Consider the following 144,179-nt stretch of genomic DNA (forward strand, 5'->3'; position numbering starts at 1 on the left):
CATACATGGATATGTTTTAATGCCACAGTCACACACTCTTGACTATTGTTCCTCCCCATTGCCTTGTGACAGCACTGCAAAAGAATTACACATTTACGTTGTCGGGACAAAGTGCTAACCGTTTCCGTTTTATGGCGGTGTCTTAAAATCGGCTATTATCTGCAAATGATCGTCGTAATCAGCCACGCAGCTTAACATGAAAGTTCAAAGTCTTAAACTGGGGTTTACAAGCGCGCGAAATGCACATTAATTATCTAACTGTTGAATATACAGTAAAATGAAACGGTTGACATACCATGCGAATGTCCTATCAAGTAAAGGTGACGATTAACCAAAATTTAGTGCAATATAACCTAATATCAATGGGTTTTATACGGTGCGAGTGTTCACAAAACACCGGTTGACCTTGAAAATGACATGGGACGATGATGGTTAAAAAATTCAATCTCGTCGAATAACGTTCTGTATTATCAACAAGTTTAAGCTGTTGACACTGCATTGTATGGGAAGAAAAGGTGATATGAGGTATGTTGTTAATTCATGTTGTCGTTTTATTACCAAATGTATGGATGTAATCGCTAAATTATCTCAATTTCTTAACCCGTAAATGGACAGTTCCGATTTATTTACATCGCTTGGGCAGCTTTTTACAAGCTATTTTTTAAATACTGAAGATAAGTCCTTCCTTGCAGATAGCCATTTCTCACAATGAATGAGCTGTTTCAAACGTACGTGATAATTAAATAACTTGATCCGCCGCCATCTTGATAGAAATGCGCGAGGAGCAAAAAAGTATCACATGACGAAACGTCGGGCGTTGATTGGTTAAATAATTAATGTGCATCTCCGGTTTAAGAGACAACCAATCAGCGGAGCTTAGACCACAATTTGAAGGTAAATTTCATTGGTGCTCTATTAACTATAGGGTTATAAGTCTTTTAACTGCGGTTCAAAGTGTTAAACTGCGGTTAAGACGCGCGGAATGCACATTTATTATTTAACAGTTAACTATAGGGTTAAGAGACTTTGAACCCGAGTTCAAAGTGCCGTTTGCACATTTATTCCTTATACCGCGGTTCAAAGTGTGTCTAAAAATAGATACAAATCTCTTATCTACATAATTCAGGGACAACCAATCAGCAGAGCTTAAACCTATGTTGTACCCTTTGGGTCAAAAGTACATATACGCACAATAACCACAATTAGAAGGCAAATGTCACGATGTCATTGGTCGTTTCTTAACTATAGTTTTAAGAGACCTTGAACCGCGGTTCAAAGTCTTTAACCCGGGTTTAAGGAATTGATGCGCAAACGGATCTTTGAACCCGTGTTCAAAGTCTCTTAACTATGTAGTTAACTGTTAAACCGTGGTTTAAGACAATAATGTGCACTTCGCTTGCCAAAAGATACTGTCCGCGGATACAATATTAAAGTCGGACTGGAACTGATTTGATTGATATGGCCTACGTTGGAGCTAACATTTATTTATTTTGAATTTATTATTACATTTATCCACACCAAGGCTCAATGAGCAGATGCGCACATACGAATCATAGTTTAAGATTGAATATAAATGCATAACAATTGCAACGATATTTCAATTTTCGACATACTAAACTAGTTGTATTGTTGAGAAATACTGCTAATTCTATAAATCATTGGAGGAAATTACCCTTATTTCAATACTATTGTTGGTGGCATTTATGGGAACGAAATCAGTGTCATTACGATTAAGTTTGTTTTGTGCTCGATGTGACAATTAATGGTAATTATATTGCGACGTTTTTAATTTTATCGCTATTTAAAGTGAATGGCGATGTTATAACGTTGATTTTTAATTTAATCTTAATTGGTTTATGTATGATTGATTTTGGGCTTGTCGTCAGGTTTAGAGCACCTTAACACTGGTTTACCGGCACACATCTTTGCACTGACCGTTCGAAGGCAGCGACCCCGGTTTTGTCACCCGATACGACTCGAGTTAGTCTGTTCAACAGGCCTTAGGTTAACGGAGTTAGCCTGTACGGACAGGCAATGGTATTACCATCATACCATTTGGTATGGGGTTAGCCTGTAGATAACCTGGATAAAAGATCTATAAATAAATAGTTTATTTATAGATTACGAAGGAGAAGGTATTAGGTCACGGTATCTCGATCTCTCGATTATTTATTGAAAATAATGAAGAAAAGCGCCTTTTTAGGTCTTAAAACAATAAAGAATGGAAATATTGGTTATAAATTTATATTTTAATAAATGAATTTAGAACAATTTAAGATTAAATATATTGCACACTGACAGTGAATAGATTAATAATTTTGAAAACACTAGGGATTTGTTTATAGTTTAATTGTATTTAAGTATGAAATACCAAAAATAATAATCAAATTATTGTAAGCAGAACAGGGTTTCATTCAATCATTTATTTATGTATTAATGTATTTATTTATGTATTAATGTATTTTTTTATGTATTTATTTATTTATTCATTCACGCGTTCATTCATGCGTTTATTCATGCGTTTATGTATTTCTTTCTTACTTTCTTTATTCATTCATCTATTTATTTATTTATCTATCTATTTATCTATTTATTCCGTTTGTGCGTACGTGGGCTTGTTCATTGGTTTATTGGTTCGTTCGTTCGTTCGTAATTTCTTTCAGTCAGTCAGTCAGTCAGTCAGTCAGTCAGTCAGTCAGTCAGTCAGTCAGTCAGTCAGTCAGTCAGTCAGTCAGTCAGTCAGTCAGTCAGTCAGTCAGTCAGTCAATCAGTCTTTTAGTCAGTCAGTCAGTCAGTCAGTCAGTCACTCAGTCACTCAGTCACTCAGTCAGTCAGCGAGCGAGCGAGCGAGCAGGCCGGCCTGTCGGTCGGTCGTTCGTGCGCTCGTTTGTTATTTTGTTCGTTCGTTCATGCGTCCGTCAAATTGTTTGTTCGTTCGTTCGTTTGTGCGTTCGAGCTTTTCTGCGTTCGTAATTATCATCATCATCATCATCATCATCATCATCATCATCATCAACAACAACAACATCATCATCATTATCATCGTCATCATTATCATCATTTTAATTTTTTTATATTTTTTATTTCATTTCTTTATAGGAGGTTTTTGTGTGACGTCACAAGAGGGGTTTTCCGTTACTAAAAATAGATTGGCCGTCAACTTCTTGATCGTGGCCAATTACATTGTATCAGAGTAAAGGTCGTCGGAAGACTTAATACTTACAATTTCACAAAACAAAACTATAAATACCCGTATACTTTTTTTAAAATAAGAATTTAATAAATGATATTTCAAAATAATTAAACATAAAATAATGAATACTATTTTAAGTGGTGTGGATGCGATAGTGTTATTTTTCATCCGCGATTGAAATTAAGTGTAAGCGGTGCATTGAATCAGATATAAAACAAAGCCCTAAAATAGCTCAATACATTTCAATCTTAAAATGTATTTTTAATTTTCTTTTACATTGAATGAATTTTCGTTTCGTTAATATTGAATGAAAATATTAATAAATTTAAGCATTCACATTGAAAAAAACACCTGCATATTTTGCAAATTGAACTGTCTTTGCATGTACACGTATATTGAAAACTCGTCTGTAGTGATAATGAGCGATACAAATCTAGCATTTTATGGTACCATTAATCTACACATTTAATTTATTTAACGCAAGTATTTTATATCCCTATAATGACCAAACGCGATTGCCTGATTTCATGATGATGTTTCGAACACTGCAGTAACGCACGATCTTTACACATTATAGCATAGTTTACATGTGCAGGTACCCGTTAAATACGTTAATTGTGTAGCAGTAAATGTGTACAATATTTTAAATGTATAGTTATTAAACACTTTATTATTATGTTTAAACTGGCTAATTTATAAACTTAATAGTTCCTAGCTGTTAATCCATTTCGGACAAATGTCTATTTTTAAATATGTTCAAATATTTTATTAAAGCAACTGTTTAGTTTTTTATTAATATGTCGAGAGATGACATGGAGGTATCATAAATTGTGTTTAATGACCAGACACGTGTGGTTTATGCAGAGACCCCATACAGAGTCTTACAAGTATATGTCCCTGGGCTTATGACACACTGTTTTCTTAGTTATTGTCTGGACAGTATCCGATCATATCGAGATAATTGGTTTGTGATAAAGAAAGGGGCAATTAACACTGGGTTAAAATGCTGAAACAAAGAGTGTCAAAAAAGGGTGTGAACAATTAAATAAAAAACATTAACATTTATCAAGAGGATTTAGTTAATCTGTAACAAGGTAAGTTTTTACAGACAAATAGGTTCAAATCAGTTTCTATTTGTTGCTTACATAAAATCAATCAATTTGTTGTTTGTTTTCGTCCTTATATGTGTTCGTTCACTGGATTCAATTTAATCTGAAAGAATTTCAATTTCTGGGTATTTTTTGTTCTTCAAAAGGGTCGCGAATATGTTTGTAACCTTATCACGATGCGCTTCATCAATGCAAACAATAGCAGAATGGCCGCAGTTTTGATGGCCAAAATTTGAGCATGCGCAAACGTGACGTCATTATCGGAATCCCCAAAACCTCCTATTATATTTTTTATTATTTGTATTGTATTATATTAAATGCATATTATGTTAATGCTGCCACGTTAAAACAAAATGCATGTTGAATAAAGTTACAAAAATCGATTGGTGATATCGTCACATAGCAGGAGAAAGGGTGCCTTGGGTACCTTATGACATATCATGCCGACAGGTGATTGATGTCGGTGTGTCATGCAACATTGTCCTGTTTATTGGACCCTTAATGCGATAAAGCCACTTTTAATAATGGTGATAACTGTTATTTCTATTGCTTAACAATACGAGACTGCGAAAATAAATGCCACAGGTTATTTATTTGACTCTTTGTTTCAATTTATATTAAAAGTATATTGATTATCTGAAGTGTGACTGTCTTTAGTTTGAAGATTTAATACGAAATTACATAAAAACTATAGTTGTTAATTTACTAAAGCAATTGACTCTTTAATATGTGTTTTTTATATGAAACTACGATAATGGTAGCAAGAAGTATCCTTTTTTAACGATGCTCGGTACATATCCCGATCGTGAAAATTAAGGTTGAAATAAAACGTTATATTTAAATTACCGATTTTTTAAGTTTTAAGTCGCATATCAAACACATCAAATGTTTTATGTAGTGTATTGTATATTTACGTATGACAGTTTGAAGTCCTGCTGATATAATTTATAAATCATTAAAAAGGGAATATAATATTTCCCGTGCACTTTTATACACTTAATTATAGTATTTGCCGGAAAAGAAAACCAAAGTGGAAGTATCAAGTAAATGAATGCAAAAGTGTAATCAAACTAAACACTTGTGTGCGTACATATAACTTGAACTACATTAAGCACTGTTATATGCATCCTAATATCAGTCATGTGGCATATTATGTATGAAGGATACGTCTGTTCTCAAAAATTGAACTATATGGTATTTAAGTATTTCATTTAGACGCAGTTGTCTTTCCACACATTCTAATCACCCATGTTTGACTACTCGCGTTTCTTAATTGGACAATCTAACCTGTACTTTACGACAGAAAATTTAAGTCAGACTACTATATAACGGAGCCGGTCGATGTCTGATCTATATGAATAAACTTGAATAAATTTAGGGATCACAACCAATTTAAGTCAGACTAATAGCCGGCCGATGTCTGATCTATATCAGATAACTTTACGCTCAAATAGATAAGAAAGGGGTGACCACAGCAGGTTGCTAATACACAGTGTAGACTTCCGCTGTTTTATTGTTGAAACACGTTTGTTTGGAAAGCATGGCCAAAATAATATGGAATCCAATTTTGAAATAAAAAATCGTCTGAAAGTAGCGCCGTTGACTCGTTAATTGAAGAGTATATATGACATCAAAGAAGTGATTTTCTAGAAACCTGGAGACAACTGAGGACGACACATACAATTAAGTAAATAATAAAACAACTAAAAAGCATCCTATGGAGGCAGATGATATCTTACTTAAAAGTCAACAGATAAGTTGAGGCTAAAAATCGTATTTTATAAAGGAATATAATTGCATCTCTGTCCAATTAGATGTCTTGCAAGCGATTGATTATTTCAAATGTAGTATGTGCTGTGATAGAAACCAACTTTGCGCATAAATTATAATAACGTGCCTTGATCGTTTTCTCGTCTATGAGAGTTTAAACTTGTAATATACTGTGAAAAGCACCCATGGTACTTAACCGAAGTTATTTCTATTTAATGTTAGTAATTTACACTATTTCAATTAAGAACGTTTTTTTTTATAATTTTATTTTATTTTGCATGTTTGTTACAACAATATATTTTAAAAGAAAATAAATACATTTAATCAACTAAAAAAGCTAAAAGGTTGAACACAAAATAAGTAAATAAATTATTAAATACATCAAAAAATGAATGAATGAATAAATGGCTGGCATGGCTGGCTGGCTGGCTGGCTGGTTGGCTGGCTGGCTGGGAGGGAGGAAGGGAGGGAGGGAGGGATGGAGGAAGGGAGGGAGGAAGGAAGTAAGGAATGGAGGGAGGGAGGGTGTGAGTGGGAGGGAGGGACGGAGGGAGGGACGGAGGGAGGAACGGAGGGAGGAACGGAGGGAGGAACGGAGGGTGGAACGGAGGAGGAACGGAGGGAGGAACGGAGGGAGGAACGGAGGGAGGAACGGAGGGAGGAACGGAGGGAGGAACGGAGGGAGGAACGGAGGGAGGAACGGAGGGAGGAACGGAGGGAGGAACGGAGGCAGGGACGGAGGGAGGGACGGAGAGAGGGACGGAGGGAGGGAGGGACGGAGGGAGGGAAGGAGGGAGGGACTGAGGGAGGGACGGAGGGAGGGAGAGAGGGAGGGAGGGAGGAACGGAGGGAGGGAACGGAGGCAGGGCCGGAGGGAGGGACGGAGAGAGGGACGGATGGAGGGACGGAGGGAGAGACGGAGGGAGGGACGGATGGAGGGGAGGGAGGGAGGGAGGGATGGAAGGAGGAAGGAAGGAAGGAAGGAAGGAAGGAAGGAAGGAAGGAAGGAAGGGAAGGAAGGAAGGAAGGAAGGGAGGCGAGGAGGGAAGGCGGGGAGGGAGAGAGGGAGAACGAAACGGAGGCAGGGACGGAGGAGGGACTGGAGGAGGGACGGAGGTGAAGGGACTGGAAGAGAGAGGGACGGAGTGGAGGGACCGGAGGGAGGGGAACGGAGGGAGGAGAGGAGGGGGACGGACGGGAAGGGGACGGCAGGGAGGGACGGAGGGAGGGACGGAGGGAGTGACGGCGGATGGGACTGAAGGGAGGGACGGATGGGGGAAAGAGGGAGGAGGGAGGGAGGAGGGAGGGACGGGAGGGAGGAGGACGAAGGAAGGAAGGAAGGAAGGAAGGAAGGAAGGAAGGAAGGAAGGAAGGTAGGGTGGGAGGGTGGGAGGGAGGGAGGGAGGGAGGGAGGGAGGGAAGGAAGGAAGGATGGAAGGAAGGAAGGAAGGAAGGAAGGAAGGAAGGAAGGAAGGAAGGAAGGAAGGAAGGAAGGATGGGAGGAAGGAAGGAAGGAAGGTTGGATCGATCGATGGATGGATGGATGGATGGATTGATGGATGGATGGATAGATGGATGGAAGAACAAACGAACGAACTCATTAACAAACGAACGAACCAATGAACAAACGCACGAACGCACAAAGTAACGGAAAAAAACGGACGGACGAAGGGATTGAAAGATTAATGAATGAATGAACGCATAAATAATTAAATAAAAACAAAAAACAAAACAAAAATGTTTAAAACATAAATACATATATGAATGAATAAATGCATGAACGAACGAACGAATGAATGATCGGACGAACGAACGAACGAACAAACGAAAAAAAGAATTAAACAAAGACCAAAATCAAAAAAGAACGAAATAACAAAAGAACAAACAAACGAACAAACAAACGAACAATCCAAGGAACGAACCAAAGAACGAACGAACCAACCAACCAACAAACAATAAACAAACGCACGAACGCACAAACGAACAAACAAACGGATGGACGAACTGACGGACGGATGGAAGGATAAATGAATGAATTAATTAATAATTAGATAAATAGATGGGTAATTTATTTAAAAAAAATAATTAAATAAAATTACGTTCATACTTTTTGTTTGTTATTATTTTTTCTATTGTATACTTAAATATAATTTAACTACATGTATCAACAAATGCATTGTGTTTTTCAATATATTGAATCTTTTGTACATTTCACAGGTATTACAAATAAACCACGAGGTAACAAGATAGATTCACTTAAGCATTTATTATATTCAATCTTAAAATGTTCTAAATTCCTTGAATAAAATAAATATTTGCATTCCATATTTAAATTTTTTTTAAAGTTCAAGACCTAAAAGGGCGTTTTTCTTCATTATTTTCAATAAATAATCGAGAGATCGAGATACCGTGACCTAATCCCTTCTCCTTTGTTATCTATAAATAAACTATTTATTTATAGATCTTTGATCCAGGTTATCTACAGGCTAACCCCATACCAAATGGTATGATGGTAATACCATTGCCTGTCCGTACAGGCTAACTCCGTTAACCTAAGGCCTGTTGAACAGACTAACTCGAGTCGTATCGGGTGGTTTTGTTCGCTCTTGAGTGTTTGTTGTGTACGCGTGTGTGCTTTCTTCTACACGTGCTTAATGCCTCGTTGTATGGCAATGGTTCCTTGTCATGTATAAGGGACCACATTGTACAATATGGTTTATCGCCTACTGGTAAATCTTAAGGTTCACTTTGTGAATATGTGTTAGCGGAAAAAGCCATCACTGTACATAATGAAACATGCCATATGTATGATGGTGTCATTTTTCATATTGGACCGTGCTCTGTGAAAAGGGGTTTAATGCATGTGCGTAAGGTGTCGTCCCGGATTAGCATTTGCAGTCCGCACAGGCTAATCAGGGACGACATTTTACGCCTTATTTGGATTTTTGCTAATAAGAGACTTTCTGCAAACGAAAAATACCATCAAAGCGGAAAGTGTCGTCGCTGATTAGCGTGTGCGGACTGCACAAGCTAATCTGGGACGACACTTTACGTACCTGCATTAAACCCCCTGTTCACAGAGCACGCCCCATATTACGTTCGTATGTATAAGCGCAGCTGTCGTAAAACAGGCAATACCCTTCTGCTATCTGCATAGATTAACTGCAGGACATAAGGCTTGTTTCCCATTGATGACAGATTTTTCATATACAATGTACTACAAAACTTAAAACCAAGAAATGCGAAGAAAATTTTACAGTCCCCAGGGAATACATTTTGCTCGGAAATGACCAGTAGACCTTTCTAAGGTTGAAGACGGTTACGCATTCCGTGTTTCGTACCGGATTGTATTTGAAAAAAGTGCAATTAAAGACTTGTGCAATACTAATGGCACTGCAGTCTTGTATGGATTTGAAAATAATGTATGTTTCTCCTGAATAATTAACGATTGCTTACACGGTTTAAGGCCTATCTTTAATTTGGGTAACAGAACAAATCCAGTACGTTCTAATTGGGTAGTTGATTTTCAGGATAACAGCCTATGTCTCTCCCGGAAAAAAGATTCGTACATAAAAGGTTCAAAGTCGTTTCCGTCAGGGGTGATAAAACGTTCAGCTGCGCTGGTCAATAGACTATTGGTAAATGTAGTATGCAGCTACTTTGAAAACTCGACTGATTTTAGTCGTGGTCGGTTGTACTTGAAATATTTCTAACGGCGCTGTTATGTTTTCATCAGTTACCGGGTTAAATTGTTCCTTTCCATGCCATCATTAAGCGTCGAATTAATCCGGCATTCTTAAGGAAGCGGGTGGGATGTTTTGGTCTTCGTCGCCATCTTGGTTCCAGTATTGCAATACATCGAATTTATCTGTATAGGTTAAATCATGTACTGATTTCCACAAATGTCCCATACAGACCACCAGTCCCTTGGCGCACCCTTTGGGACCACCAGATAGAACCTCTCTATTAAACTTCAAACTTGTATCGGGATGATTTTTCTGGCGATAGTGGACAGTGTAACATAAGGAGCCTTGTCCATACGAGTGCCAGATTTGTGAAAATAAAACGAAATTTTGTTCTTTCAAATTATTGTTTTTCGCGATTATAACCATCTGCCCTAGCCACATGTTAATTTTTGGGCCTAGAAACCGGCCTTTGGCAAGGGAAAATATCCGTCTTTTTTTCGTATCCGTCTGCTGTTTTAACTCTGTCAGCGGACCTAGGGTGGCCGTTGTGGTGTTGACGACGTCATATCTGTAGATATTGCATTTTCAGCTAACACAAATAAGAGGATATAAACTAGAATGTTGTTTACTAATTTTCTTTACTTAATATCTTCCGGACATGTTTCACGCTTGGCTTGAAATGGCGTATCAAAGACAAACTTAAAAATAATGGTCACAAGTAAGTAGCTGGATTCATGCATTTCGTAATCGCGAAATCGGTCAAACAGTGGACTGCACATAGATTCGTTACAGTAATACATCGCCGAGCATAGCGGAAACAAAAACAACAAGTATCAGCAAATGCACAAAATAGATCATAATCATTTTAAGGGGAAAAACCCGATTGCGTATTAATATTGTTATGTTATTTTAATGGGGTTTTCTATGCATTTGTTTAAACGTCATAAGATAAAATTTGCATTCAATTTAACATAATCATCACAAGAATACAAATTTGTGATGTAACAATAAGCCAGTTTGTACAAGGATAAAACGAATAGAACAAAACATGAAGAAATAACAATTTTGTATTCATTTTATTCACTGTATGCGACAATATTCAAACATTTCAGTAACGCATTTACTTCTTATATGGGTATCGGTGGGGTTTGTTCGCCTATGCTAAAATACTACACGTGGAACTAAATAACTTCATTTACAAACAATTTGTATATATGGTTGTATTTATATTTATTACTTATGTTCTTTAATTCTATATTAATTGCATTATATACAGACGTCCACTACGCTATACAAATGTCAGAACTTAGATTTAAGTCATGTCTTAATTGCTCTAAGCTTTTTAATATGTTTTTATCAAAACAAAATTGAAAATGTTATAATATATAAATATATATTTATGTCGATACAGACCCGTTTATCCTTCAAAAACGCTTATTTATTCAGTTTTAGTTTGGAATACAGTTTTAAATTTTTGCATACAAAAATTTAACAAATCATACTTCAGTTTATCTTTTCAGTAACGAAGTGTGTGGCTATTCATACTTAATACAATAAAGCATATCATTCTTATCAAAACGACGCGGCAGCTGTAAGTGATAAAGGCTGTTGTTCTTCATCATCTTATCTATGTAAATACATCGTCAATTTAACACTCATTAAAAAAAGTAACATAAATCAAACACATTTATTGAATCGACAGAAACTGGTTTTTGTATACTTATGTTCGCAAACAACATAATTTCAACAACTTACAATTATTATAAATGCACAAATAACAACATATATTATAAATAATTGAACAAAAACGTATTCAAAATAAAAAAATATTAATATCGTGTTTCTACTCTCATTGTTAAAACTGGAATTTTGTCAGTAAAATGCTGGAAAACACACTGAAGAAACTGTTTTGAAACTGTTTAAAAATTGAACTCCCATGTATTATTTTGAAAGCCATATACAAAATATTACGCCGTTGCTTTCATGAACATTTACCGCTGTATAATGATATGCCTCAAATTATTACGAAATCAGTAGAATTGACTACCATGATAACTATTGCGACAATGTGAACGGTTTATAGATCAAAATATCGATAATAGATAGATAAAAAATTAAAATATCCGACATAAATATGAACACGGATTAACATACTATATATTTACTGGATAAACGTATATTTACAACACAAACAAGATCTAAATCAAATCTTAATAAATGTGCAATTACACATAGGAAATGGTGTTAATCCAAACTAATTACTAGTTGGTTAACCTCCGTTTCTACGCGAGCAACCACAGTTTTTGTTGTTTAAATAATTGACAGCAGACGTCAAAGTTAAATACCATCCGATCGACCAACGAGCGAAATTATAAAAGAAATGTTTGGTACAAGCTTTACAAGATCCAATTACCTCGCACGCGCCAACGGTTACACTAAACGATCACATCGGCTACTCTCTACGATTCTCTGATCGTTTTTTTATAATACAGAGATTATCTTCCACACCTTCTATGTAGCTCTCACTACTCCTTCTTTAAAAACCAAACACACGCGAATATTGCAATTCACATATTTTCCACGACAAAAACACAAAACAGATCAAGACATTGTACATAACGTTCATATAACAAACTGCAGTGTTACGCCCCATAGAAAAATCCGCCGTTGACATTTCTCCGCGGAGTCTTCGGGTCATTCTTTTTCCGTTTTTTTAACCTATTTTTTTCGCGCCGCTCGGGCTCTGGTTGCGAAATACTGGAAATGTCACGCTTGGGAGGTGCGCGCACGGGCTCTTTGGTAACGATATCTTGTTCACACATAAGTCTAGCCTTTCTGCTCGCGCAAGGCTTATTGCGCATACGTCGCTTTTTGTCGACGATGACGCAGTTTTTGCGACTAAGCGTTCGCTTCACGCGCGGCTCCTCCCCTTTCCAACGTGTGTAGCTAACCGCCTCGCCGTTTGTGTAGCGCCAAGAGCCCGTCTGGTTCTCGGCGTTAAGACCTGTTAACGGGTATATAAACAATAATGATGTTTTATGAATACAAATGTTGTTTTTATCCTACAGTTTACTGATTTTAAAGATGGAAATTCTGGATGTCGAATAAATGTGTGCTTGTCAGACATTCTAGCATTTTACCTGCTCCTGCATGCACACAGCGGATACCTTGTATAAGCCATTCATTGGCATTTAAAGGTCAAGTGTAACTAAGGTTTTACTACAATTTAACTCGTTAAATAATCGAATATATTTAAATTGCGAAAGTACGAAGGATACATACACTGTTCCGAATTAGGTTCGGAGGCACTGCAATGTGTTATTTTCATGACGGTTAATCAGGACAGTTACATAACACTACACAACATACCACGAGTTCGCATAAACGAGTAATATCTAACGGACCTCTGCCCACAGTGACACTCACCGATCCAGAACGCTTTCCTCCCCCCTATTTCCGACATCCAACGTAAGTGCTCTTCCGACACAACACTGGCGAGGTGCGCGCCGTACGACATCTGACACAGCATCTCGGACACCTCCCACGTGAGCCGCTCGTTGATAAATCGGAAGCAGCGCGAGCCGTACTTCGACCAACCTGGATCGAAACACAGTCACGTGGAAATACAAAAGATTATACATGAATACGAAAGCGTGAACACAATCGTATCAACTAGTTTTTTGTGTGTAATATAAACGTCAACACATAAAAGGAGAAATAAAGCACTTACAAATAACGAAGCGGAACTCGTTGTTACATAAATGTTTCAGAATAGAGTATGTGCATGTTAGGTTTACTTCCTTGCGATGTAGAGTCTTTAACATGTATATTGCTAAGCTGTACAAATCGAACAAATAGTAGATTTTTTAATTGTATTTCCATTACCTTAAATGTCAATCACATTTAATCGAATAGTATTTTATAGCATTATGCGGACATTTTAAACATATTTATGTCAATCTAAGCTTAAACTATTAAAGTACTAGTCGTAAATTCGCACATATAACTAGTAGAAGCAATTGACTCCCCCTTGCACGGTTACCTTGCTGACACTCTTTAGCCTCTACTTGTTGATCCTTGGACTCAGGTCGCCACAGAAACCAGGCGACCCCGTTGCACTTGTACATCTGCTTGGTGATGGGGTCAAAGTACAAAAGGCCCCCGGTGGTCTGGGTACAGTTTTGGGGCGCCTGAGGCGGAACAATGTCATAGCAAGCTTTAGATTTCATTTCAATTCATTGCCGTTGACAATAGCGCAACTAATTGAGCACAATGTACTTGTTGAAAATGTGTAAGTCACTCATTTTCATATTGAAACTGATATTTGTTTAACTAAACATTGGTTAACGTTCGGATGCGCTAGTATTTTAACAGTATTTATAGCCGATGATGGCAGATAGTAGGTGTATTTAGCAAAGACAACCTTTAAAAATATCGTTCAGAAGGGAAGCGTAAACAATAACATAATAATCACGTCGTGTTAACTCACTTTAATATCGACCTTAACTGACGTCGTCACTTCCGGACGGGGTTGTGGTCACTTGTACGGGTGCCGGTGCTTTATTGTTCTTTAGTCCGCCGCCCTTCCTCCTATTCCTCCGCTTCCGGTTGCTGTTGTTTCTGTTCTGTTCCGCCAGCTTCCTCTGGCGTTCCTCAAGGCGCTTCTGTGTTCGCTCCTCTGGCGACAGCGCGGCATTCGTGTTTCCGGCTACAACAGACGTTCCCGTGATGACTAATCATTTATACATGTATCCTTTGAAGCCCTAGAATCTGGGATCAAGAATGTTCTCCATTTTATCGACGGTTGAAGTTGAAACATAAGTTTCTAACCAACATACATATTCTGTAACACATACAATTTTCTAACACGCAGCCCTAATAGTTTCCTAGAATATGGAAGGTAATCGTTTCGAGGAGCTTTATTGAAAGCATTTGAAATAAATCATGTAAAACAGCTACATTAAAATTAGCCAGATTCCATAAATTCAGTAAAAATTCTGCAAACATTGCCTCCCAGTTACCTGACTCAGGGAACTGGTCCACCATACCGTTTCCCGCGGGATCCATAAGGGCGTTCTCATGTTGGGGCCGTTGTCGATTGTTGCGATTCAGATTTGAAGCCTGATAATAAACACAAATCAATTTAAAAGTTATTATACAGATCAGATAGCTGAACGTAATCCTTGTACAAGGCTAATAGCAAAATTTATCATTTCAAAATGAAGGAAGTGTGTCTTTTTATGACCTAATATCTAATCTTTAACTACCAACCCCTTTCTTTATATTAAACTTTAAAATGAAGGAATCATCAACCAACGAAGGAAATAATAAGACATGAACACGAATAACTTAGAAACACATGCAGTTTTTTGTTGTTACACAAACGTTTTGTTTACCAAAAATAAAGCCAACATCCGTATATTCTATGAAATCGTCATCAAACTGTAAAGCATCAAACCTTACCGATAGAATGGTCTCCTTTTCCGGTACGATGACGTCATCATCGGTAACCGGGTCGTTGTCCGGTAGAAAGACGGTGTCAGGGATGGAGGTCTGGTGCTTGCTAACCATACCAAGGTACTGAGGACACTCGCCTGTGAACGATAGAGGTCAACTATGTGAAACAATTGAGAGATGTGTGAGATGCGAGATTTTTTTCCAGACATGTTTTACTTGTCGTTCAAAGACTGTGAACTTGTAACACTTGAGTAAATTAGAAGCAATCTATCACACATGTACTTTATACAGTTCTTTATCAGAGTACTATTCTTTTGAACACATCGCTTGTAATACACTGCAAATTATCACACACTAACAACGATAGTTCGTCATGCATGGAGCACTAAGACTTTTAAAAGAATTATTGCCATATATCGCTCATTTTTTTAAGTCAAATCAATAGCAATTACAAATTTATATGCTGATATCATAAAATAGTAATCAATCAAATAGCAACTTTTACACAGGTAGTTTGTTGTTTTTCTTAGAATGCGGATGATGATGATGATGATGATGATGATGATGATGATGATGATGATGATGATGATGAAGATGATGATGATGATGATGATGATGATGATGATGATGAAGATGAAGATGAAGAAGAAGACGAAGAAGAAGATGATGATGATGATGATGATGATGATGATGATGATGATGATGATGATGATGATGATGATGACGATGACGACGACGATGATGATGATGATGATGATGATGATGATGATGATGATGATGATGATGATGATGATGATGATGATGATGATGAAAATGGTGATGATTAGGATGAAGAGGAGGAAGAAGAGGAGGACGACGACGACGATGATTACTATAGTGATTACTATTAGAACTCCGATTCCGTAGCCTACCGTTCTCAGCGTTGATGAGGCGGACACGGAGCTTGCGTCTCTTGCCGAGAATTGCGTGGACAGGCTCCTTGATGATGACCATGAAGTTTTCCGAGCTCTCGAGGGGACCCTCGTCCAGGATCTGGATGTTCCACGTGGCCGTCGCCTTGCCTACACAGGCGTTAAAAATGGACATAACAAGGCATATTACACACAGTTGAATTTTTGCTTGGATGTAATACATTACACATAAAGGAACGTCGTCTTTTTAAATAGTTTGCTCAAAGCACAAACAGCCCACCCCATTTTAGTCGTAATTTAAATGAAGTGACTGATGAGATTTTTTTTCGATCTTTTTGTTTTTTCCGTATAATATTATTACACGGCACTCACTGGTCTAATTCCTTCTACAAAGACAGCTTATCTCGATGTATTGCTATGAATTATTACACGCATTGTAAAAAGAAGTCATATTTCCAAACAAAAAACGATTTATGATTGATTACAGGTGCGAAGGAAATTATTCTGTCAAACTCCAAAGTTTAACTATTAGTCGATTTACATACAAAACCATTTCAATCAATCTCCGGTATTTTCACACAAATTAAACCGTTTTTACAAATTAAACTGCCATAAATAGACTTGCCTGTGAATTATTTACAACATATATAAGATTTATAATGATAAAGCGTCATACCTGGTTCAAACTGGACCTGAGGGTCGGAGCTCGTCCTATAATCCTCGTTAAGGCGCGTGTTCCGGTCCTGTACCTCGATGCCGACGAACGCGTGCGTGCTCAGGTCTCCCGTTCGGACGAGAGTCACCGGAAGTGTGCCTATATTCTCGCATACAACCATGCTACTGCGCTCGAGGTCAACGAAAGACCAGTGGAATTCCATCCTGCAATTCAAGTCAGCGTGACATAAGTTGTCAATAATTTGAATATAAATAGCGCTTATAATAAAGGGGCATTGTGAGAAATAATTATAACATTACATAAACAGCATTAAAAAACACAGAATTAACAATATTTGTTTTACGAATAGGAAAATTGTTTTCGCTTATGTTACAGGTCGTTTTTATTACGATTCTAAACGAATATAAATATATGTTTGTTAACGGTAATGATGTTATAGTACTTGTATTATGCTTCGTCGTATTAATTGTATTTTTGTATTGTTTGAAATTCTCACCGTCGCATCACGAAATACTACTGTATTATTGTTGTATTTTTGTTAATGTTAAAATACAATTAATTGAGATCGCTCGATACATTCCTTTCAAAGATATAACATCTTGGTCTATTTATAATAATTAATGTTATAAATAAATTTCTAACAGCTGTAACATCAGTTTATTAATACATGTACCACGATAGAACAAACGTAATACAAACATTCGGCAACATAATGGTCATGGTAAACAAGTTTGCTTCTAATTTATTAAGATTGTATTTTCAATGCGACTGGTTTTAAAAAACAGAAAAAGAGAGATGATATCTTTATTTTTTTTACATGATTTGATTGAGAGTAGCTTCCCCTGAACAATAACATTATTTTTAACATATAAAGGCTTTTATATCTCGATTTGCTATGAAAAATACAAAACTGTACCTTTGATCCTCCAGCACGTTTCCGCGCACGTCCTGTATCCGGAACGTGAAGCTGTCATTGGTCTCGCGATCGCTCGTGTCTATAATATACTGGAGTGTATCCTCGTCCAAGTCGCGCTGCGTGAATCGCTCGCGCACGTAGCGCTTCGCCTCGCTGTTCTCAAGATGACCGAACTTCGGTCGCTGTTCGATGATGAAGACCAAATTTTTGTTCATCGTATCGGAGTCTACCGCCTTAAGGACGTTGCTGTTCAACCTAAAGCCGTACCTGTCTTCTTCGAACATTTGAATATTAGTCGGGTGCTCTAGGGTTATTAGCTTTGGGATGTCATTGACAAGAGGTTGGATGTAAATGTTGCAACTAACGGGTATGTTACTCCGATTCCCTTTAAAAAGGAATCCGTCGTTTTTATTGTCACTAAGCGTGAATAAAAAGTTATCGAGTCCGGCGTGCGAACCGTCGCTTTCGTACGTAATCATCCCACGATCGATGGCGTTTTGGGTAAATAAGTTGGTGATGTAAACACCGCGGTTGTATAAGCGTCCGTAAGTCGGTTGTTTGGCGATCATGAATGTGACGTTACTGCTGTCGGTGTCCGGGTCATCGGCCCTCAGATTGTTGACGGTGATGGCTATCTCTGCTCCCTGCAGGACCTGAACCAGTTCGTTGACCGCCAGAGAAGGCGGGAACCTGTCCGAGGGTGTCACACTGAACATGAACTCTGTGTCCTTATTGTCCCCGTGGCCATTGGCGACTGTGAACGTAAACGAATCGTTTTTTATGTCCACCTTTGTCAGATGATTATAAACGACCCGACCAGCCACTAGGTCGCTTTGAGTGAAACTTGTTATTGGAATCAAAGGCGTTTCGATGTATTCGATTTGACCCAAATGTGGCGGCCTAATAATAGCAAAGACTATTTCCTCGGGTCGCGAACTCCCGTCGTCTGCGCTGAGATATCTTGTCGTTAACGAAAGACGGTCTCCCTCGTTCAATGCCAACATTTCGTTCGTCAACGTAATTTTTGCCCGCTTGTTATTGACTACCCTTATATGAAACGTCTCAACCTGGCGCTTATTTTTGCCGTCGGACAGCGCGAACATGAAACTGTCGGACTCGGAGTTTCCCATGCTTGCGGTATGGACATACCGAACCAGTGCTTCATTAATAGACGCCTGTGTAAAGTTTTGTCCCACCCACATGTCCCGGCATTTTTGGGAGAACATCGGCTCGTTCGGAAGCGTACACATCTGTAGGGCACCCTTCTTTGGAACTGTCAGAACAATGTAGATCACCTGGTTGTCCGCATTGTCACGGTCCAGCGCAAATAACAATTGATTTGTTATCACGGCCCTTTCGCCGAAGCCCATCTGCAAGCCAGTATTCCTGACAATCTCTGGTCTTTCGTCGTTTATCGGTATGACGGTGATGTTGCACACCTTCTTCACCTCGTGTTTCCCGTCCGAGGCTGTGACCGCGAATTTATCGGCGAAGTTCTCAGTGTCATCGTGAATGTATTTCAGTTGCATGCCCCGTTCAAGTTCCGTCGACGAGAACGCATTAACGGTCGCTTCGACGGCCCCGTTCGGCGTGTGTCGGACGACAACGATATCCCCGTGCTCAGGCGCCTGGGAGATAAATAGGCGGATATCGTCTCTGGGCATGTCAAGGTCATTGGCGTCTATCATCACCTTGTCGATGATTTTACTTCCGCCTTCAACTACGGTGAAGTCGGTAAGCATGAGGTTTGGCTCTTCATCGTTGATCGGAGTGATTCGTATGGTCGCAGTATGGGTTAGCGACTTCGACTTTCCGTCCGAGGCGTAAAAATCGAACGAATCGGACGTGGGTTCGATACCCTTGTGCGTGGACTGAACATACGCGATTATGTTATCAATTATATCTTGAAGTTTAAAGGACGTCACTGGAAGAACAGTTTTCTCGGCACTGCGCTTACTTCGCGAGTTGTCCAAGTAGCCCCACTGTGGATGTTTCGTTATGACGAATTGGATGGAATTCGGCTCCGTGTCAGCGTCCTTGACTGTCAAATAGTCCGGCGAGAAATAGAACGTCTTCCCCTCCTCGATGTTAATGGGAAGACCCGAGATAATAATCGGGGACTGGTTATCGACCGGCGTTATGGTGATATTGAGAACGTATGTCGGCGGGGAACCGCCGGTTTTATAATGCTGGTCGGAGACAATAAATGTCACAGTGTCCTTAATGGGTTCCGGTCCGATCTCGCCGCTGGTGTGAATGTAGTGTACCAGGCTGGTCTTGACATCTTGCTGCGAGAACTTCGTCGCCGGTTCGCCCCTCAGCTGCAGCATTCCGTACCTGGGGGTGGATACGCGGGTGAATTACCCAAGATTTATGCAGATTTTATCGAAATATGATATGGTAACAAATGACTGGATGCAGTCTTTATTCATGAAGCGCTGTATTTGTCGCGGTGATAAATTGTTTAGCTGTTACATTGTAGGTCTACAATCAACTACATAGTAAGTTATTTCGTATCATCATGATGAAACAATAACGATTTAATAACGGTATAGCTTACTTGTTTGACAAATATGTTTGCACTTAGGTTTTTAATTTGAACTTCCCTATTTAGCTCAGAAGATTGTATCACGTAGCAAATCATTTAAATTAGAATGTATAAATCATGCATTGTCCGCCTTTGAGTTCGATCGTTTATTGTAGAAAAAAACGAAATATCGTTCTTAAAAAAAACTTGTTTTACCAGAGCAATGGACTCTCGATAGGCTTGAGGCGTTCCAAGCAATTTATTTAAACCAAAGTACGTTCTCCGAAAAAGGGTAACCCGTTTGCTAAAAGGAATTTCTGTAAGAAATATTCTAAATATAGAAATAAATATACTAGACATCCCTAATTTTGGAAATAAATTGATCCAATTCAGAGGGATTGGAGAGTCCACTAGGCATAAATGGGTTAAGATACTGATATTCAATCAATAAGGGTTATTTCTTTTCCCGCATACTCGTTCGTACATAGCTGTGGAGACCTAGAGCTGAAAAAACTTCACAAGCAAGCGTCTTCACATCCACTACGTACTTGGGTTGCTTAACAATCAGGAACATGAGTCCGAGGTCATCCGTTTTGTCATCGGTTGCCGCCAACACGTTGGATGTGATGACGGTTTGGCTGCCCTCTGACACTATCAGGTGGGTTCGCAGATCGTCCTTGACCCTCGGCGCCACATCGTCGACGGGTACCACCTCTATATCGCACACCTTGGAGACGCGATTGTCTCCGTCAGACACGGAAAGTGTGAAGAAGTCACTCGTGACCTCGGAACCGTCGTGTATGTACCTTAAATGACATGTGGTATTGTGTTCGCTGTTAGTAAATATGAATTATTATAGAATATCAGATTTCATGCCAATGTCTATGTGATTAGTATGTGAGCAGTAACATAATTGAAAACTTATAAAAACTGCTGAACGTAAAGAATGTATTTCCTTATATAAAATAGTTTTCGGATGCAAATATAAAACATGCACAGTGAAAATGTGTTCTTTCCAAATACACAATAAACCAGTAATGTATTTGCTGTGTTGCCTATAAAGTGAACACCACCATTTGATAATGTAATGCTAACTCAGCTGTTGGTGTTTTTGCGCCGATACTGTATGAGAGAGTTCCTTACCGCAAGTCTTTACGTCTCAGATCAAGCATTTTAAACGTGTCGGTTGCGGCAAGATTCACGCCACCTTTCTGTAGTTGGCCATGGTGGGGCGGTTGGTCGATGATGAACACCAAGTCATTCTCGTACGTATCCACATCCACGGCGGACACGTGGTTGGTGGAGATCCCCAGGATTCCTCCCTCTTCAACCAGCAAGTGTGACGTTACAAACGTCGGCGGACGGTCATTGACCGGTTGCACGTCGATGTCGAATTGCTGACCGAGCACCTTGTTTCCGCTCGAGTCCTGCACGGTGTACACAAAGCGAACGAGTCGCGGCTCAGGGCCAATATCGGCCATAGGAGGCATATAGCCTATCTTTAGATTATTAATGTCGCGCTGGTTAAAGGTCTCGACGGCCGGTATGCCGTCTTGTTTATGCAAGGTGCGATTGTGCAACGCAATTATGCGCCCGGCGTCGTTAACCGACATTGCCCTGTTTCTGTAGACAAAATAGGGCTGCGCGGTTATGACGTACGTCAATTCCTCTGAACTTGTTTCCGTACCTATATATTCCAGTTCGGTTTTTGTTATTAATGCAATGTCAGACTCCGACACTCGCATTAATCTTGTGGCGTCCGGAGAGAGCTGAGGTGGGTTCTCATTTACTGGATTTATCGCAATATAGAACGTCTCCACCGCTGATTCGTTAGGGGGTACTTGCTGGTCTTGTAAAGTAAATAGGAATTCATCATGAAAGTTCTCGCGCCCGAAATGTCGGTAATATATTTGCCCCCTTCTAAGCTCTCGTTGGGAGAATCTGTTCACTCGAGTTCCGCTGTCGGTTGGACGGGTTTTGCGAATTATTTCACCCGCGTCCGTCGGTTGCGTAACGACGTAAACGATACTGGAGTCGACGCTATCGATGTCATGTGCTAGAAGCATTGAAGTATCCAAACGCTGCGTTTGACCTTCATTAAGTTCCATGCCAAGATTCCACAAAATGGACGGCGCACTATCGTCTTTGGTTATCACGTTTATAGGAAACGTTGACGTTATGTCGTGTTTTCCGTCGCTGATCTTAAAAAGTACGTAATCTCGTACCGATTCGCTGTCGTCGTGTATGTAGTTCAACGCCCCGTTTTCCAAGTCTGCGATTGTGAATGAAACCGTTAGGCGACCGTCCCTCAACAACTGTCCGTGCTCTAGCCCACCCATGACGTATACACGTACATCGCCGGGATTATTGGCGGCTATCATAAACTCTTCCGATGAGATGTCCCTTGACTGACCCTCTAATATTACCAAGCCGGTGTTCACTGTTATCCGCGGAATATCCTGTGATGATGGTCTCACTGCAATATGCAACACAATTGGCATGCTTTCGTAGAAATGACTGTCGTAAACTTTAAATTCAACTTCGTAAATGGGCCTTTCAGTTAAACTTATATTTGGGGCTCGATACGCAATTTTTTGGTTTTCCAGATCGCGTTGCAGGAACGAGGTGATCGGGGTAGCTTGGTCATCTAGGTGGACGAAATGTCCTTGGTCCGGTCTTGGTGGTTTCGTGATATTGTATACAAGGAGAGAGTCCGGGGTCTCATAATCTTCCGCGGAAATGATGCCCTTAATTAGCGGAGTGAGCACGAATTGGTCCACCTCCATTGTGTACATGCTTTTGGACGATGATCTGGGTTGCGAGTTTAGTAACGCGTTCTTTATGTATATCGGTAGAAAGAAGCGCTCCGCTATTGTTACGTCGCTTACTTTCGGGTCAGTTAGTTCGATACTGAGTACCAGATAGTCGACATCCGGTGTCGGTTTTTGTAAATGTTCATACTGCAGTTCCATGTACAGGAACTCCTGACACGTGGTCCTTACGTCACGCACGGGCACGCGCTGCCCACCGGCGATCATGTGACCCACGAGAGGCCAATTAGATTCGCTCTGGTTGAAGCTGACGATGCACGAGGCGTTTGAAGATCGACTATTGTTGAAAAGCATCACAGAAGTATCTATGGTGTTTGAAATGCCGTTGAACTCTGGGACGATCACGTGACGCAGCCCACGTGTCACTACGATGTCTGCAGTGGCGTTAATGATGCGGACATTGAGATGAAATGTTTCCGAAATGGTTCTTCGGCTGGTGAAGCGATGGACGCGTAGTTTGACTCTATCCTCCGTGAGGAACGGAGAACCCGAATGGATGAACTGCACAATGTTGGCTTGGTACTGGCAGTCGAATATCTGCAATACAAAACGCAGGCATTTACACACGGCACATGCATGGTACAATCAAACTTCTCGCAACTCAATATCCAGCTTTAATATAGCTCATTGGGTCACTGTCGACCTGAAATGGCTTGAAGTCACCCGGAGGTGACTAGAAGCCGATTCTTGTCACCCTAGGGTGACTTCAAGCCGATTCATGTCACCCTGGGGTGACTTCAAGCCATTTCAGGTCGACAATGACCCAGTGAGCTATAATATAACATAAATACAAATATTATAGTGACTCTCTCACTTCAAGTCTTAAAGCAACGATGACACCTTTAAACCAATTAAAGAATTGCTTTACCTTACTTAATCTGAATGTGGATCGTGATATAATATACAATATTTATATCTACGAATACCGCATTATAACCTTGATTGGCAATTCCAAAATAGCCTTTTATCGTAACACTTATTTATGCATAAAGAATATGATACTACACAACTTTTTGAAGTTCCAAGTTTGCATAAAGAGTGAATATGTGTATTTCAGACTGTTCTGAAGTATTATGATAAGAACGTAATAATTGTGAAGAAGGCAATTGTACACATACGTATTTATGCTACACTTGCAAAAATAGCGCCGTCATAGGGTCGGTATAGCGGTCGGTATAGCGGTACAGCAAAATATTTCTTGCAATTTACACATGAATATGATCAATTATAAACAGCCTTCCAGTCGATGTTTACGCATTCTGGCGATCATGTCGGCATTTTGTGTTATAGCTATTACATACCAAGAATTAAATAACCATCATATTCTGGCAAAGTGCTCGAGTAATTTCCACTGTGATAATGTGATATAACAATGCTAATTGTGTTTATGGGAAAGTGTGGGAACAGCCAAACGAAACGCCGACTCATAATAAACTGTGCTATATCTTGCTTAAGACTTGCGCGATCGGCTTTTCATGCCAATTAGAAATCGCAATCATGATAAAAACAGTTTGGTGCAAACGGTTCTGTTAATTGTTGCTTAAAGGATATAATAATGTGGCTGAAAAATCACCGCTGTTTGGTCATTATTTAGCGATTTTGTGTTGATTTCGGTAAAGTAACGATTTTATTTTGCGCGTGATAAGAAAAAATAATATGGCCACAAGTCGCTCAGTTGGGAGTAAAACTATATTAAATTCTATAATCTCACTTGGATATATAGACGTCGATAATTACCAAACCATTTTTTTTCAAATTTTCCGCCGATTGCTTATATTTTAAAAGGTCTATCATGGAAAAAAATATGCCCGGAAATCATATGCGTTTTCGTGTAACGGTGTAATCATATGCGTTATTGTGTGACGAACACCGTTATTATCGCTCGTGATTGGCTGCTTAAGTTGGGGAACTACATTCTAGCCCATTACAATAAACACACGCAAACTTATCCGTCAATCAAATGCATTAATCTAGTTCTGCACAGCGTACTTCAAGAAACCAAGCTTCTGCATTACCAGCCTATCGACATTGTCAAAGATTTTTTATGCGCTCACTTTGAGGCAAGTGAATATCTGATGGAAAACATGCATCGCGCTAATCTTGCATGCGTTGAACAATCAGGAAAGCACACCTAAACTTGCTTCCGAAAGTATACCTTCCGAAAAACCATGTGCGAGTCAGACGCGATACGAAATACATTATCGTTGTTTCGTAACATGTTTACTATTAGCTAAACCATTCTTACGTAACGCTCTGAGGAATCCTGTATTTTTATCATACATGAATGAAAATCACAAAACAAAAACGTCGATGAAGTAAAACAATGATTTAATTACTGAAATACATTAAAATTGCGCGATTTGTTTTACTATATATAATAGCGCTGCAGACAGTATATAGATGTTCACTATGTGTAATAGATGGACGAAATACAATTTAGCACTTATACCATGGAGTTAAACTATATCGCAATATGAAGTTGTTGCTGTTGTTGTTTTAAGTGCGTAACCACCGCTTTAAAATAAGGAAAATACATCGTCAAATACTACTACCGAATTATGTAAAAGTTTGCCGAAATCGGACGGATGCATCAACTTTAAATGGTACTTGGAAAATGAATAAGAAACTATTCGTATCAATAAATCAACATAAAAAAGTTCTAGAAAAATAGATTACATATGTTTCTGGTCAGAAAAATAGAAAGCCAATAGATTGCCACCGTAGATATGTTATTTTATTTCACAATCACATGTTTTCATTTTGACGTGAGGACTAAATGAATCTTAATTAGACAAGTTTCATATGCTTTAAATTTCAATCATCCATTCAATCCTTGAAGTCGATTCATTCAATGGCCACTTTCATGGACATAAAGCATCACACAATGGTATGAGAAATTTGGAAAATTATTCACTTTACTTACAACCCAACCTTTTAAAATGAACACACCTATAAATGCCATCAGTGCGATTTATTTATTACATAAATTATAACCGTTCTCATGTCGCAAGTTTATAGCAATCAACAACAATGGCTAAATGAAATCGGAATTTCAATCAAACTCCAAGCATCAGCGATTTACGATCGCACATAATGGAGCGTTTCACGATATTTATGGCCGGAGTAAATTTAGTTTAACCGCCACAGGTGTTCAAACAAGGAAATTTTATCTCCTTAAAATGGTAATCGATAGTTTAAATACGGATTCGAAAATTGCTAAAACAGCCTGTTTTCGTCAAAGAAGGGTCATATAAAAGGTAAACAATGTAAAGCAAACTCGGCGCAAAATTGCGACACTCAAGATATCGTGTGTCACATTCATACGGTAAAATTTAAAGAATTTTATTTTTTGTTTACAAATGACATCGGGTCACTCACTTTCTGGTTTAAAAAGATTAGTTTGTAAAACATGAATGATAAATATTCTTGTGTTTCAGCAAAGTTTGCTATTTGGGATTATCCTATAGGAACAAATGTCAAGTAGTTGTTCTACATCAAAGCAGATTATCCAAAGAAGCATACCAGCTGACAAAAGATCTGTTTTTAACCTTGTGAGCTATTCAGACAAATCGACTTTCTTAAGAATGGGGTACAAAAGCGAAATCTATGGACGGGGCGGTACCCGCTTCCTGATGCAATACTTTATTCAATGAATGTGATTAATAAAATGAAATTAAAAAACTAGCATGTATCTTAAAAAACATCCATTTAGCCTTGTTTTTATAATGAGTCGCGTTCTGAGAAAACTAGGCATAATGCATGTGCGTAAAGTGTCGTCCCAGATTAGCCTGTGCAGTCCGCACATGCTAATCAGGGACGACACTTTCCGCTTTGATGACATCTTTCGCTTAAATGAAGTCTCTTCTTAGCAAAAATCCAATTTGGTGCGGAAAGTGTCGTCCCTGATTAGCCTATGCGGACTGCACAGGCTAATCTGGGACGACACTTTACGCACATGCATTATGCCCAGTTTTCTCAGAACGCGACTCAAATGCATGAAATGATTACAATTGTCATAACCCCCACAATGAACGCTTTTACTACCACAATAACCGACTCCAAAAATATTATCATAATCAACACAAATCTCGCAATCCAGCTGAATTGACACCATCATGACGGCAAGCATTGTTGTATCATCATCTTCAGCAGCAGCAGCAGTAGTAGCAGCAGCAGAAACAACAGATGGGGCGGAAGCAGCAGCAAATTAATCACTATCAACATTATTATCGGTATTGCGCTATGTTAATAAAACTTCATAATGCAATCACCAACACCAAAAACATCACGACTATAAGCATCAGTTCCAGTTTCGCCTCGTTCTACACCATTGTTTTACAGACTTTCGATCAGGGGACCGTTTCAATAACATATCGTATCGTAAATATTACATAATCGTAACTCGGGTAGTTGCGATTGGATTTACGATTATCGTAAGTTACGGAAGTTTATTGAAACGCAAACTGGTAAGTTGCGATAATCGCAACTGGTTTACGAGTCGTAGCATACTTACGAGAGCTTATTGAAACGGTCCCCAGTATTATTACCAAAAAGAAACCCAAGGTCCCCTAAAAATAATACAACATTGGAATTGCATTCTTATAAGTTGTCATCAAAATGTTTATTCTCATCAAAATATAGTATATTAAATAGAATGTGCCGTATCGGAACTTATAGGTATTTTATGTTTCAGGGACCTAAATTGTATCGTTTGCTCGTTAGCTGCATTTTGAAATCTCGTTTGAACGCTTGAAATAAAATTGCTAAACTAGTCAGGCAAAGGGATATCTGCCGCGTGAAATTTACTTCCTAAACTCCACTGATACCCACCCTCTGTTTGCGCGATAGAGACAAATAGTAATTGATTTTGTAATTAGAAGCGCGTTCATGGTACACATTATCATTTTAAATCGAAATGCTCCATCAAAGCCATGACGTCGGTGAAGGGGAAAATGAAACGATAACTGACTTTATAGACATGCCAATGTCCAATAATCGCTATTTGATAGCAGTTGATGGTATTTCTAGTCTTGCTTTGGAATAAACCTGTCAATCACTTTGTTAGTGGGTTATGTTTTGTATTAAAGATCTTGGGAATAGCGATACATTTCCATGTTTACGTATATTCCCAATATGAAGAGCTATGAAATGAGAAAATGTATTGTTTTGATCATTACTTGTATATTCTTACATGTATTTGCAAGCTTATATTTTCAAGCGAATTTTGGTACCATGTATTATACTTCCTTTTGTTGTCGCATTCTATTTCCTTGTTTGTATTTTATTATTTCTACTTGTGTATGCTGATTTGTTCTATTGTGTTTTTTTTTCGGTCATTGTAATTTGATTATTGTATTTCCTCCCTTTTCTTAAAGGGAAAGTTTCGCAGATTTTTGCTAATGGAATGTATTACGCCTCCCCAGTAAATTCTAAAACTTACTATGTTTTCCCATTAGCATTCTTTGGGTAATAATTAAATGGTACGAAAGCTAATTGCTACTAGTGCAAGTAAAGCATTGACAAACTAACAGAATAACTGCGTTTTTTTTAAGATTTTAAAATGCTATCATTTTTTGCATTTTTTATTAATTAAACATTTTGATTTGGTCCTCGTTTGCTATAGATATATACATTATTATGAGTGGCTGTTACACATGTTGCATATTTCAGGAAAAAAAAGTGCATATACTTTGTATGACACACACACACACCCAACATGTACGACTTGATGTATGTATTTTTATTTACTTTATGATTACATGTTGAATACCAAATGCGCTCTTTTTGTCGTATAATGTGAAAAGAAATTAACCATGTCGGGAAGGTGTTCAAACCATAAATGTTTGAGGTTTCACGCACAAAAAAATGTGAACATAATAAATCTTGTATTCAGCGTTGGACACTTTCCTGCAAGGAAAGTAGCGGTAGGTTTTGCATTTAGCTTTTATTTTCGGTGTCAAGTGTCTTGTCGGTAATTTATTATCGTTAGGTTGATTTATGAAGCCTGTTGCTTCTGTTTTCCCTTTTTTTAAATAGCACGATCACTATGTTCTGTATTTAAAAAATATTTAGTGTTTCAACTTTTCTGTTATGTATCTTCACTGCTTGTCAATGCATTTGCCCAATCTTTTGTTAACTTCTGTAATCGTTGATATACACGCAGTTGATATGGTGGTATTGTTTTTATTCTGATTTTGCTCCATAAAATAAATGTCCACTGATGATAATACCTCTCAAAATAACGGAGCCTTTAATATACACCTACAGTCGCTGTAATCTTATATTCATTTTTCTAACATGTTTGCTTTTGCATTTTACATTTCGTTTTGACATCTTCTGTCATGTTTCATCAACGGAGCTTGATAATTAAAGTAAGAATTTACTATAACGTCTCGGTGAACATGTAATTTTGACCTAATTTTCAAGTGCTTGCAATTTTTACGGAATCAAATTATTCTACAATTAATAAATAAATCTAGTTGGTCCGCGGATCGGAGTGATATTCTACATTATCATAAATTGTTGAGTAGAAAACTAAATTACACCATTAACAGGGTGCAGAATCAACGGGGTTTTCAGGGGTTTACACATGGGCTGGACGGAATGTAAGCACACCGAAAGAACTTTATTTTTTAATATCTCAAGTTACTGAAATTCATTTGAAAAAAAATCTTGAGTTCATAAAAGACTTGTAGTTTGTGCCGATATCTTAAGGTATAATAATAAATCACTCAATACGTCGGAAACGGTAACAAAATTTCACGTTGCGTGAAGTATTACCGTATAAAAAATGCAGTACACACATCATTTTTCAACCAGAACTCATTCTTATTAAATTAAATAATTCTAAAATGGATTTCACACTGCCATAAGCTTCATAAAAAACTGTCTTTAAGGCACTAGTTGAAATTGTTTAGAAAAATTGTTTTAAAAAGTTGTTCGAAACAAAGCACCACTTACCGGTCTCCACAAAGTCACCTGATCATGCCCCGATTAAGTGTTAGAAAATACAAGCAATAAGACAATACGATTTCTACATTACAAGAAAATAAATGTGTTAATTAAGGCAGGTAAGAAAATTCACATAGGAAAATGCGATTTAAACTTGGAGCTAGAAAATGTGAGTCACTCTATCCGAGCAATAACATAACACACGAACATGAAAAAAGCGTTGGAAAATAAAAGTTAGAAAATAATTGTAAGCAAGAATGTATAAGCTAAGCAATACAATGAAATGTACTGGCATTTTTCTGAATTTCAAAACAACCTAATTTACGATGCAAAAACAGACAACATATTTCACCACACGCTTGTAAATCTGAAAACTAACGCGATACAAGCGTTTGATAATTTCGAACATAATACACTCCTTATCATGTTAATATCTTTTGAGAGATAAATCATGAAAACAGATCCACATAACTATTGTATTGTGATATCCAGTGTTCATCGGATATCGAAATATCGATTATTTATTACCACAACATTGTGATTGACCGCTTTATTACTGGTTATTCACTTATTATTAATTTATTTATATCCGCTTGAAGGTCCTCTCATGACAGAATTCTATCTTTTTCCATTCAACGATCCATATCAATTTGCAAAAAATGACGAAGCGGAAAATAGAACTAAATGGAAATTTCAGTCGAAGCGTATAATTTGAATTAATTACGCTACCTGATTTTTATCACGCAAATGATCGGAGCTTTTTGCTCCGCCATCATGCAATTTATTTATAATTTGGGACTGATATTTTGAAAAAATAAAACACCGGTTATCAGCTTGTTTTTAATTTACCACGGCCATTCTCGTGCGGAGAGATTTTAATTAAAGTAGTAGAGATGGGCAATTGATATATCATTAGAATAACCACATAAAATTGGTTCGATTGTTAGAACTTGTTGCCTGTAGATAAGTATAAGTTATATAAAGAATAACAGCGTGAGGAAAGCAGATTTTTGTTTTGCGTTTCTACGATTTTACATTGACCACATATAAAACTACTCTAAAAAAATATCAATGTTAGAATTCGATTCTGGTTCAATAAGTGAAGCTTAACGCTGTTATTACGATAATGGACGAACGAATTATGAATATTCTTAGGATTCAGTCGGAATCACACGAATATTGTCAAAAAATCACTACGATGTACAATAAGCAAATACGAATGTTAAACGAACGTTTGAAATCGGTCACGAATCAGTTAAGAATACGCAGAAGGCATATACGAATCAGGTGCGGATATACAGTATTTCATTAATCCTATTAAACATTCGTTTGATTTTCTCTCAGTATGGGTATAAAGAGGTCCTTAACCCAAATTGGACATCATTTCTATCATGGGTGGTAATGCAACTTTCGTATTTGCGCTGTGCTGCGAGTATCAGAACCTGCCGCGGATAGCTTCGAACAAGAAGAGCCTCCAGAGTTATCCCTCTGCTGACACCACTCTGCTGACACCAGGTTTAATGTTTAAGAACGGCCACTACAACATATTTTTGCAGGAGCTGGTGCTATTTGAAAATTACTTTTCCGATTATGTAAGAATGCTTAATGAAGTACTAAGCATTAACGATTAAATTACCCTCATGAAGCCTTAAGGTAGCAAGGGAATTGACATGCCAGCGGCAAGCTACAGGTTCAATGCGGGCAAGTATATGCTATGGGAACTTGTTGCGTAATACTGGCAAACAGATGGCGATGCTTCCTGTGCACCATAAGAGCACTATGAATATGTTGAGAAGAAACTACGATGTTTTTATAAGGGTGTTCGTTGGCAAAATTTGAATAGCTCAAAACTTTTGCCACGAATTTCCGCTTAACCATAAATTGATAAAGACTAGTAACAAATCAGTTAAGATGTGCAGGTACTCATTACGATTCCAGTACGAAACAGTAAGAGTCCTCAAATAAATAATTTCCTGGAAATAGGCGCTTTTTGTTCGTATGTGGGAAAAAAGAGGCACAATTAATATGCATTTTCTGTATATTTACTTTATTTTTGTTATAATAAGCAACACAAAGACAACATTCACCCTTATTAAAATATCACATAAATTAATTATGTTATGTAACATGTCAAAACTAGAAAGTGAAAAGTTAAATAAATAAATATGAGATTAAGTATCTGTTCGGCTATTCAATTTAAATACAATCCACTTCTCATTGCTTTAAATGTTAAATAACGAATACGCTTTAATGACAAAACTTAAAGTAACTGGCGACACATATATACCAGACCTTATTTATAATCATATGAGGCGAAATTTAACTTTCAAAATGTACATTATGTTTTCGCATGAATATCTTAATGTACACAACCATCTTAAATATGTATATATGAGCATTATACGTTAAAATTCAGCTCAAGTTTAAAATATTACGTCATGCACTGTTACAAAAATCGTTTAGGACTGGAGAGCATGTCTTAATTAATTAACCAAGCGCAGGTAAATCATAGGAAAGTTCATAAAATTGACAAGCCGCGAAATTACTTTCGACAGTTTCGGTGACGATTGCGAGTACACCAGGAGTAAAAGAATAATGATGGTTTATTTCAACTATTATTTTTTAACTGGGTAAAAAATGTTCTTATATTTATAAGTTTGTCACACAATATGGTGTTTGTTTCAATCTTATCTTCTTTGAAGAACCCAGTTCCCGCTTAATGTGGAAGTAACACGATAAACAAAACACAAAAAAACAGCAAATGTTATGAGAAAAATGAGTTATGTTCAAGTTAGAATACATTTACGAAAATGCTATGTTTTGGTTGAACGGTGCACATTTTTGTTCGATTATTATATTACGTAAGCCCCATAGTTGTAAACTCCGAATAAATAAACAAACCCGAGTTGTAGGTTCGTATACGAGGAGTTTGTATTCAAATACTGTATTTAAATATTAATTGAACATAATTTTGACATAATACGCGGAATCGATGCTTTAAAGGGATCTTTTCACGCTTTGGTAAATTGACAAAATTGAAAAAAGTTGTTTCAGATTCGTAAGTTTTCGTTTTAGTTATGATATTTGTGAGGAAACAGTAATACTGAACATTAACCATGCTCTAATATAGCCATTATATGCATCTTTTGACGATTTTAAAACCTAAAAATTATAAAGCGTTGCAACGCGAAACGATTGAATAATTTGGAGAGTTCTGTTTTTGTCGTTAAATTTTGTGAAACTGCGAAGATTGCTTATATAAGGTATAAAATACGTCAAGTATGTGTACTCGGCGGAATAGCTCAGTAGGCTAAAGCGTTTTTACTTCAGGACTCTGGCAGGACTCCAGGGGTCACTGGTTCGGAACCTGCTCCGGGCAATGTTCTTTTCCTTTTTTTAATTTTTTTCTTGATTTTTTACTGGAGCTTTTATGATCCAATGTTTACATTTATCAAAATAAAACATTTAATGAATAAGTTAAAAAAAATGCCAAAATCTGTGAAAAGGCCCCTTTAAGTTGGTTTATCATTACAGTTTACAATAACCACGTGTAATTCGTTTATACACACAAAACGTCGCCTTCTAAAATCATCAGTGGATATGTAGTCCTCCATATAAAGTAAAGAAGGCAAACAAATAAGACCAAAAGTTATTCGTTGTAATAGAAACTAAATATCACGTTGTCCATTCTAAATCATACGATGAATAAAACTGCACACATACAAAACATTCCAACTACAATATTTATTAAGATTTATTATTTACATCTGTCTGAATTGCGAACCATGAAATGTTTGCTGACAACTGTTTGCCAAATGAAAGCTGAACTGTTGACATTAATGACCTTTAAAAAGTGACTACAAAATTCTTCATTCAGTATAATTCTCCACTTTAATAATTAAATAGTAGCACAATATTAGAGTGAACGAAGAAAAGGTACATTGTGTACGCTTTAATAAAATAAAAACTGCTTCAGGTTGTCAAGATAAGCAAGAACTAATGTAAATGCTAAATAAAAGGTGCTATTCTGATATACAGTACATCGATTTCCGATCACCACTAAAACATCAAATGACGTCATAAAATGAACACCATGACGTCCTAATTTTATATGGCGTGTTGGCTCTATTCAACAATGTTGAATATGGTCTACAAAGTATGATCAGTTTGGGTGTTGTTTCAATAATGCGTACATGATGATGGGAAAAAAACCCATTTTACTTGAACTTATAATTGGGCCGAGCTCTGTGAAAAGGGGGTTTTATGCATGTGCATAAATTATCGTCCTAGATTAGCCTGTGCAGTCCGCACAGGCTAATCAGAATCAGAGCTTTCCGCCTATTCCGGATTTTTTTCTCAGAAGAGACTTTCTGTTAAACGAAAAAATACCTTTGGCCTATTAGTAAATTAAACATTGTGCAAAATTATACAATTTTCTCTTCAAGTGCGACTTATGAAAAAAGTAATGACCTTACACATTTTCTACAATCCTTACATTTTCTGATCGGAAAGAACTGTGCACGTAACGATTAAACAAATTAATCGTAAATCGTTTTTCATAAAAAAAATGTGTTAAGGTATTCTAAAGGTCAGTCTATTCTGCTGAGGAACAAATAAATGATGCCGGATTGTAAAGGTTTTTTATTTTTTTATTAAAATATGGGAAATTGATGACGATGAATTGTTAAGTACATTCTAAAAAAATATGGAACACTTTTCAACTACTGAACCTTACGGTAATAGTTGGGTACATTCATTTGGTGTATTTGGCAATTGATGTTTGATAAATCAGTAAGCATTCAAATTATATTGTCGTGGAAAAGATAACACCTGTTTTACTCAAGTTCAACCGAAATATTTACATTACGTATCAATTCTGTGTATGGGGCAGTTTGATTGTTAATATGTATGCATTATAATTATTTGATAAATGTCTTTTTAAAGAACGAGAAATAAAGTTTGTCTGCCCAAAATAACAAGGTTCCTTTCACATGAATTGACAAAAGTGCATTCACAACATAAGAATTGCCTTTAGTTCAATGTTTCCGAAACAAATATACTGACATTTATCAGAAAATCGGAAAAATGGGTCTAAGTAAACATAAGATCAAAAGTTGATTTTGATCACGTCTGTTAAAGTAGCCTTAATTACAGATGGCAAATTTGGTGCTCTGTCACCTTTATAACCTTTTTGTGCGGTTTTTACAATTTCTTTACTTTCTTGAATGGCACAGGTGTTCAAATTCGCGTTGGGCGGGCAAAGCAAAGTTGGGTATAAGCATGAGTGAGCTGCTATTATAATTGAAACTAAATAAACTGCACGCATTGTGCTTTGCTGGGTATTTGCATTCTTTAACGAATTTCAATGTGTCTTAAAGATATCACACTGAATGAGAATCAAACAATTACAAACTTCACGCAAATATGAAAAAGTGCGCTGTCACGAGACTCCTTTATGTTATTTAAATATTTGAAGTTTCCGGTTGGTTTAAGGTCAGATGCAGACGTTGGCCATCTTGAACCCTAAGACGCTCAAGCCCCGTTTGACCAGTTTTTGTTTAATAATCACTTTTAAGGTCGCCGCGTTGTAATGGATATCTTGTCCGCTTAGCGACCGGGAGGTAATGGGTTCGATCCCCATTGTGAAAGCGTTCTTAAGATCTCCCCCAAGGACACCAAGTACTGGTTTTAGGCCAAGGCAACGGACTCGAGAGTGTTTCAATAAGTCTGAGGCTTTCGATGCAATCGAGCTAAAATAAATAGGTCTAAACAAACCATCGCTTTCACATATGCGATAAAAGATTATATAATTTTCAAATTGTGCAAAATACGATCCCAATAATTTATTTTTATGAAAATATTTTTATTTTCAATATTAACACATAAAACTGAACATAAAAAAGCCACAAAGTTTTAAGACATGCCGCGCCGAAACTGCACAAAAAACTACTGCAATCAAACAGAAACCGGGCGTTGATTTTCAGCCATCACACTCATTTGAGATAGCTGTTGATATTACGTTACTTGTTTGGAGTTAATGTACCATGATATTAAAATAATAACACTGATCATATATCACACACGGAATCAGTGTAATGCAAGATGGTCGGTTTTGAAACATTATACTGGCGAGAGACGGAGAAAAACATGCGCTATATTTTGAATATGCAATTAGTTGTTTATTCATTTCTTTAACTTATTTAAATTTTCGTGTGATTTCAGTCAAAGAGTTGAAGACGCAATCCGTCAGTTTTAGAATATTTACTCCACTTTTTTATCATTATACTTTAATATTTGAGACACGCTGTGGGAAAACGGGGCGTAATGCATATGCGGAAAGTGTCATCCCACACAAGCCTGTGCAGTTCGCACATGCTTATCAGTGACGCCACTTTCCGCTTTAATGAGATTTTTCGTTAAAAAGAAGTTTCTTCTAAAAATCGAGTCGAGGTGGAAAGTGTAGTTTCAGACTAGCTTGTTCGGACTGCATAGGCTAATCTGGGATGACATTTTAAGCACAAGCATTAAAACCCGTCCCCCCCCCCAGCACTCGTATATTAGAACAACCGTAAGTGAGGCAGTCGAATAAGTGTTTACATGACTTACAATTTATGCATAGATTATTTTACATATATATTCGGTTCACTATTCGCTGTTATACTTGAAATACTTTTATTAAAATGCTGAATCCATTTTCAACGTACAAATATGTTAAACTTGACTGTATTTAATCAGTAACCTTTACGCTTTGGGATATTGGTATCAAAGTTAAGGCAAACGCATAAATAAAATAAAATACTTCAATTTTAGACATAAATTTTTATATAATTGTACGTTCGACGAAAGGTTTTAGACAACACGGGATTATGTTTGCGAATTCTATTTTATAAATCAATTTCAACTGCACGGAATCCGATGCAACTTTGATGTGAATGAAATGGGAAACATTATTCCCGACACGAGTTCTTATTCTGACATATTTATATCGCCATTATAGTACGATTTTGTTAACTGACGTGTTATATTTTACATATCAAAACTGAACCGCACTCTAGAAGGGTATTTAGGTCTGTAGAACGTCGTAAAACAGTCGAATCGCCGTATGGGGCCATTATAATGTGCTGATAATAAAGTTTTTACTCTTTCACAACAAGATCATTTTAGTTTCAAGGGTATTCACTTTACATCTGAACTAAACAGCACTTTTGTCATTAACATATTTCGCTTGTATGTGAAATAGATTCAAGCGTAAACCTATATTAGATGAAAAGCGTTTGTAGTTGGACTTAAATGCAAAAGGGTTCAAAACCATAAAAGTCAAAGTCACTTCTAAATGAGATATTTTTCAGACATAAAATAGGTCGCCTTAATGTCATTTCAGCCATTTGTCTCGTTAACTTTGTCAGCCTTTATTAGCAAGGGGGATCGTCTTAAAATGTTATAAAGAAGCAACTCAAATCGGTACATGATGTCAAATAAAAGTTCACATGTCACAAAAATATTCAACAGTTGATAACTTATATAATCTATATGAATGAATGTGAACCAGCATGTTTTGCCTCCAAACCTAAACTCAACAACGTAAATTTTACCCACCCGTTCCTTAAACGATGCGGTTGAACAAAACAAATAAAATAATGTGGGATAGGAATGTTTGCGGAACATCATTTACAATACTACTTTAAATAAAGAAACACAATTAGTGTATATTACATAAAGCATATATATAATGTTATAATAAATACATTTGCATATCCACTAAAATTATAGATATCGCAATTTGTCAGGTAACATAACATACAATTGTTGTAAGATGTGAGATGTTTTAGCAGCCATACAATGCTTTCCATATAGTTATCATTATTATATACAATGATAATAAAATTTCTAAGACGAGAATGGGCGAGAATGAAAATATGTTTTACCGCGATTGTGTATTCAGCTAGGCAAATTATTCTTATTTTCATTTGGATCTTATTATTCATCGAACTGACCGAAGAGAAACTAACTGTGTGTGCTGCTATCTTTATCATGACTAAGCAAGGTTACTGCCCCCCCCCAAAAAAAAAACGAAAAAAAAAAAAAAACAAACACAAAAAACAACAACCAAAAAAACAAAAATGAGTAACACAATATATTTCAAGGTCAAAACAACGAAATAAGAATACTCTCGGAAATAAACTATTGTTATATAATTACGAATGATTTAGTATACAATTCGAAAATACATTCATGTGCAATAGACGATATTCGGAGTATCAGCCATTATCCGTGCTGATGTGTGTTTACCGGTACAAGACACTTGAAAAAATGTTTTTGGTTTCTCCGACACATAGGGTCAGGCATAACGCAAAGAACAAATGTGTCGTTATAATGTTATTTAAAACAACATTTGAGTTATGGTAAAAAATAACTATGTATTCACTTATTATTGTTTTATTTGCGACCCACCGTCCATGAACGTGTGTGTTCTTAAAAATGAAAAATAAAATGTTGACAGTAAACATCGCACTATCAAGTTGTAGAAGGGCCATGTATGATACCCCACGATAAATCGATAGATATAACATAAGGATCGTTATAGTTTAAATATTGTGCCAACGGGTTTAGTTGCAAGAACGTGGTGCTACTCTACCATCTGGCGAAACCTGTTTTAATAAATCACACTATCGCATCATCAACAATGTAGACGATATCTATCCGATGTATCCATTTTCGCGCGCTACTAGTCAGCTAGCACGGTAAAGCACGTGCAAATATACAGGTAAGAAGCAGTGATTTTGTCCTTTGCCGCCGCATAATACCGCGTTATACTTAAGGAACTGTGCGTGCGCCTACGTCAATTGAATTTTGCGCGTCCGGGGCGCTATTAGAAGTTATCTCGTAATGTGTTCTTTTACAAGACACCGCCCTCAAAAATGTGCTTCTAGCGGTGTTTGGTTTGGTCTAACAGCTAGGTAGACATTTTAAAGTGTTGCGTTGCTTGTGATCATAAATTATAACATCGTTATGTCTTGTTTGAAAACTGTTGTATGTTGGGTGTTGCGCAGAAAAGATTTGGACACCAACTACAATCAATGAGTAATAAAATGCACATACACAGTATCAGGTATGAGTATTAGATACACATACCTGACAGTATTAACGAAATAAATTTTCACGTGCCGCTCATTTATCATAGTTGATACTCACTGAATATAGTTCTGTGTCTCTTTATGATAATAAATACCATGAAACATGCGATATTTGAGAGAGCATGTGGGCTGTCATTGGTAAATTATAACACATGGGAAATACACCTCTTATAGTATTTCTTAATTTGCTAATACAATTCGCATATAAATGGATTTAAAATTGCAAAGATTGTCAAACGTTCAAACAGAATCGTTAACTAGTTGTCAATATTCATAGTAAGCATGGTCACTGCTTTACATGTTTCGAACTCCTTTGAAGTTTTCTTATACGTGTGGTCGTACCTCCACAATAGTGATCACCTTTAAGATGTTCCTCAAAACAATACTTCATTAAGATAATTTTTTACCTTTTCTTAATACGTTTTTAACGAGAAAGCCCGTACTTCTGAAAAAAGTCATTTTCACTTTGTATAAAGGCTGAACGACACACACCAAGATGGAGCATACAAGATTACAGGGACAACCCAGGAATCTGCACAATATTGCGTCGTTAGCAGCCTCAGGGTCTTAGAAAGAATCACCACCAGTGTTTGAGGAGGCTTCCTTGTTATATCCCCATTAGGCGAGATCGTATCAGAAATGTTCAGTGATTGATAGTTTAGTTACTGAAACCTCAAAAACGACGTTGGTAGTCTGTTACAGCCCCTAGACATTGATCAGCGTAGTCTGGATTTCAATTAGAGCGAAGAAATCTCGCCAAGATGCCATTGGGAAGGAGCGATTTGAGCTCTGTCTGAGACGAAGACGGTTTGTAAATAAAGCGATTTCAGAAAAAGTCTTCCTAATTAACCCATGTATGCCTAGCGTCTAGAAAAAAGGCCTTTGCAAACAGCGTAGACCCAGATGAGACGCCGCATCATAGAAAAAAGGCCTTTGCAAACAGCGTAGACCCAGATGAGACGCCGCATCATGCGGCGTCTCACCAGGGTCTGCGCTGTTTGCTTAAAGGAATTTCTGTAAGAAATATTCAAAATATAGAAATAAATATACTAGACATCCCTAATTTTGGAAATAAATTGATCCAATTTAGAAGGATGGGAGAGTCCACTAGGCATAAATGGGTTAATTATCGCTGAGTTGAAATCTTACTGTAGACGAAGTCGCGGTACATGTATGGTCTATCCGACTAGTGATGGACCTAGGGATAAAGTATGAGTTTGGCTCACAGGGCGGATGATACATTGACACATAAAAAAAAAGTACTTTATCAGTCTGAAAAAAGTTAACGCCTGCGCCCTGTGTTAACGGACATCTGAAATGAAGTTGTTTGTTTCAATCGCTTAATCCGTGTTGACAATCGATAAGACTCATAAGTAACGCACGAATACACATCTGGTCAAGCCCTTTAGCCTGCAATATTCAATCTGTGACGATAACGCTTATCGCAAAAAAAACAAACACAGCTTTTATTGAATAATATCCCTTGTTTTAGTACAAATTTATCTTATTATTATAGATTTTCCTTGCTTTATCTTTTCACGTATTGTAAACAATGCATGTGCCAAAAATATAACATTGTTATTGTACTCAGTGTACGAAAACATTATTTTTTATATAATAATAATTATGAGAAAGCAAAAGCGGTTTGTTTGGAAAGGCGAACGATAACTATGCGCTCTGCATAACTATAAAATGTGTATTACCTTACGTTATTACATAATACACTTTTTATGGTTCACAACCAACTTATGTCACTTTGTCGAATTAATGTAAACTTCTGAGACGGATTTATCCATACAGAAGTTACAAGTGTTCCTCATATGCGTATTGTTAAACTGTAATAAATTGTATGTTGCGTTCATATTCATGAGTATGTATGTTCGGGAAAAAATTAAGGAGTTTTTAATCACCATTTGGGAAACAGGCGCAGATGGGGTGGGTTAATTAAGGTGTGTAGACGTGAGAATATATAGGTAATTCATGTAAATCCTTGCATTTTCTTTGAAAACCATGTATGTTTTGGCGGTCTAGATGTAAGAGACCCTAAATAAATGCACTCTTCCACAAACTTTATAACTTACGACGACCCAGTGTACCTTGGCATTACTGGTAAAATGTGTATACATGCGTACTCGCTTTCTGTACGCCTTTATCGGTGTCTTGCACACAATGCCAAAATCTGTCAAAGCAATCAACGACAGGGAATCGTACGCAAATGTACACATTTTATCGAAAATCATCACAATGCCACTTCGCGAGATCTTAAGACGTGTCAAAACGAGGTTGGAGCACGTGTCAATTAGCGCCTTTGTGCGTTTCTTGAGGGGAAAGCCGGTGGCGTATCGGTTTTGAAATCTTTATGCTGGTCAGTGTCACTGCTATCCAGTAATCAAATCAGTCACACGTTGAAATTATAGAATGATGGTAACTAAGAACTACGTAGTTACAAATGACTTTCTGTTATTAAAGGGACTGTCAACCGCGATTGACAAAAAAAGAAAAGTTTTAAAATACCGTATTTGTTCACAATTATTAGTTTATATTGATTAAAATATCACGACTGTTATATTACATTACTTGAACATATTTTCAGTATATTCGGTAATACAATTTCACGATGTGAAATCGAAAGTACATCGCGAAAATAGGTGACATAACGATATACACTATAAATAACGCAAGTAGATTGATCATTGTATATATATAATATATTCAAATCACTACCGAATATTTGAATACGAAGTGTAATATATTGATAAACTATGTTACAATAACACAAAATAGACAAGAAAAATTATACATTTTAGATGAATTTCAAAAAACGCAGCAAAGACAAATTAGCGCCTAAAGCCGATTGTGACAAAGATATTTCGTACATATTTTCCTACAATAATCGAAGCATTCGTCTTTTTAGTTATTGTTCGTGTGTCGTATGAATAGATATCGTTGCAGGAATTTACAATGAACCGTTAAACTAAATTTAGATTCACATCGTACATGCATGATTTACATGCTGGCGAATTCGACTGTACATACATTTTCTATTTCAGAATTAAATATCTGGCTTATTTCGCATTTTTACTCATTTTATAAAAATTAAAAAATATGTGACAAAATCGTATAGTCTCGCTTTAAATCTCGTGTACTCTAAATATAGTTTATATCTAGGTTGGCGATAAAATAACGATTATATTCTAGTTGTTCTTTTAAAATAAATATTTGAATAATGCATTGCTCTCAGAATACTAACATACTATATGGATAATCGTTGACATCCCATTAGCATTACAACGTTTATCTTGCAAATGTCTTTGAACTCATTTCATTTCCCGCCCATGCCTTTTCCCCGAAATGCCCACGACAAGAGTGCCTCCGTCTGAAAGTCTGAGAGAAATTATTTCCGCTCATGTATTTATGTTTCTATAACATGTGCATCCAAACAAGCAAATTTATCCGCTCGACGAGAAAATGATGAACACGTGAGAAAACTTCCTCATTAGCAGCTTAATGAAAGATCCTGTCGGAATCCATCAGTTGCACATACGGTATGAGAATATTAAGATAGAATCGAACAGGGCAGGTCATGCTCGATTGATGAGTGATCGCGGACAAAATTAATCGATTAAATGCCACAGACGAAACAGTGAAGACGAAATAAATTCCTGCTAACGTTTGTTAGAAAATGACCTTTTAATACGAATCATTTTAAATCTAAAGCAGGTCCTGCAAAACATCTCGTCAAACTTTTATTTCTGTTACTGTTTCTGCAGCTGTTAAATCTTGCTATACTACTTATACCGTCCTTTACGAGAAAACATTATCATCATTAAAACAGTACACAACCATTGTCATAATAACTTTGAATGCCATCTGTATTACGTAGCGTCGAAACCAACACCCTAATCACAATCACAAACATCACCAATATCATCATCATCGTCATCATTTTGCTCCTCATCATCAACACAAACATTGTCATCATCACCAAACCGCCAGCAAACAAATATATCGTCTGATATCTAAATTATTCATACCTTGGGTTGAAGAACCCCAACTCGTTGTGTGATGGGGTCATTTTGTACGACCTCTATTCGGCACCCCTCGTCGTTTTTCCTTGATTTCCTTATCACAATATCATCAGCGCTAAGAAACACTGTCCGGCCTACTTTCACCGTCACAGTGTTTGTCCGTAACACCAAAGCTGCATGTGCAAACGACGGTAGTAAGCACAGAAGCACAACAATAATTCCATATACGCGTATTTTAATGGCCGTGTTACATAAGCATCGCACTCGATCCATTTTAAATCGTTGTGCGTCCGCCTCAGCTATCACTAAATTCCGTTTTCACTTTATCCGTTAACGTGAACGCACCACTTGAAACTTTCACCAACATAAAATAATTCCATCTTCACACTTTGATGAAAACACTACATAGGAGAAACATGTATTCCGGGGTTTCTTCACGACTTCACATCTTCGGGTTTGTCAAGATTCACTATTCAATAGGAAATTGAGAATATAGTGACACGTCAAGTCATCCTTCTTACTCTAATGTCTTCAGACCTGCAAACATACAAATAAAGATAATTTACTTGACTTGATAATCCGTGCTTTATTCGCTTGTCCTGTTAGTTTTTGGTACCTTATCAAAGACGAGATTATTTGCGGAATCTGTAACTTGCAAAACTGTTTGGTGCTATTTTCCAAAGTACACTGATAAGCTTAGAGCAGGGAGACATATTTGTATAGAACAATCTATCGCGAGCTTTCAGACCATGTCGGATTACAAAAATATCCGACGAAAGCCGATTACAGGAAATACACAAAAAACTGCTAATGGGTTGTGCGGTAATTATAACGGCGCAAGAATATTCAAGTGTAGAAATTATCGCCTGTTCTCATCGCGTAAAAACGTACCAATGTCACGCAGGTGTGAAATGTTTGCTAGATCTACATTGGTTACGTCTTGCAAGCCTATTAACATGACGGAAAGGGACACTTGAACTAGAATTTTCGAACATACTTGAAATTGCCGGACAATGATGACCATGGATTTGTCGAGAAGGCCACACATTGTGCCCATAAATCTTTTAAAATAACAAGCCGAATGATAGACGCGTCCCCTAGGGGTGTTGATGACAGCGTTGGTTAGTAGTTACACCATCGTTTTCACAACTTTGGTGGGAACATGTAATTTTATATCGTTGAACAAATTATGGGGTTGTATTGAAATCGTTAATGAATTTATTGGGCAAAGCATTGGGATAATTTGTTGTGATGACGGGAAGATAGTAGATAAATTTGTTTTCGCACTTGTAACATTAAAGGTCTACATTCCTTCTAAAACAGATAAATGAGAGAAAAACCTCAAAGACGTTCATTAATTCTGTACTCGTATAGTGTGAAATTAGTCAGTGATGCACGAAAAATAATTTACGAGGCAAAATTAGCGAATAATTGCTGTCGAAATCAAAATGAAAAAAATATTGCCTAATAGTTGATTCTCTCGTTAACTTGGTGTTGCAGTTTCATATGCATTATTTACTCATTGCTAGTAATAATAATTATAATAATAGTTATTATAAATTATTGTAAATTGCTAATAATAATAAAAATAATAATAATAAAAATAATAATAATAATAATAATAATAATAATAATAATAATAATAATAATAATAATAATAATGCTACTACTACTACTACTACTACTACTACTACTACTACTACTACTACTACTACTACTACTACTACTACTACTACTACTACTAACTACTACTACTTACTACTTACTACTACTACTACTACTACTACTACTTACTACTACTACTACTACTACTACTACTACTACTACTACTTCTACTACTACTACTACTACTACTACTACTACTACTACTACTACTACTACTACTATACTACTACTACTACCAACTACTACTACTACTACTACTAATAATAATAATAATTTTAATAATAATAATAATAATAATGAAGAAGATGAAGAAAGAGATGCTGCTGCTGATGATGGTGGTGGTGGTGGTGATGATGACGATGACGATTATAATTGTGGTAGTGATAATGATGATGAAGAAGAAGAAGAAAAAGAAGACGATGATGATATGTTGATGATGATGATGATGATGATGATGATGGTGATGATGATGATGATGATGATGATGTGATGAGATGATGATGGCTGCTGCTGCTGCTGATGATGATGATGATGACGATGATCGATGATGATGATGATGATGATGATGATGAGATGATATGATGATGATGATGATGATGATGATGGTGATGATGATGATATTGATGATGATGATGATGATGATGATGATGATGATGATGATGATGATGATGGTGGTGATGATGATGATGATGATGATGATGATGATGATGATGATGATGATGATGATGATGATGATGATGATGATGATGATGATGATGATGATGATTGTGGTGAGTTTGATGACGATGAGGAGGAGGAGGAAGAAAAAGAGGAGGTAGGAGGAGAGAAATATGAAAAATATAATGATGATGACCGTATTAATAATAACAATAATAAGAAGAAGAATAAGGAGAAGGAGGACAAAAATGATGAATACATAAAAATAAATAAATTGCGATAAATAATATTGTCTATTTTAAATAAGAACTTTAATTTTGTCAAACTTACTGACTTTTGCGCAACTGTTTTTTTTTGCTCCAGGCATTTTAGTAGTTTCGTATTCTATCGACAAAAATAAACAATCGGCAATTCAAACAAAACCAATTTCAATTTAAATAATGACGTGTTTAGTTAATTTACCCTGTTCATACCCTAAACAGAAGTAATTTGCGTTTTTCCGATCGAGTGATTTCAAATTTCACTGTGATTGAAAAGAGTACCATAGGGCATTCTGTGAACATCTGTTGCAGTGTACAAAGAATGTTAATGGCAAAAGACTATTCAGGCATCTAAACAAGTTAAATGTATTGCAGCTGTGAAAATATACGTTTCCAGTTTCGCAAATTTTCAATTCCAGTAAAGAAAGCGTTCTTTTTTCCCGCGCCACAAATTTTATTTAGTTTTGAAAAAATATGCTTTCTTAGAAATGCCTCATAAGATCATTTGTTTTTAATTGCGATTGAAAAATCATAGACTAAGGGGAATATAAATTCTTGTAATGTATTAAGCTTTGGATTTTAATGTTAAGTTTTCTCGTGTCGTATTATTCTTTGCTTTTTGGTTGGATAATACTGGTACTACTGTGTGGCAAAAATAACAATATAATTATATCTCTCTATATATTGAGATCGTTATCTGTTTATTTTGTCGTCGTATATGTACTTATGAAGAAGATGGAACCTGTCTTTAATTTTAACACATTTATGCCTAGCGTCTAGAAAAAAGGCATTGGCAAACATGATGCGGCGTCTCATCAGGGTCTGCGCTGTTTGCTTAAAGGAATTTCTGTAAGAAATATTCTAAATATAGAAATACATATACTAGACATCCCGCATTTTGGAAATAAATTGGTCAAAATTTAGAAGGATGGGAGAGTCCACTAGGCATAAAATCTGGTACGCATGTGTATTAACCCTTTTATGCCTAGTGGACTCTCCCATCCTCCTAAATTTGGCCAATTTAAGTAATCGCACTATAGCCGCGACCATTGTTTCGATATATGAGGTCTACTACCGTTCATGACTTATTCTTTTTGAAAGATATTTGCCAGGGACGCTTAGATTAACTGATAATTATCTTTCTTTTGCTCAAAGAAGAAGCACTCTATTAAAACAACAGAACACACGCGCGCCACACATTATATTTTATGAGTTCTGAGAATGATCTGTTTGTCTATCAAAAGAAATTCTAAGCATAACAATAGAGATTTTTTATGTTCGCTATAAGCAATTAAGTTTGTTGTCATATGATCCGCATCGTGCGAAAATAGGCCTTAACACTTAACTGAGCAGTGTAACATCAGATATCCCTGTGTATCCGTATACTCTTTGAGGAGTCACAATGTCTGCTAACGAAACATTTCATGACTTTAATTGGACAGGGAAGTTCATGACCAGACTTCGTGGATGTTTTCGCTGGTCTGGAGCTACGCCGCTTACCGTCTTTGGCATACGAACCATTTTCACATGAAGCGACTCATATGGAAGTTTACGACATCGTATTCCGCAAGGATGAGTGCCTATCATTCAGTCGCATATTGGAATGGTCGTTAATCCATTTATGCCTTGTGGACTCTTCCATCCTTCTAAATTGGATCAATTTATTTCCAAAATTAGGGATGTCTAGTATATTTATTTCTATGTTTAGAATATTTCTTACAGAAATTCCTTTCAGCAAACAGCGCAGACCCTGATGAGACGCCGCATCATGCGGCTTCTCATCTGGGTCTACGCTGTTTGCCAATGCCTTTTTTTCTATACGCTAGGCATAAATGGGTTAATTAATAACTCTTCGAAGAAAGCGAACTGGAATTCTGCAGGATCATATCAATACAGAAAGCACTGCGTGGCCACTTTTTCGTGAATCTGTAGGTGAGTTACTAATATAAAGATTTTTTTTAAATAGGAGCTGGCTTATTTGTTTTGTTTGCCTTAGACATGCTCCTCTAAGAAACGCCTAGGTCAGCTTAATATAGTAATTAATATGACATTTTCATCATATATTAAATTGTTATCAAAAGCACTCCAACACATTACTTATCTAATCTTAAGTATGCGATGACTGCAAGCGCAAAACATGTTGAACCTATAAGTGAAATTAAATGAAATGAAAAATGAAAATGACACTTAGTACGGTATGAATTAAATCATTAAAGAGAAATATTACTGCATTAATAAAACACACGCTGACTTTAATCCGAATTAAAGTTTTCTTATCTTTACAAATATTTACAGTCAAATTGAAACAGTCAAAACAGCCTTGCTAATCTCCATTCATTCGAAATAGATCCGTTTTTCACCGTGATTTAAGCATATGCAAATCTGCAAATCATTAGATTGGTCTACTTAACTTTCCGAATACCGTTCATGCTGCGCATTGCCTTTAATGTGATTTCAAGAAAGTCATGTGCGAAAATTCTATGGTGCTAATATTGTCACGGAATATTTGGATCGCATAAGACGAGTAAGAAGCGCGTTAGGTTTCCCGCGGCGTAAGCGAACCCTTTATCATGATAATGGAAACCCACATTATTCTGACCTACAAATAAAATAGTATGAAAAGCAGTGATTAATTAAATGGTAACATTATAAACATTATTGGCATAAGACACGTCAAACTAATTTAACATGTTTTGTACAGTTATTATTTGTCCACAAATAAAATTACGTTCAAACGCAGTGTACCTGCAGCATACTACATATTTACCATTCTACGAAATCAGCAATCTTTAAATATAATATTAAAAATAATTTATTATTAATGAGCTCAAAAAGCATATCTGTTTTATTCGTTCAAATATTTCAGATCACACGTGTCACACTTTTTTTTATATAATCCAAAAATGTATCCAACGCACAACTAAGCATATTTTTTTCTTTCGTATCTGGGTTTTTAATTGTTAAGATATTGTCATGACAGTATTGAAGTTGATTCCTGCGTTGAATAAGATACTCCTGTAAAATTATTATCAAAATGGCATGCACAGGCACAATCAGTATAATACGCATAATTAAATACACATTCTTCGTAGATATTCAATTATGGCCGCTATGGTTAAATTCGGTCGACGATCTGTCTATATTTAGTAATTTACTAATGGAAAATGAAACATTCAACTCTTTCAGTGCTGGAACCGAATTTTGAAGACCTTTGCAAACAGTTTGGATCAAGATGAGAACGTGGCGTCTCATCAGGATCCAAACTGTTTGCTATTCTGATAGTATTCATTGAGAAAAATCGAAGAAAATGCTAATTTTAGAAATTCAGCAGACGACATTTTAGCAGACGACAAATTTCCCAGCATGCAAAGGGTTAACCGTTAAGATAACCGTTGATATCATATGCAAAATATGCAAGATCATTTGCGACATCGTCGTATCAATTGAACTTGTACAATATCTCCTCTGTTTCCAAACAAATTGAACATTTACGCGGCGCAAGGAATGCATATTAGGAACAATGAAAGCCACGGAGCTATCGTTGAATATCGTTTGGTTAATGGCTGATATTAAATCGTCAGAATGTTTCATCAATAAATATATTATCAGCGATCTTGCGCGAACGCTCTTCGCATGGCTACTTAACGTTAAATACCCATTTCACCCGATAAAGACGTTTTGTTAGTTTCTTTAACGACTTTAATGTCAATTTGGGTATACACTCTGAGTATAGTGATCACAAGAAAAAGTGAATGGTTTCACACTTGATCCTGAAGATTACCCTGTAGTAGTGATCCGTAACTTTTAATTATATTCTGCTACTATTCTAATAAGATTAACGTTTAACCCTACCATCAATGGAGCAATTTTTGATCAAAATAAAAGTTTCGTACGGTTTCATGCAGCATTTTGTTTTCAGGGACAACAATGCGTCTATGAGCAAGCCAAATAATGCAGGAGCTATTTTGTCAGCTTTGTCGGGTAGTTATACTGGAAATTTGTGATCTAAGCAAATCACGAGCGTTTCCAAACTAAGGAGTGTTTAAGTACCCGAAAGAAGACGGACTAACACCCGCACGCGGTTCAACCACCTCGAATATGAATACGTCGAACCTTACGTTATCTTTTGTTTTCAAATAGTGACCTAACATGAGTCACTTGTTGCTCTGAAGTAGGTGATAAAAGCGATAATAAATCATTATGTCTTTCGCCAAATGGTAAACCTCACAGCTTCAAGCGGGTAATTGATTGTTTAAATGCACACATTATGTCATTATGCGCACTGTGATTAGACAGATAGATTTGACTCGACTTTGCAGGGCGGCGATGTATTCACGCTATTTGGGATCGACTCTTATCGGTTGACAAATTGAAAACACAAATGAAATGTTATCTACTTTTAAACGTAAGTTGAAGGCAATTGTCGATACATTACGCGATAACGACTAACCTATGGACTCCGCTCACCCTCCACGTGAGTAATAAGGAAACATTTTTGTGTGTAATCGAAGACTTCAGTATCGCGTTTTGCAATTGGAATGAAGATGTTAAATAATAAATACGACCACCTTAGGCAAATAATGAGTTAAATTAAACACAACGAAGATATAAAATTTCCACTAATTAATCTAACAGATAAAGCCACTTTTATCTTTGAATAGTATCAGCCGCACACACAAAGAACGTTAAGAGCGTATATTATAAATTGTTAAGTGCCTGTCAGTCAGCAATGTTTTCGCTTAGATCAACAAATACACAGACACTTTTATAGTGTAAATGTAAAACGAGCTTAATGGAAAACCGTGTATGTTCACAGTAAATAAAGAAAAGCGGTAATTATGGCTAATGCAATTATAATTTTTTAAAGATAAATTATACATTTAATAATTGCATTTTTTTCGACTGCTGCCTTCTAATTGTTGTTACCGTGCAACTGCATTTTTTACATTAATGTCGTTGTCGTTGTAATGCTTGCTGTTGTTGTCAATGCTATTGTTCCTCATTTTATATATTCCGATAAAATAATACACATCTGCGGAAAACGAGCAATGTTCTGATTCATTCAAGCGAAACAAAAAAGCATCAAATATTAAGATGTTGGCGAATTCCGACTTAATGATAATGCAGCCAACAAAACCGACGCAAACACCGGTAAATCTAACTTATGTTCACGCTCGTTGTCATCATTGGCACTGTTGAACCCATAACGCGGTCGAAAACACCATTGCAGGTGTGAAGGATTACCGCATTCGCCGTAAATTACGGGAAAGCTGGACACTAGTCAGTACCTCACGCGCGTTTGCTGAGCGTATACTTCCCTTGACCAGTACAGTGACAAACGATTATGGCTTATAGCGTTACTCGCGTTTCTGCGTACAGGTGCTGTTATGTTTACGTCAGTTAGCTTAGGGGAACGTGTTCGTGTTGGCTTAACGCGATGATTGTCAAAAATCCCACCTCAAAAGTGAGAAAAATATCTTACCTAAGGTCTAAATATGAAGAGGAACCAAGCAGCGATGTTATAGCAACGATTAGAAAACGGGAAATTAAGTGATTTTCTATAAACCGTATCTCCATTGAAAAACTAAAATATTGGATGTAAGCTGGAATCTACCCTCACATGAAAGTTCTTACCCTGGGAAAATCAATGTAATTTGGTAAAAGGCTGAGGGATTCTTGATTCTACCTCACGATACATTACTAACAGTTTATAAGGCTCGAATAGAACCCCTGTAACAGGGGACTTATAATGAAGCCATGCCGTTGCTCCGATTTTTTCTTATTTGTTCAATGCACATGTTTTTCAATATCAGGTATCTGTATCTGTACGTTTTCTATTGCGTGTGTGTCTCTCTCATATCAACTAACAAATAAGTTAAGAAACACTTGTCGGGATGCCAATCTATCTTGATTACGCGTCATAACTTACAAGAGTTACGTCATTTGTGCATAACGTGTAGAAGTAGAAAGTTACTGTAAATTATACTTTGATTTTCTTTTTCGTATGGATTTTAAATTCGGATCGATGTACATAAATACGTGTATGTCGAAATGTAGTGTACAAATGGTTGGGTCAAACGTGCATGAAAACATATTCTTTGTTGTTTAAAAACCACAAAAACGAACGGAACTTTAATAGTTTAAAAAGTGAACAGTAGATAATATAACGTCTAGCCTACGAATATTAGCTAAATGGATATTTTGTGTAACCCATTCCTTAAGCATTCAGAGCCCGAATGATAAGGTTACTTAGTGAAAAACTTAAACGCCATATATTTACGCAAGACTCTTGCTGCTTCTTGTTCATGTCTTTTGACATTAAAATGTTTTGTACAAGTAAACAGTTAAAAAATGAAAACAAGTTAATCTTAAATAAGCAGAAAACATCGAATTTCACACAGCAAAGTTCACTGCTACAATCAAGATTTTCCAAAGGAGCTTTGTGCATAAAATCCAGAATGTGGATTTATTTACTAACAAAAGTTCCGCTGAAGCTAAATTTATGACTATTGGAATTCTATCATTAATTTCAATTTGTGCCATGTTTGTACTAAACATTAGCAAGGTCGACATAAAGTCGTTAAGTTCATAATAATATGTTTAAAGTAGTCATTATGTTTAAAAAATATAAATCAGCGGTGAATAATAAAACGTGTTCATTTCCAATATGTATGCGAATGTATAGGTGAAACTAAACATAATAGTATTATTGTGTATATGTAAGACGAATGCAATGACGTCAAAGCTCTATGAATGCAGTGCGTGGGGCCCACTTGTTAGAGTAAAAACAGAACAATATAAAAGTTTTCGCCTAGAATGATTTTATCCATTTTAATCAGACACTTACTTAGTATTCTAGGACGGACTTAGGACAGATGGTTAAAAACTATTTCTACAATAATAGAATTACTGTCGCGCTGTAAAAATGATAGAGATAACGTGTAGCTTTACATACATACAGCAGTTGCAACTTGTTTTAGGACAAGTGGAGAGCAATCATTTCTTCATGTTCGTATTTGTTTGTAATTTAACGATCGTCAACCAGATGCACAGAAACATAGAACACATGCAGCCATCACAACAGCATGTAGTTGCGTCAGTTTAACGATTTCAAATCTTATTTAAGGCGTTAAGGAGTTGTAAAGCTCTTACTTGCGATGTAAATTCACTATATGAAGCGGTAAGCGCTAAATAACATGCGCAATGAATCACTCAAACATTTTAACAACTAGGTAAGATTTGCCAGGTGGGCTAAAAGAGGACATGAAAGGGTAACAGGAACATATAAATCACCTAACAAGTCAATCCTTAAAGCGAAATACAACAATCCGGAGCTTAACAAGTTACCCTGCTAAAATGTCGCTTACTTTTACAAATATTTGCACAACGATAACATGCGTTAAATCTAAATTTGATAGACATGGCGAAGAGATATATGGTGATACGATCGTGTGCATGTCGTGAATGCGTATCTACACAAGCTTCCGTCGATGTTTGTTAAATATTTCAACAATCTGGATAATGCGATTTAAAATATGTTAAACAAAGAGCGTTACATGTCTGTTCACATGTCTGGTTAGAATGCACTCGTTCTCTTGTGAAAGGTTCAATGTAATATGAACGTAAACGGACATGCGAACATAAGTTATAAGTTTTATCCTTATTAAATAAAGCACAAGCTACAAATGATTAAAAGCAATTAACTAGCAAAACACTTGTAACTGTCATAAAACAATATTACTACCTTTGTAAATAAGAAGGTCTTCTTCATGTCATCTAATTATGTGAATGTTTATTAAAACACTAGTAACCGTTGTTTCTAATACATGTTAATTGCACGCATTTGATGATGATTGATAACTATTTCACACAAAAAACACTTCCCAAATCACTGCACAAACTTCTAAAACATTAAATCATATAATACCATATAATTCCTCCATTTATATATTTGTACAATATATAATATTGCAAAAACTACATTTCAAACACCAATATTGCAATTATTATGTTGCTCATTATTAAAGAGTTATACTTGTATATTTTACTTTTATTTAGTTTTATCATACAATCAAGCACATATTATCCAGTGGCATGACCTTCACAACAGGTAGAACTGAACCCTCGATGCTGTCACACACAGTCTAAAACACAATATTTTATTTATGTATTCGTTTATTTATAAACTATTTTATCTGTTCAAAGCTTTATCTACTTTGATGTTTGTTTAATTAAACTGTCGATAGCTTATCAAAATATAATTACTATGCTTTCTCGTGCATAACAAAAAGTTCTTTATTATCTACATCCACATACACGTCAACTCACGCATTAATTTACCCGCGTTGGCAGACCAATTATATCTCCACATTTCGCAAATTATTTGCAAATTTTGTCTTTCTAAACTCTCACTATTCATACTTATTTCCAAACCAATTTTCTTCATGTAAGTCCAAACAATCTGTCACTCATCCACTCGATTCCTGCCTTCATCATATTCCTATCGTAGGCAATTATTAGACCATTGATTGACTGTAAGCTCCTCCACAAGCGCTTCAAGCACTCAATCACGCGGTGCGGCTTGAATCCAAATACAATGAAATCTATCATGTCTCGGACAAAGAATCCGTTTAACGGGTCGTTTAATAAGGCCCAACGTGTAGAACATTGGTTGTTTGGATATTGTCATGTGCATGGATTGAAAGAACTGAAACAACCTGAATCGACAGATCGAATCCGCGCCGTACCTTTTCATGAACTGTTCTTTCAATTACACAGGCGGTTTATCTGTATAATTATTTGGAAAAAAACAACAACAACAACACCATTGTCAGGAATGTCAAAACGCATACTTAGGAGCAATTACGTTGGACCGTACAAGAGAAACAATCGTTATATGATTATGTGGAATCGAATGGATTAACCTGATTAAGCGGATTTCAATATATTTCGAAATGCAATGAATTATAAGACGTCATCTGCATTGGTATGGAATTGAAGCACATGCCATGCGAAGAAACGCCGGACGTTTACATGTTGTTGTAAAAGTCTACCACTAGGAACATTTATTTGATGATAAATGCATTACTACAAATATTGAAACAGGTTTGAATTTACCATGATGTGAAAACGAAACGTTTAAATGTCATTCGACTGTATTTTACGGGAAATTGGTGTAATGATAAAGGTAGCCACAGTAGAATAAAAAAATCACACTACGTGAATTTGTGCAAATTTTTTCTCTCAGGTTTTTTATCTACCGTGACCTGGAACGACAAGTCTAATGGTCTTGTAAAGTATTGATAACAAAGAACAACCATCCTTTCTCTAACATTCTTCTCTGGGATTCCTTTAAGGTTTAAGTTGTGAAAATTGCTAGAAATAAATTAGGCAACATACACTAGGACGTAACTAATCTATATTTATAGATTTTGAACTGACATTATTTTTGGGTCTGGTGCCAAAGGAAACGAATTGTTTATGTAGGTATTATTTATAGAATCGGTTATTAAACATAAATAAACCGATTACATAAAATATGGTCAGGCAATGAACACATCGGCTATTGAAGTTCAATGTTCGTAACTTCCTTAGATATTCACTGTTAACATATAAACAACTTATATAGGCTGTCACTGGTAATATGAAAGTATTTTTCATATTTGGTTTCTTTCAACCATTTAAAACAGCAAAACAAATCGTAGTCTAATCGGAAAAATAGTTTCATTTGAACTTCTTGTATTACTGTTTGATTGACAACTTCTCATCTTTATGTTTGCTCAATGAATACAATTGCTTGACATAATTAATGTCTTCCTCGAATTCAAGATGTCCCGCTGTCAGCTATATTTCGTTAAAATTGAAAAATAATTTGGAAAATCAAGTAGTACCCCGTTATCAAATAGTAAAACTAAAGCACTAATTTGTCAAACCTTTCCATCTTTGTATGGCGCTATGTTGAGGTAATAATTACATTGAGGTCTAATAGGGCGTCATTTTATAAAAACGCATAAAGAAATGTATGCCTGCATTTCGTATGTGATTTTTACAACTGTGAGAATATTTGTAAGACAAAGTCCTCGCTGTCCATCTGTGTTTGCATAGGATTTAAACAAAAGATTAAACCGTACACTTGCAGATGTCAACATTGGTGTCAGTGTTCACAGTTTACAATTACCGGCTTTATCTCCCCAATGGTGGACAAACACTTGGGGAAAAAAGAACTTCCTTAACATTAGCAAAGTCAATACTCGATGATTCAGTTTGCCAGCGTTTTCGTTCGTTAAATACTTAAATGCCTGTCTGTGATTTTGACCATTTATGATTTGGCACAAAGGAATCATAACATATTAATGCTTCCATCTAAAGAAATAAACATATAATTGTCTTATAATAAAACAAAATAACAAATATGATACACATGCAACTATAGATCATTACGGCTTGTCACTACGTATAGGATGTGAATACGACCGTAATAATTTATGTTTTTAGTTATCGGTAGCTGTCCTTTAACTAGAATATTTCTAAAGAAGTTGTTTTGGAAAGCAAGGTAACGACAAAAATAATTTACTTACTGAAATCTTAAGAACTTACTTTCCGTTTTAAACACACAACATATGATTTGGTTTTTGTTTGTGAGCGTTAGCTTACAAATAATGCAGACCGAATTTTGCAAATCGGTATGCCTTAGCTACGCTAGGAACCGTAACCCGTGACTGCCTGTGTGGATAACTCCAGTAAAATTTAGCAGACGACAGAATGCTAAAGCGTCTGGTTTAACCACCGCATCTGCCTGTTCTCACTGGTACAGTACATAGTACATAGTGTGTATTTAACAGCTTGTAAGACAACGTTGGCCAGTCTAGTGTTTATCATTGAAATCTGTACATATTGGCTGCTTTCAGGGAATACGGGGCTAAATGCATGCCAAATACGATAAGCCTGTGAACACTAATTAGCTGTATCAATGATTTGAAAAAAACAACAACACATAACGACCTGTGTTTTAAGACACACTCTTTATAAATTTGAATGGGTTATGGTCATTTCAAAAAGCTATAACATAGTTTTGAAAACTGAGTTGCGTCTAAGATTATACAACAGCGAACAAATTCAGTGCCTTCAGCACTTTGATTATTAACCCGCATACTGTTTTATCCTAAAACTATTTGAGTGAGTAATTAATTCGATATGCATCCGTATCCAAAACCGTTTGAGAAACATATGTGGCATGGCATGCCAAAAACACACCCTTGGCACTGTAAAACTCGTACAATGTGAAAGTTGCACCCATCCTTCATGTTGCATATATCTTTATCAGTATGCAACTTGAGCTTTAACAAAGATAGAAACTAGTTTAAATATGTATAAAATATTCGACTACACAAGGCAAACGAATATGTAAAAATACCGACATAAAATCGAATGAAATTAAGAATCAAGAAGGACAATATGGCCCTAGATTGATGACCAGTTTAGAACTAACGGATGCGATTTGAGCAATCTTTGTAGAGGACACATAGCGGATTTAACCTACCAAATATATATTCTATTTAAAACATTGCATAACCACACCAGCCGGAGGTGCCTATTATGTTCCAATCGGAATGGTTTGAAAACAAACTAAGCAGAAAAACACTTTTAAGTGTTAAAAACAAATTTTAATTTAAGCTGCCTCTTTGCATTTTTGTTTATGAAAATATGTGACCCTGGGGGATGTCAGTGTTTACCACAGGGACATTTATAAAAAAAACATTATTTGTAGAGGACCATTACATAATGCTATATATACAATATTCGTGGCTTCAGAGTAGATTTTGAAAGTTATTTAGTTTATCAATCGATACCCATAATATGACCAAAGAAACATGATTTGAAAATACGGTTTTTTAATGACCTCTTTCTAATGTTTCAAACCAAAAATTAGAGCTTGTGGTTCCATAGAAGGTTAGGTTGTGTAAAGTTATTTACTTTATAATTTTATATACCGATAAACGCAGGGCATGATCGGAACGCATTGTAAATAGGACCCCTATGTGATGTCACAACCAAATATTGAACACATGCCACTTGCGGTGTCAGAGAAGACGAATGTCTTAAAACATGATTTTAAAATATAAGTCTATACAAATCAGATGAATTCTGGCGAATGACCATTTTGACCCCGTGGTATAATTTGATCGATTCTTGTAGTCGACCTCTCGATGACTTTACACAACGCACTTAAATTCATAAACAATATATCTTTTAATATATGTTCAATTATGATTCTGAATGAATAACGTTTCACTAAATACATTAAAGCATTCCTTTTGGAAATTCGTGAATGTCTTTTCTATGTTGACTCTTTATGTTATAAGTTTAATAAATTATTATGTGGTACCTTTGTTATGTTGAACAGAAGAAGAGAATTCTTACCTCATATATATTTTCCATTTGTTACCTTATTTGTTTATGTTTTTAACTTTAAAAACACCGTCTTCTTTGCCTCGTTAGTTAACATGTGGATGAGGTTGTTTTACACGAAAGTACTGCAGCAATCAGAATACGAATAATAACATGGTTCGTGTGAACGATACATTAAATTTGTGACAGATGCAGCTGTATTCTTGGCACAAACGATTTTTATGAGCCTTACCATGGTCACATGTACACATTTGAAAACATTTGGACTAAGTACAAGTATTCCCGTGATAATGTTACACCTCTTCCTCCAGTCACAGGTAAGATTAATGATGCGTTCGTTTCCCAAGTTAATACCATAAAACCATTGCGATCTGTGAATTGGTCAACTAATGTTTCATGCAATTTTATATACACGCTTGTACAGTTGTTCTCATTAAGGATTGACACTGTTCACGTCTTTATAAAAATGAACGTTGTGCTGGATAGAATGCACGTATGCATGTATTTTTCCACAATGCATACACTATTTAAATCTAACACATACGATTAGTAGAATATACATCGTTTGGCGAACTTTATTAAGGACGGAAAGTAAAAAACCCCATGGATTTTGTATTTCAAGCTCACTCACACTTACACATTGTATGGATATTCTGTTCGTAAAATTGAATAGATGTATCAAGAGATTTTATTATTTTATTAAATAACATATGATCATAAAAAGATTAGTCGTTTATCAAAATGTGAAGAAGTAAACGCCAGTGAAGTAATCACTTTTTGTGATAATTTTGGATCGCATGACGATTTTGTATCGTATAAATAATTCGTATTGTTAAGGGTTTGTATACATTAATGAAGGAAACTGTGACCTGTACATTGTCGCTTGTCAGTTTTTTAAGAATTAACAATGTTTCAATTGAGAAAGATTTATAAAAACTATCCTTACATTAATTGCAATAAATGAATGACATTTATGGCGAATACAATGACAGTATCTTGGTGAGGATCATCGTTATGAAATGTGTTATGTTTATCGCAATAATTATATCTACATTTCACTTTAAAAGCCCAGGGAAGCGTGCTTTTCAACATGTTATATATATATATATATACAATTATATATTTGTTTAAAGGAAAACTGTATACTAGATAACTTATTTATATCGATTTTACAGCCGTTGTTAGCATTTATATTAATAAAAAATATGGAATTTCGCATGACGCTGTCGCAATGACTATTCATCTTGTTAATACATTTAAACGTTATTAGTTATATCGAACTGAAAACCAAACTAAATCCTAGATCTAGCTCATGTCATTATTATTTATTTCTAATTTCATACCTTTGACACCATGCAACAGGCAATGAACTGATCAGAAAAAAGACACCTCACCAAAAAGGTTTTGATTAACATACGTCCAGAATAAAGCAATATAAAATTAGTTTGCCAATGTTTAAAAATTGCGTGATTAGCTGTGTGAACGGCAAATATTTTACGGCGATATTGCCCTGATGTATATTACATGTATATGTACCAGATATGTGGATTCACACTCTTTGTTCACTGCAGGAATACAGTGGAATTTACCTAAAATAGTTAGCAAAAGTTATTTAACGTGTCCAAATGTTTTTAAAGATCTTAAAAGATGCATAACTGGTAACGTACACTAGTTAGATGAACGTCTCTGCGACACTGTAGTTTCAAATCAAAGTATAAATATGATGTTTAAGCTGAGTTTATTCTTAAAGGATCAGTTGCTTGTGTACAATTCCTGACACAACACATGAAATAACACGAAGGTAAACAGGATATATAACTAACAAATAAAATATTAAGTAATTTAAATATTTCTACAATATTATTTTGACTTTATAACTGTTATTATTATCTCTAAGGATAAAAACTTTGATGCATTTTTAATTACCTATAGAATTTACCAAAAAATGCGCACACGGTTTCTAAAGATGGTGTTGTTTATTATTTATGCTGCCTGTAAATCATATATCAGTACCCTTACCGAGATTTCAGTCGTCTAAAACCTCACATATGTTATACACAAATAGCTCTATACGTGTCGGTTAACGAGGAACCAGCAATACATCGTAAAGATTGTTTAATGTTTTTATAACAAAACTTTACGATATGAGTGCTTTCATCTCCATGGTTCAATTGAAAATGGTAACTCGTTTATGCTCGTAAATTATTTTTAGCGATGTTTAAATTAAATTTCGGCCTTTTAAGATAATGCTTCAACAGAGAGACGCGGCTTGTGTGCTGGTAGAATTTTAACAGGCCATTTTCAAGCGAGAAGGTGTAAAATGGTTGCTATTTTATATATAACAATGATAAAAGCAATGCACTGCCTTAATCGACTAGTTGGTGACCTGATCGACATCATACCTCCCTCCACAATGTATATGCATCAAGTTGCCTTGTTGTTGTCCCACATTTCTCCATTGTTTTTGAATTAATTGTCATAATAAGGGTTCTGAATGATGTTCGACTGAGTAAATGGCACTAAGATGATTAATAACATAAGTTTCCTAAAATGTGTTTAAATTTATTGCTATTCTTAACAATACATGAAATACGTTTTCAAATAAAATCTCATTTCAGTTTTACATACAAAATGAAATTGTTAGGGATTAAAAAATAATTATAATTGCAATCGTTTATAACCACACTCTAAAAATACCATTAATAAATACAGTTGTTAATTTCAAATTGCATAAACGCAGCCACTCATTGCGCCATTAAATATGATCCATTTATGATATTCGCAGTGTGATATGCTGATTTATTTCAATTAAGGCACCACATAAATGATACAGCTACGCATAATGGGTCTAAGGTCTAAATGCATTTTGTCAACTTACTAAATTATTTCTTATAATAACCTTAGAAATGAAGCTCTCTGTGAAATTCTGTACGACACCTTATCAAACATACACCATTAAAAAGACAAAACTTAAAAAATAAACAACAAAGACCTATTTTTTCATTTGAAAATAATAGTCCATTGTATAGGACTTGCGTTATTTAACAAATTAAGAGTGACTTATTGTTTTATGTTGTTTCTTATTTGCTGATTCCAGGAAACGCTCTTACGTAGCATAGTCCATGATGAACTATTGTACTTTACTACATATAAGTGTTCCTCCAATACATACCTCATGGTCGTCTTCCGGATTGTGCATGCTGATGTCTTAATGCATGCAAGCATGATACATTCCTTTTGTTTCATTCGTATTTATACAATTGTGATTATGTATATTGCGGAATCGTCGTGCGTGCAATCGAAGGGTGAAGATTCTTATGCATGCCTACCGCTAGTAATTAAGATGGAAGCTATGTAACATCAAATCAGTTTGCAGAACCCGGTGTTTCAGATTTGCAATCGGTAAAACCATTTGAATGTACTTGTAATTCATACCACCCGCCATGTGAGTACATCGCAACTTTTAAAAAGCCTATAGACCCCACTAGAAGAAGAGGTCTCATATCATGATAACCATTGATGTACCAATTAAGTAGCGATAGATTGAATGCATGGGGTGATAATAGCCAATGAATGAAGATACAAAGTGTATGTGTATTCATTGATGCAAGTTCGTCTACAGGCCTCATGGGAAAAATTGCGGAACTCTTTGGAGTCCTAAGCATGCATATTTAGAGACCTGTCGGGTCTGTACAGCTACAGATTTTTCAATTGAATAATAAAACACATTATTTATATAAAGTTATTGTTTTATTTCACTATTTGGCTTATTCATTGTATGTATTATCATTTCAAACTTTTTCTCTAAAACCATATTTACGGGGCGTTTTGAATTATTGTGGTGGTATGCTAATTCGTACATTATAAGTTGAATCTTTGAGATTTTCGTGTTTCGTGTTAAATTATTGTTACATGAATAACAGCAGTTGTGGACTCAAATGTATCTTATGTGCTCGTTTATGTCACCACTAGTCAGCCTCTAAAATATCTATATGCATAAACAACATATACTGTAAGAGCCAGTTGTAATGCAGGTTTTTATGGCCACCGATCAATGTTATGCTATTCATAAATATCCAATAAGTATAGAAATTACAAAGTGCACAATACACTTCTAATATATATATATATATTTAATGCTATACATTTAGCTATTGTAAGTTGAAATATATAGACTAGTGTATATTGTAATTTTTCAAATTTTCTTTCTTTCTTTGAAGAATTACATTTATTATATATGATATTATGGTATATGTTTGTGTGGAAAGCGCAAGTGGCAAAAACTTAGTCCATTAAAGCTAAGCTGTATAAAAAAGGGGATAATAGTAAGTTTTATTTGAAAAAGTATACATAGGAGTACAAAACTGTTAAACACAAGTTAGCATTTTTGTTATGTTCATATCTTTATTTATATGCGATATTTGTACATATACATTAAATGAGTATATAGATGACTCAGAGAACAAAAAAACCTATTCAGTTAATTTTCTTTCTATCACTTTGGAAATCTTAAACTATTGAAACTCTGAATACATCCACAAAGTATTGTTATATTATGCAAAACGTAATAGTATTGTTACCGTTAATATTACTCTACTTATAATATAAAAACATCGACTTCTTTTAGTTCCTTGGTTTTTGGATTGATATTATCTCATTACTTCAAGACTTTTGTTACCTATATTATTAGATCAAAGCAATTACGAAGATCTTAGCTTAATTATATTGACTGTTTATTATTGGAAAGACACAGCATGCATAAAACCTTGGATACACTGTACAGTTTTATTATCAACCTCTCACACACTCGCGTGTCTAACAGTCCCCTCCAATTATTTCTTACCTTTGCAAGTGAGACACTGAACAACAAACCAAGATGTCAATGGCCTTAGATCGTCTGCTACGCTGCCAAACGTCATATCAAATTGTGACCCTAAGCAACATCAGTAAGTTCACACAAGAGAATCAGCTCTTAACACTGTTTGATTTTATCGCGAGTCCAACACCTATTGTTTGTTCTATTTATGAGTATTCGTTTTGGTTGGTAATACCGTATTGTTAATAGGAACGTTACTTTAACGTACGCATATATTATTGTATTCATTAATGAAAGATATTTGACTTATAACACTTGCATACACATCACTTATCTATTTTGAAATGGTAATGATATAACAATTTACAGCAGGGTATGCATTGAGTAAAGACACTCTGCCAAAACATGTTCTTCCAGACAAGTTCGAGCTTAAAAACATGTTGTTTAGTGTGACGATAAAACAAGTCCAACATGTAACTAACGCCACCTTTGACAGCTTTATGTCTGTATATTAGCGGTTAATAGCGAGCCTGGTGAACATTTTATGCTTCAATTTGTTGTTCAGACAGGCAAATGAGATTCGCCTCATTTAAGGTTGCCTCTTGTTTTCTAAGACTTCATTATCACCTGGTATCCACACATTGTAACTTCATTAAAGGGTTTACTGGTAGTACCAGGGGTTCTTTGCAGTCTTTGATCATTTTTTAGGAAGTGAGAAATATACCAAAGCGATGTATACAAATCGTTACGTATTACGTTTAAGTATTTTAAGTGCTTTTCAATAGAAACGTAAGAAAACCCCCAGTTCCTGAATTGCATCATTTCAGTAATTTTAACAAATGATAATATAATGACTAACGTAATTAAGGGCATCGCAATTATTTTATTTAGACATGTCAAACGAATAACAGTGTTATCATACATATGTGATGAATAAATTCGCATTTGATCGAATTAACGATTGGTGGATCTTACGATGCGCCTTGTTAGAAGTACGAATTGATAACATACCAACTTTCTAAAGTTTATTAAGTTACTGTCTGAATAAAATTGCTATTGTTGTATCTAGTAAACAAATTTAGTATCCGTTGACCCTTAAATATTAAATCGCCTGGGCCAATTAAGAAATATGGTAAAATGGGAAAAGTGCTGCGCGATGACTTTTCGTACAGGGTGGCGCTCAAGAGATATGTTTCAGTATAAAGCCGGCTACCTCAGGTATTAGAGCGCCGAACCACATATCCAATATTGCAAGATCGATTTCCGGCACAGTGTGGGCATTGGTTGTGGAACTATTTATATTACCTTCTGATTCAAACCAATTGTCATTATCAGACGTAAGTATGTACACTTGTCTTGTTAACCATCTTACACACTATATGTGACCAGGTTAAATGAACGTATACATATGCCTAAATAACTGTTGAATATTGCAAAATCAAACAAACAAACTAGATTTAGTATTTCAATATTGCGTTAGGGAATACACATACACTCGACTGGACGTCGTTTCTTCAATTGTTTTCTCATTAGAGATTTTTATTTTAACACTTGTAAGTCCAAAGAATAAGACCACATAACTGTTATAGTTGCGTAATAAGAAAAACACGAAAATAATAATCTCTTTACGTCAAGTAAGACAAATGTGTGAAACGTTTACATGCATTTGAAAAACAGGCGCCGCAGAAATCAGTTTACAGCGTTGAGTGTTTGACAGTTAAATGCGTTAACTCAACACCATAGCTATTTGTTGTACTTTCCTAAGTGGCAATTTGCAACATCTGTTGCCGAATATTTACACCGGTGTTTGTAAATTCAACCGTAAATAGCACATACTAAGCGTGTTATTGTATTTCTAATGTTACTTGAATTCATTTACAAAAACACCCTTTATTTATATTCGCTTTAAGTGACCTTTGTAAAATGGACTCAAATATAATTATCGTTTAAGGAGTAAAATCGAATTATTTTCCCAAAATGAAACGTTTATTTACTTTGAAATATCAGCAGCGTTGAAACTGTAAGTGGTACACTAATCAATGGTCACTCAGTTTGCGGCATAGTTGAAATGGAAGACCCCGTGCGCTGCCAAAAACTAGCTTGTTTTGAGTACACCGACGACATTCCATAAGATAGCAGCGACGACCTCTCTTTGTGCATTGCCATTCTGGACCATCCGAGAAGGTGAAAGCGCCAGTTTTATAGATATACCAAAAGATATAATCATTTAAGGAACAAAACAGACGCCGCCGTCACTGATACAATTTAGTACACAAAGTGCATTTTGAAGAATATCTTGTTATTATGATCGTTCATGTGGAGGGTAGAATGATATGATCTGCGAAAACCCTATGTATGAATAGCAGAAAATAATGAGATTTCTACTGCCATTTATCCGTAACGCTATACAAGATCTGTTAGATGTTTATAGATGTTTGGTTAATGCTCCTATAAAGTTTTTTTCAGGGGTTATCAAACGCCATTTTTATAATCAATGACATTTTCTAAAAAGTAAAAGAAGTTGTTGTCTTCAAAGATAACTGTGTTTAGGTAAGTAAACAATGATAAAAATGATTTGGTTTGAATACATGCTTGTTACAAGTATCAAACAAGGAAAAAAGAACATCTAAAATAGTTCGATATATAGTTGTTTTAACATAATGTGTAATGTAACTCAAAATAATTGTTCAAACGTCACTCTCAAAACCAAGAACAGTCTTATAAAATACGACCAGTGTTAACACAGTTTTACATTAACAATCAAATAACGACATGAACGGTTTAATTCCATTAACTTTTGCCTTGTTACATTATATTTCGCCTCCGTTTTTCTATACGAAGATTAAAAAAAGCTTACCCGCGTCGGTGTAAGAAATATGAATGAATTAAAAGCAAATGTTACATCGTTGCGTCAAGCAGGCGAAATCGCATGTAAACTGAATAACTAGAAACCCTTGCTTCATTTAACGAATAACTTGGTATACTGTATCGCGGTAAGGAAAAAAGAGCCATTGAAACGATGCGATTTGAGACACTAAATGGCTCTATTACGCGACATTTAAGTACCCTTCTTTCGCGTGTCACGATATGGTAATAGTCGTAGGCACATTCAAATTTCAACAGCATTCCATATAGTGCAACTACATCATCTTAATGCCACAAACAGAGTTGGTTGAGAGGGTTTCATGTAGGTACGAGTTTGATGTATTTCTGCTACACACGAGATGGACAAGTTAAGGATCGCACATTTCAGCAACAAAATATATCACTTAAAGGGATCTTTTCACGCTTTGGTAAATTGACAAAATTGAAAAAAGTTGTTTCAGATTTGCAAATTTTCGTTTTAGTTATGATATTTGTGAGGAAACAGTAATACTGAACATTTACCATGGTCTAATATAGCCATTATATGCATCTTTTGACGATTTTAAAACCTAAAAATTATAAAGCGTTGCAACGCGAAACGATTGAATAATTTGGAGAGTTCTGTTTTTGTCGTTAAATTTTGTGAAACTACGAAGATTGCTTATATAAGGTATAAAATACTTCAAGCATATGTACTCGGCGGAATAGCTCAGTAGGCTAAAGCGTTTTTACTTCATGGACTCTGGCAGGACTCCAGGGGTCACTGGTTCGAAACCTAGTCCGGGCAATGTTCTTTTCCTTTTTTTAATTTTATTCTTGATTTTTTACTGGAGCTTTTACGATCCAATGTTTACATTTATCGATATAAAGCATTTAATGAATAAGTTAAAAAATGCCAAAATCTGTGAAAAGGCCCCTTTAATATTTAATTGTGTTTTGAAAATGAGTTGTGTGTAAGTAATTACCTCGTGCATTTAATGTATACTTATTCATTTACTGTGCTTAGTGAAAACCAGCTTTGCCGTGACGGCTCTAAGGTGGTGATTTCAGTTTCATTCATCTGTGTGGATTTGTTTTGTGCTTGTCTTTTACATTAGTTTTGTGTAGCACACATGTGTTCCTAACCGTATGTCACAAGAAGGACTTTTCTCAGTTAGTGCGGCTGAAGTATTACTTTGTGTACAGTAGTACACCCTCACATTGCCCCCATCTGAAGAAAGGTCGCACTTGATTTAAATTTGATAAATAAGTATCGCATTGTATTCCATTTATGCATTATTCATGACATTTAAAGAACATATATACAGATTCAAGAAATTGTGAAAGTATTTGTTTATAGATACAACAACGACATACTGTTGGGAATATTTACAAATGTTGATGATTAAACCTATTTTGCGTTCACAGTATTCTGATATTGGCATTTGCAGTACAAAGGAAATGGTAAAAATTGTGAATATATGCTGATCTTTTCGATACTAAATACTAACGTTTGCAGTTGAATAACAAGTATTCATTTTTAAAGTCTCGATTTGTCTGACATATTTTATTGTCAAATCAAAAAACGCTTAACATTTCGACATTATGTATTGCCTTATTAACAAACGATGATCAGCCAGCGAGCGGCAAAACGTGTAAATCAATCATGGACCAAAGTTAAGCCCTGTTTATCACTTGCAGCTGATACCATAATCCTCCTTGCGATAGAGCCTCTCGCTCAAGGGGATTAGAAAGTGAATGACCGACATAACTGACCGAAGGGGGCTCAGCAAATTGATGCCCTCAGGAATGTGATTTTTGTCCAGCCGCTTATTTTTCAAATAGCTTGTTTCGTTGAAATAAGTATAACGAATATGCACGAACAATTAAACATGCTGTTTTGATAAGTGTAAGTTTTTATATCCCACTGATAACAAGCAAGAAGATAATTAAGTCATACGAGCAGAAAGTGTCATTATAATAAAGTCATATTTAAACCTTACAGCAAACAGTTTCGTTTTAACCGGTGTTTTAAATACAATCGCAGATTCCTTTGCGTACTTTTGTATCCCCAACGAAGTGAACTCAATTACCGGTTTCTATTTTTAATGAGATCATTTAATTCACTAACGGCGGTTTTATGCCTTCATTAACAACATTAAATGTATCATATTTCCGTTTATTGACCAGCATTTGCATAACGAACCAGTCTCACAATTACACGAATCTTGAAAAATCGTCGGGGAAGTGCGAGTGTGTATAATTATGCAGTCGCTTATAGATTCATCAACAAGTTAGCAAACGATATTTTCAAAGTTATTACTTTGAACTTGGTACACACTCTGCAACATTGCTTATTTTGCTGACTTTATTACTCTTCCTAATCAAAGACATACGATAAATCCACAGACTGTAATTCCTTTACGATGAGAACAAAGTTATTTTAGAACATTACAATATAGCATCAAACAGTTTTACAATAATATTATACAGATGTCAGGTGCGGCGTTTATTTTCCCTTAAAATGGAGATAAACATGCCGAAAACAAATACAAGAAACAAAAAAAAAATAAAGTAAAATAACTAGACGCGTATCGGTACCATGCACAGCCTATTTCACAGAAGCCATTCAGATTGTTGTTGTTTTTAATAAAAAACCTTTGGCACCTTGGCCATATTTAAGATCGAGGCACGGGGTGGATCGGAAATATTGTCTCTCTGCAGGGTAAATATTAAACTTAGAAATTTGACTCAATGTATGACATTGACATCGAAGCTTGGGACACCGTGCACACACGCACCCAACATATATACATGTATACAAAGGTAGCTTTATAAAATATAGTTGCGTTCTTGATCAGTAAACAAATAAATTGTACGTTGAATTGCAGAAAAAAAAATTGTGTACAATGATGATATCATCGCTATCTTCGACAAAGAGCAGAAGCAAAACAACAATATATAATAAGATCAACTATGTTACATATAATTGCACAAGAATAACGTTTTATCTAAACCATATGAACAAACTGCTACTAAATGAATATAGAAAATTAAATAGGAGTGCTTGGGTAAAATGCACCTTCAGGCGCAGTATGACCTCATTAACTTCGAAGTACACAAATAGCACACACAAAGGCAAAGATCGAAAAAAATGGCAAGAACCGTGTCGAAAAAGCACAGTAACACGTATATTTTTATATATGAATAAAATGTTTAACAAAAACGACTAAATTTGTCTACTTTCTGAACTCAAACGGTTTACTGTGAGTTCTAGTTAGTAACTTCACATGCAAGAACTGTGTATTGCAAAGACCAACCTCTCAACGTAAATCACTTACTATGCTGTAACTAAAGTGGCTTTGATCGTAAACTATGATTAGAGAGTTGTGCAAACATCTTCCTTGTCAATATTGTTGGGCATAAATTGTTTCCCGGAAAATTATGAGGGGACTACATGGTGAGGGCGGAACGGGTTCTAGAAATGTGCCAAAAGCTTGATAGCAATCATTCAATACCTCCCATATGCATTGGGTTGTTTGAAGATTTTATGTTATACTGGTAAGTGAAGTTGATATTAATTTTTTCGCCGCACACTTCGAAATGGTTTTACCCCAATTTGCAAAATGAATTGATAGCCTTTATTGTCTAGTAGTGTGCCATTTTTGTTATTGTACTACATTTAGATGTAATTATGAAATGTAAATGTCGATAAATGTTGTTTTTTTTTAATCATTTTGCCAAGTACCATTTATTATGAGGGTTTGTCCTGATCAAGCTGAATATGACAAGGTATGTTATTCTATGAGCAAATTAGGGGCAACGTAACGTAGTACATGGCGTGTAGGATATTTCCAAGAAAATACTATACCCGTCTATGATTTGTTAATGATATATATATTATGCGCGTTATTCTTCCTATGATTGCGCCACAAAGAACACAACATAATTTTGGGCTATATCGTTATCTCTGATGGCCACTATTCTCGACAATGATAAAATAAATGTGGTTCGACTTTGAAAATTTCAATGGTGCCCTTTGCTTTAAACATTTTGAAAATAACAATTAATACCTATTATTTATGTACATCGTGTTGCGAATGGTTACCTGCGTTAGCAATTTTGGCATTTGTTGAGTCATTAACTGTGGCCTGTATGTACTTTGTCGCATTTATAATATGAAAAACAATTAACTGAGAATTAATTATGAAAACATACGCAAAAGCATATTTCAACAGATGATGGTCTTTTGTACGGATATATAACACAGTACACATACAGTATACATAGTAGTATTAAGCATTAAAAGAATCTTTTTTTTCAAATTAATAATGACCTACGCCAACAGGCCTTTATTTCTGTTCGATTAAAAAATTATGAGAACTTTGGGACATATCAATCTTGATTGAGGTATTGACATAACCATATGAGATTGCAAAGCCCAATTTTCTCATATAAAATCGCAATCTGCATGCGATCTACACATATTTATATATTTCCAGAAAGAGTATTCAACTAAAAATTTGAACCTCCTGTTGGTTGTTCAGAAAAAGGGCAATAAATTGTCCGCGAGAATCCCTATCAGAGCGACCTCGACGCGTCCAACAGATCTGATTAGAGACTTAGACAGGTATATGCTCGGAATAAATCTTTTTGATAGTAATCAAACTCTTTAGGGAGATGGCTTTACGACTTTGTATCTGGTTTCATAGGAGCCGAATTACGGGTCAGACAAATGATCATATAATGTATGGTATTATATGGTCACATATGTGAGGTATTGTTCTCAATTGAGAAATGACTGCAAGCTTTTTCCCAACGGGGGGCACCCTATATTGGAAGTATTTATTCTAACATGTACACGTTGATATACTAAAACAAAACGCATATTTTTAAATTATAAAAAATCTGAAAAAACACACGATTTGTAACCTTATCTGAAATCAATATTCAATGATAAGGATAAACATCGCAAACGCATCGCGTTAATTATGCATTAAAATCTGTTAAATTATATTGTCATCGTATTGGTGGTAAATCTTTATTTTTGCATTTATATGTACAGATTTTATTGAATCAAATCGGTTATCAATTTCGATGAATTGTCAATTTTGCAGTTCGCATACAACGCAAACACTTTTTAAACCATAACCGTTCGATTGTTCTTCAAATTATATTTGAACAGTCATTATAATTGAAGGACAACGCCATACGAGTCAAATATCTCTTCTTAATGTGAACCACTTCACACCTGCTACTGTTGTTATTTGAGTTTATGGAAAGCGTAGACTTTCAATAGTTATTGAACATCCATATAAACAAGTCAATGTTGAATTCACTATACCCCCGACGAATACAAAGACCATCGTTCCATTTATATCATCAATTTCATTTGAAAAATCTTTTTATATGATTTCCATTAAAAAAATCCGATTAAAATTTAAACCAATTTAAACGTCAATTCTCTTTATACAATTTTAAAAAGTGCGCTTTAATTCACATTGGAAACTACTCGTGTACTTAACTTGTGGTATTCGGAGTAAATCCTTAATACTAAAACAGCAAATAATTTAATCTGGAAATTCGATTTCTTCCTCCGAATTTATATTAGAAATATTTTAATTAGATAGTGGTATTCGAAATCAGTTTCAAGTAATTATGAAAAAATTGCATTATGCGTAAGTGAATAAGGTAAAGACATAATTTTAAATTTGGAGTTATTTACAATACAAAACATAATGCATTTTGTTTATAATTTCCATAACGTTTAACATTAAACATCAGCATTTAGAAGATAAGTAAATTGTTCTTACCAGTTTGATTAATGACTCGAATATCCTTAAAATAATCCCGTAGTTCCTTATTGTTTACACTGCAATCGAAATAATTCTCTTTTTTATAAGATACGCATACACACAACACCGACAATATTTACCCTTTTCTTACTTACACGAAATTTTAAATCCCAATTCCTAATAGTCGTTCCTCACATATAATCGCACACTATTACCTCTGAGCAACGTTTTGCTCGAAGACATTAAACGCGTCAATTATAAAAAAAGTCATAACTCTTTCACCCAATATGTCTGCAGTCCGTCCCTTTGATATCCTTCTTTTAAGATCGCTAGACACTGAATAACTGTTTAACTGTCTTTCATTAACAGCTAGCTCGATGTTCAACGCGGCAGAGAATTTCGTAGGTTCTTCGCTTCACTTTACTACCGATAAACCGCGGTTCTTTATTTCTACCAGATGGTTGCATCTCCGTTGCATATTGAATTTGATAGTTTAATTATCATGCAATAAATCGTTAAGGGACGTTGATTTATGTTTTCTGTCTGCACATAAATATAAATAGCTCGGAAATACCAGTTGGTAGGTAAAAGCTGTACAAACAATATGAAAAAATGAAATTAATTATTATAACAATATCACAAACACAAATCTTTAGTTGCATTGCATATCATTTTATCGCGGAGTTTGGGTGTGATCAATTTTTATCTCGGACTTTTTATATCGCATTTTTTTCTATTAGTTTTGCTTTATCCATATATGATCACACTGTGATACAGATATGATATTTAATTATAAACGAATCAACGACCTTCGAGATATATGACATCATTACATTAAAACAGTTCTCTGCAATACTTGTCAATATAAATGGAGATCATCTAATAATAACAACGTATGTTTGCCTTTTCTGTATTTTACAAAGATATCTTTTATTTTTATTCATATAAATCATGGGTTTATTGCAGATCAATTAATAAAGTATAGAGTATTATACTAATCAACATGGAAGGAACTAATGTAAAATAGTTTTCAGTCAATTACTCGTCAACATATTGCCCGATTGACTTGATACTTCCCATATGCATTGGCCTTGAACAGTAGATGACCCCTATTGAAATTGGTGACACTAGGTCAAAGGTTAAGATTACTGTCACTATAAGTGTGAAAATCGTTTCCGGTTACTAACTCGTCAACCAATTGTCCGACTGGCTTGATATTTTCCAAATGCTTTTGTCTTGGACAGTAGATGACCCCTATTGAAATTGGGATCACTACGTCAAAGGTCCTGGTCACTGTCACAATTAGTATAACAATCGTTCCCGATCATAAACTCGTGAACAAATCTACCAATCGACCGATTGGCTTGATACTTCCAATTTTCATTGGCCTTAGGCATTATATAACCCACAACACAATTGGGGTCACTAGGTCAATTGTCAAGGTCACTGTCACAATAAGTGTGAAAATTGTTTCCGATTAATATCTCGTTAACGAATGGCCCATACTTTAAAGTACATTTGCCCTCAACAGTAGAGGATCCTTATCGACATTGGGGTCACTAGTTAAAAGCCTTGTTGTTGTTTGTTTTTTTTTGGGGGGGGGGAGGGGGGTATATGTCTCCGACCGCGGAACTCTTGTTACTTATCTGTTCTCTGAAATGGATTTACACAGAAAAGTATTCTTTTAAAATATTGCAACATAGACATACTAAATTCTTGATTCATTCTTAAGACAGTTCTTGATAAATGCTATAAACTCTACAGACCGTGGGTAAACTATCATCACAGAAAAAACTAAACGTCGAAATTTTGCTTCTGTTTGCTTGTATTATATAGCTTTTCCCAGAAATGCATCTGCCGTGTAGTAAAATAAATTTTAAACGCATCTAAAGTCATTATATACGATAAACCAGGATGATACTGGCATGAAATATAGATAATTAAGAAACATATAGTAACATACTGATTACTACATTAAACACGCGGTGATAAAAGTTGTCGATAATTTACCTTCTCAATAATTATCGACATATATTAAATGTTATTTTGCATGCATAATCTTATTAGATGTTATTCATATTTCGTCTTGTAATTGTGCACTTCAAATCGTTCAATTAATGTCATGGTTGTTTATTACAAATGGAAAAGTAAAATATTAGCTCTCACCAACCAATTTATCTCTAGATGTAATGACTTATTGCCATTAATCATGTGTGTTTTTTTCTCAGAACATCTGATTACTGTTCAAGTCAGACGGTTTGAAATCCTCCAGCATGCTTTACAAATCCCAGCAACATGGCAACATGTATTATACCAGAACTTGTACCTCTCCTGGAGCTGTTTCAGGAAACAAAACCTCTGATATTACGCATACATATTTGTGTGTGACCTTTACATTCCTACCATTTTTAATAATTGTGTAAGAACTGTTTGCATACTATGAGCGACATCATGCGAATATGGTTCTAAAAATTATATTATGCTGTTTAACAATACACTAACTATTGACAAAATGTATATTTATGAATAACAATATATTGAACGTTTGAAGTTAAGAAAAAATATTATATTATCGGAGTCTTTGGAAATTGCAAAAAATGTAATTAAAATTTAACACTCTTATTTAGTGTTTTTGGCTAAATTATTTATGGCGAAGATTAAAACAATAATTCATTTAACCTTCATTTACTTGCACACTTGTGATATAATTGAAACTTGTATTGTTTGAATTCATAAAACGTAGGAAACACTTTCGCTCTACTTAAATGATTCATTTTCTGATATAACGACTTATTGTCATCAATCATTTGTCCTGTTTTTCCTTGAAAGATCTCATTGCGTTTCATGTAGAGGAGTTGGAAAGTCCCCGTATAATCTTTAAAATAACCTGCCAACTATTTCGTTCAGAAAATTAGCAAACTTTTACAAGTAAAGCGCGAAATGAGATAAACATATGCGTTTTTAAGGGACCATTACCCCGTTCATGTCAAAAGCATCCCATCCCCCCAAAAATGACTTGCACACATTTACAATTTCCAGCAGCAATACGTTATACACAAATATACGACTTTCGGAAAGAGGGACGGAAAGAAGTACTGTTTCATGGATGGGCGGACGTACAGAGGGGCGGACTAAAGAACAATGGATAAATCTACATGATATTCCATCGAAAATGGGATGTATTAACACAACTCTACCACACATTATGCGTTCAACGAATAAATTGACAAACACAGACGTACCTAAACCATAAAACCATTAACCACAGTACTATTTACTGAACAAAAGGTTTTCATTATTATAAGAGTGCACACATAAGCCACGCATGCTTAAGTTCTTGAGAGCTTGAATGTGTGGAACCATTGACGTTTATTGTAAATATAATAATTTTCATATATACGGAGGGTCTACCACTCAAAATGTATCGAACACTTATCAAATGTGTTGCTTCATTATAATGCTTAAATGGGTTGGATTCGAAATGTTACTCAGTGCTTAGCATTTGTAATCACGCAGCTTCAGCTATTTAACGTGTTTATTGCAGCCGAAAAAGCATATGTTTCAACAAAACGTTTCTTAACTTTTCAATGTATAATTAAGATATGAGAGTCGTTTAAGAATTCATTTTGTGAAGAGGTAAATATGCATCAATCTGTATTAAATGTATATTAAAACACATGTTTTAATGTGTAAAAGTTTTTTGTTAAGATTATGATACTTGGAACAATTTTTAAGTCTAATCACGATCTATGTATCTGCATATTCACATATAGTTTGTACGTGGTGTGTTAACTAGTATGGGATATTCAAATAGTAATTGTTGTAAAGGGTAAAATTATAGTAAACGAGTCAATTAATTGAAAATGCTAAAACAACATATTCTATATTGATGGCTTTGTTTGTTCAGTTTGAAAAACTCTTTACAGTAACTAGCGATGAAGTTACATTACAATTCATTGATTTGTGTTCAACATATAACAGTATTGTGTCAATTCAAATATAATATTCATAGTTTTACAGTTAAAAAATCTGATGGTCACACGTTTTACTGAGATTAAACATAAGCGTATTACATATACCGTGTTTATTCTATATTAACGAACAATGTTTGCAAACGATATACCTGGAAGACCATCTCAATGAATAACCATATTTTTTCGCGTGTCCATATAACAATAGTTTATCATGATTATACATACTTAATTGAACTAATACTTTTGTCATAAAATAAATGCAATTTCATGTTCTTAACTTAAATTAGTATACATATATTTTCCAAAGAACAATTAGTTATGACAAAGGAATTAATTACCGAAACGCATGTTTTACAATATACATTAACCAATGGTATTATAAACAACATGATGTTTTCATACTACCTGTACATCGCGTTATATTCGTTTAATATCGTGTATATTAATAACTGTCTTACTATTGAACACGCAGAAACTCCATTTTATTACACAGGTAAAGGAGAAATTATTTTCTGTTTGTGTGCCATATACTGCAAATAAAATATTTGATGTTTTTATAATATTTGTAGAACTTTTCATCATAATACCTTTATATTTCTATTTATATGAGGTATTCAATTTTATTGTACAAACTTAAACTATAAATACTTAAATAAATATTGTATAGTTACTTTTATTTTTGGATAAAAATGTTAAATAAACTTCGGTAATATACATAGTTTAGTGTCAATAAACATTATACAAGTACGTATGTTTCATATTATTAAATCTTCATACTACTATTGTATCTGTTTTACTATTACAGAATTTTCATTTTATATAATTTATAGTCAGCGTTTCTAACATTTTAATATAAATGACCAATCAACTTCACAACTGCGAAAATACGAATTTTTCTGGTAGCGGCTGCAAATCTAAATGAGATGTTGATGTGTTGTTAAAACCTCCATGGACGTGATTGAACGTGTGCATCTTCTAAGGATAAATTACATTAAATATGTGCCATCAAACAGCAAATTTATCTTTTGGAAAGTGTATTGAAATATATACATAATTCAAACTTGAATACGATTTTCTCTTATTTATGAAATCAGATTTTAGTTATTAGCGTAGCGAACAGCTAATGTTGTTGACGAAAATTTTAAATCAGTTCGCTGTTATCTACGGAAAGCCTACCACCCGCCACTACTTCCGTATCCGCACGAGAAAGAGTTGTATAATTTATGCAAGAGGTTTGTCTTCTTCAACTATATTCATTCACAAATGGAAACAGTATGTGAATATCGTGTTAAATGAAATATTTTTTAACGGAGCTTATATAGAAAATAATCAATATACAATAGTTGTATAATACGTGTCGCGGAAGAGATTATTTATGAATGATTAAAATAGTCCACTATCTGCTGCGTCTTACTGACGTAGTACAGGTCATTCATAATCTGAGGCTATTAATAGATTCAGGAAAACACCGCAATTGTATAAGGTTACGCTCGTTTATATTCTCAATTTATAAAACGTTGAACATACATAAGTTCAACAATAACTTCAGGGATACGATAGACAACAACAAAAATGCTTCATAATCGCTAAAACCGATTAGAAAAAACAATTAAGTATAACAAAAAATATCTGTTTCGTAACATCGTTGATGCTTCTAGAGCGGGGTTAAATTTGATATTTCTGGGAAACGTTCTTTTGTTCTCAACGCATGTCAGCACATAAGGTAGTCGTGAAGATGCAGCGATGACCTGTAAATAAACTCTTACATTCACACACTTTTGTTCTCAACAGATAGCGGTGATCTTTTGTATTTACGGGTGCTTACAACGCAATAGTAGAATGTTAAGCTTGTTTATATTCACAATTGTCAATTTAATATAAAACGTTGAACATGATTTCGCCAATTACTGCAGGTATACTATAGACAACCTCAAAAGTGCTTTATAATCGTTAAAACAGAATATTAAAAATTAACTAAATATAACAAGAAATATCTTTTAAAAAGGTAGTCGGCGTAAATGCTTACTTTGAAATAAAGTTTGCAATTTACGTTTCTAAATAAACAAATTGAAAACAAAAGTTTAACTATTGTGTTGTTGTTTTTTCACTTGTTAGTCGCATATTCACCACATGAAATGTGTGTTATCATTGTCAAACCCCACACTAGTGTAAGTAGATAAAAATTATACTACGGGAGTGCACATCATATGTGTCCTCACATGCCATATTATGAGTATATTTCTTCACTATCGAAATATATCGTATACTAATATTTGATTTAAACGCAGTTTTCTTTCGACACATTTAAATCACACGTTCATAGCCGAGTCATTCGAATATAGGTCTTATGCGTTTCGGCCAGCGTATCTAAAATCCAACATGTGCATTTGCAAAGAGTGGTCAGAGGCGATGCTGTTCGCTATAAAATCACTCAATGTGTTATGGTCTCATTATGTATCTCCTGACCAGACTTAGAGATGCGCAGGATGAGTGGGCTATATATATATATATATATATATATATATATATATATATATATATATATATCTTTTAATAATTAAGATTTTAGTAAAATCTTTTAATTATCCAACCACAATGTTTGCCGTGCTCGGTCAGCACGTCTGGAAATCGTTTCTGGACGCATGGAAAGGCTGTCCTTATTTACAAGTTTGCTATTTTGAATTCAATTTCGTATCGAAAAGCATTGTGCTAAAATGTGCCATATACAATTCGCAATGAGATATTTAATGACCCTCATCATGCGAAAATGGGTCTTATTCCATATGCGCCCATATATATATATACATATATACAATGCTTTTCGATACGAAATTGAATTCAAAATAGCAAACTTGTAAATAAGGACAGCCTTTCCATGCGTCCAGAAACGATTTCCAGACGTGCTGACCGAGCACGGCAAACATTGTGGTTGGATAATTAAAAGATTTTACTCTTATCGTGACACTATACTGTTTCGGTAATGTTTGTTTTCTCATCTTGAAAGCAAAACTGTGTTTATCGATAGTCATATATATAAACCCCGGACGATTTAGTGAACGAGTACTGACCCTGAAATTCTGCGAGATGGATTTTAACGCGTAATTGTAACTGGGCCACAATTTGTGTCGTTTGAACATCCGGAATTTCTTACACTGAACAGTGCTACATCCTTTGCGCTGAGCACAGACACGGTGATGTAGCCAAAGTTCAGAGGTATAATTTCGAATCAGCCTATGAAAAATTCGAAAATATTCATGCGTGTCTGCAGGCGTTAAGTAAAAGTCATTTAAGGTGAAAAGCTGGGTAAAACAGCTATGCCAAAACGCGCATTAGTGCTTTATACCTATGTTTAGGCCAGAGTTGTTGACACCATGTGAACTGCTAGGGTAACAAGTAATGAATAAACAACAAAGTACGGGTCAACAGGGCTGTCGTTTTGACTACCTAATTCGTGAGTAAAAAGTATTGCTCGCAGATTTAGTGTTTTATTTATTTTCATCAATTATCTAACTGTATATTTTGAATTTGTATATGATGTCAAAAATTTAAAGATTTGTACAGGGAATTTTCATCATGACATTATATTCCTAGTGAGATAGGTATTCATTATTTCAACAATATTCATTTAATATGATGGTGATTGCAAATTGTCTTTATATTCAGTTCTCATTACAATTTTCGTCATACTTTCTATGCTTTCAGAACGTCCAAAAACGGCCATGTTGCTGTTATTTTGTGTAAGTTGTCTCTATGAAATAAATAGGATGATAAAAAGTGCAAACAAATCTCGACCCGTGCGCTATGACAAATTCTTTATAAATTTGAATGGCGTGTGTTCATTTCAAACTTGCGATAAATTTTGAAAAAATGAGTTGCGTCTTAAATTATGCAAAAGCGAACAACTTCAGTGCCTTCAGCGCTTTGATTTTTGTCCCAAACATCTATTCATGGTAGTATGCATACTATAATAAGTATACAACAGTAACACACTATTGGCAAATTTAATTATGCTGAAATCTATTCGGGTGCATATTTGTACATTATTTATTGTAACGGGGTCACTCAAAGACACATCGCATGCATTTTATTCTGTACTTTTATACACAATATAAACAGATGATGCAACTCAAATTTTTGCGCGTTTTGAAAAAAGTAAAAAAATTCAATTATACAGAACGGGGGTACTATTAATGACCGAAGACCATTGACTTTCATCGGTCAAACGATTTTCAAAGGTTCGACCTAGCTGACAGTTAGCTGCGAACTAATATACATTGATCTCACATCGTACATACTTTTGATTTGCTCACCCGAATCACGTGCTGATTCTGCATTTTTCTATATTGGGTATGTGGCTTTTTCCTTTTAGGCTAGTAACGTTCAATGACGTCAGGGATAACAGGCACGACGAGGTTATATAATACAGAATATCGAACTTTGCCACTGTTATTACGGTGATGTTGAAAAACGAAGGGTACTCTGTAAGATACATTTGTAACATGGCCCTTACTGATCCAGCACCGTTTGATACAGGGTAGTACGTGTACAATTGTATATTGGGTTCGAGCTTCACTCTTGCCCAATATTAATTTACTGACCCTGTATAACACCGTGCCTGATCAGTAATAGGCTGTGTAAGTAATAATACAGCAACGAAGGATGTGGCTTTAAAAAAATACAATTGGTATCTATATCATACAAACAGTGCAGTCTAAGGAGCTGAGAATAAATGTTTATTACACTTATATAAATACGATCATATAATCTTTAACTAGGAAAGATACTTTACTGCGTGAAGTAATAACCCTGAGAATTATAGCCTGTACGATGTTCAACCTCGGATCGTTTTTATAATTAAAAATTATACTAAGGTGTGACACCATGGATACATACATATATAATACATGTAAATAACCTATTTACTTTAGTAAATACCTTAAAGGTTTTTTAAATATTGTTTATGTATGCAAAATATCTGTCGATAATGTCTGTGTTCTTATTATATAGTTCACCCACATATATCATTTTTAATAATATTATCATTATATTTTTTCAATGCAAACATATTCAATGTTTACCAATCATACACTTAAATGTATTTCTTATAATCCCCATATATGCATTTTCTATTATTCAACACATCTATTAAATACGTTTTTCTGCATTGCTCCCATCTACATTTTGTATACAGAAATAGAAGATGTGTATACGCTATTAAGTATTGTAGACACTTCTGGCTTAAAGGACATATGGTTTGGTATTATCGATAGGTTTTCATAGTATGGATAATAATACAGTGTTAAGTCATCACTTTAGTTTGTGTACTCAGAATAATCATATTTTAGTGTCTATCGGCGTATGTTTGATTTTTGCACTAGCTCTTTAACTGATAATAATCATAGATGAATGTACTTTTGTATATCCCCATTGTTGGACAATTAATGTATTGCCCCCCGTACGCATTCGTGTCTCTACAAATAGATAATGGTTTAAAACAAACATTCAACTTATTTAGGACAGGCATTTATAATAATAACCTTCATTTATTAAAGTTTTTAATAACATAAAAATCTCTCTGCGTAATTAATTATCAGTCATGCTCGATTTTATTAATAAGTGACATGGCTAGAATCAGAACAAGATTTTCGTTTTAAACAGATTAATACACAAAGAACAGTGTTTTGGTTTAATTAATTATTACAATATTCATGAATAACCAATTTATACGCACCTGACACAGCATAATAAATAGTGCATAAGGTCTTACAATGTGTTACATATTTTGTAATCAGTGGCCTGAGTATCATGATAAAAACATGTATGCCAAGCGTCTAGAAAAAATGCATTGACAAATAGCGTAGACCCAGATGCCCAGTGGGCATCAAACGTTGTGCGAACGTTGTGGCAACGTAATATTTAGGTCGCAACGTCGGCAACCATTACCGAACGTTGCCACAACGTTGCATACAAAACATTACCCGGACGTTTCATCAAACGTTGCAGTTTGGTTGTCATAATGGTGTATATGAAAGTTTTCCCGACGTTGTTTTCCAACGTTGCTGCAACGTTGTATTTAGGTTGCATTCAAACGTTGCAGTTTGGTTGCCACAATGGTGTATATGAAAGTTTTGCCGAAGTTTTTTTCAACGTTGCTGCAACGTTGTATTTAGGTTGCATTCAAACGTTGCAGTTTGGTTGTCACAAAGGTGTATATGAAAGTTTTCCCGACGATTTTCCCAACGTTGCTGCAACGTTGTATTTAGGTTGCATTCAAACGTTGCAGTTTGGTTGTCACAATGGTGTATATGAAAGTTTTCCCGACGTTTTTTTCCAACGTTGCTGCAACGTTGTATTTAGGTTGCATTCGAATGTTGCAGTTTGGTTGTACCAATGGTCTATATGAGAGTTTTCCCGACATTTTTTTCCCAACGTTGCTGCAACTTTGTATTTAGGTCGCATTAAAACGCAGTATTTTTAAATTCTATTTTTTTAATAATAAAAAAAATAAACAAAAATTATTTATTGCCAACCGCTTTTTCGAGTATTATCGGCAGATATGCACATTGTCGAGTCCGTTTCCTAGAAAGAACCAGTACTTGGTGTCTAAAGAGGCGATAATAAAACGCTCCCCGAGTAGGAATCGTAGCTTCAATGAAAGTATGATTTCTTGTAAATTTGAGAAATTCAATTTTTTAAATTTTACAGATCAGTTGCTTAAACTTAAAGATGCTAAAGATGAACTTTAACTCAAATTTATGTTTAAGTTAAGTTATGCATTAAGATGGTAGAATCTAGTTTCAAAGTTTTAACAAAAAAAAATTTTTCAACATTTTTATCTGAAACTTTCAATTGTCGCCGTGGTATAGTGGATATCCGCTTAGCGATCGGGAATTGGTGGGTTCGAATCCCACTCGGGGATCGTTTGATTAAAATCCTATATAGACATAAAATAATGGTTCTTTCTAAGAAACGAATTCGCTTATGTCCATAACTGCCGATACTTATCGAAAAAGCGGTTGGTAGTAATTATTTTTTTAATTTTATATTGTTAAAAAATTAGAATTTAAAAATACTGAGTTTTAATGCGACCTAAATGCAACGCAGCAACGTTGGGAAAAAAACGTCGCAGCAACGTTGGGAAAAAACGTCGGGAAAACTTTCATTTGGACCATTTGCACAACCAAACTGCAGCGTTCGAATGCAACCTAAATACAACGTTGCAGCAACGTTTGATGCCCACTGGGTGAGACGCCGCATGATGCGGCGTCTCATCTGAGTCTGCGCTGTTTCCTTTAAGGAATTTATATAAGAAATAGTCTAAATATAGACATTAGTATACTAGACATCCCTAATTTTTTAAATAAATTGATCCAATTTTGAAGGATGGTAGAGTCATGGCATAAATGGGTTAACATAGTTAACACGGGAACGGATATTCTGGATCGTTTGGTATTATAGTTTAATACCAATCGTGTTAACTATGGGAACAGGATAGAATAAAGACGTACGCCTTTTTGAAAAAGAAAACATTATAAAATTTCAATTTATTTAAGAATAAAAAAAATCTTACAGACAAATCCTGTGATTACATATGTGTAACGTACCAGCATTACACACACATCCGTGTAAACAACCGATGTTTCATCGTAATAAGGTAATTGAAGCTTCCAGAACAGTAAATTCATTGGACTTAAACATATGTTCCTTTGTTTATTGGTAATAAACTATGGTGTCGTTGTTTACCTTCGGGACTTACGTTTTAACAATTGCAATATCACGCTGCTTCGTATTATATGACTCCGCAAATATAATAAAAATAATTCCGATGTCACAGATATAATATGCCCCCTCCCCTCCCCAAAAAAAAAATAAAAAAAAAAAATTCATTTGTTCAATAAGAGAATGTTTCCTTCAAAAATAAAGTATAAATGGAAATAATTAGCAAAGCTAAATTTGCTTAACGAAGTAAAAGCATATGCCACTGCTGCGATAAAAACACAATTAGTATGGAAGCATAATTAGGATTTATACCGTAGCATTTCGTTTGTACAATATTTTATATTAAAACATTATGACACGTGAAGTTTTTGTGCAAAAACAGTGTGACTACATGGAAAACGAAAAGGAAAAAGCTTAATCAAGTATGCATTAATAATCAATACTAACTTTGTGCAATTTCGATCTTCTCAAAGTCGTCTGTAAAAGTAAAAATAAAATGTGGTGATGTGTAACTAATTAAATGGAGTTGTAAGCAGTTTTGCTTTTCTTATACTGAAACAGTCGTAGACTTTAAATCACAAAGTTCGTTTTCATTGACGGCGTTTAGGTGGGCATGCGTTCTGTTTATCTGTAAGGAGTGTTTATCTTAATTGCACAATTAAGGACTGTTGGATTGTTGCACAGTGAAACATGCTCCGTATCACGATAACGATTTCCAAATTTACTTCAGACAGATGCTAGAGATACGTTCATTAACATGTGCGTCTCGATAGAGGGTAATACAATAAGTGAATGAAACTAGCACATATTCAGTCTGAAATCATCGTAGCCATTGAAACTAGCAAATTTTCATCGTGCATGCATCGGAACCAAAGAAACTAAAAATATTCAGTCGGAAATCATCGTAACCAGTCGGTATCGTGCATCAATTGCTACGCGTCTGGCTGTCTAAAATGGTAAACTACTATTGGTAGTTACGACACATATAACCCGAGGTTTCGATGTTTGTTACAATAATTGGGCCATGCTCTGTGAAAAGGGGGTTTAATGCAGGTGCGTGTAGGGCCGTCCCAGATTAGCATGTGAGAGACGACACTTTCCGCTTTTATGATAATTTTCGTTTAAAGAAAGTATCTTCGTAGCAAAAATCAAGTTGAGGCAGAATTTGTCGTCCCTGATTAGAATATGCGGACTTCACAGGCTAATCTGGGAAGACATTTAACGCATATCATATGCATTAAACCCCCTTTTCACATAGCACAGCTAAATTGTTGCCGTAGGAGAATATAATCGTCACGCAGGACTACCATTATGTCCTTTTATTTTAAGCTTTCCGGTGGTTTATAGAGAAATGTCAGTGAATTAAAACTGATAATTTCACTGTTTCAAACAGTGAAAATTATCAGTGAAAATTATCGATAATTTTCACTGTTTACTGTGAAATGACGTCATTTTTTTTACGTAATGTCGTCATTATCCCTGCGAATTTCTTTAGTTAAACTCTTTAATAATGTATATACACTGTGAAAAAGGCATAAAATAAAAAGAAAATGTGTTGGATTCGGTGGAATATCGATTTTAATTCACTTATGATCATAGAAAATATATATTGTCACTCGTGGCTGAGCCACTCGTGAAAATATTATTTTCTATGATCACTCGTGAATTAAAATAGATAATCCAACGAATCTAACAAATATCCTCTATATAATCAATAAAGATTAACACTTATGTTTTAATATTACCATTCGTTGTTTAATCAAACATGCTTGACCCAGATTTCCAAATTTATAATTTGTTAAATAAACATAAGTGCCGTTGCAGAAAACTATTCATTTTCAAATAGCACTTCATTCACTTCGGATATATCAACAATGTACCCCCATTCCCTTTCATGCACGAATATCATATACAATACAATGCAGTATCTTACTTTTCGCAAACAAACAAAACACGACTTATGTAATGTTCAAAGCATGTTCTGTATTTGGTAAAGCATCTGGAAGTCTACTGACTGCATCAAACATGACACACATCAAAATGATAAAATAATTCAACAAATGCATATTAACACAATAATGTTTTCTACATTTAAACATTTCATGTGTTCTACATAAACAAACAGTCCATGCATACACATAGGTCATTTAAAAAATTAAAATTCATTTAAAACAACTGTGTCAAATATTTGCAAAACATTGTTAACGCAAATAAATTTTTGTGACACGTTTTTGTATATAAATTACGATGATGCATTGTGTCAAGTTTCCATTGAAGTCTTGGTGTAACTAAAAACAAATTGCAAGTTCAAAAGCATGTCATACATCAATAAAGCATAAACTAGTTTATGGCTCACTTGATCGCATTATTTGATAAGCGAATCATTATTTTTTAAATGAAAGTTATTAAATTATACGATAGACAGTATTATATTACATCAATACAAATGTTGTGATTTAAAGACACTGATATAAGGATAACACGTACCCACAATAGAGTTTCGGATGATAGATGAAGGAAATGTCATATATTTTTAATTGATTAGAACTATAATGTAAGTTACATTACACTTACAGTATTTTGACGCTTTTACTGAGTTTATTATTGAAATATTTTTGTATAAAGTAAATAAACAATAATAATGAAAATATTGGCATAACAACACTAACTTTTATATAAACTTTAATGAGAAAATGCATTTATTATGCAATTTTAACATCGCCAGTCAGGAATATGCAATTGTGTTTCTTTTATGTGATCAAGATGGACTTCCTTTGTAAATTGTGACTTTTATTGCATGGATATTACCTTAAATGAAGGGACAAATTGAAATATGATAGCATAACTAAAACATATAATAACGTGTGTATTGATATATGCTTAACAATAATACGCATAAATTAAACATTCTGACAGTGGAACATCAAAATGGAAATCAAAACAGTGACATGATAAAAAACAACATCATAAGAGGTTTCACTTCAATTCGATTTATTGAAGTTGAATATAGCAAGTGGTCAGTAGAGAAATTACGTGGGATGTAACGTCAGAGCATCACAGCTCGCCTTAAAACTGGACATAGTGTCAGGAGAAATGGTTGTTTTTAAGTGAACAAAGAATGTCAAAACAAGGAAGGTGTGTGTTCCAGTAATGATCGTTTCATTCAAAAAAAGGAACACAATCGGAGTGGTATTAAACCTGCAAAGGCTCTTGCAATTGCACAATTAATTGAATTTAATTGGAAACTAGCTCAGTCTAGTTATGTATGGATGAATGTTAACCACACATCCATCAGCGGCCCGGTGGTTTCGATCCCCGCTAGTTTCTGTCATCTTTCAGTGTCCCGTTGTTCGTCTTCAGCGTTAATTGTCTGACGTATTTTTTTTATCCGTTCAGTGGTTGCTATGGCCAGATGTCAAATCGTGGTATGTAAATAACAGACGTTTACCTGTTAATTTTTATACATAACATCTGATTAATCATTCTCGATTTTTCGGCGCATTGTATACACAAGATAATAATATATAATGATTTTGTCGAGAGGTCGCCGAATGTTTGTACTAAAGCAATGTGTCACCATTTCGCATAATGTGTTTACTAATTTAGTGTATCTTTGTAAACATTGAACATTCAGCCCAATCCGCAAATGAAATCATAAATGGGTTTATAATATGAATCACAGACTCTATCGACTCCAATTTAAATTAATATTAGTTTGTGTTTTATGTCTTTATAATTTTAAGACAGAAAAGACAAACACAAAATAGTTTAAATTGATTATTTTACTAATGGCAGTGAATCAGTCGTTCATACAGCATGCTTGTTGCATTTATACATTCGAATTGGCAATATCACAATACATCCTTCACATGCACGTCTTGAACTAATTCCTTCTCATGCAATCTTATTTATTGCCTAACAGCAATATCAGTTATACTGGATCTTATTTTAATCTTTCGCATTTTTCATATTAAAGCTCCACTAGGCGACATTAAACAGACGATCATGATATACTAGTCCATGTGTGCCAACTAACGAATATTGCTAACACCTCTGTCATACAAATTGCCTATTTTCTCAAGACCACCATTGAAGTCGAAAGTGTAAGAGTAATTTATATATATGTTTGTAAAATAGTAAATACTATTTAAACCGAAATGACCATCTGTGTTGCAAATTACACAGTATAAATACGTATAGGATTCATAGAGGAATTCAGATAAGGTTACATCAAGATTAACTGTCGAATGTTGACTGAAGGATTTATTATGTTGGATGAATGTCGAAGACCCTATGTGTTCTACATATGATTAATTACTTCTTGTCATGGATATATGTGTTTTACGCCATTATAGCAAGATCGCGATGTGATACAATTACTCAACGGTAGGTATAAGCGAACCGATAGTCAAGAAAATCTGCAGATTAATTTGAAAAATATAGCTACATAAATAGTTTAGTTGAAAACTGTATAGACAAAGACATTAAGGGGGAATGGAAAAAAAGATTGACGACTATGTTGTTTATTTTATTTATTTTTTAACGGCCTAAATGTGTTCTGTAGAAATCTGTCGTAGTCAGACAAATTCGTAAACAGATATAAAATGTCGTGGATGCATGTGTATGACAAGTTTATAGTATTGATTGTATTGCTACCAATGTATTTATCGATTACAATGCTTAAAATTGCCAGTTTATGCAGAACAGGTTAGCTGAAGATTGATCTGTAGTTTATTTCCGCGATTTAGTCCTGAAATAATGAATATCATTTGATGTGAAACATGCACGTACAGCAGTTGAACAGTGGGAAGTTGTGTAATTAATAATTTGTTATAATTCGTCAATTGTTACATATTTGCTATAAAAAATAAACCAAAACTCATAAAGTTACAAAGGCAATGTATGTAGAGCTACATTAACAAAATACGGATGTGCCCTTGTAATACGCCATTATTCTGAAAAAGCTTTTCCTGGACAGATGTTTATTTATAACTATGGAATGCCTATTTGTAATCAAATTGTATTTGACAGTTACAGCGAGGACAAAACAAAAATAGATCATTATGTAGTCACACGATCACAGATTGAGGCATGTCTGGTAGATATAAACTGTTTGTTTCTATTCCATATGATTTAGATAAACTGAACATATTGAAAGAATCATGAAGTTAGCACATTAATCTCTAATAGCCATTGCGGACGCTGGGACCAGGGAAGTCGGGCCACCCGATCTTCTGTTAATCTTTTCAGGCTCATACTTAAATGAATTGTTGAAATGTTTTATGTTGTTGAATATTTACACTATATTGACGTTATTGATTCAATCACTAGCGTGAATTATATGATTGGTATGTTCTTACAGCAAGTATTGGAAAACATAATCTAAATTTAAAAGGCTAACCTGATAGCTTTCCATTTTGCAGCTGCCGGAAACTTCTAAAAGTATGCATGTCCTGGCTAAAAAACATTCAGCGGTATGTAAAGCATTTGATAAAGGTTTCCATGCAGTTCATCATCAGGCCCCGTGTTCACAAAACGATTTTGCAAGCAAAAATCGATTTTAACTGATATCGATTTTCATTTTTGCCTATCAACTACAATGAAAATCCATTTTCAATGACAAGCAAAATCGATTTCAAAAAATGTTTTGTTGCCATAGCTACATATATTTGGCGGGTTTATCATAATATATGATATCGATGATGATTTCTTAGGTCATGTTAAGATTCTGATATAAACGTGTCAGTTATTTCATTTTTAAAAAATTACTGATTTACAGCACCACTGCTGACAATTTAATATTAATGTCGATCTTTATATAGCATTTCGGTTCCAAGTGGTAGGCACAGTCTCTTTAAATATTTCTAGTAAACGGCTGCATATTTTGAAAGGTGTTTGAGAAATTCATTGATCGGTTATTTTCCTCATTAACTATTTATTTCATTTTGTTTGTAATGACTAGATCTCTCACGGTCGTTGTCAATGGCGAGTCATACAAGAATTAGGTTGCAATATCGTTAAGAACTAGCGGAACACGAAACTATTCGACTTTGTTTGCAACAAAATTCCAAAACGAGAACAGCGTCATTAAACGGCTGTTCTTTATTGTGTTGTGAACCAAGTATTATTACGAGATCCTGTTTCAAAGGAAATTCACATTTAATAGATTCATAATAGCTTCCTTCTTTGAAGTTATTCATGGTAGACATTTTTTTACCCGGAATAAACATGTGTTTACTTATAAGCTATGATATTTATCGTATTGTATCGAGTTAATTGCTACTCAGAAATGTTTGATATGATTAATACATCGATGATGGTAACGGTCGCAAATGAGTATATTCAGGAAATGGGATTAACAATTCGAAACATTACATGACCAAAGAATGTAAAACAATAAGTTTGCAAATTCCCTCGAATATACGCGAACAGACTTTAACATATGCATGTCATGTCGTTTTTATCTAAATGATATTTGGTACTAATGTTACACACGTGATAAATATATCCACTTACATTTTATTATAGTAAACACCCATAACGGATAGGGTAGTGTTTTGTCCTGTTTTAAAAGAAAATGTTACCATCAAGTTTTTTAAGTAAATTATTTATATGAACACTGATGGCTAACGTGGCTCAATAGCCTGGACAGTTCAAACACCTTACAACGCATTCTGAATGAAATTGAATTAAACACTATTCGACGATTTAACAGATGCCCTATTCAAGTGTCATAAAAACGTAACGTTACACCTGGTAAAATGAAAATGGCCATGTGAAGAGAATAACAAGTTAAAGAACAATAACTTGATCACATCCAACAGTGATCACATTCGTACATTACATTTTATTCTCGTATGCCCGAGCAGAATTAGGTTGAAAAACTCAAATGACACCTGAATTGATACGGGCGTATTTTAGAAGCCAATTCGTATTGTTGCAAGATGGTCTCTTTCACACCCTGTTATTTTAAAAGTCGTTGACAGTGACACGAAATGAAGACACACATAGAAAGCAATTCCTAAATAGACAAGACGAGGGACAACAACACGAGTTTAATTTTAGCGATATGACAGTCCAGTTGTCCATTGTCAGATATCGCAGTTTGTTTACCCAAAAGATCCAAATTAACAAATAAACACCAACATAATTAAATAGATGTTCTATATTTTATGTGTGAAGTTCTGAAGTATATATAAAAGAGTAACGTTTTGTATATACATACAGATACAACAATAAGTTATATTTGCAAATCAAATCAATTCTCAAAATATATTGTCAAATGAATTGATTCATTGTTCTTTGAATTTCTACTTAAACAAATCATTATTCTTATGTCATTTGAAAACGCCTTCACAAAAACGTTCGGTCAAAATAGCCGAATATGCCGGTATACTGCTTAAATTAAGTATTTATATTATTTGACCTTAACTCGTATTCATACTAATGTCAGTGATAAAGTCATTATTTTGAGTGCTTATTTCTTTAAATGTGGCTAATATATCTACCCGGATATTAAAATATGAGGACATGTCACACATTTTTGATCTAGTAAATTCTGTATTTTATGAAATATATTAACATTTGACAAGGCCACTTCATGCAAACATCAAACAAGCTTGCATGAAGTTATGAAACGAAGTTCATGTTGAAATTTGATAATCAATTACATTTATAGTCAATATCACGCACGGTTCACGTCATACGCGGAATGAATGTAATGGTAGGATAAGTGTAAAGCATCCATTGGTTTCAATAACTATACACGAATCGTGCAGTTATGATATGGTTTCATGATCACTAAGTTGTAGCGTGGGATTGTTTTCTCAAAGGCTCACTCATGGCGCGTATTGTTTATTCACAGTGGTTTGCAGCCTCAAGATTTAAAAATGAAATTAAGAACAAAGCTGGTGTCCGTTGACAAAGAAAATAATGTACTGTGTCGATCTCGAAAATTCTTTTTCGGTCTATATTTCAGCGCTGAATATTGAACGCATAGCTTCATCTTCATATGTGAATAACGCTGCCGTATATGTAGGTTGTTCTTTCTGGTTATCGTTTATTTTGTGTTTACAAGTTTCTCGCTAAGCGATATTACGTCAATTTTCTCATTCAAATTTGTTCATCGCAGGCTAGCCTGAGACCTTCACCATCGAACCCATTTGTATATTTCAAAGAAACAACGTGTTCGCCACTTGACAAATCTCGGCTAAATAATTTGTGAAATCTTCGTAATTTCATATGTTACAAATATCCAACGCGACAAAATAGGTAACATACACAAAATTAAAATGTTACTTTCGATATAAAGCAATTTCGATGCAATAAATATTATCTTCTACGCCATCGCATAAATTGAACTATTCCACTCGTAGATTTCATTTATAATATATCGGGTATTACTTTAATACGTCATATTTATTTTCTTATTTGTTTCAACCTTAGCAAAAAAGTATGAACATTTTAAATATAATGTCTTTCAGTCATCAAAGAAACGTACACCATACTTACATATTTCAATCGTCATTAAGTTCATACACAAATAAAAGAATTGTTTGGAAAATTATATAATAACATTAAGGATAACTATTCATTACAGTGTGTAGACCATACATTAATAATTGTGCATGTTCATAAAGTTTACGTTTATTTTATATTTCAAAGTTGAATTAATTGTAATATTACTAAATTAAATGGTCTAGCTTTGCTAAATTATTTGCAAATTTTAATGACTTTTTCATAAATATAAGTTATCTTACGAAAGAAGCAACATATACGGAATTGATAAAATTCATAAAAATGAAAGAAAATATATAAATGTGACTTGTTTTCCTGTAAAAAAAGACTGAACATTTCTCATGTTCCAATTAATGACGCATGCAGGAAAACACGTCATTATAAACACAAATCATTCGCACAGAGGCTAATTGTAATTTTGCCTATATTATTATGACATGTGCCATGAATTATCCACTATGAAAGTTATACGGACGGACAATATGGAACAATCCTGTGACATATAATCTGTCATATATAATGAATTTTATTGTAAAGTTTTTACGCAAAAGAAGTAATATATATATATATATATATATATATATATATATATATATATATATATATATATATATATATATATATATATATATATATATATATATATATATATATATATATATATATACGTTTTGTATTCTATTTAGATTTATCAACGCAACAGCTAACAAACGATCTTAGTAACATAGTATCTGTTCATCTGTCAACATTTAGAATTGAAATAGTTTTTTAATATGCAAAATCTCATACTTGGTGGCAAGTTACTCGAGGTGGTTGGGTGGTATTCAAGTTATATTGCATCTATGGTAACAAACACACAAACTATCCTGATCATGAATAAAACAGTTTCATCTTTACGCTAGTAAATAAGAAGACGATTCGTGATGATAACCTGTGGTCACTACGTTATTACCAAGTATATATTTAAATTAAGAACACATTTTTCCAGACAAACAACAGTGAAAATAAGTCATATCATGAAAACTAGCAGCAACTTAAGCCTCCTGCATAGGTATTATGCTCAAAAAGATGCAATCTTTTTCTAAACTATGCACTTGCTCATCGACATCTTAAGGCGGGTATATATTCGATAAGTACGCGTGTAACTGATTGCATTATGAAGTAATATATACTTGCGTGTGTTAAAGCTCTGATGCTTCGTATCACGATAACAAATTCTAAATATACTTTTGATAGCTTTAACAGATAACTTAAGAAATTTCGATTTTTTTACGGTAAAACCGACTGCTGATTGGTGGATTGAACGTTAAACAAAGGTATAGGGTATACTTCCTGACCTGACGCACTCGTGAAAAATACCATCACAAAATCACTTCGTGCGATACAAACCATCGAAACATCACAAATATGTTATATTATATTTAACACCTCCTTTTACCTCCGCAAAAACGGATAAAAACGAATCAAGTTCTGTTTAATGATGGTCATTCACACAGAAGAAAAACACACGAATCATCCCATGTTGTTTCAAAGACGCATAATGTGCCTTATTTGACTGGAAATTTCCCTCTCCAACATGTCATGCCATGTTGTCAAAATTTGTTTTGTTAATATATTATTTTAGCGTCAAATTCATTTGCTCTCAAAGATGACGAGGACATTTCTTCAAAACACTACATACGACTTTTTGTTATATACCTGTTTAATGCTTTTGACAAAATACAGGATGTATCAATCGTTGAAAAAAAAAATCCCGTATTACGCTACTCGCTGTTTCCAATTCCGTATTACCATACTAGCCGGACTACTTCGAACCATTTAATGACGACACATTACGCGCACCGAAAATATAAATATTTCATATTACGAAATATATTACGTAGTACATCGTGTGATCATTTTTGTGACGAAACACAATGGTTATATCTAAACTCTGGAATTTACGGACGTGTCGGACTTTGTGTTTTTTAACAGTAAACTATTTGTTAAAACATAGAACGAATTCAAAACGTATTTTGGAGTGTGTATTTATCATGCATAAATGTATATTTCGATAGGAATACAATACAATAGTGTGGTTTAAACTAAGTTTCGATAAAGACATGGAAGATATAAGTGGAAGTGCATATCGTTTCAACGTTTTTTGTTATAAACATCGGATCAAAATTTAAAGTTGTCAACTTAATTGTTATAAACATTGGATAAACGATGGCATTAAGGGTAAGCGTGTCGGAAACCTGTGTTTTCCCGGTTCGAATGTTTAAACGTTAATTGACATAAACTGTATTCATACGCGTCTTAAATAAACAATGGCGTACCGTTTTAGCCATTGTTTTGTCAGTTTTGTTTAAGTAAAAAATACAATTGTTAACTGTTTTCATTAGTTGTTGTATATAATAAAAGGAATATTACGCTAGGCAATTGTTCCAAGAGTTTGTAGCACTCTCGTGGCTTGTGCTATTTCGCATCAGACTCGAGGCTCCGACTCTCGTGTGATACGTCATCACACAAGCCACTCGAGTGATACAAACTCTTGTAACAATTGACTAGCGTAATATTCCGTATATACCACGAATTCTTTAAATTAAAAGAAACAACATATAATGCTCTTTCACGAATTTCTTCAAGGAGTTCTTATGATCTATAACTCTATTTTCTTTTTCCTCACGATTTTGTCTCTTTGTGTGAGTTGTTTGCTATTTACAAGATAATGTTTGGACGTTTTGAACATATGCAATTAAGTCGGAAAATAATGCGATGCAAGAACACAATGATTATCTTTACGTAAACGTGTTTGAAATATAATACTGGATGTGGGTAACGCCATAAAAGGATGGCCTGTATTGTGTTGTACGCCGATAATGATTAAGGTACCATATTTCAAACATTATTCACTTGTGACAGATTCTCGATAATTGCCTTGTTGGAAATAAAAACTATTGCATAAATGGGATATTTTAACTGTTTAGTAAAATGACGATTTTCAAACTATATGTCGCAGATTGAACACCTAATGTTTAAAAATGATAGAAAAAGACGACCGACCACTAAACATAAAAACATCCTACCATTTTTGAATAATAATTATTAATTCGAAATCGGTTTAATGAAAAAGTGTGTGAAACGATTTTCCACGAAATTTAGAAAATACGTATAGTACTAACGTCTAAGCGTGGCGCGCCGTTGAAACGCACTTGCCTTTTTTTCCAGAGAGCCCGGTTTCAACGTTTTGACTTATTAAATTTGTTAAGACTATTTAAAACATTATGGATTTGTTAGTGAACATGTTAAATGACATTTTTTGAAATACATCTGTTATCAAATCCCTTAAATAGTTTAATCAGACTGTCATCAACATCGCTTATAAAGTATTTGTGTCGGATATTGTATAACGATAAAAATTTGCTTAGTAGGTGCATTATTTTAAATTCTTTTTCAATCCTTTTACGCAGTGATGATGTGATATACTTAAATTAGTGCACTCGCGAGATTGGAAATTTAAACTCAAAAAAACAGTACATAACAAGGCCATCTAAAACAAACGTTGAACTAGTACAACGTATTGCTACACTGTCTAACAGTTCTATTATACGGTCGAGAATTCCTCTCTCAAAATGACAATAAGAATGCGTACACAATTAACTTTCTTAAATGAACAAAAATGTATGTTCATTGGATCTGAATATCGTTAGTTCTATATATTGGGCATTCTGCAAAGTGCTCTACTTCAATTAAATAAAATTATATAGGATACACTTTAAGATTAGTAGCCTCTTCAGTGGCATAGCTGCTATAAGGCACAGCGGGCCCGGGCCTACACTTTTTTGTGAAACATGAAAAAAACTTCGAAAAACGCATTAAAATGTTGACCCTGAGGGGGTAGGGGTGTAAAACAGTAAAATATCAAAGAAATACAGGTCAAAGTCTTATATTTTCTTATCTTATTATTTGTGTAGATATGCTTTAAATCTCACCACAGGCGTTATAGGATTAAACAATTTTGAGCGGGAGGACCCCCGGAACTCCCGTTTTTATGTTTCATATCCTGGCCTACAACTAAAAAATTTCTAGCTACGCCCCTGCTCTTTAGCGTGTTCAAAAGGAAATTAGAATAATTGTATCATCAATTGTGGCAAGTGTAGCTAAATTATCTGGACACTTAAAACGGCATAGGATCACGACGACGCGCTTATAATAAGATTGAATAAAAGACCCGATGGACGATTTAACGGATGCCAATTTCAAGTGCCATAACAATTTACTTGACCCCTGGTCAATTGGAAGTGGATATGTAAAGCGAAAAGGACAATAAAACCGTATTAGACCGTCCGACAGGTGACCATGGTTAACCTTAAATATTGTACTAGTTTGTCCGAGCTAAACTCGATTAAAAAAAAACAACAATGACACCTGCGTTGAATAATACGGAATTCATTTCGAAGTCCATTCTTAAATGCGGAAAAGAGGTCCCTTTCACTTCACATTGTACATTTCACATGACATTTGAACGTAATTGAAGGTCGAATGGAATGAAGGCACACAGTTAAACCAATCCGAAAATTGACGGGACGAAAAAAAGAAAAATATCGAAAATTGAAAACAAAATTACAGTCTAATTGGCAAAGGTAAGATCATATGTGCTACATCGAGTTAAGATAATGAAACTATGTAATTTGCAAATAAATTAAAAATAATATATAAACAGGTAAATTTGTTTAATTAAGCTTCAGTTTATTTTTATTCGCTACTTCATTAAAGCATTAAAGGTATTGTTTATTTAATACACAGGTGATTGGTATAATAAGCAATTTTTTCTGGTATTCTGCTTAAATTAAGTATTAATCAATACTAGTTTTTCCTATATACATCATTGATAATCACATAATTGTAAGAATACTTTTTAATAACAAATATTGGGCGTAAACTACTTCTAACACATAACAATATAAGTGCATGTCACCTACTGCCTGCCATAATAACGTTTGTTTTCGTTTTTAGCTGGTCGCGTTAGCGGCCGACTAAATTTACAGAGCATATTTTGCAAATCAGTATGTGCTAAGAAGCCTTAGCTACGGTAAGAACCGCAACTCACTCTGCTAGGGACGATTACCTCTGCTTGTCTGCAGCAGACGACAAATGATTCTGCTCTAGCAGTGAATGTATATACAAGCTTGCAAGACTACATTGACCAGTCTAGTGTTTATAATTGAGATCTGTACATATTGGCTGCTTTCAGGAAAAACGGGGCTTAATGCACGTCAAATAAGATTAGCCTGTACACACTGATTAGCCTGTGCAATGCGCACAAGCTAATCAAGGACGACAACAGTTAACAACTTCAGTACCTTTAGCGCTTTGATATTTTCTGAGCGTTAGCAGACGCAATTTTGCAAATCAGTATGCATTAGCTACGGTAGGAACCGTAACCCTTGACTGCCTGTGTGGATTACTCAATGAAATTTAAGCAGACGACACATGAATGCTAATGCGTCTGATGTAACCACTGCATCTGCCTGTTCTCACTGGTACTGGACAAAGTGTATATTTAACAGCTTGTAAGACAACGTAGGCCGGTCTAGTGTTTATCATTGAAATCTGTACATATTGGCTGCTTTCAGGGAAAACGGGGCTTAATGCACGTCAAATAAGATAAGCCTGTACACACTGCTTAGCTGTATCAATGATTTGAAAAAAAAACAACACATATCGACCTGTGTTTAAGACACACTCTTTATAAATTTGAATGGGTTGTGGTCATTTCAAAGTTGCGATATAAAAACTATATCATAGTTTTGAAAACTGAGTTGCGTCTAAGATTATACAACAGCGAACACATTCAGTGCCTACAGCGCCTTGATTATATAATTACAATCGCGAAAAGCATTCCATGCACAACAACCAAATTTTCATTTTATATTAGTTCTTCAACGTCGCTCATGTTTAAATTTGATCATCAATTACATGTTAAGGCCACACCACTAACGCTCCACTTGATTCGTGAAATTAAAAGAATGGGAGGGAACGATATTGAACGTACTTTCTTAATGAATTAATCGCACAAAGATGATGGTTTAAATGTTCGTTTTCATTGACGGCATTTAGGTGGGCATGCGTTCCGTTTAACTGTACGGATTGTTTATCTTAATTGCACAAATGAAGACTGTTGGATTGTTGCACAGTGAAACATGCTCCGTATCACGATAGCGATTTCCAAATTTACTGTAGACAGATGCTATAGAAACGTTTATTAGCATGTGCGCTCTATATAGAGTGTAATACAATAAGTGAATGAAACAAGCACATATTCAGTCTGCGATCATAGTATCCATTGAAACTAGAATTGTGAAAGCATCGGAACCAAGGAAACTAATAGTTTTCAGTTGATAAGCATCGTAACCAGTTGGTATCATTCATAAATTGCTACATGTTACTTTGGTACACTGTGAATCTCAAATGGTAAACGACTCTAGGTAGTGACGACACATCTAACTCGAGGTTTTGATGATAGTAACAATAATTGGGCCATACTCTGCGAAAAGGGGGTTTAATGCATGTGCGTAAAGTGTCGTCCCATATTAGCATGTGAGGTCCGAATAGGCTATTCTAGGACGCCACTTCCGCTTTTATGATGATTTTCGAACTTCTCTCCTCAGCAAAAATCAAGATGAGGCAGAAAATTGTGTCCCTGATTAGCCTGTGCGGACTGCGCAGGCTAATATGGGAAGACACTCAACGCATATGCATTTAACCCACATTTTCTCATAGCACGGCTAAATTGTTTCCGAAGGATACGTAGGATAATATAATCGTCACACAGGACTACCATTTGGTCCTTACAATCAATGAAGATTAACACTTATGTTTTAATATTACCATTCGTTTATTAATCAAACATGCTTGACCCAGCTTTCCAAATTTAGAATTTGTTACATAAATGCCGTTGCAGAAAACTATTCATTTTCTAATAGCATTTAATTAACTTCGGATATGTCAAAAATATACTCCCATTCTCTTTCATGCACGAATATCATATACAATACAATGTAGTATCTTACTTTTCGCAAACAAACACAACACGACTTATGTAATGTTCAAAACATGTTCTGTATTTGTTAAAGCATCTGGACAGTCTACTTTCTGCATCAAACATGACACACATCAAAATTATAAAATAATTCAACAAATGCATATTTACACAATAATTTGTTCTACATAAACAAACATTCCATGCATACACATAGGTCATTTAAAAAATTTAAACTTATTTAAAACAAATGTGTCAAATATTTGCAAAACATTGTTAACGCAAATAAATTGTTGTGACACGTTATTGTATATAAATTACGATGATGAGTTGTGTCAAGTTTCCATTGAAGTCTTGGTGTTACTAAAAACAAACTGCAAGTTCAAAAGCATGTCATACATCAAGAAAGCATATACTAGTTTATGGCTCACTTGATCGCATTATTTGATAAGCGAATTATTATATTTTGAATGAAAGTTATTAAATTATACGATAAACAGTATTATATTACATCAATACAAACGATGTGATAAAGAGACACTGATATAAGGATAACGCGTACCCACAATAGAGTTTAGGATGATATATGAAGGAAACTTCATATATTTTAAATTGATTAGAACTATAATGTAAGTTACATTACACTAAAAGTAGTTTGACGCTTTTACAGTGATTATTGTTGAACCATTTTTGTTATAAAAAAACATCGCCACAGTCAGGAATATGCAATGGTGTTTCTTGCATGCGATCAAGACGAACTTCCAAAGTAAATTGTGACTTTTATTGCAAGGATATTACCTTAAATGAAGGGACAAATTGAAATATGATAGCATAACTAAAACATATTATAACGTATGGATTGATAAATGCTTAACAATAATACGCATAAATTAAGCATTCTGACAGTGGAACATTAAACTCAAATCAAAACAGTGTCACGAAACATAAAAAACAACATCATAAGAGGTTTCACTTAAATTCGATTTATTGAAGTTTCAGATAGCAATTGGTCAGTACAGCAATTATTTGGGATGTAACGTCAGTGCATCACAGCTCGCGTTAAGACTGGAAATAGTGTCAAGAGAAATGGTGGTTTGTAAGTGAATTAAGAAAGTCAAAACAAGGACGGTGTGTGTTCCAGTAATGCTCGTTTCATTCACAAAAAGGAACACAATCGGAAAGGTATTAAACTTGCAAAGGCTCTTGCAATTGCACAATTATTTTGAATTTGATTGTTAAATAGTTCAGCCTTGTTATATATGGATGAATGTTAACCACACATCCATCAGCGGCCCGGTGGTTTAAATCCCAAGCGCTAGTTTCTGTCGTCTTTCAGTGTCCCGTTGTTCGTCTTCAGCGTTAATTGTTTGACGTATTTTTTATCCGTTCAGTGGTTGCTATGGCCAGATGTCAAATCGAGGCTTGTAAATAACATACAATTACCAGTTATTTTTTACGTGACATATGATTAATTGTTCCTGGAAAAAGTCGATTTTTCGTCGCATTGTGTACACATGATAATTTTATATAAAATGATTTTGTCGAAAGGCTGCCGAATGTGTGCACTAAACCAATGTGTCACCATTCGCATAATGTGTTTACTAATTTAGTGTTTTGTAAACATTGAACTTTCTGCCCAATCCGCAAATTAAATCATAAATGGGGTTTTAACGTTAAACACAGACTCCGGCGACACAAATTCAAATTAATATTAGTTTGCGTTTTCTGTTTTTAAAATTTTAAGACAGAAAAGACAAACAAAACAAGTTTAAATTTATTTTTATCTTATGGCAGTGAATCAGTCGTTCATTCAGCATTTTTGTTGCATTTATACATTCGAACTGGCAATATCACAATACATTCTTCACATGCACGTCTTGGACGAAACTAATTATTTCTCGTGCAATCTTATTTCTTGCCTAACATCAATATCAGTTAATCTGGATCTCATTTAATTTAGAATCTTTTGCATTTTTTCATATTAAACCTCCACTAGGCGACATTAAACAGACGATCATGATATATTAGTCCATGTGTGCCAACTAACGGATATTGCTTACACCTCTGTCATACAAATTGCCTAATTTCGTGAGACCACCATTGGAGTCGAAAGTGTAAGAGTAATTTATATATATGTTTGATAAATAGAAAATGCTTTTTAAACCGAAATGACCATCTTTGTTGCAAATTACACAGTATAAATACGTAAAGGATTCAGTGAGGAATTCAGATAAGGTTACATCAAGGATAACTGACAAAAATGAACGATTTATTAGTTTGGATGAATGTCAAAGACTCTATGTGTTCTACATATGATTATTATTTCTTGACATGTATATATGTGTTATACGCCATTAAAACAAGATCGCGATGTAATACACTTACTCAACGGTAGGTATACGGGAACTTATGGTCAAGTAAATCTGCAGTTTGATCTGAAACTATAGCAACAGAAATAGTTTGGCTGAAAACAAAGTAAAGAAAAAGATAAATAGGGGGAATGGAAACCCCAAAGTATGGAAGACTATTTCGTTTCTATGATGTCTTTAACGACCTAAAAGTGTTCCGTATAAGATAGCACATTTTTATCCTATAGCATGAGGACGCTGGGGCCAGGGAGGTCGGGCAATCCGATCTTCTGTTAATATTTTCATTCTCAGACTAAAACGAATTGCTGGAATGTTGTTCAATGTTTTACCCTATGGTTGCGTTATTGATTTAATACCTAGCGTGATTGAAATGATTGGCGTGTTCTTTAAGCAGCAAATTGGAAAATGGAAACTAAATTAAAAATCCTTAGATGATAGGCTACCATGTTGCAGCTGATAGAAACTTCTAAAAGTATGCATGCCCTGGTTAAAACACATCCAGAGGTATGGAAAGCATTTGTTAAAGGTTGTCATGCAGTTCGTCAGAGCTTCATATATATGGGCGGGCTTATCACCGGGCCCATTAATTGAACATGTTTTGATTAGATCAGTGAAGACAGCAGAAAGCATGATACGCTGGAAAGGTTCAGCGTTATAATTAGTTATCGTCAATGCCATCTTTTGTGAAAAGCATCGTTGCGATGACGTTATTCAGCCGAACTGAGTATTTTTACAATACTGAAACTGGAGTAATATGCGACGTAACACGTTGCACACATCAGCCATCAGTTATGGGAAGCAAGGTTTTGAAATCAACGGTGCAGCAGACATTTGTTGAAGTCAGAAGGCATGAACTCTCGAGCCTGCGCACACAATTTAAATCGGAGTTGAATATGTCAAATATCATGTTATAGCTCAAAAAGAGGCATCAATCTAACGTTCAGAAGAGTTTCAGTTTTAATCGATAGTTGTATTTTCCAAATTGTGTGCTTCGTGTCAATGGACTTATGTTCATTCTTTCGTTGGGTTGCTGCTTAATTATGTTTTATTCCAGATATTTGTAGTCTTTTAAGAAAGCATAATCTCTATTTTATTGTAAATGAATGTATAGAACATGGTTTGACTTTGCCTCTAAAATCAATTTGGAAACGCATTGTGAAGCACTCTGTTCTAAGGCTTGAAAACAATTGTTTAGAGCAACGACTCTCCAGCGACAATGAATTTCTATTTTTTCGTGTTTTGCACCCATTACTTAAACCGGCCGTCTTATATTCTGTTTCAAAGACATGTAGCTTGAGAGATACGCTACTATCTATAGCTAAACTGTGGTGAAGGCCCTTTCAATCGGCCATGAACACATGTGATTTATGCAAACACATATATTACGACCATCTGGCACATGTTTTGTGTGAATGTGAAGTGTCGTCCTCGTTGAGACACAGTTGCTTCGACCAGATAGACACAGCACTCGGAAATGACGTTAAACATCAACTCGAATCTATGGACAGTATAGACATGAGCTTGAGAATGCTCGGGACTCCAATAGAACCAATACTCGGAGTAAGAGAGAACAATGTATTTCTGAAACTGTCATACATTTTTATTGTAAAATGTATAAGATATTGCTTGTAAAATATATCTATGTTAAACATCCTGAAACAAGTGCTTAATTTTGTAAATAGTTTTCATGGATTTGAAAAAAAGCACCGTGTATCTATCATACATTTCAATTGTATCATATGCAGATGTATATTTATAATGCACTTATATCATAATCTGTAGATAACTGTTATTATAACATGTTCCAAATCTCCATTCTGGGGGAAATAAAGAATTTGATTGATTTGATTGACATATATGAAAAATCGGCCCGGCTACGCGGGCCGATATAAATTATATTGTACCGCTAGATACGAATAACGGCCCGCTCGCGACGTCCTTTTGTTACTATTATGACAAAATATGAACATATTGAATGGAGGTTGTTTAAACATAATATACTATGGAAAGCGGTGATTTAGTTTTCAGTATGTTCGGCATATCTAAGCTACGTCTCATCCAAAGATCAAAGTTCTTTGGTTATATTTGATGGAAAGGTGTCAGGGCCAGCATCTTTGGACATGCACATATGCGACGTGCTCACGTTATTTTTGCGGATTTCTTGATCGAGACCCGCGATATATTTACAACACAAATAAACTTAATCTTAGCAAACCCTTACATGAGCAAAACTTTATTTTTATGCTTGGTGAAGAATCGGGATAAAAGACTGATTAAAGTTTCATATGATTTTAGTAATGCTGATGTATTTATTATTACATCTGCTTAAATGTTGTCCCAAAAAAAACAATGTAATGATATTTGCAGAGATAAATGTATTCTTGTGCTGATCTTGTACTGAACCAAGGTTTATTAGAAACAGGTGCTAATCAAACATGATATAAAACCGAAAAATAAACAAGAGTGTAAAAGTCTTGGCCAATCACAGTAAAAAAAATGCTTTGGAAATAAGGATGTTTCCAGTTTTGCACGTTTCACATGTAGAAATCGAAAGCGACAGATCTTAACCGATTTGTGATAAAGGCCCTTCGTTTAACAACATTTTCAGTGTGATGCGCAAAGCGTTCTTTCCCAAAGGGTTTCATCAAAAACAAGTAGAAGTTAGATGAAAAAATACTATTATTATAGTATTAAATTGGTATTAAACAATAACAGAATGGATGCGTAACGTTTTTGAAAGTTCACCAAGAAAGTGATGTCCAGCTCAACATAGTCCTAGTTCATAGTGTGTCCCAAACGACAGTTGCGGCAAGGTATCACAGCTATATACCAGAAACATGGTTCAGGTATAGTTTAACAGTGGCATAAATCGTCTGCCATGCGAATGATGGTTGAATTGTTCATTGTATTTGCTAATGAATTTTAAGAGATGTTCAATCAGTGCCGTACAATCCACTAAACGTGATTAGGTATTATTGCAAACAAAGTTGTATAATAACATTTTAAAATGGACTTGAATGTTCTTAATTTCTTTCTAGGTTATGAGTTTCTTGAATATAAAGAGATATGCAGCGTTCTCTTTTATATCATAATTACGAGCATTCTCATATGATACATTTTTTATGAACCTATTTTCAATTGATTTAAATTAGAAGCAAACTTCAGTGTTAAATGTTGCAGTTACCAATTCGTAAATTTAAAAGGTGTCGTTTGTTATAAATACACAGACAACTATGCATGGGGAAGTATGTTTTTATGATATTACAAATACCCTTTTTTAAAGCTCCACAGTTGACAGATTAATCTTAATGTTGATCTTTATATAGCATTGCAGTTCCAAGTGGGTGGCACATTTTCTTTCAATATTTCTAGTAAACGGCTGCATATTTTGAAAGGTGTTGTCGTTATAATACGGTCGCAGCTTCAAAATGTATTTCATCAAAACGATGACGTGCAAAGTGAGGATTTTCAAGTGTTGTACGTTAATCGCTTTTCGATTGGAATGCCAAATGTAATTACAATTTTTATGAAACTTAAGGGCATTTTTAGATTTCATTGATCGGTTATTTTTCTCATCAACTGTTTATTTTCATTTTGTTTGTAATAACTAGATCTATCATGGTCGTTGTCAATGGCGAGTCATACAGTGATTAGAGTGCAATATCGTTAAGCACTAGCGGAACACGAAACTCTTCAGACTTTGTTTCCAATTAAAATTCCAAACGTGAACAACGTCATTAAACGGATGTTCTTTATTGTGTTGTGGACCACGTATTATTACGAGATCCTATTTCAAAGGAAATCCACATTTATTAGATTCATAATAGCTACCTTCTTTAAAAAATACTATGAATCAGTTTATTAGTATAATCAATATCACATCCACCTCGCCTATGAAGTTATTCATCTCATATATATTTTTACCCGAAAAATATACGTGTATAGTAATAAGTTCTATGACATTTATCTTATTATTCTTATTATACCGAGTTAATTGCTGCTCAGTAATGTTTAATGACGAAAGCATCAATGGTGGTATATTTTATGTGTGAAGTTCTGAATCATATGTATAAGAGGAACGTTTGTATAAATATACATATAGATACAAAAATAATTTATTTGCAAAACAAAGCAATTTTCAAAATGGGGTGTCGTCAAATGGTTCGTTGTTCTTTGAATTGAAACTTTAACAAATCATTATTCTTATGTAATTTGAAAACGCCTTCACAAAAACGTTGTGTTTTATTCCGGTAAAATTAAGTTTTCATATTGATTGACCTTACTCGTATATATACATATACATATGTCATTGATAAAGTCATTATTTTGAGTGCTTATTTCTACAAATGTGACTATCTACCCTGATATTATAATATCAGGACATGTTACCATTTTTGATCGATTATATTCTTTATTTTTCAAAATCTATTTACATTTGATAAACCAAACTTACATGAAGTTATTACACGCGTTGCGTGTTGAAATTTGATAATCAATTACATTTTTAGTCAATATCACGTACGGTCCACGTCATACGCGGAATGAATGGAATGGTAGGAAAAGTGTAAAGCATCCATGGGTTTTAATAACTATACACGAATCGTACAGTAATGCTATGGTTTCATGATCAATTAGTTGTAGCCTGTTTTCTCACAGGTTCATTTATGGCGTGTATTGTTTTTTCACAGTGGTTTGCGGCCTAAAGATTTATACATGAAATCAAGAACAAAAGCTGGTGTCAGTTGACAAAGAAAATGAACTGTGTCGATCTCGACAAGTCTTTTCCCGTTTATATTTGAGTGGTGAATATTGAACGCATAGCTTCATATTTGAATGACGCTGTCGTATATATGAAGGCTGTTGTTTTCTGATTATCGTTCAATTTTGTATTAACGCAAGTTTCTCGCTCAGCGATGTTACGTCAATTTTCTCATTCAAATTAGTTCACCAAAGCCAAAGACCTTTACCATCGAATCCATTTTTGAAATTCAAAGAAACATTCTGTTCGCCACTAGAACAATTTAGGCTTAACAATTTGTGAAACTTTGTATATTTCATAATTATATTGCAAATATGCAACGCCGCAAAATATCTAATATAAAAAATATTAATTATACTTTCGCTAAAAATCAATTTCAATGCAATTAATATTATCATCTACACCGTCGTATACATTGAACTCTTCTTCTCGTAGCTTTCATTAATAATATAACGGATATTATTTTAGTACGTCACATTTCTTTTTGTATTGGTGTCATCCTTATCAAAAAGGATGACAATTTTGAATAAAATATATTAAGGTTATCAAGGAAACGTTCACCATCATAAAATATTGCAATCGCCATTTAGTTCATACACAAATATGAAACAAAACCGCAATGTTTGGGAAAGAGAATTTACATACAAACATTTAGGATTCATCACAGTGTGTAAACCATACCATAATAATTGTGCATGCTAATAAAGTTTACATTTATTTTATATTTCAAAGTTGAATTAAATTGAATATTGCCAACATGTCAACCTTTGTTTTAACATTTGCTAATATTACTGACTTTTTCATAAATATAAGTACTCTCACAAAAGAAGCAACATATGCGGAATTGATTAAATTGATAAAAATGAAAGACAATTTATTAATGTGACTTGTTTTCCTGTAAAAAATGACTTTGGACATTTTTCATGTTCCAATTAATGTCGCATGCAGGAAAACACGTCATAATAAACACCACTTATTCGCACAGAGGCTAATTGTAATTTTGCCTATATTATTATGACATATGCCATGAATTATCCCCTATGAAATTTATACTGGCAATATGGAACATTCTTTTTACATATCATCTGTCATATATAATGAATTTTATTGTACACATAGTGTAAACGCAAAAGAAGTATACGTTTTGTATTCGTTTCAGATTTATCAACGCACCAGCGAACAAACTATCATAATAACATAGTATCTGTTCATCTGTCAACATATATTTGTAACACGTCTTATGTCATGCAAATTGCCAACTTCGATAAGACCACCTTTCAAGAAGAAAGTGTATGCGTTTCATCTACGTATTTTATCCATTTAGAATTGAAGTAGGTTTTTAATATGCAAAATCTAATATTTGGTAGCAAGTTACTCGAAGAGTTGGGTGGTATTCAAGTTATATTGCATCTATGGTAACAAACACACAATATATCTTTATTATGAATCATACGGTTTCACGTTTCTAATAGTAAATAAGAAGACAATTCGTGATGATAACCCATGATCACTAGACAATGACAATGTATATATTTATATTAAGAATACAATTTTTTCCAGACCAACAACAGTGAAAATGAGACTCTTCATGAAAACTATCTTTTTCTAAATTATGCTCTTGCTACTCGACATCTTTAGGCGGGTATATATTCGATAAGTACGCGTGCAGCTTGATTGCATTATGAAGCTATGTCTAATTGCGTGTTAAAGCTCCGATGCTTCGTATCAAGATAACACATTCTAAATATACTTCAGAAAGCTTTAACAGAAACCTCAGTGAATTTTCGCATTTTATTTTAGGTATGTGAAGTTGGCTGTTAGATGTAAGCTGTTCATCAGATGTTTAAAATAGAAATGAACAGCTGTGCATTGGGTGTTCATCAGATGTTTAAAATAGAAATGCACAGCTGTGAATTGGGTGTTCGTATGATGTCTAAAATAGAAATGCACAGCTGTGCATTGGGCGTTCATCAGATGTTTAAAATAGAAATGCACAGCTGTGCATTGGGCGTTCATCAGATGTTTAAAATAGATATGCATAGCTGTGCATTGTTCGTCAGATGTTTAAAATAAAAATGCACAGCTGTGCATTGGGTGTTCATCAGATGTCTAAAACAGAAATTTATTTAAAACATCTGACGAACACCCAATCCATAGCTATGCATTTCTATTTATAATATCTGACGAACGCCCAATGCACAGCTGTGCATTTCTATTTTAAACATCTGACGAACACCCAATGCACAGCTGTGCAATTCTATTTTAAACATCTGATGAACGCCCAATGCACAGCTGGGCATTTCTATTTTAGACATCATACGAACACCCAATTCACAGCTGTGCATTTCTATTTTAAACATCTGATGAACACCCAATGCACAGCTGTGCATTTCTATTTTAAACATTTGATGAACACCCAATGCACAGCTGTGCATTTCTATTTTAAACATGTGATGAACACCCAATGCACAGCTCTGCATTTCTATTTTAAACATCTGATGGACAGTTAACATCTAACAGCCAACTTCACATACCTTTTTATTTTACGGTATATCCGACTGCTGATTGGTGGATTATAAAAAAATATTTAGGGTAAACTTCGTGACCTGACGCACTCGTGGAATAGACCATCACAAAATTACTTCGTGCGATACAACCCATCGGAACATCACAGTTAAGGTATATTTCATTTAATATACCTTCTTTTACCTCCGTAAAACGAATATAATCTAATCAGTTTCTTTTCAAAGATGGTAATTCACACAGAAGAAAAACAAACGAATCACATGTTGTTTCAAAGAAGCGTCATGTGCTTTATTTGGCTGTCAATTACTCTCTCTCATGATGTCATGCCAATTTGCAATTTGTATATACTATTTTAGCGTCAAATTCATTTGCTGTAAACGATGACGAGGACATTGCCTAAAAACATAATCTCATCGACTTCATACCATGAAGACTTTAAATTTAAAAAAAATGCTCTTTCGAGAATTTCTTCAATCAGTTTTTATGATCTTTTACTCTATTTTTTTTTCCTCAACGTTTTGTCGCTTTGTGTGAGTTGTTTGCTAATAACAAGATAATGTTTGGACGTTTTGAACATTTGCAATTAAGTCGGAAAATGATGCGATGCAACATCACGATGATTATCTATACGTAAACGTGTTTGAAATATAATACTAGACGAGGGTAACGTCATAAAGGATGGTCTTTATTGTGTTGTACGCCAATAATTATTAAGGTACCATATTTCAAACATTATTCACTTGTGACAGATTCCCGATAATTGCCTGGTTGGAAATAGAAACTTTAGTTTAAAAGGGATGTTAACTGTTAAGTAAATTGACGATTTTGAAATATATGTCGTAGATTGAACAAAAATGTATACCTAATGTTTACCTATGATAGAAAAAGACGACCGACCATTTAACATAAAAAACATCCTTCCATTAACGAATAATAATTATTTATTCGAAATCGGTTAAATAAAAAAATAGTTTTTAACGATTATTCTCGAATTCCAGATAATACGTATAGTACTGACTTGTAAGCATGGCGCAGTGGTATCGCGCAAGCTTTTCATCCCAGAGAGCCCGGTTTCAACGTTTTGCCTTGCTTGTCTAATGTGTTAAGACTATTAAAAACATTATGGATTTGGTAGTGAACATGTTAAATGACAGTTTTGAAAATACAAAAGTTTGTTCACAAGTCCCATGAATAGTTAAATCAATATGGCATCAACATAGGGGCATAATTTGAAGAAACTTGGTAGAGGATTTTAAGATGCCACTACATACCAAATTTTGTAGCCCTAGGCCCAATGGTTATGGACGAGACGATTTGTAAAGTTTTCACAAAATAGACCCTATATAAGCATATGTTCAATTTTGTGACCCCCGGGGCAGGGTCAAATTTGACCCCAGGGACAGTATTTGAACAAATTTGGTAGAGGACTATTAGATGTCTCTACATACCAAATTTGATAGCCCTAGGCCCAATGGTTATGGACGAGACGATTTTGAAAGTTTTCACAAAATAGGCCTTGTATAAGCAAATTATCATTTTTGTGACCCCCCGGGGAAGGGTCAAGTTGACTCCAGGGGCATGATTTGAACAAATTTTAAAGAGATTCACCCCAGGAATATCCCTGTAAAATTTCATCAGAATTGGACCAATAGTTTAGGAGAAGAAGATGTTTAAAGGAAAAGTTAACGCACGCACGAAAGGACGCACGCACAACGGACACATGACCATGACATAAGCCCCGCTGGCCTTTGGCCAGTGGAGCTAAAAATGAACAAAAACCCCGATGGACGATTTAACGGATGCCAATGTCAAGTGTCATAACAAATTACTTGACCCCTGGTCAATTGAAAGTGGATAATTATGTGAAGCGAAAAGGACAATAACCGTATTAGACCGTCCGACAGGTGATCATGGTTAACCTTAAATATTGTACTAGTTTGTCCGAGCTAGACTCGATGAAATAACCAATGACACTTGCATTGAAGAAAAAGGAATCCATTTTGAAGTCCATTCTTATTGTTGCAAGAGCGGTCCCTTTCACTTCACATTGTACATTGCACATAACATTTGGCCGTAACTGAAAGTGGAATGGAATGGACGCCCACAGTTAAACCAATCCAAAACTATACGGGACGAAGAAAAGAAAAATATCGAACATTGAAAACGAATTTACAGTCCAATTTGGCAAAGGTAAGACCATAAGTGCTACATCGAGTTAAGATTATCAAAGCGCTGAAGTCACTGAAGTTCTTCGCTGTTGTATAATCTTAGACGGAACTCAGATGAACACACCCCATTCGCATATATATAAAGAGCGTGTCTTAAAGCACAGGTTGAGATGTTTTGTTTTTTTCAAATCATTAATAAAAAATATAATTTAAGTTTTTGGGTAAACAGGGCTTAATGCATATGCAATTATTGTCATCCCAGTACCAGAGACTGTCTTTAAACGAAAAACACCATAACATCAGAAAGAGTCGTCCTTGATTAGCGTTGCATCGCACATGCTAATCAGTGTGCACAGGTGAATTTTATCTGACATGCATTTAGCCCCGTTTTCCTTGAAAGCAGCCAATATGTACAGATTTAAATGATAAACACTAAACTGGTCAATGTCGTCTTACAAGCTGTTAAACACTATTGATTTAATGCACACACTGCAGTAGTAGAGAAGACGCTCTTAGCATTCGTCGTCTGCATAATGTAACTGCAGGTAGTGCAGACAGGCAGTGGTTATCGTTCCTAGCGTAAGCTCACAACTAATACAACGATGTTATTTGCAAATAAATTAAAAATAATATATTAACAGGTAAATTTGTTTAATTAAGGTTCAGTATATTTTTATTCGCTAATTCATTAAAGCATTAGAGGTATTGCTTCTTTAATACACATGTGATTGATATAATAAGCCATAGTTTCCTGTATTGTGCTTAAATTATGTATTAATCAATACTCATTTTTCCTATATACATCATTGATTATCACATTATTTCAAGTATACTTTTCAATAACATATATAAGGCGTAAATTACTTCTAACACATAACAATATAAGTGCATGTCACTTACTGCCTGTGATAATAACGTTTGTTTCCGTTTTATATAATTACATTCGCGAACAGCATTCGATGCATAAAAACCAAATTTTCATTTTTATATTAGTTATTCAACGTCGTTTATGTTTAAATTTGATCATCAATTACATGTTTAGGCCACATCACTAACGCTCCACTTGATTCGTGAAATTAATAGAATGGGAGGGGACGATATTGAACGTACTTTCTTAATGAATTAATCGCACAAAGTTGATGGTTTTAATATCACTTAATTGTAGTCTTAATTGTTCTTTTTATAGGTTCATTTAAAGCTTTAATTGTTCATTAGCAGTTGATAGCAGCCTCGAGATTGAATTCCTGAAGTCCGAAAAAGTGTGTTGTCATTTGATAAATAACGTAATTCCACAATGTCAATCTGGACAAGTCAACGTTAGAAACATATAACGGCCCGCTCGCGACGTCCTATTGTTACTGTTTATAGACACGATATGTAATATTTGAACATATTGAATGGAGGTTGATTTCAACATAATATACTATGGAAAGCGGGGATTTAGATTACAGTATGTTCGGCATATCTAAGCTACGTCTCATCCAAAGTTGAAAATACTTTGGTTATATTTGAAGGATAGTTGAAAGGGCCAATATCTACGGGCAAACACATATGCGACGTGCTCATGTAGGTCTTGGCACATTTATTTATCGAGATACGCGATATATTAACAACACAAATAAACTTAATTTTAGTAAATCCTGAGAATTAGCCACACTTTATTTTTATGCTTGGTGAAGAATCGGGGGAAAAGACTGGTTTAAAGTTTCATATGATTTTAGTGATGCTGATGTTTTTATTATTACATCTGCTTAAATGTTGACCCAAACAAACAATGTTATGATAGTTGGAGAGATAAATATATTCTTGTGTTGATCTTGTACTAAATCCAGGTTTATTAGAAACAGGTGCTTATTAAACATGCTCTAAAATCGAAAAACAAGAGATTAAAATTATTGGCCAATCACAGGAAAAAAACTGCTTTGGAAATAAGGATGTTTCCAGTTTTGCACGTTTCACATGTAGTTATCAAATGCGACACAACTTAAACGATTGGTGATAAGTAAAGGCACTTCATTTAACAACATGTTCATTGCGATGCGCAAATCGTTCTTTTCACAAAGGATTTCATCAAAAACAATAGCTAAGAAGAAATTTTTAGACGTAGAGATACTATTATTATAGTATTAAATTGGTATAAAACAATAACAGATTGGATGCTTTACTTTTTCGAAAGTCCACCAAGAAAGTGATGTCCAGCTCAACATTGTCTAAGTTCATAGTGTGTCCACAACGACAGTTGCGGCTAGGTATCACAGCTATATACCATATACCTGGTTCAGGTATGGTTTAACAGTGACATTAATCTTCTGCCAAGCAAATGGTGGTTAACGTATTCATGGTATTTTCTGATGCAATTTAAGAAATATTTTCAATCAGTGCCTGGAAATCCACTGAACATGATTAGGTATTAATGCAAACACAGTTTTAACACAAAACGTTGAAATGGACTTGATTTAAAAAAATGTTTTTCAAAATTAAGTGTTATGAGTTTCATGAATATAAAAAGATGTACAGTACTGGACTCTGATTCCGAAGGATACTAACCATAACAAATGACAATAAAGCTTGTTAATGTGTGTCGTACCTGCTCAGACTCTCGTTCTCTTTTATGTCATAATTACGAGCATTCTCATATGATACATTTTTTTATTATGAACCTATTTAAAATTGATTTAAATTAGAAGCAAACTATAGTGTTAAATATTGCAGTTACCAATTCGTAGAATTTAACAGGTGTCATTTGTTATAAATGTACAGGCAACGAGGCATGGGGAAGTATGTTTAAATCATATTACTAATACCGTTTTTATATTAATGATTAGATTGATAAACATTGATCATTATTTATCCGTTAACACGTCATATGCAAATCATACGTCAACATATCATAATTAATCTTTAAAGTAGTAGCATAGGTCGAACTACCTACTCCAGTAAACCCCACCCACTTTCTTATTAATTTAATAAAACAATATTGCATCACTTCTGTATTTAGTGGAAAGTTAGATTGGTATGGACTTTTAGATCGTGAAAATTATATTTTATAGACATTGAAACTGTGATATTAATTTATTTGTTGTAATAAATTGGAGATTATGGGTGTTATTGCATAAAATATATGGTCAATAAAATGTGACAGGAGGTGTTTATAATTATATTAAATGTACTTGTACTCGTAACATAGATAAATCGAAGCGCTAAAGGCACTGAATTTGTTCGCTGTTGTATAATCTTAAACGCAACTCAGTTTTCAAAATTTTGTTATACCTTTTATATCACAAGTTTAAAATGACCACAACCCATTCAAATTTATAAAGAGTGTGTCTTAAAGCACAGGTCGAGATGTGTTTTTATTTAAAATCATTAATAAAAAATATCATTTAAGCTTCATTTTAGGAAAACAGGGCGTAATGCATATGCATTTATTGTCATCCCAGTACCAGAAACTCTCTTTGAACGAAACACACCACAAAATCAGAAAATGTCGTCCTTTATTAGCCTGTGCGCATTGCAAGCTGTTAAATACTTTTGATACATACACACTATGTAGTGTACCAGTGGGAACTATTAACAGGCAGATGCGGTGGTTAGAGCAGACGCTTCCAGCATTCATCGCCTGCTTAATTTTACTGTAGTTATCCATACAGGCAGTGGTTACGGTCCTTAGCGTAATTAACGCAGACTGACTTGCAAAATTGCCTCTACATCATTTGTGAGTTAACGCTCACAAATAAAAACAACACCATGCATTTACGGAACAAATTTCCACCATAAAGTGTGCTCTTAATTGCATAATCATCACATCACTACACGAATTGAGTATTGTGTAAATTCATATATGCTTACTAACAGTTACATTATCTATGTAAATGAAAGACATATGTGTCACGTGCAAAAAATTATCAATCAGACACTTGTAGAAACCTGCAACAAATGTACAAACAAAATCGATGATGATTTCTTATGTCATGTTAAGGTTCTGATATAAACGTGTCAGTTATTTCATTTTCAAGAATTTACTGATTCACAGCTCCACTGTTGACAGTTTAATCTTAATATTGATCTTTATATAGCATAGCGGTTCCAACTGGGTGGCACATTATCTTTCAATATTTCTAGTAAACGGCTGCATATTTTGAAAGGTGTTGTGGTTATAATACGGTCGCAGCTTGTACATGTATTTCATCAAAACGATGACTTTCAAAGTGAGGATTTTCAAATGTTGTACGTTAATCGCTTTTCGTTTAAATTTTAGGTCATTTTGAGATTTTCATTGATCGGTTATTTTTCTCATCAACTGTCTCGCTTCATTTTGTGTGTAATATTGCATGGTCGTTGTCAATGTCGAGTCATACGATGATTAGGGTGCAATATCTTTAAGAACTAGAAGAACACGAAACTCTGTAGACTTTGTTTGCAACAAAATTCCTAACGAGAATAACGTCATTAAACGGCTGTTCTTTATTGTGTTGTAAACCACGTATTATTACGAGATCCTATTTCAAAGGAAATCCACATTTATTACTTTCATAATAGCTACCTTCTTGGAAATACTAAAAATCCGTTTAATAGTATATCAAAATCACATCCACCTCGCGTATGCAGTTAATCATGTCAGACATATTGTTTAACCGGGAAAAATATGTTTATATTTATAAGTTCTATGACATATATCTTATTCTTCTTAGTATACCGAGTTAATCTCTACTCAGTAATGTTTGATATAATAAATACATCGATGATGGTAACGGTCGCAAATGAGAATATTCAGGAAATGGGATTAACAATTCGAAACATTATATGACCAAAGAATGTAATACAATAAATTTGCGAATTCCCTCGAATATACGCGAACAGACTTTAACATATACATGTCGTTTTTATCTAAATGATATTTGGTACTTATGTTACACATATTGATAATATAGCCGCTTACATTTTATTATATTAAACAGGCATAACGGATAGGGTAGCTGTTTGTCCTGTTTTACAATAAAATGTTACCATTAAGTTTTAAAAGTAAATTATTTATATGAACACTGATGGTTAACGTGGCTCAATAGCCTGGACAGTTCAAACACCTTACAACGCATTCTGAATGAAATTTAATTCAACACCATTCGACGATTTAACAGATGCCCTATTCAAGTGTCATAAAAACGTAACTTTACCCCTGGTAAAATGAAAATGGACATGTAAAGAGAATACCAAGTTTATAGAACAATAACTTGATCACATCCAACTTGGATATCAGATTTAGTACATTACATTTTTTCTCGTATGCCCGAGCAGAAAAAACTCAAATGGCACCTGAATTGATACGGGCGTATGTGAGAAGCCAATTCGTATTGTTGCAAGGTGGTCTCTTTCACACCCTGATATTTTAAAAGTCGTTGACATTGACACGAAATGAAGACACACAGGGAAAGCAATCCCTAAATAGACAAGACGAGGGAAAACAAAACGAGTTTAAATTTAGCGAAATGACGGTCCAGTTGTTAATTATCGGATAACGCAGTTTTTGACACATATTGATCCAAATTTACAAAATAAAACACCAACATAAGTTAATCGTTATTCTATATTTTTGTGTGAAGTTCTAAATTATATATGTCATAGAGTAAATTTACGAAATCCTTATTTCTTTACAATATCTCATCATACGAAATCAATATCTATCTATTTTAATATTAACCTGAATTCTTTTCAAACAGTTACTACAGTTCAGCTAACAACCTAACCAGTTTTATCACTAAGCCTATTACACGCATGATTGGTTCGCGGCGTTGGTCAAGTGGAAAGCGCAAGTAACCGCGCATTTGCCACTTGACCGCCAGAACATAAACACCTTATATATCTTTGATATATTGTTTTGCGTCATTATTACAGGTTAGTGATAAATCAATTTATAAACTTTAAACTTTGTATTGTTAATAATCTCTGTTTTAATTAAATGCAACGTAAGGTATTGATTGTATTTATTGTATTTATTGTATTTATTGTATTTATTGTATTTATTGTATTTATTGTATGTATTGTATGTATTGTATGTATTGTATTAACTGTATTTATTGTATTCATTGTATTACAATATTGCCATGTTGTCATAAATGCTATTACTGTTATTGTTGTAAAATAATGGTGATTAATGTAGGCATTTGCCACTTGACCGCCAGAACATAAACACCTTATATATCTTTGATATATTGTTTTGCGTCATTATTACAGCCCTTCACACGAACCCTTTACACAAATTTGCCGAGAGCTACGTCGACAATGGCGCCCAACGTGGGGCAGTGAAGGCCGCTGTTACACACAGACGACGACATCTTGTCGCCATTTACACAGTTTTGTAAACAAACCAGTTTACACATATGCCAGCTGGACGGAATCCTCGGGATACCCTAGCTTCATCGTATAACTACGTCATCACAGACAGACGCGTCTGATTGGATATTATATCCACACATGCACGGGAAACCGTGTTGTTGATAAACATTGTCACGTGTACACATCGTTAACCAGGGCCCAAACTGAACTTTCCACTCGCGAGTGTATTAAACTTTTTCATCAAAAGGATCCTTCGCAGCATCGTTGATCGCCGTTGGATGTGACAGTGACTTTGATGTGCTTCCAACTTAGCTGGAAGTGTGAACACTAACTGTTTCCGGTCGTGAGTTTTAACATTGTTTTATTGTTTTGTTTTATCATGTGTTAAGATATGTGGACGGATAATTGGATGAACTGGTAAGAATTTTGTTTATTTCATTTGCACTCAGCTTTAAAATAACTCCATTTTTGATTAAATTGTATTGGATTTAATTAAAAAAAAATTTAGTATATTAGCAAACAAAATTCTCACTAGCTCTATAAATGAAATATACATTTTAGTTTTATCAGGTATTGAATGTAATTACTTATATAAATTGCAAAACTCTGTTCAAACTGTGAAATTTAAATAGCTGGATATATAGATAGAGAGAGAGAGAGATAAGTGTATTAGTCATTTTAAGTGTTATATATTTTTATTATATATAAATCTAGTATAATCACAACTAATAAAGTCGTGTTGCACGATAATAACCACTCATAAACTAATTATTAACCCCTGTCAAACTTCTAGTTCTTATTGGTCCGTGTTTTTATGTCTATTGATCACTGAATATTGAACACAACTATGCTCAAGAAATCCTTGCAAGGTTACGCGCGATTTTAATCGGAAAGCGTTCGCAAGTAAATTGAAATACTGAGCAGTATTTCAAAAGTAAACAATCGGTGCGTGCGACATTTTAACAAAATGTAAACGTGCGATACCAATCGTCGTTCGTTCCGAGTATAGAGCGGATTATCGAGCGCGCTGCACACATGCATTTATTGATGGGTAGTTGTTATAGCATAGTCGGTGTAGTTTAGAATTAGAAGTATAGCGGTAATTAGTTAAATTCTAGTAGTAAGGAGGATTAGTCCTCGGGAAAGTGAAAGTCGTTTAGTTTTGTCACAAATTTGTCTTTCTAAAGAGGTTGAGTAGGCGAGATAATTATAGTTGTTTAATATCGGGACTGGTTAAAAGAACATCAATGGGTATTATAGGAGTAGGTCGCATGGAGTGATTGTGCATTTGAACGTCTTGCGGCAGTTGTTTCCCTTGACTCAATTGATTAATTGTGGTTATGCCCCTTACATATTATCCTATATAAATATTGTGTATTTAATTGAGCACAGAATTAAAATAAAGTGTTATATTGAAAGTGTTTGTTCATTGTGTGATTATTTATTTGCTTGTATATTATAATCATTTAATTATATTAGTTTTACCATTATAAATATTACAAATATTTGCTTTTTATACATATTTTGTATTGAGAATGGCACAGGCAATAAGTAAAAGAGAGTTACGCTGCATCAGGAGAGAGCGTATACGGGAAGAAATTTTGAAAGAGGAGCAAGAATTAAAGGAAAGGAGAATAAAAGAGAGGATTGAGAGAGAATTACGGAGTGAATTATCAGATGAACAGGACAGCATAGTTTCAAATATGAACACGATCGATGATTATTTACAAGAAGAGTCAATCAATGGCGTTGAACATATATTAATGAATGAAAAGTCAACAGATTGTTTTGAAACACAATTAAATGGTAACACGCCAGATTCTCTACGTTACTTGGATGAGCACATGAGAAAACTTGATGTAACATTGCGTGAATTGAAGTACGAAGACCGTAAACGTGAAGATAAAACTTATGTCTCAAGTGCAGACCACATTCACACAAGAATTAGGGACAATTCTTCAATTGTGGCGGATAGAAATTCAGGAATAGAAGAACGTCTTAGCAACAGAGTAGTCGACACAAGATTGAGTAGAAATGAGACAGGGAGTGCACATAAATATGAATTAAAAGAGGATATAAGGAGAGTACAAAATGAATATGCAGAAATAAGAAGCCAATCTGAGAAGTATGAAATAAAGAATTGTCAGTTGATGAAAAGTCGAGAAGATGAGGAAAGGAGCCACAGAATGATGCTTGAACAGAGGCTTGTTTTAGAAAATGAATTTGAACGAAAACGTCAGGCTGAGAAAGAGTTACTACGAAACATAGAACAGCTTGAGTTACAGGAAAGGGCATTGCTTCAGCAGCGGAGTAGAAATGAACTACTGGATAGAGAAATAGCTGTAAGAAGAATGAAAGATGATGATATGAATAGAAGATTAGAGGTGTTGAAACAGAAAGAACGCGTTCTTAAAGATAAAGTACAACAGAAGAATGATAATTATATGATAAGGGAAGTGACAACAAATGATCAAATTAAGTTGAGTACAAGAATACCAACATTGCCGAGCTTTGATGGCAAGAACTTTGAAGAGTGGAAGCTTGAAGCTGTTTGTATGATGAGGACGGGACTGTATTCGGATTACGCAGTGTCACAAGCTATAAGGAACTCATTGAAAGGTGATACTCGTAGGATACTATTAATAATCAAACCATCTGAGTCAGCAGAGGAGCTTATCGCTAAAATGACTGAGAATTTTGGAGAAGTAAAGTCTGGTGAAAGAATAGTACAAGATTTTTACTCGGCAAAACAAAATGAAACAGAATCATGTTCTGCATGGGGAATAAGACTAGAAGCTCTTTTTCAACAGGCAGTTAACAAAGGGGAAATAGAGGAACGTAAGAGAGATAATAAGTTAAAGGAAAGATTTTGGAGAGGATTGAACTCTGAACAACTGAAATCAGCAACGAGAGTTTCATACGAATCGAATGATAGTTTTGAAAAGTTAAAAAGAAAAACGAGACTAGAAGAGGAAGAAAATAATCCAGTAAATGCAACAGGAAACACACTTGTTAATCAGCAACGGATGATAGATTGAAAGTTCTGGATGAGATGCTAGAAAGGCTTAAAACCATTGAAGCTGAAATGAGTAATATGAAGAAGCGTAATCTGGAAGGGAAGAGAGAATATGAATCATACGAAGCGACAAAGTCGAGTGATCAGGATAGGAGACAGAATAGACACACCAATAGAGGGCGTTATTATAGAGGAGGCTATAGAAGAGGTGCATATCCAAATAGAGAACAGAATCGATATAATAACCCAGAAAATGAATCAACAGCAGAAAACAAACAGAGTCATTTAAACGGGAAAGCGCTTTCACGGCAGGGCACGATGGAAGCGAAGCAGAAGTAAAAAGCCCTACGAGAGTAGCAAGTAACCTTAGAGAAAGGCTGATAGGCGCTTCAAACGAAGGAGTAGTAATCATTGAAGGCAAAGAGACGAAAGCTTTAATTGATACGGGATCAATGGTCACTACTTTGTCTGAAAGCTACTACAATACAATGGATCCAAAACCAGAACTTCTACCATTGACCGATTTTAAAATCCAGTTGACGGGAGCCAATGGAACGGCAATTATATACACAGGCTATATAGAAGTAGCTGTAAAATTACCGTGTTCATCGCGGCAGTCTCAAATGCTAGTTTTAATAGTAAAGGACACTGAATTTAATTCTAAAGTGCCAGCCATTGTTGGAACAAATCTGTTGCGAGAGTACAGGCAAGAATTTGAAATGCAGAGTGAGGAGTTTCCTGAGTCATGGAAAATAGCGTTTGATGCCATGCTATCACCAATAGTAGGTCAGGTAAAGGCTACGAAGACCGTCATTCTTCATCCATTGGAGACTAAGACCATCACTGGTTTTGTAAGGAAGTCAGATTTGATTGAAGCAGCTGTTACAGAAACCGGTGACCTGCCTACAGCTTTCAGCGTTTGTCCGAGAGTAGTGAGCCTAAAGAATCCAGGGAAAACAGCAAGAGTACCTGTGAGAGTTTGTAATTTATCGGCCAATTCAATCAGGATCGAAAGTAAAAGTGTTCTTTGTAACCTTGAAGAGGTGAATGTATTACGGTCCTTTCCGCTTTGCGAGAAAAGTGACGCTGAAAATGAAGAGGTGAACGTTTACAACATTCAAAACAACGAACCACATCGTGACTTCGGGGTTGATATTGAGGATTCGGAGTTAACAGAGGAGCAGAAAAGTAAAGTGTTGAACCTATTCAAGAAATGGGAAACAATTTTTCCAAAGTCGAAAATTGACATAGGACATACAGCCGAAGTTAAACATAAAATTGAATTGACAGATGAAACTCCATTCAAGGAACCATACCGACGGGTACCACATCATCTGTTCAACGAAGTAAAGGAACATCTTCAGGAAATGATCGAAATCGGCGCCATCAAAGAATCGAAAAGCCCCTGGTCTTCGAATATTGTTGTTGTGAGAAAGAAGGACGGATCCCTAAGATGCTGCATAGACTTTAGAAAATTAAACTCTAGAACTAAGAAAGATGCATATGCTATTCCAAAAGTTGAGGATACTCTACACATGCTTGCTGGCTCGAAATATTTTTCAAAGATTGATTTAAAATCTGGATATTGGCAAATTGAATTGGAAGACGATGATAAGGAGAAAACAGCGTTCCAAGTTCCAGGAGTTGGTTTCTTTCAATGTACCAGAATGCCTTTTGGACTCTGTAATGCCCCGGCAACGTTTCAGAGATTAATGGAACGTTGCATGGGTGATCTGAACCTGAAAGATTGCTTAATCTACCTAGAGCATCAAAAGGCTGATTGGAAGTCATATATTCCAACATTGGTGCATGCCTATAATTCAACTCATCACACAAGTACGGGGTTTTCTCCGCACTTTTTGATGTTTGGCAGGCATCCACGTTTGGCTATAGATGCATTTCTAGGGCTTCCTACAGAGGACATTGCCGACAAACAACATACGGAGTATGTTGCAAAGCTCCGAAAACGACTCAGCGAGTCTTATGATAGGGCGCGCCAGAATGCTAGGTCCTCGGGGCTGTTGAACAAGAAGCACTATGACAAATCAGCTAGATCTACTCGACTTCAACCTGGCGACATTGTCCTCGTGCGTAATGTTGCTCTCCGGGGAAAGCAGAAGTTGGCCGATCGCTGGGAACACCAGCCATACGTGATTGTAGCACAGCCCAACCCAGACACACCTGTTTATGAGGTTAAACGGGAAGGAGCAAGATTCACGAAGACTAAGAGGCTGCACCGGAATCTGTTACTCCCGTTTATGACAGTAACCGATGGGTTGTTAGAGCCATCAACACCGTGTCATAAAGAACAACAGGCGCCATCAACATTAGAAGCGTCCGGATCAGACACTGATGTCGAAGAAGGGAAGGTTGCCAGACCACAGCGGAAACGGAAGAAGCCGCTTTGGATGACGACAGGCGACTTTGTGGCATAACTTTTTACTGTGATTTTTAATGTGATTTTAAACATTATTGGGATTTATGCACTTGCCATTATTGTTCTTATGACTGTTGTTATTTATGGATGCCAGTCAATCGTTTTATTACACGCTCTCAGCTGCGAATTACTCTATTTCTATATATAAGTTGTGTAATTATTACTTTAGAGCTGTATTCATCAAATTCATGTATAATGATTTTTAAATTGTACAGAGATATTCACAGTATTTACGCATATATAGTCAAACAAATATATGGGTGCTGCATGAGTAGGTGGTGATTGTTACTAATATTGTTCAGACTGTATTGGTAGCAATAATGCATGCCTTTGTAGTCGTTAGATTAGTCAAATAGTATACTTCTGATAGATGTTGCAGTTAAACTGTTATGCAGTCCGCAATGTCCAATGTTCGTGAGCGTTCGTGATATCTAGGATATTACCGCGAAACATATTTTCTTAACCGTGCATTCCGTAGCCGTATTGATGCACACAACGTTATGTTATTATTCATGTATGATTATTATTTAAAATAAATAAATAATATTTTAGCGTTGAAGTATTGAGGTATATGCGTCGCGTTTAAGTATAAGTCAGGAGACTTATTTTATGGGCAGGGGAAGTATGTCATAGAGTAAATTTACGAAATCCTTATTTCTTTACAATATCTCATCATACGAAATCAATATCTATCTATTTTAATATTAACCTGAATTCTTTTCAAACAGTTACTACAGTTCAGCTAACAACCTAACCAGTTTTATCACTAAGCCTATTACACGCATGATTGGTTCGCGGCGTTGGTCAAGTGGAAAGCGCAAGTAACCGCGCATTTGCCACTTGACCGCCAGAACATAAACACCTTATATATCTTTGATATATTGTTTTGCGTCATTATTACAGGTTAGTGATAAATCAATTTATAAACTTTAAACTTTGTATTGTTAATAATCTCTGTTTTAATTAAATGCAACGTAAGGTATTTATTGTATTTATTGTATTTATTGTATTTATTGTATTTATTGTATTTATTGTATGTATTGTATGTATTGTATGTATTGTATTAACTGTATTTATTGTATTCATTGTATTACAATATTGCCATGTTGTCATAAATGCTATTACTGTTATTGTTGTAAAATAATGGTGATTAATGTAGGCATTTGCCACTTGACCGCCAGAACATAAACACCTTATATATCTTTGATATATTGTTTTGCGTCATTATTACAGCCCTTCACACGAACCCTTTACACAAATTTGCCGAGAGCTACGTCGACATATATATTAGAGTAACGTTTGTATATACATGCACATACACCAATATGTTTTTATATTTGCAAATCAAAGCAAGCATCAAAATGGGATATTGTCAAATAAATTGGTTCGTTGTTCTTTGAATTGCTACTTAAACAAATCATTATTCTTATGTTATTTGAAAACGCGTTCACAAAAACTTTCGGTCAAAATATCCCAATATGCCGGTATACTGCTTAAATTAAGTCTTTGTATTATTTGACCTTTTCTCGTATTCATACATATGTCTGTGATAAAGTCAATTTTTTGAGTGCTTATTTCTACAAATGTGACTAATATATCTACCCAGATATTATAATATAAGGACATGTTGCAATTTTTGATCGATTATATGCGTTATTTTTTTTCAAAATCTTTTTAAATTTGATAAACACATTTCATGCAAACAACAAACAAGCTTGAATGAAGTTATGAAACACGGTTCATGTTGAAATTTGATACATGTAATCAATTAAATATATAGGCAATATCACGTACGGTTCACGTCACACGCGGAATGAATGGAATGGCAGGAAAAGTGTAAAGCGTCCATGGGCTTTAATAACGATGCACGAATCGTACGGTTATGATATGGTTTCATGATCACTTAGTTGTATCCTGAGATTGTTTTCTCTCAGGCTCATTCATGGTGCGTGTTGTTTATTCACAGTGGTTTGCAGCCTCATAATTTATACATGAAATCAAAAAACAAAGCTGGTGTCAGTTGACAAGGAAAATAATGAACTGTGTCGATCTCGAAAATTCTTTTTTGGTTTATATTTGAGTGGTGAATATTGAACGCATAGCTTCATATTTGAATAACGCTGCCGTATATGTAGGTTGTTCTTTCTGGTTATCGTTTATTTTGTGTTTACAAGTTTTTCGAAGAGTGATGTTAGGTCCATTATCTTATTTAAATTTGTTCATCTCAGCCTGAGACCTTTACCATCGAGTCCATGTTTTGTATTTCAAAGAAACAGTCTGTTCGCCACTTGACAAATTTCGGTTGAAGAATGTGTGCAAAATTTGTATCTTTCATATGTTGCAAATATGAAATGCGACAAAATATTAACATACACAAACGTTTAATTTTACTTTCGATCTCAAGCAATTGCGATGCAATTAATATTATCTTCTACACCATCGCATAAATTGAACTCTTCTACTCGTTTATTTCATTTATCATTTACCGGATTTTATTTAAATACGTTATCTTTATTTTCTTATTGGTTTCCACCTAATTAAAAAGGATGACATTTTTTACTAAAATATATTTTAGTTATTAAATATTTCATTAAGTTTATACACAAGAAAACAGCAATGTTTTGAAACGAACAATTATATAATAACGTTTAAGATAACTATTTTTGTACAGTGTGCAAACAATACTATAATGATTGTGCATGTTAATAAAGTTTACATTTATTTTATATTCCAAAGTTGAATTAAATTGAAAATTGCCAACATGTCAAGCTTCGCAATTACATTTGCTAATTTTACTGACTCTTCCATAAATATAAGTACTCTAACAAAAGAAGCAACATATGTGAAATTGATTAAATTCATAAAAATGAAAGAAAATTCATAAATTTGACTTGTTTTCTTGTAAACATTATTTAGAACATTTGTCATGTTCCAATTAATGTCGTATGCAGGAAAACGCGTCACTATAAACACCAATCATTCGCACAGAGGCTAATTGTAATTCTGCCTATATTATTATGACATATGCCATGAATTATTCTCTATGAAAGTTATACGGACAATGTGGACCATTCCTTTGACATATCATCCGGCATATATAATGAATTTTATTGTACATAAAGTGTAAACGCAAAAGAAGTATACGTTTTGTATTCGTTTCAGATTTATCAACGCAACAGCGAACAAACTATCTTAATAACATAGTATCTGTTCATCTGTCAACATATATTTGTAACACGTCTTTTGTCATGCAAATTGCCAACTTCAGTAAGACCACCGTTCAAGAAAGTGTATGCGTTTTGCAATGTGTATATACTATTTTGGCGTCATTTTTTTCTCATTTGCTCTAAACGATGACGAGGGCATTTCCGCAAAACACTATATCCGATGTCATACCATGAATATTTTAAATTAAAAAAGCTCTTTCGAAAATTGCTTTTATCAGTTCTTATGATCTTTTACTTAGTTTCTTTTTCCTCAACGTTTTTGTCTCTTTGTGTTAGTTGTTTGCTAATAACAAGAAGTTTTGAACATGTGCAATCAAGTCGGAAAATGATGCGATGCAACATCACAATGATTATCTATACGAAACGTATTTGAAAAATAATACTAGATGATGTTGGCGCCATAAAAGGATGGTCTTTATTGTGATGTACGCAAATAATTATTAAGGTACCATATTTCAAACATTATTCACTTGTTGCAGATTCCTGATAATTGCCTTGTTTTAAATAAAAAACTATGGTTTAAAAGATATAGGTTAATCGTTTAGTAAAATGATGATTTTTAAAATATAGAAGAATGAACAAACATGTACATTATATGTTCAAATATGATAAAAAAACGACCTACTATAAAACATAAAAACATCCTTCCATTAACAAAATATAATTATGAATTCGAAATCAATTAAATGAAAGAGTGTTTTTCACGATTTTCCTCGAAATTTAGAAAATACGTAAAGTACTAACGTGCAAGCATAGCGCAATGGTATCGCACTAGCGTTTTCTTCTAGAGAGCCCGGTTTCAACGTTTTGTCTTGTTTATTTAAATTGTAAAGAATATTCAACACATTATGGATTTGTTAGTGAACATGTTTAATGCCATTTTTGAAAGATACAAAAATCTGTTCACAAGTCTCTAAAATAGATTAATCTATATGTCGCCAACATCGCTAATAAAGTATTTGTGTCGGATATTGTATACCGATGAGCATTTGCTTAGTAGATGCATTATTTTAAACCTTTTTAAATCTTGTTACGCAGTGGTGATGTGATATACTTAAAGGAGTGCACTCACGACATGGGAAATTTAAACGAACAAGCAGTACATTACAAGGCCATCTAAAACAAACGTTGAACTAGTACAACGTATTGTTACACTGTCTAACAGTTCTATTATACGGTCGAGAATTCCTCTCTCAAAATGGCAATAAGAATGCGTGCAAAATTCACGTTATAAAATGAACATAAATGTATGCCTATTAGATCTGAATATCGTTAGTTTTATATATTGGGCATTCTGTAATATGCTCAACTCCAATTAAATAAAATTATATAGGATACACGTAAATATTAGTAGCCTGTTTATCGTGTTCAAAAGGAAATTAGAATATTTTTATCATCAATTGTGGCAAGTGTGGCTAAATCATCTGGACAATTAAAACGGCTTAGAATCACGACAACGCGCTAATAATAAAATTGAACAAAACCCGCGATGGACGATTTAACGGATGCCAATTTCAAGTGTTATAACAATTTACTTGACCCCTGGTCAATTGAAAGTGGATATGTGAAGCGAAAAGGACCGTATTAGACCGTCCGACAGGTGATCATGACCTTAAATATTGTATTAGTTTGTCCGAGCAAGACTCGATTAAAAAAAAATGACACCTGCGTTGAATAATAAGGAATTCATTTCGAAGTCCATTCTCACGGTATAGATGCATATCGGTGGCCGTTCTGTCAAAATGCCGCCTCTCTGTTCATTTTTCGCTGCCTCTCTGTTATAAACAAGAAAAAATGGTTGATCGTAATTCACAAAACAGGTAAAAAAATCTAAAATTAAAACCAGTTAACACTTTTGTGCATAAAAGGACTTGGTCCATGAGTTGAAGCACATATCCAGCTACATATTCACAGTATGCCGCAGATCCAAACAATTATCACAAACTCTATCGAAGATGGGATGATGACGAGGGTGGTGGAATTATCGTGCATACATGCCACTTTAATGAATTTTTAACATAGATTTTCTTATGTCTTATGTTTTTGATATCATCTTAATGATCAAATCTTTACGTTCAATGTTCGCTATATAGTAATTTTCATACATTTTAATTATTGTATTATACAGGTTCCCCCGAGAACGGCGGGAAATTTAAGTACATAATGTCTATCCCCCGTGACAAGCGGGAAGTGTGTTCGTGGAAACTTTGCCGATGTAGAAAAACATGACAGTACAACTTTAATTCGTGTACATCACTTCTATTCTTTATCCTAAAATGGTGTTTTCAAGGCCAGAGTAAAAACCAGAGATAAAAATTCACTGAATTTAAAATAACTGTACCCGAAAACAACCAATATTAACATGTAACTGTGGACATTGTGTAAATCATGCATAACTGGTCATTTTAACTACGTTATTAATGTGGTTGGAATTTCAAAAAGTAAAAGTTTATTGATCAAAGTCTAGCAAATTCTCTAACACTGGTACAGTCAATATCGCAATAACCTGTCATCGGGGGGCCGAACTAAGTAGACCATTGGACAGACAGACGGTGTGCCGTACACTGTTAAGTCCCAGCCATGACGATGTGGGTTTCTAATGGAGCTCGTAATTCTCGACAACACTGGAATATAACAAAAATCTGGAAAGCATCGTGTTACAATAAAAAATTAAGTGGGAGGGTGGGTGGTAAATGTAAACTTGTAAACAATAGCGCAACTTACCCTGTGATGCGACAAGCTAGTAAAAGACCGACAATTTGCACGGGCAGTGGTTTTGTACTTAGTGGACGCGTCTATGTGTTACAGTAGACTAGGTAGGATTGGTTATAAAATTGGGGTTTGGGTTTCGGCGATCCCTTAGGAAAATAAATAACTGAATAAGACAGTTCATTCTTGAGCGAATAAACATTATTATTCAACGACAAACGCCAAACAGTTAAACTACGCAATTTATTATCTTAAAGGTTTGGCATAATTATGTCAAGGCTGGGATCAGGTGTATTTTACAGGTTCCCCCGAGAACGGCGGGAAATTTAAGTACATAATATCTATCCCCCGTGACAAGCGGGAAGTGTGTTCTTGGGAACTATGCCAAAAAGGACCACGGCCGCAGGAAGTTGGCCTTCCGCCACACAGTGGCCACGAACACACGCCAGCCTTGACAAGCAATAACAATGAATTAAAATCGGGTTTGAAAATAAAAGGCAAGTGCGTTGGTGCGCATTCTGCAGCACTTATCACATAATCCATGCAACAAAACAACAACAAATACATGTAATGACGACAACAACAACAAAATATAATACATCAACAACATAACACATACAAATTTCACAACCACGTACAACAATTTAATAGTTCATATATTAGTGACTTACTCGGATGATAGACCAGCACATGAAATATTAATTTGTAAAACATAGCGCGACCTACCCTGTGATGCGACGAGCTAATTAAAGACCGACAATTTGCACGGGCAGTGGTTTTGTACTTAGTGGACGAGTAAATGTGTTAGAGTAGACTGGGTAGGATTAGATATAAAATTGGGGTTTGGGTTTCGGCGATCCCTTAGGAAAATAGCGTTTGCGTTGAATAAGACAGTTTATTCTTGAGCGAATAAACATTATTCTTATTGTTGCAAGAGCGGTCCCTTTCACTTCACATTGTACATTTCACATAACATTTAAACGTAATTGAAGGTGGAATTGAATGAAGGCCCACAGTTAAACCAATTCAAAAGTAGACGTGACGAAGAAAAGAAAAATATCGAACATTGAAAACGAATATATAGTCCAATTGTCAAAGGTAAGATTATAAGTGCTACATCGAGTTAAGATAATAAAACGATGTTATTTGCAAATGAATTTGAAATAATATATTAACAGGTAAATTTGTTTAATTAAGGTTCAGTATATTTATAATGATTTCGCTACTTCATTAAAGCATAAAAGGTATTGTTTATTTAATACACAGATGATTGGTATAATAAGCCATTTGTTCTGGTATTCTGCTTAAATTGAATATTAATCAAAACTCAATTTGCCTATATACATCATTGATAATCGTATTAGTTTAAGTCTTCATTTTCATAACAAATATTAGACGTTAACCACTTCTAACACACAACAATGTAAGTGCATGTCCCTTACTGCCTGCCACAATAACGTTTGTTTTCGTTTTTATATAATTACATTCGCGAAAAGCATTCCATGCACAAAACCAAATTTTCATTTTATATTAGTTATACAACGTCGTTCATGTTTAAATTTGATCATCAATTACATGTTCAGGCCACATCACTAACGCTCCATTTGATTCGTGAAATTAATAGAATGGGAGGGAACGATATTGAACGCACTTTCTTAATGAATCAATCGCATTAATATCACTTAATTGTAGTCTTAAATGTTCTTTTTATAGGTTCATTAATTATTCATTAGCAGTTGATAGCAGCCTCGAGATCGACTTCCTGAAATCCGGAAAAGTGTGTTGTCATTTGATGAATAACGTAATTGCACAATGTCAATCTGGACAATTCAACGTCCGTTTAAATTAGGATCTGAATATTGAAACCATAGCTTCTAATATGAATGCCACTGCCTTACATGCAAGTCTTTGTATTGTTTAAAATTATTTTTTATTAATGCGTTTCACGAAGAGATGCTCAACAAACGTTTAAATTATGGGAGGGGTTTTCCATTCGCCTGTGCATGCAAGCTGTTTTATACAAATTATTGCGTTAGTAAGTGCCGCTTGAATTATGCTACATAAGCTGTGTTTTTGGTTTCTTGCATTTGCTGTGCAAGAAATTAGTTTCTCCTGCTTTTTAATGAATGTGTGTCCCTTAATCAATAACATTTTATTTTGCGTATAACTCACAAGTTATTCACACTTGTGTTGCTTGCGAACTGCACTATTGAAATCTAAATACATATACATTATATGAACATTATGCGCTTTCGAATTTGTTTCTATTGAATATTTGGGCCGATTAACGAATTTGTTAATCTTTCTATGCAATAAATGACATAATATATAAACAACAAGAATTTGCACATTGTAGCGCAATCGGATCCTCTAAAAAAAACTTAGCTTGTGTCCAATTATATCCCTGTTGTATAATTCTATTGTCGAAACAATAATATTGAAGTTCACGCAGATATTGAATACCACAAACTATATGTATTCCTTAAGAAAAGTAAAAATATAAATAGCAAGAGCTGTCTCCATAGGATGACATATGCCCCCGAAAAACGCTTTGATAGAAGTCATGAGCATTTTTTAAACCTAAACGCGGATTTCGAAACCTAAACGCGGACCCAAAGTTAAAGGTCAAGGTCAAAGGGGTCAAAATTTGTGTGCGTATGGAAAAGCATTGTCCATATACACATGCATACCAAATATGAAGGTTACATCTGAAGCGACTTAGAAGTTATGAGCATTTTTCGCAACCAATACGCAGATTTCGACACCTAAACGCGGACCCTCAGTTCAAGGTCAAAGTCAAAGGGGTCAAAAGTTGTGTGCGTATGGCAAGGCCTTGCCCATATACACACGCATACTAAATATGAAGGTTACATCTGAAGCGACATAGAAGTTATGAGCATTTTCCGAAACCTAAACGACGCAGATTTCGAAACCTAAACGCGGACCATAAGTTCAAGGTCAAAGGAGTCAACATTTGTGTGCGTAAGGGAAGGACTTGCATATACACATGCAGACCAAATATGAAGGTTACATCTGAAGCGACATAGAAGTTATGAGCATCTGTTCAAAAAAGTATGACGGACAGACAGACGGACGGACAGACGGACGGACGGACAGTGCGATCACTATATGCGCTCATTTGGGGGCATAAAAAGCATGATTTGTTTGCAACTGCAAGACAACGTCCACTTAGACAAACGACCTATTGGTCAGTGCACAATACTCGCAGATGGGAATGCATACGTTCACGTCAATGCGTGCGTTTATATATGGTGTGTATGTATGCATGTGTGTGCATGTGTGTTGTTTGCATTCATATGTGTTTGCGTGCATATATGCGATTGTGCGAGTGTGCTGAGTATTCCAAAGCTGCGTTGTGCTGAGTATTCCAAAGCTGCGCTGTGCTGAGTATTCCAAAGCTGCGTTGTGCTGAGTATTCCAAAGCTGCGCTGTGCAATGACTCGTGTTTTGAACTAACACTTATAGCTTTTTAACTATAAAAAACTTGACATTTGAAAGAGATCAGTCAATATACGGATATTTAATGTTTGCTCTTTTGAGGCGAGGTCAGATACGTATGGAGTACACACAAAATGCGGCAGAGTAATGTACGGCATATCGGCAGAATATTAATTCGATTCCGGGTAAGTTGTTTACGATAAACACATATGAAATAAAAGCGTATGGATGTGTGCATGTGTGTTTATGTGAGTTAAAGTTTATGAGGTCCTTCCTCCCCTGAGGCTCAGTTATGTGAGGACCTGGATTGTGTCAAATCATTCAAAATAAATTTTGTTACTACAAAACGACAATGGGGACGAACCTTGACCTAAAGCTGCAATGTCCAGCTATTAAAATGTTATTTGAATATTTCCAGTGTTGAAATAGTCTTGTTCTATGGAGAAAGTCGAAAAACCAAAGAGGAATCTTACGGTATGGCAACCACCAAACAAATTCAAATGCGACGGAATGGAAAATCCTCCCAGGTTAACAAGGCGAGAAAAACGAAGATGCATACGGACGGATTAAGTGGCGACTGAACAATATTTTGGTGACGAAGTAAAGGAGAGCATAACAGTTTTTATCTTATTGTTTATATCAGTAAAGAGATTCCCTGTTCTCATTTAGGTGACATGTCTGCATCGATCAATACATGTGTGTTGCTTGTTTAAGTGTGTGTTATGAAAGGTAATCGGCCTAAGATCGACTAACGTCCATCGCATGATTATTACTCACAGATTATGTATGCCTAATTCTACAACGTACGCTTGACCGAAGGTAATTGCAGATATTTAGCGAGTGAGCCACATAAGGGCTACACAGTTAACATAAAAAACATGCTTAATATGTTTATGGGATGATTAAATAGTGCCCATCACGGCTATAACTTTTCAATGGGAGGATTTACATTAGATTAATAAACTTTTTTGGTACTGGATCATTCCTTTTTTTAAAAAGGCTACTGAATTATAGACTGCATGAATAAATAAGTTGACCGTTCGGAGTCAAGTATCGTCCCCACTTCGCTTAACTGAAGACTACCAGGACATGCATGTCAAATATATGTTTCTGCAGTAATGTTTGTAACTTCAATCAACACGTCATTGACAGTTTTTAAAATAAAAAAAACATTAACGGAACACAGTCATTCAGATTTTCTCAGCTGTGTAGATTATCAGCGTAAGTTGTGACTGACACGCAAACAAGACGTAGAGGAGAAATAATAGACACACGTATTAATCGTATATCGATTTGGTTGTGCACACAAAGGAACATAATTTCTGGCAATTTTCTGACTACCAGATAAGGAGCTTTTGAAAACGTCTTCCAATCAGAACTAGAGCTTTGTCACAGACATGACGTATACACACACATGCTGGATTGACACAGAATATTTTGCATGCTGTCTTCACAAAACAAGATAAGCTAATTTATGGCGATTTTTAGGAATTATTATGCCATTATCATTATTTTGCATGACACGCCGTCTAATGACTGTGATCAAAATTAATGATTAATTAATGTATTGTATTAATGTATATTTGTATTTATTCAGTGCAACCTGATAAAATTGCGATCACGATGTTTTATATGAAGTGGATGGTAAATTGGGGAATAATAAATGAGACATAGGCTAACATGTAATTATTTGCTTAACAGGAGCAACAAATCATGTTAAATAACATCTGAACCAAAAACCTGCGGTTTATATGCTGGCTATTGGGTTTATAAAGTTACAGACTTGAAGCACTTTTATAGCAAAACTTTTGAGTAACGGTCGACAATGTAAAAAATGTATCTTTTTATAAAAAGGGGCCACAACTTCGGTTTTGTCGAACATATCTTAACCAAAATAGGAAATTGTGCAAGTGCATGTGCTTGTTAAAATTTCGACCATCTAGAAGTAATACTTTTTGTTTTAAAGGCGACATGCATTAAAAGGGACATAGAAAGGGCGGAAGGACGGATTGACATGGGCATATCTGTATGTAACACTCATAAAGCTGAAGCATACATAATAACTGAAACATATAGCTATAGGAACAAAGTCGATTGTCGTGGAATAAATTAAAAACAAGTTTTTTTCTCTTAAATTTATAGTAACAGTTTAGTACTTGTTTCATTGTATACACCGTTTTGCATTAATGTAAATTAATATATCTATTTATTGACAAACATTACATACATCCGCAGTACAAACATGATTGTCATTACATTCACTATCGTGATGAAAGGATCAGCGTCATAGCATTGATTTAAATGGATATATGACTATACTATACCTAATACTCGTATAGTTCTTATCAATGCACTCGTCATGTGAACCGCTTTACACTTTAAGGTGCATACCATGATTTATACTAAAACTTTCTAGGTCGACAACCGTCTCATTTTACGTGTACATTTATTCATATATCCGACTGTTTGTCTGTCAATGATGACATCACGTTGATTTTATTATTTTAATATGATGTTGAGATTCTGATATCAACGTGTCAGTGAGCTCATTATCTGGCGTCAAGTGAATCTGTTTGAGACAGTGAGATGTCGATGGCCCAAAAATGAATGTTAACGCTTTCATAGGAATTCTTTCTGATAATTCCCTGAATGTTGCGTCGTGTGCAACTTCAATACTTACTATGTCTTCGACCGTACACTATTCCTGCGACAATAATGTGTCTCATACACTGATTTGCAGTAAGTAAACTTTATCAAATGACTTTATCGCAACGATAGAAAACACCTCGTACTTGTTATCTGGCCTATTAATGCTGTCGATGAAAGGCTTTTCGGATTACCGTCTTACTGTCCTGAGACAGAGAGTTATTGAAGGTATTTTTGAATAGAACATACAAGTGATTCTTGGTGAAGTTCTCGTTTTTTAACAGAAATACCTGCATCAGGCAATGTGGTACTTCTGTTACTTTTAAACTAATGTCACGTTTACAGAAAAATAGTAGAAAATGTGTGGTCCAGTTTTAACAACGAACTGGCTTTTACATATCATCAGACATTTATTTGCGAAATGTATTATTTCTTATATAAGTATTTATCGACAAACACAAACAAATCATTACCCGCGTTCTCCATGGTCATTCAGTCAAACAAGCTTGACCCTATGAAAATTGCAATCCGCGATCTGAAAAGAATACAAGTGTAAACGAAAACTGACCTATTGACTCGTTCGACAGATGATCGGAGGTTAACCTCACAATTTTATGTCCGAGTAGAATTTAGTTTTAAGTACTCATTTAACAATTGCGCGGACACAAAAAGGAATCGAGTTTCAATCAAAGTAAGAAGTTGAATGTGCGGCCTTTTTATCTATCCCCCTAGTGTTGTCATCAAATGAAGTGACCACGAGTGAAAAATATACTTAAGCAATACCAAAACAGAAAATCGTAAGTTAAATTTCAAGTACTGCACGTCTCTTCATGAATTCCTAAAACATTTATGGGTTTACTAATCAACGCTTTAGTCACTTTTGTCTTCAGCGATAAACAATCATATGTACCAATCATTATATCCCACTCGGTCGCTAAAATTCCATAGACCGCTTTATGGTGTTAACTTGTTTTTTTTTCATGTTTCAAATGCAAACGAAATGTTGTTTCTAATCAAGTCAATATATATGATTGTGTTAACAATTTGAAACTTATAACGACGCACACATGGTGTGATATATTTTCAAGACTACATTAACGTAGTATTATCATTTATTTGGTTATGTGATAGTGTTTTATATTTTCTGTATTCCCAACATCTAGATATCACAGGGCATAAACTATGTAGCTCTTTGTGTCGTTAAGGATATACAATATGTACACTCAAAAAGCATAACTAATTAAATATGCAGCATTTGACATAGTTCACTGTAACAATAAGAACTTTGACCAAACAAAACCTTAGACGATCTTCGGCAATGTCTCACGCGATGTTTCATGAAATATATACAAAAGAAAAAACTTGAAACTACACACAGCTTTCGACTTTTAATATTACACTTAATAATATTATGAATGGGTTTATGTTTTCATTTTCCAAAACAACATCGATAGTGTATCACAAGAATCGAACAATGTTCGTTATTTATACAACGTCTGCTACAACATATCTTACAATCATGGTATGGCGAATTTTGTCTTTTTAATATTCAAGGTACGTTATACTATGTCAGAACATTCTGTTTCATGTTATCTGGTTACAATTCGCAATCACTAACGGTGCAAAACTACATAATAATTTCTTTAAACTCATATATTCAATAAAACCGAATGGGGACGGGAGAAGTAAACTGAGATATCAAATAATGAACTTAGTTTTGCTTTCATTAATACATTCAAGACGACGCATATTAAAGGTAATACTATGTTAAATTAAAATTTGATGGAAAATCGAAGATAACTTTGAAATCAGTATAAATAATATACTTGATTAGAAAAGCAAACATAACTCAAACGCTAATGAGATGAGTATCTTCCGGTTAATGTTTATATATCTAACATATATGCATTTTAAATATCAACATGATATTAACAACCTTAGTGAATTAAATAATTGAACTAAACATAAACAACAAATGTAATCAGCATTATCGCACTCATTGATGATAATATGTTTAATTGAACAATATAGATGACATATATGTTAAATAAATGTGCATGACTTAAGAGAGTTTGACCCTTAAATGACTTGCCATGATCCAAATGCTGTCCATTAAACGAAGACCTTTATCTTAATAACGTGTTTGAATTTAACATTCACATTTAATTGTTATTCAGACTCATACATGACTGAGTATAATATCAAATTAAAATTACTTTTTTATAAATTGATTCATAAATGTTTTCTGCGTAACTCAAAAAGTATTAAATGTTTATCTTCGAAAAGTGGGTATTTAAAATGTCATTAAAAATACTGTTTGTTTTTTACTCTTATGTGTATAATTGTTTTCATTTGCCACTCTAGATAACTCCCAACATCAATCATTAGTAAGACACTTTCAACATTTGCATTGAGCTTAAAACGAAAATCTGCATGGTGGCTATTTCTTGTTGTTACTGGAGTCGGCTTTCGTTTCTTTTATATAAATCTTGCACTGAAATGAAAACGTTTTGAGTAAGATCCCAATCATATGGCAGACGTTTCAATAAGGTTAGTATTTTGTACAAATGGCATTCACTTCGCATATGTATTGATCTCTTGGCAAGCGGTTGGTTCGCTTATGATACTTGGATATGACATATCATAGAGATCTATATATGGACTTTCTAAAAAAAAATTTTAAATATTAATATTTCTTCCAATCTGAACTTAAATTGTTTTATGCTCCGTCATACGTACAACCTATATAAGTATCTGAACAAACGACACGATACAAAATGCTCTAGGTGCTATTTTGAATATTATGATGCACATTAGTGTGTCTGAGTAATATCTAAATCATAAAGTATTCTTTAAGAAACTTGTTCAATGTTTGATGCTACAAGTATTTGTTCAGATCAATTTGCCATAAGAAGAGGCTTTTTATTTAGCTTTTGAGATAAAAGCTACTAGAACAACCTTTAAACAAAAATGTCTAAACGTATGTAGCATTTTTCTTTAAGATATTACAAGTTTACGTAAGGAATGTGAAATAATGCTTAAAGGATTAATGAATTGAACTTACAATTAAACTGTATTTTTCATTAACGTTTTTGCACAGGTAGCTTTCCAGTAGATTATTTGTTATTTTCTATGAGATATAGTTGATTTATTTGAATAATATCGTTTCCCATACAAGAGTGACGCAATATTTCCAAGCAAGGTATATATCCATTTTTGTTGCAAAGATCAGTCATGACCAACGTAGTTAAAGATTGCAATACTTTTCCAACATATCAAATACAACCGTACCACGTTTGTAGAAGTTTAGTTTAGTGTTTCGCAAGCCTAAAGCGTCGTTTGAGAAAAGACAATCTTTAACAAATAAATAGTAAAAAAATTGGTACCGGAAAGGTGTTGTAAACGTGAATGCTAACAACGTCGACTTGACCTGAACATTTGATTATAAGATAATTTCAGAATTAAGCAAAAAGAAGAAACGATAACGGTATGGATGTTATTCTTTTAAATACTAAAGACATAACAATTTTCGAAACGACAATCCTTGAATTTCTAATGAATTTCCTCCAGACATATAGCCATTGTCGTCGAAGGTAATCTGCTGGAAAAATAATTTGTACAAACAGTAATGAAAATCAAGAAAAAGTTTTGTAATAAGTACGTCAATGCTGACAACGTCGACTTGACCTGAACAATTTGTTTATAATGTAAAAGCAGAACGAAACACGCTAATGGTCATGGATACTATTCTTGGAAATCCTAAAGACAGAACACTTTTCGAAACGGTAACCTTAGGATTCATAAGCAACAGCTTTTAGACATACACACATTTTCGTCAAAAGTAATGTGCTGAATAAAATAATGTGTACACCAATTCCAGTTACTGAACGGAATATTAATAATTCATTGTAGTTGGAACACACACGTACAGGGTCATTTACTAATAAGATTGAAATCCGATATGCCGGAATTCACCTTTAATTTACGTATTGTATGGCATGTTTGATTTCGCTTAGCAACAGTCAACACATCCTTCATTTTTTGTTGTCTTTATTAGTTTACATATATCGATTACATCTTCTGTCATGCGAATTGCCTTATTCCGTGCGACCACCATTCAAGACGATACTGTATTAGTTTTATCTACGTATCTCTGTCCAATTAGAATTTTAATAGGTGTTTAAGATGCAAACCCTAATCTTTTGTGGCAAGATACGCCGAAGATAATTTACCGAAATCGGGAGAGGTGTTAAGGTTATATTTCATCGGTATTAAAAGAATGTGACATAACATAACGTTTTATTTAATACTTTTTTAATAGTGTCTTCAATACATCAATAGACGAGTACTATATGAATACATCATTTATTTTAAAGGTAAGTAATTATTTTTAGGACGAACAATGTGAAAATTATTTAACGCAATTATATGTATTAATTAAATTGATAGTTTGTTCAGTAAATTAACAAAAATATAATTAAGATATATGTACAAAGTTCAAACGTTTAGTTAATTTATAGGCAGCAGGTTTTTGATGCAATTAATATTCTAATATTGTGTTCCTTGATGTTGTGCTAACAATTTCAAATAATGAAAAATTATTTTCCCCTTCTGGATTCGTAGCATAACAAAATTACGTTCGTCGAATAATTCTTTAGAATCACACATATAATCATTTATGTTCTGTCCTTAAATATGAATAAGTACAGCATTCATATAGAAAACTTATGTAATTACAACATATATCAAAAAGTCCGATCACTGCCTTTTGTCATGAGAGAGTCCGTTCACATTCGACGACAAATTGGCAGGTCATCTATGGCGTGCAACAACTATCGTATCGGATGTTTTTCTACAAGGTAGTGTCAACAACTTATAACGCTTTTTCTTCTTGCCCCTGCCCCTAGTTGCTTTTAACTTAGTTTCCAGCTTGCGACGCTTGGTTATTACCTAATGTGCCAGTTTAAATTAAGTACCCGTCAGATGTTTCAATTTCTCCCTTACAAGTTCGCTGACTCTTAAACGTTTTGCTAAATTCTCTGGCAATAAAATACATCAGTTGAAGACAGTTTACTGTAATTCTTCATGTACATGTCATTTGGCACCATAGATGAATGTACATTTCCTTAACGCTTCCATCTGAATGATTCTGACAAATCATGGCTGTTCAATCGAATGATGCACTAAGGTATAATACTTTTATGTCACATACATATTAGTAATATTATCCAGTATAATAAAACATTTTGGTTTGATTCATATCATTTGTCCATCGGAGCCGTTCTGCGTCAGATAGCGCTTGACGAGATATTAAATTGAATCATATTATCTTGCTAAGAACTCTTGTCAATGGAGAATTTTTCAGTAAACAGTTAAACTGTTATGAAGACAATTAAAATACCACTATGGTTATCCAAATGCTTTGCTTTGTACAATCACTATGTTGTATGATCATATACATGTTTACATTATATGTATGATATTGAATGAAAAAAAAAATTGATTATCCAAATACTATGAAGAATTACATGATTAACTGAAACGACGGAATCAGTCATGGCGCCACTTCTGTTCAGTAGGATACGTAGAAACAACGTGTCGAGTGTTTCTCCTCTTCCGACATTTGCCACGATACTCTTTAATTAAATCGTATTCGATAAACCCAAACACATCACCTTTGTTTGAAAATCTCTTTCCTGCGTGCTCAACAGCGTCTGTTTCTACAGTAGGGGAACTTCAGTAGGACATGAATCGAGTCATATGTTATCTTTTATAACATGCTTCATTCTATGTTAAATGAAGTTAAATGTAATACAACATTTTAATTAATGATACATTTCACATGTTAAAATATGTTTCTCAGTGTTAAATTAATGATTTCATGCATTATCTTTAATATAGATAACTTATCGTCATCCTTTCTGCGATGTCCAATCACAACACAACATTACCTTGGCAATTTTAATCGGAAGCTAAACCTTATATTATACTATTCAAGGAATCGTGAACTGTGTTTTGTTGTTACATATATGAGAAAGAACGACTACCACCATAAACCAAGAGATGTTGGTCTCCTATTTTAATGAGTGTGCTGAACTATACTTTGTGAGAGTTTGTCTCATTTTACAAATAACAATCATATTTTATTAGAACAAACAACTAACATACAAACGACAATACATATTACAGCAGTTGCATTAACAATTATACATTCTTCATGTTCACTTGAATCCTTAAGTACTCTTTACCATTTTAGAACTATTGTCCAACTTGCATGGTGCATTCAAGAAATATCATTTTTCTTAATGTTAATACACGCTTTATAAATATAACAATGAGTCACAATGCAAATAATATGCAAAAATCACTCAATAAATTATCACTGTGAGCCCATTGCATATGTGATTCAATGTATGCGTTTGTGAAAAGAACTCATTGCATAGACAGAAAAAGAAAAACAAAGTTACCTTCTATCATTTTAAAATAATATAATAAAAGATTGTGATAATATTTCGCACTTATACATAAATACTATAACATAAAACTATTCATTTCATCTAACATATATGTTATCGCGTTTAATTTGCAATTGCTTGTTTTAAACAATAATAAAATCTTAAATTAAATGCACATATACAATTATATAGACATGTCACGAGGTACATGCGATGCTGAAATGAGATAATCAATTAAAATTCCAATCGACATAAAAATAAGTTCCATGTCAGTGGGTGAACTAATGATACGGTATTGAAAGAGGTTGAGCGTACATCGCCATCCATTACAATGTCCAAACAGCACAGAAACGCTATGCTTTTATCGCCAGTTAATTGAAGTCTTAAATTCTCCTTTGACAGGTCCATTCAAAGCGCTTATTGTTAGTTGATGGACGTCTCAATATCAAATACATGACACCCGAAAAAGATTCGGTGTCCTAACTCAAACTCTTGAGGTCTATATATGTATCTAAAGAAGTTAAGGTCCGTTTGTATAACGTTGTTAAAAGCGAAATCATGTAATTTATGTTTTGCATTTGGTAATGAAAAGTCCATTTTTTCCAATTTGACCTCTTTTAATTAGCGTCATTATTTACCTGCAAGCTGTAAGTTTAACATTTTTAAAACAGGATATAAGACATAAAGAACATTTTGTTTATAATGAATCAATGAGGAAGTATCATCAAATGTGACTCATATATTATTAAGTCGTAAGTCCTTCAGGTCCCGTTATATTTTATAACAGCATACCATGATAATACATACCTAATTATTGTTGGGTAGTATGTCATATTAATATATTGTTAATGCTGCCGGTAGTGTGTACTGTATGTTCATCACGCCGCGTTAATCATATGTTTCACACAGTTCAATGGATATCACGTGCGTTAAATGAAAAACACGTCGATGGTAAGAAAGGTGTATTTTATTACAATGTGTCTGAACTTTGTTGTTCATGTGTTGTTTTTTTTTGTTATAAATCGTTTGAATGTTTTACATAAATGCCGAGCATTGAACGTACTCTTTAGTATAACTTCCGTTACACACTCATTTCCAGTTAAGGAATGGCTGGGGCACTATTAACTGCAAATTGTATTGATCGGTATACACTTGGAGACTTTTCTAACGCAACACTTTTCAAAATTGAATATCTCAGTAATGAGTTAAGATTTTGATTTAAAATTGCACATGTGCTCATTTGACTATATTCTGTGCAAAAGAACGATAACTCATTTATCCGTGACAATTGGGCGCTTTTGCACTTGGGTTAGGTGTGGTTTCATCTTTTTGCACGTGAAAATGGTGAAACGAGTTATGTTTCTAATTTTGTTTTTAATTTATTCATGTTAGGTGGGTTGATGCACTAGGAAATCATAAAATTAATTTAAAAATCAATATGTCTCATATAAAATTGAAGGAACGCAACAGCGCAATCGGCATATTGCAGGCTACCTTCCGCACTAGCTGAAGCATCCGATCGTCACGGATGCATGATTTTATCGTTTGCTTGTACATACTGTAGTCAAATAATCACATGGAGAATTTAAATCTAAATATTCAATCATAATTAAGATATTTAAGTTTGAAAATAATGCTCCGTTTTAAAAGTCACCAACTGTAGTACAACGCTATATAATTCCAATTAAATTTCAATTTCATCATTCTCGGTGGGGTTTAACGCCAGGACAACATAACATTAATAAAAAAAACATTTTTTTGCTCGTATGAATATTTATGAGCGCAACGTTGCAAGCCGGTCGGTCAATAAGACTTGTAAGTTAAAGGGGCCTTTTCACAGATTTTGGCATGTTTTGAAGTTTGTCATTAAATGCTTTATATTGATAAATGTAAACATTAAATTTTAAAAGCTCCAGTAAAAAATCAAAAATAATATTTAAAATCATAACTAAATCGAAAATTTGCGAATCTGAAACAACTTTTTTCAATTTTGTCAATTTACCATACCGTGAAAAGATCCCTTTAATACGTCTTACTTTTACATTATTCTTTTACAATGTACGATTTTGAGAATTTTACTTTTTGAGTGATCTTTTAAATTTGTTATGTTTGATATTTTAATATTGACCAATTTCAATTAAGTTAACATGAAGAATTAGATATGTGTTAAGTTAGTCCGAGTTAAAATTTCACCAACATCCGTTCTAAAATAAGGGAGCTATATTGATTTGAATACGTGTTGTGTTAGAAAAGTCTCCAAGTGTACATTGGTTATTAAAATTTACTGGATGGGGTAAGCGTCGCCCGATATTTGACGAATAAAACGCCGTTGTAACGATCGGTGTTTCTTTACCCGTAATCACTGTATAATTGCATTTATTCATGGTCATTGTCAACTATTGCCAAACTCAAAAAGATAAAGACATCTTCAATAATGGCATAGATTACGAAACTCAACTCCGCGTAGTTACTGGAGGTAGTATTTCATTTCTATTTAAGAAATCTGCCTAGCCATAACAACCTTTAAAAGTGACCTGGATCACATGGCTGACATTTAAATAAGGTAATACTTTTTTAAATTGGACATTAACTGAACTATTATATTTCCACTTGACCACTTGACCATCGGTGGTACATTTTAAAGACACGTGAATATGGCATCCGTATCGTCTTTCGGTGTGTTTAATATCTATTTCAGTTTGGCAACAATTTTGTTATTCTACGCAGCATATTGTATAGTCGTTATCCTGGAGTACAATGATTACATTTAAAAATATTATGTCTACGCCTAAACTTAAAATTTGTGACATAATTTCAAATATTACATGCATGAACAATTTAACGGGACCGTCAACCACAAACGACGAAAAAAGAAAAGTTCTAAAATACCGTTTTTGTTACAAGTATAAGTGTATATTGATTACAATATCACGACTGGTATATTACATAAATTAAAAAAAATTGTTAAGTTTTCATTTTCGGTAATACAATTTTACTGGGTACAGGTAACAGTTAACTACCAGTTAACTATAAATAACGCCAGTAGATTGATCATAATCGTCACGTGGTAAACCCAGGAATGCAAATTGTGCATGCGTAGTGAATTGTATATATTTTTTATATAATGACCATTCTACTTGCGTTATTTACAGTGTGTATATCGTTATGTCATCTATTCTCGCGATGTACTTTCGATTTCACTTCGCG

The 144,179-nt window shown here is 34.6% G+C and overlaps 1 protein-coding gene across 4 annotated transcripts; it reads right to left on the reverse strand.

The window, feature by feature from the left end:
- Nucleotides 1-10,819: 10,819 nt before the first annotated feature.
- On the reverse strand, nucleotides 10,820-72,071 carry LOC127862123 (FRAS1-related extracellular matrix protein 1-like). Of its 4 annotated transcripts, none has more exons than XM_052401112.1 (13): nucleotides 71,790-72,071; nucleotides 43,196-43,726; nucleotides 21,389-23,613; nucleotides 20,794-21,051; nucleotides 17,719-20,055; nucleotides 16,803-17,005; nucleotides 16,127-16,276; nucleotides 15,222-15,352; nucleotides 14,780-14,879; nucleotides 14,248-14,466; nucleotides 13,801-13,948; nucleotides 13,185-13,355; nucleotides 10,820-12,762 (listed from the first exon to the last, which is right to left on the reverse strand). In XM_052401112.1, exons 2-10 carry the CDS (start codon nucleotides 43,460-43,462, stop codon nucleotides 14,261-14,263), a joined length of 5,877 nt encoding a protein of 1,958 aa, XP_052257072.1. In that variant the 5' UTR covers nucleotides 43,463-43,726; nucleotides 71,790-72,071; the 3' UTR covers nucleotides 10,820-12,762; nucleotides 13,185-13,355; nucleotides 13,801-13,948; nucleotides 14,248-14,260. The 4 variants fall into 4 exon arrangements, with proteins under 4 accessions (XP_052257072.1, XP_052257069.1, XP_052257071.1 ...); XM_052401109.1 differs by having other exon boundaries at nucleotides 71,653-72,071; XM_052401111.1 differs by lacking the exon at nucleotides 71,790-72,071 and adding an exon at nucleotides 53,807-54,348.
- Between the last annotated feature and the right edge of the window lie 72,108 nt (nucleotides 72,072-144,179).

This window comes from Dreissena polymorpha, chromosome 16 (assembly GCF_020536995.1).
Source record: "Dreissena polymorpha isolate Duluth1 chromosome 16, UMN_Dpol_1.0, whole genome shotgun sequence".
In the NCBI taxonomy this organism is placed as follows: domain Eukaryota; kingdom Metazoa; phylum Mollusca; class Bivalvia; order Myida; family Dreissenidae; genus Dreissena; species Dreissena polymorpha.

Bases quoted from the DNA above. Each gene is read 5' to 3' on its own strand.
- LOC127862123 (XM_052401112.1), bottom strand. From the start codon at position 43,462: ATGGATCGAGTGCGATGCTTATGTAACACGGCCATTAAAATACGCGTA. The intron at 20,056-20,793 runs GTACGTAGTGGA...ATCCACCCCCAG, and splicing joins CTGATTGTTAAGCAACCCAA to GTACGGAATGCTGCAGCTGA. The intron at 14,467-14,779 runs GTAACTGGGAGG...CGTCTGTTGTAG, and splicing joins GGACCAGTTCCCTGAGTCAG to CCGGAAACACGAATGCCGCG.